We start from the raw sequence: 144179 nt of genomic DNA, 5'->3' as shown, positions 1-144179 counted from the left end.
TTCGTGGAGACTTTATATAGTTGGCAGACATTATACATATTGCTGGACAGCTGCACGTTATTTATAAAACTTTCCAAAGTTTAAGTATTTTTGAATATGTACATTTCCAGCCCTCTGACTTCAGGCTTCCAAACTACCTGAATAGGCTATAATCACTTTTGGTGACAAGGTATTTTTTCACCTGACTTCAACCCAGGCCTGACTCTCAGAATGTGAAGCTCAAAGTTTAATTTATACCTCTCCTGCTGAGGCAATTAGCTTCCTTTATTTGTTTGCTTATTTCTTATTTAGCACATATCTCTACAGCTTATTTTTGTATTATTTTCATAGCAAGTTGCCTTATGATTGCATTGATTTCTGATTTTTCTTGGAAGTTCAAAATGTCAGGGTAACTTTCAGTTTATTATCACCTAGAACTAATTTTTGTTATATGTGAGGGCGTGGGAAAAGGATATGGGAAACGTGTGCGTGTGTGTGTGTTTGTGTCTGTGATGTAATGACATGTTTATAAACATGAAGAGACACATAAAAAAGTACATGTGTACCTTTTGACTTTTGTACACATAACTGTCATGATTTTGTCTACTTTTCAGTGACACAAAATGTCCATGATCTACAGTAATTGGTATTTTGCTAAACCATGAATTTAAGTGGCATGGGTCACAAGTGTAATGAACAACCTCTCTATCAATAGGACTGTTATGGTTTTTCAGTTTATGGGGTGTACAGCAACTTTTGTCAAAAAGAAATTAATTTTAAAAAAACATGAAATTCAACACTGTAAAATGTTACTGAAAATGTTGCTAACTTATGGGGTGACAATATGCATAGGAAACATGACTTTGGGGGAAAATGTGCTTCAGACATAGCTAATAGCTCATAAAAATATTTCCTGACAAGGCATTAAGCATACTGAAACTACATGAAAGTCTTGATTATTTTCTCTTTCACATTCTAGAGCAGAGGTTACCAACTCTAAAGTCTCTAGGGCCCAGGGAGGTCGTGATGTCAATGAGCAAACGGAACTAGGTGCAATAAACATTCTGAGAGGTGAAGAGCTGAGAAAAATGTGTGAGCACAAGCTGTGTCTAAAGAACAATGGATATTTAAATCCAAACGTCATGGCTGATTTCCAATTTTTTTAGGAAAAGCCATAAATCCAGATTTATAAGCAAGATTTTCCAATTTGTAAATATCAGCTCAAATGACCAAAAAAAAAGATTGTGTGTAAGTCATAAAAAGAAAAATCATAGTACCTAGCTAGTTTATAACTTCTGACCTAGTAACTGCACAAACACGTGTGTATACACTTAGAGAAAAATGATGAAGGTATTTACAAATTTTCAAGTAGCTGGAAGGATCTTATTCAGAAGAGGTAACTAGTTGATGTTCTCATCTCTCACTTATAAAAATATGTGCCATTAAAAGCAGCCCATCAGACTGACTACTCATTGCCAAATCAGCATCACCACCATCTCCCTCGAAGATTTCTTCTCTATTTTGGAGGAAAGGCAGGAGCAATAATTTCCAAACACCCTCCATGAAACACAGTGTCTGCCAATGAGAGGCACTTGCACGAGGCTTAGAGCAGAAGGGAGAGGTCATTATTCTCTGGAAGGTCTATCCAGACATGTGGGATTTGATTCATGGGGACTTTTTGGTAAGCTCTTGACAACCACCCTTTTGCTGCCACAGACTGAAATCGTTGGTGGGAATTTCCCAGCAATTCTCGAGAATTGCAACAGCTTCCTGAGACATCCATGAGAACCACACGATTCAGAGCTTCAGGCTGAGTAAATCAGTAGTGGCTTTACACACTTTTGCTTCCTAAGCTTTTCCTAAATCTCTTGTCTCTTATACTAAAACCCTTTGTAACTGGAATACATAGACCTGATTCCATTTTCTTAACCGAACCATGAGTGATCAATGCAGCCTTTGAAACATGAGGAATATGTAAGTGATTTTCTTAGATTAGTTAGAATTACAGCGTTTAGAGCTAAAAATAATGTAGTTGTTGAAATTGACTTCATTATTAAATGAGATCAGGAATCATGTTCTTTTATAAGTATTTGATTCATTTATTTGCCCGGATACAGTTCATTTGTTCAGTAACATATTTTTATTTGCCTGAACATATGGTAGTTGAGGTAGGTGGGTGCAGGATCACAGGAATGTTGGTGAAAAATAAAGATTATTCCAGGTTACTGTGGACCTCTTTATAAGTAGAACTAGCTCCATATAGACTGCTTCCCTTTATCTGTCACTCTCTCTTTTTTTTTTTAACATATGCATATACTCCCACACATAGTCTCATACTATTTAATCTTCTTAATTGTAACATATTCTTGCTATAACTCACGTTAGTATTATTTTAAACAGCCATTTATTTATTCAATACATGTTTAATGAACACCTACCAGGTATCACATATCCTTTCTAGGCATTTAGGATATTGGAATAAAACAAAGTCCATGCCTTCATGGAGTTTACATTCTAGCACGGAAAAACAGATAGTAAATGCCTTAATATTAATAAATATGTAATAAGCATAAGGAATTCAAAAGGGATGAGGTAGAAGATCAACCTGCGGGAGGCCAGATATTTGAGAAGGGCTTAAATAAAGTGATCTACTAGTATAACAAGCTGGGAAGAATGAGGAAAGAAATGGGGCTACTTGTTAGGTGACGAAGTCCAAGTGGGAGCAGAACCCAAGGTCCTGTAGGCCCTAGCAAGGATGTCAGACTTCATTCTTAGAGAGGAAAAGACAAAGAAGGGGTCTGTGCAGAGGAGTAACCTGATCTGATTTTCAGTTTTAACATGATCATGCTAAGCAGCTTTGTGGAGGTTTGGGTGAGAGGTCACGAGGAGAAATGTATGCAGTGTAAACTGAATTTTCTGCCTTTGTTGTGCCAGAGTATTAATACCCTTCAGCCCTCAGTGTCTTCATCTGTAAAATAGAAATGTTATGGGAATTAGATGAGTTAACATGTAGAGGTTGTAGAGCCTCATTGGCACATGTGAGCCAGCAGGGGTAGTGGCTGTGGCAGTAACAGCAGCAGCAGCAGCAGTACAGCCACCTCAATCCTCTGCTGGATTGTAAGGCCCAAGACCAATTTAGTATTTATCCTACCAAATTTTTCCCTATATACGCAAACTACCCTACACAAATTATTTTACTGACTTTTTTTTATACATGCTTTTTTTCCTCTGAATCTTTTACTTTCTTATCCAGTAATATTCACGGACATTCTACTACATCAGTGCAAATGGGTCTATATAAATTGCTTAGTATTGCATAGTACCCTATAGTATAGAAATACTATAATTATTTGACATTTCCTGTAGGTTTTCTCCCTTTTTTTTCTGGCTATGACATGAAGCTGTGATCATTGTGTGTCATCATGTACCATTTGTGCATGAGTTACAGTAAAACAGATTCCTAGAGGCTAGATTGATGGCTTGACAGATATGTACACTTTAATTTGGATTGTCACTACCAAATTACACTTTTAAAAGCTTGTTTTGATTTACAGCCTTATCAATTGCATGTCCCAGAGCCTTTTTCACATAATCTTAGCAGCCATATTATTTTTAAACTTTTGATGGTATAAAGTAAAAAATTTATATCTCATTACTATTTTAATTTGCCCCATCCTAAACAATAGAAATATTAGGCATATTTTTCTATTTTTGTTGACTTTTCTTATTTGACTGGCTAAGTTGTGACTTTTGTGCATTTTTTTCCATTATTTTGTTTGGTACTTTACCAATTTGTAAGAGCTCTTTTTATTTAAGCAATATTAATGTTTCATATGTGTTATATATTACATATTCTCTTCTCATGTGCCATTTTTTTTAACCTTAATTGTGGTGACTTTACCTAATTGATTTCCAAAATTTTGGGGTAGTCAATCTATCAGTCTTTTCTCTTATAACTTCTGGCTATTTTTGCATTGCCTCAAAAAGACTCTCCTATTCAAAAAGCAATATTCCTCTAATATTTTATAATTCTGAAGTTTTTATGTGTGGATCATTGATAAACTTGGAATTTATCTGAGAGTTGATGGGTTAGGGGCACAATTATTTCAGATTAAAGAAATAGCCAAATATTTAAAAATAATTATTTTCTAAAGTAGAAATGTGCTCTGTCTTCAGATCTAATTATAAAACCACTGTGTGATAGTCCATACTCTCTCTTCTCTGTACCTGTTGGGTAGGCTGTGTATATCATTGTGAAGCCAGAAGGAGCCTTGGTCCCTGAGCCACTGCTAGAAAGGAAGCTGCTAGGGAGAGGTCCAGATTCACACTGTTCTGTGAGCAAGAAATATGTCTTTATTTGTTTAAGAACTGTGATATGGGTTTTATCTGTTACTGCAGGGAGAATGAGCTTGTCTTTCCTGATGCAGGCACCAAATATAAGTAACCATACTCTGGTATGCACTAAATGTGCTGTAAGATTTCCGAAGAATGGAAAGACATCTGCATTAATAATAAAAATTAATAAAGAGATTTGAAAGGTAGAAAATGAGAAGAGCACATAAAATTGTGCAGCCCATGTGAGGGCTACAGGTGATAAAGTGAGAAAACAGAAGCATTCTTAGGGAAGGATCTGGAAGCAAGGCTATATAAGTAGAGCGGACCCGGACTATTAACTAATATGAAAAAGCTAAGTTAAAACAGAGACAACTAAAGCAAGCTAACTGTTCCATAAGGTGTTTTCTGGGAGGTGCTTCTTTTCCTATCTTGAAGAGGCTTCCCTTTTTCCTGATGATTTATTCTGGGCATTGTATCTGTACACAATCCTTCTGTATCAACTGAGAGAGTCGTGGCCCAGGCTACCCTCCTCTATTGATTGCTGTCCTCCTGGCCTCAGGGGAACCACTTGTCACCTCATAGTGACTATGATATCTACTACTGAAGAGGAGAAAAAATTCTTAGCTGTTGCAAAACATTTTCCGTGATTTAAGGATCTAGCAGTCTACCAACTCACTGTTATAATGAGCTGTGGGGCTTTTCCCTTGGATTTTGCAGGACATGCCCTTGAATTATTTATAACAGAGCAGCCACCTGCTTGAGACTATTTTCCATTTTGTCTTGTGTTCAATCGGTCTTGTCAATGGCATTGCCAGTACAGTGGCACTCTGCATTGCACCCTTCAACCCCCTATTAGAACAGTGCTGACAGTGAGCTGCCACACACCTTAAAAGTTCTATTCCACTACAGCCATGGCCTTTGTCTAAATAGATAGTTCTATAAGCTTCATAATGAAGAGAACTGCTGGTTCAATTGTTCAGCAAGGTGCTGTCAACTCCAGCACTGAGAAAAGTCTTTCTCTTTTCTTCTTTTCTGGAAGACTGAAATTTATGAATATACATGCTTGTGTTGACAAAAAGCAATTTGGGTAGGTGGAAGGGGAAACCAACCCACCTGCATTCAAAGTACAGCTCTGTGCTGGCAAACAAGCAATGCCTTTGCTCTTTTCTTCCTCCACTTTAACAAAAAGAAACATTACATGTTTGAGTAGACAACAAGAGGTACCATTAAGATACAGAAAATTGAAAACCTAGACTGCAATAAAAAAAAAAAAAAGACAGTCACAGGGGAATTTGTAATGGCTTCCCACGTTTTAGTGGAATACTTCCGTTTTTTATTCACCTTGCAAACAGTGTTCACAAACAACAGCAAAGAACACAAGCTGTGATTTATATTTATGGACAGGTATACACACACCTCTGACCTCCTGCTGCCTTCCTCACCCCTCGTACCAGAAGCAATTTATGGAGGCTGGTCTAAATAAACATTAAGGAGGCAAGGCCACAGACTGACAGCCAGGAAAATCGATGGTCTCCAGAAACCAGCAAGTAGGATCAATAAAAGAGATTAGGCATCACAAGCTAGTGTAAGGCCGTTACAGGTAAATGTGGCTTGCTCGTCATCTGACAGGGTTCTCAGCAACAGGATAAAAACTCATATAAACAGAAGCACACAGCGAGCAGCCAGTGTTGGCTTCTCCTGGGTTGCAGAGACTGATGGATGACCCCAGAATGAAAGGGATTTATATAGGGGCCTTTGGGAATTTTCATTCGCTCTTCCAGCAATGGAGCAGCTGCAGGAATGGGGCAGGAAGCAGTGCAGATGTATCCTTTGAAAAATTTCTCTGCGGCTGGGCGCGGTGGCTCACACCTGTAATTCTAGCACTTTGGGAGGCCGAGGCAGGTGAATTGCCTGAGCTCAGGAGTTCGAGACCAGCCTGGGCAATATGGTGAAACTGTGTCTCTACTAAAATACAAAAAATTAGCCTGGCATAGTGGCATGTGCCTGTAATCACAGCTACTTGGGAGGCTGAGACAGGAGAATTGCTAGAACCTGGGAGGTGGAGGTTGCAGTGAGCCGAGATCATCCCACTGCACTCCAGCCTGGGCAACAGAGACTCAGTCTCTTTAAAAAAAAAAAAAGAAAAAAGAAAGAAAGAAAAATCTCTCTGCTCTTGCTTCTCATAAGTTAGCTTTCTCTGGATTTATTTATTACTCCTCTCTGAACACAGGCCAGCATAACTTAGCCCGCCCTGTCCTTCTATGCACACACACACAAACACACAGAAACAAATACACACACTCACCTTCAACATTTCTTAACAGGATTATTTATACTCAGATGCACAGTGAGTATGAATGGGAACTACTATGATGCAAACTTAACTCTCTTTTCATAAGTCTCTAAAGAAAATCCATGCACTCATAACTTAAAACATTGGATTGTAACTTGCAAGCTGAAGAATGAAGGATAATTACATTCTTGAGTTTGCAAGTTAATGTCCAAAGCTTGTCAACAAAAGAATGAAGTAAAATCATGTTCTTGAAAAGCAGGGATACTAAGAGGAAGAACCAAGGCAAAATAGATTTTTCCTTTTTATGGAACAGGCCAGTTAGAACTTAAAAATTCACATCTTAGCTTTGTGGGAACGGTTACTTTAAAACCAAAATCATGCTTTGTTTTGGCTGAGAATTTTCATTTTAGAAATGGTGGTAAGGCTTCTGTCTGACAAGAATATAATGGAACCACAGATGAGGATGTGTATAGGAAGAGAAAGTTTAATTTCCTTGATCACTAAAAGACAATTGGAATTTTAATTGAATTTTAATCTAGGGACAGGATAAAGTGAGGCTAATGTTCTCAGTAGTGGTAAATTCAGAAAAATACCACACTGTTTTGCTTCCCTTGAATCTGGGGATTCCCTCCATTGGGACTTCCCAAAGCTGACCTGACACCTTGCTTTGACCAATGTGATGTGGAAGGTGTCATGTGAGTTCTCTGCTTAAGTTTCAAGAAGATTTAAAGCTTATTCTCTTGATGTTCCTGGATAACACAATGTGAACAAACTCAATGCTATGGTTTAAATGTCCCCTTCAAAACTCATGTTGAAATTTAATTGCCGTTGTGACAATATTAAGAAACGTAGTATTTAAGATGTGAGGTGATTAATGGTGTTATTGAGGGAGTGGCTTAGTTATTGCAATAATGGGTTCCTGATAAGAGAATAAAGTTTGCCCCTCCCTCCTCTGTTTCACATTTGCCTTTACATCTTCCATCATGAGGTGATGAAACACAAAGTTCCTTGCCAGATATTGACACCATGCTTTTGGATTTCCCAGCCTCCAGAACTGTGAGAAATACATTTCTTTTCTTTATAAATTACCCAGTTTGGGATGTTCTGTTATAGCAGCAGAAAACTGACTAAGAAAGAAAATTGGTACCGACAAATGGAACTGTTGCTATAACAGATACCTAAAAATATGGAAATGGCCTTGGTTTGGAACTAGATAATTAATAGAAGCTAGAAGAATTTGGAGGAGAAGGCTAGAAAATGCCTATATTGCCATAAAAGGAGCATTATAAGCAAACCTGGTGAGAGCTTAGAAGAAGAGGATAGCTATAGGGAAAAATCTGAATATTCTTAGAGATTACTCAAATAGTTATAACCAGTATGTTGGTAGAAATATGGGAAGTAGAGACCATTTTGATGAGGTCTAAGACAGAATTGAGGAACCAGGTATTGGAAACTGGAGTAAAGACCATCCTTCTTATACAATTGGCAAGAACTGATGGAATTGTGTTTGTGTTCTGGGACTTTATAAAATGCACAAGTTAAAAAGTGATGTACTAGGATATCTGGCATAAGAAATATCTAAGCAGGAAAGCATCAGGTTTATGTGTGGCTGCTTTTAACTGCATACAGTAAGATGAAAAAGGAAAAGTGACTTAAAGGCAAAATTTCTAATTAAAAGAGAAGCAGAATAAAAATATTTTGAAAAATTGCAGCCTGGCCATTTAAAGTATGAAAAACACCTGTTTAGGAGAGCAAACCAAGGATGTGGCCAATCATGGTTTACTAGGAGATGATTAGGATTAGAAGAGATCATCAAGACTGTTACAGAATAATGCTAAAGGCATTTCTAACATCTTTAAGGCTGCCTTTCCCATCACAAACCCAGAGCTCTGGGAGGGCAAAATGGTTTTGGGGAACCTAGGATATCTTCCATGGAGTCTCTGCCCAGAACTGCTTCAGGTCTCTGCATTCTACAGTCAAAAAAAAAAAAAAAAAAACATAAAACAAACAAACAAAAACCCCAAAAACAAAAAAGAAAACAACACTTGGCCACTTTAGTCATGGCTGAAGCAGACCCAGGTGCAGCTTAACCCCTTGGTCTAAAAGGTACAAGCCATAAATCTTGGCAGCATCAACATGGTGGTAATTCTGCAGGAACATGGAATGCAAGAGCTATGGAGACATGGCTCTCTCCACCTACATTTGAAAGGATTTTGCAAATAACCTGTGGGCCAAGACAGAGGCTTGCTCTAGCAGCAGGGCCACTGCAAAGAACCCCTACTAAGGCAGTACCAAACAGAAATGCAGGGTTGGGGCTCCTATAGAGAGTCCCTGCAAGAGGAATGCTTAGTTGAATCATGGGAGTAAAAAAGCTGCAGGCATGCGACTTTAACCTGTGAGAATTGATGGATGGACTGAGCCAGCAAAGCCATAGAGGTAGCACTACTTGAAGTCTTGAGGGCCCAATCCTCACCCCAGGATGCCCAGGGTTAAGGATATGGAGTCAAAGAAGATTATCCTCCAGCTGTAAGATTTAACATTGTTTCCCCTCTTGGATTTTGGACTTACTTGAGACCCTTCTTGCCTATTTTTCCTTTTTGGGGTAGAAATATCTATCTTATGCCTTATCCACCACTCTATTTTGGAAGAACGTAATTTATCTTGGTTTTACAGGCTCACAGCTGGAGAGGAATTTCCCTCAGGATGAATTGTACCTTGATTTTCACCCATATCTGATTTAGATTAGACTCTGGACTCTGGAATTTTGAGTTGATGTTGAAATGAGTTAATATTTTGGGGGCTATTGAAATAAAATGTATGTATTTTCTATGCGAGAAGGACATGATTTTGGAGGGCCAGGGGTGGAATGCTATGCAAAACTCATGTTAAAATGTCATTGCCATTCTAACAGTATTAAGAGGTGAAACCCTTAAGATGTGATTAGGTTTTAAAGGCCCTGCCATGATGGATAGATATAAATGCCATTATTTCAGGAGTGAGTTAGTTATAAAGGGAGTGGGTTCCAGATAAAAGGATGAATTCAGTCCCCATCCTCTTGCTGTCTCAATCTTGCCCTCTCTTGCCCTTCCACCTTCTGCCCTGGGATGACACAGCATGCAGACTCTTGCCAGATGCTGACACCATGCTCTTGGACATCCCCGCCTCCAGAACTATGAGAAATGCTTTTATTTTCTTTATAATTACCCAGTCTGTGGTATTCTGTTTCAGCAACAGAAAACAAACTAAGGCACTCAGGCTTGCCTGCTGAATGCTAAGCTTCATGTGCTCAGTTGCTCCTGACACCTTGTCCAACCACAGTTATGTGGGTAAGACCATCCTAGATCACCTAGCTGGCTACTGAACAACCGGCTGACCACATATGCAGGAGCAAGTACAGCCAAGAGCAGGTAAGTCAGCTTGGATCAGAAGAACTGCTCAGTCAACCTGCTGGGTCATTATCTAAATCAACTGCTGCTGTTTTACATCACTGTTTGGGGATAGTTTATTATGCAACAAAAGCTAACTGATTCATCCGTTAGGTAAATGTTGACTGCACACTAGTCCTGGGAATGGTGAAGGGGTTCACCTTAGTTTTGTCTGCATTTTCTCATTGTTCCTAGCAAAATACATGACCTAAACTTTCTCTTCCCATGACTCTAACATTTTCAATACACCGTGTGGCTTCTATAAAGTATTAGAATAGTTTTCTTCCTTCTTCACCCCAAGTAGGAATCATGCTGTTTTCCTGTGCACACTTTTTTTTAGCGTCTTATAAGCACTCAAATAAATATTTAATAAACAATTATAATATAGCTTGAAGGTATAGTGGCAATAAAACCGTATTACTTCTGTTTGTAGATGAAGACTAATTAGAAGAGAAAATTATACATATATATGTGTGTATATATATGACATATACATATTCAATGTGTACATACATACACACATACATATACACACATATATATGTACACATATAGAGTGAATATGTATTATATACTTTTATATATAGAGAGAGAGAGTTGGGATGAAGAATAATCTTTTTCTTGTATGAGGCTATAGTACATTTTATATTTATTTCAACTACCTGCACCCTGATCCAATAAGAGGATTGTATGACCTGCTTGTTGCCATGTGACTTACAGAGTCTTTCAGTGGAGAGCTATACTTTCGCACCTCACTGATATCAGGCCTGGAATGCCCGGGCTCCTGGCCAGTGAAATCTGAGCCAAAGTAGTTGGCCAATGGAGAGCAGAAGCTTAAAGAGGATCAGGAGTTTCTGTTCAACCTCTTGCTGTTTTCTCTCTGTCATGAGAATAGTACAACCAGGTAGAGGCTGACCCTTCTGTGTGGATCTCACATTGAAGAAAACATGTCTTAAGGAACCCAGCAGAACCACAACCACAGTTGTACCATAAAGAGCATGTAATGTGTGAGGAATAGCCTTTATTGTTATAAGCCACCACAGTTTGGGGATTTTTTTGTTACCATAGCTTCACCCAGTAAAATCTGACTAATACACAACCTTACATTTTTCCCAATCGAATAACAGTTATGAAAACAACATATTTGATAAATGTATGACAGAGTACAGTGTACTTTGTATGTTTCCTTATTTCTGAGTCAATTTGTGCCCCCTTTTTACATTACCGTCCTATGGTGGACAGTTACAAAAAAGACCACGTATTTTAGGCTGCCTTTTGACAGTCAAAAAATGAAGGAGAGCCTCCTAAAGAATTTCTAGGTTTGTGAAGAAGTATTTCCACACCCTTGAGACACAAGGGAGTCATAAGGTCATTCTAAATGACGTGATGGCAACGTTTTAAAAATGTTACCATTTCACAATGAGCAGTAGAAAGGTGAAGATTTCAGGTTGCCCTGAAAGTGCAAAGAATTTTTACTTAATAAAGCTTTTAATTGTAAAGATAATTAACTATAAACTGAGTGGGGATAAAAGAAAAATATTAAAAGGCTATGCAGAGACCAGCCGTAGAACGTTACGCAGCATGAGAGGTGTGGACTCCAATCAGCTGAGTGTCCTATTCTAATTTACCTTCAATCCATACAAAGTCTGAACTTCAAACACAAAAGTGAAAATGGGACTGGGGTGGCCTAAATTGTTGCAAATTCATGTATCAGTGGGCACACCCTCTAATCAATCCTAGCTTGTCGTCTCCAAAAGGAACAGCAGGATTTTTCTGTAATGGGAGGGAAGTGGGATGGGAAGGATTCACATTAGAACTGGATAGTGATCTCTATCTACTTCTTCAATATGCTTGACATTTGCAAGGAAATGGGAATGCTTTCCATTGTTAAAAAGGGTAACCTGACAACATGACTGCATGTCTCAGAGAAACTTGTCAAAAAATAAGATCATGGGACACTGGGCACATCCACTCTGTCATATTAATGGAAATTCCCCAAAGCTTCAACGTTCATTTTTTTTCCTTTGTGCTTCCAACAGGAAAATCATTTGAAAGAGAAGGTAGGAAGACACATATGGTCTCACAGCCCCTACCATTTCATTAGAATAGTTTGTGCTAATTTTCTTTTAAACCTTCACCATCAAAGGAGAAAGCTATTTTTCTTTCGTATCAGATCTCTCAACAATATTTTTTCTGTTGTTGTCTCATTGCCATTATCTACAGTTTATAAGTTATTCACCCCACTGTGTTTGCAGCGGTGATCTTTTGCCTACCCTGCTAGAGGCTCCAATCTTCCACTTTATAATCTATAATCGGTGGCTTCCCTGTGAGCTCTTGGCGCATTTATTTTCTGATATATTTCCAAACATAAGATGACAGCATACATCCCTTGGGTACAGTTATCAGTGGAAGCCATGCCAGGAATGTGTTATAGGCTCTTTGGAAAAGATGAACTATCTGCTCTCTTCTGATCCTTCCTATATACCCAAAGTAAAACATGAATATGTGCCAGAACATGGAGCTACCTGGAACTCCCTGTTGTGGAAAGATTCAAGTTCCTTGCCTCTCTGTACTTGGTGTGTTTGGTAGGGGTATGTGGGGGTTCCACTGAACCCTTTTCAGCTTCTCTCAGGCCCAATCATTTCCCATCACAGAACCAGGCCAGAACCAGGTCAGTCTCATCTAACCCAGAGGGCATCGTTACATTAAAAAATCAGAGGCAGATTACTAAATTCTCTGATCTACTCAAAACTCTCATTTTTAATTTCCTTTATGAGAGACATACATGTAGCTTTGACAAGTGGGAACATTATTATATAGTCATGCTCTTGGAGCTTAAAATAATTTATACTGGCTCTGAAGGAGATCAGTCATCAGCCTAGAAGGCATTGGCAGTCTTTTCACTTTGTATGGAGCTCAGTTTTCATGGCAAGCCAATTTTTATGGATGAACACAGCCCATTTGGACTTAAGATAAAATCATTATTGAGGAAATCATTAACTGTATCTTTCTAAAAGTACACTCACTATTATTTCTGTTCCAGCTGTTTCTCTCATGCCCTTATATATAGATCCAATTTGAATTAAATAAAGGTATAATTGGCAGAAAGATGATTGTGTTTTTAATGCTATGAGGAACACATAATATACTCAGATTCAGAAATTATTTTCAACACCCACCATTTACTTGTTATGTAAGCTTAGGTGAGTCACTTAACCTCTCATCTTCTCTCCTTGGATGATGAAGATGGTATCTGCCTTACTTGACTCACAGGATAGTTGTCAAGCTCAAAATAAAAAGACAGCATAAAAGAAGAAGTTTGATATCAAATGTGTATGGTTATAGAGTACAATAAAAGTAGGCAATTTTTATGAATCCAGCCATTCAACAAACAGCAGATAATCACTATGCCAGGAATAAAGATGACTACAATAGGTTTCTTGTATATGTGGGTTCACATTCTAGATTCAGAAGCAAATAAAGAAGCAGAAAATGATTTGAAAAAAATAGATGATATGGAAATCACCAACCTCCACCACTATTTCCACTATGTAATGTGTATTAAGAGCTAACACTGTATCAGGCACTATGCTAAGTTCTTTATGTCCATATTCCATTTAAGCCTCATAATTCTCTATAAAGAGAAAAATATTAATTGTCACCATTTTACAAATGAGGATATTGAAGTTTGAAAAATTGAGATATTTACCATGACCCTAAAACTTCTAACATAATATCAGAATAGATGGAGGTTTGGTAGAGGACTATCATGAGTTTATTTCTAAACATTTTCAGTTCCTGTGTGTTATACAGTTGATAAATTGTAGCTGGCCGTTTGGATACAGGTTTGGTGCGCCAAAAGGAAAGAATCTAAGGTACAGATATGGATATCACCAGTGTCTACCAAACCTTGTGTTTGTCTCTCTACAGAGAGTTTGAGCAAAAAGAAAGAAGGAAATAAAGACAGTCATATCTGGAAGGTCCATTTTACCAAGAAGAACTCAGCTTTTAAGAATGTAGGTTCCTGGGCTTATTAGGAATCAGGGCTAAGGGTTAAGTTTCTGCCTTGGTAAGGCCACCACTTAGAGAAAAATCCCCATATGTTATCTTTTAAGTTCCTGCAGTTATCCCATTATTAGACAAGCAAGTAGAAGCTACACTGCAAGTCATCAGGTACTCTAAAGCACAAAATTCCAGAATGTCATGACATCTGGACAGTCTTTAATGAGTCAGGATTGATTTTGAGAAATGACAAATGACTGTTTATTTGGAAAAATTACATATTTTATATTGTCTTCATTTTCTTTTATATTGTTATTTTAAATAATTTTATCTTAGTTATATTTTGCAGAAATTAATCTATACTGCTATTTTACTTAACAAGAAAATCTTTTTACAGTGATACCAATTTTGGTACTTGGATGTAGGACTCCATTACTAACTGATACCTACAGACCTCCCAAAACCTGCATGCTATTTTGCACATGCTGGAAGTACCAAGTCTATGAATGCAGATTCCCAGGCAGGATAACTTTGCAACTTCACTTTTTTAAGGGTAGCAAAAGCTACTATTGAAAAAACATGGGACGCAATAGAAGATTGGTGGACACATCCAGTAACAGAACTGAATGATGATAGTAGGAACAATAAAGCACAATTAAAATTAGCAGACAAAATAACTTCAAATAGCTCATGATTTTTTCAGAAGTGTTTTTGAATTTGAACTAACCAGCTAAGATATGATAATATTTGTGCATTATAGTTCTCCAGGTGGCCTGGGACCAAATGACTTCTCCCCCTTTTCTGCTTGTAGTTCTCAAGAATAACTGTAGAATGTTCTAAGAAAGCAACACCTTGAGATAAGAGGGAACTGGCTGGAACAGCCTGGGCTCTGTTTTAGCCTCCCAAGAAACAGGATGTCCTTCAATGCTTTATCCCAGAAAGTAATGTCACCTCTGGTACATAAATCCAGAGTAGACTGCTTTCCATGGTCCCTCAGCTGTAGTACAAGTAGGGCACCCGTACTTGAGACTCCATCCCCTTTGGGCAGGTTTCTTGATCCTTGGGTATCAGCTTGCAATGAATCCTAGGCTTTTATTCTCCCTTGTTGTCTATCTGTAAGTAGTAAGCCAAGTTCATGTAACCTGTTGTGTGCATGGGCGTTCTGTCTCACAGGACTTAGACAAGCTAGTACCCAGTGCACACTGAACCTGTTTCATTATTTACTTATAATAATAAAAACATCGATATCTACTGAAGAGTTGGAAACCAGTATTACTTATGTACATTTCATAAATTCTAATGTTTGAAATAGAGTGTTGTAAAATTTACCTTGGTGTCTTGTTTGTAGTTACATGCTTGCATTATTGATTATGCGTTATTGATCGTATGGATCATGTAGTCATACTAAAATCATCATAAAACTTTAAAAGGATATTTTTACTTCTTTAGTTTGTTTACTTTTAGATTTACATATCAGAAAATGACATGAGAAATTATTATACAATTTCAAGCTGTTTGTATTATCAGTCTAAACTATTGTGGGTCGACTGTGGGTTCTCCATTCAGAACACTACACATTGACTTCTTTAGGAATAGGCAGTACATAAATCAGTCACACCAAGTCTTGCTGTTAATTGTAGATAAACTTTCATTGACATTTGCACATTCAATTCATTAAGAAATTGTTGTTACTGGGCAAAAATTAATTCATTCACAAATAGTCACTTACAAGCAGAAATAGTTAAAATTTTAAATTTTCTTAAGGCACAGATTAGCCATTTGCCACATTATTTTTTTTATCATTTTAGCACAGGAAATAGGCAAAATGACAGTTTTCCATCTGTGATATTTGAGGTGTGAAGGAAATGTGTTGTGCTTTTTTTTCTAACTTGTAAAAGGGATTTAGGGGTGCTTTCCAAATGAAGAAAATATTTTTACACAGCTGCAATGCAATGTAATGGACAGAGAAATAGTCTTAACTCTTGAAGGACTTCAAATTTGGAATATAATATCACCAACAATACACACTTGCAGAACAATTCACAGTTTCCAAGTTACTTTTATATTCATTATCTCAACTGAGCCTCACAAAACCCATAGAAACACGGAGAAAGGTAAAAATTATTCTAATTTTCTTAAAAAATTAGCTTTATTTGTTGCTGATTAGAAAACTAATATCTGCTTATTATATGAAAATAAAAAATTATTTACATTCCACTGTACGGATAACCATGGTTATCTGTATTTCCATGTGTGTGTATACACACAAAGAATTTTTCTTAGTAATATTCAAAACATACACATATTATACATGATTATGAATCTTAAACTGTTTTTTCATATGCCATTAGCATATTTTATGTCAGTTAATTAGATATCTACATCATGATTTTAAAATGGCTATTTATTTTATCCTATTTTAGAATCAGAATTTAAATACACTTTTTAGTAAGACTGAGGTTGCTAGAAAACCAGTCACATTGAGGTGAAATGGGTATTCCTTAATTATTACCATTAAATACAGTTGATGTGTGTTAAATAATAATTTCCAAATATCACCCAGATATATAGGGTTAAATTCTGTAAACAAATAAATAAATAGAAAAGCTGTCCTTCACAACGAAACAATAAAATGAAAGCTAAACATTTCCTGGCTGAATTTTTGAAATGTAAACACTCATTGTAAGATACCTTTGAACTAAATGTAAATTGAAAGATAATATTTGGCTGGAAAATAAATTACAATTTGGCCATTATTGCCTAACACAACCCCCTTCACATTTCCTCATTATAAACAGAAATCCATTTAGTTTGCCAGAATCAACCTCATAATTGATAAAGATAATGGGATTATTTTAAAATCTGTAGTGCAACCCAGCTTGATTACTTTCTGTGACCTTTGGATTTCTTAAGAAAAATTCAGCCCTAAGCAGTCTATCTTAAAAAAAAAAAATCAAATTGGAGTCTAATCCTGATTTAAAATATCTTAAAATATTTCTTAGTTATCTTTCTCATTTTGTCTAAGGGCTTTAGAATGCTCTGTAGACATTATCTCATTAATTCTTAGAGGATCCCGGGGCAGCAATTGTAGGAGAGATTTTCCTATTACCATCACTGTTCCCATGAAATGGAGACCCCGGGAGGTTCCATGAATTGCCCAAAGTTATAGACTGAAGCCGAGGAGTAGCTAAACCCATACTCCAGGTCCCAGGGCTCCCTCTCCATATGGCATTTCCTCTCCGCAATAAATAACATTGCCATTCTGAAAGCTAGCTCTTAGATCATGTTTTATGTGGCGGAATTCAAGTTAATATGAGTTTCTCGGTGTTTTGATATTTATTTTAGATAGAGGTTGTGTATATTTATGAAACACATGAAATGCACCACTCTCAATTCATTTATTTGGTCCTCTTAAGGATCTCTGGAGACTGTCCTGTAATTGCTATGACTATAGAGATTGGTATTTATCATTAAGACTGAAATGGCAATATCAGCTCATTCACTGTTTCATCACTCATTGTATATAAACATGACAGGAGTTTAAATAAGTTGAATAAAATGTTACTCAAAGTGTGACAAACATGGTGACTCATCAGAAAAATCACAGATTGAATGCTACAAATTCTTCTAAGTCAGGTAAACACAATTTTTAAAACATAGCATACTTGAAAAAACAAACTAGTATTTTCTTTCTTGAATGTAGTTCCCTCCCATTTATTTTAAAATTAGCTAGAAAGTTAACACGTTTTTTAAAATAGTGGGCTTCCCACTGCTTTTTCCTGACATGAAGTCATAATCCCCTGTTTGTGTCATCATAACCATTTCCATAGCAACTAATGGTGATATTAGAACTCAAAGACTGAAGCTTCAAGAGGGAAAGGAACTATAAGGACAAATAATCTCTTATAAATGAAGATTGTTTTCAAGCAGATGTTACTAACAGAAAAGAAATGAATGGAAAGATTACCCACATTAAAGGAAAATCATAGTTGGAATGTAGATGTTTATTAAGTAATCATTCAGCTAGTGATCTCTTTTCTAGAATAAAAGAAATTGAAAAACGTAAAAGGGAAATATATCAATGAGAGGATCTTTTATTGACTAATTATGTTAAATACAAGAGTCTATATATTTCTTAAGTAAATCTGAGGATGCTTCACATTTGATGCACACTGAGAAAGGTGTGCCATAAACCATGTTCATGTATTAGTGATATGAGCAGTTTAATACTAATTATCAGAGTAGAGATTAAATCTCACATATTCGAATTATTTTCTTATTGCCTTGCCATACACAGCATGATTTAAATGTTTCAGATTCATTTGATTCCTTCATGTGTTAGTGGGCATATACACCCAATACTGTAGGGTACCAAGAAATGTTAGCTTATCCTCTACACAAACTAAAAAAGTATTTTTTCATTTATTGCTGTAGTGATAAAAAGATAGGTAAGGGAAGGATAGTGTGGTAGGCAGCTTCTAAGCTGGGCCCCAATAAGCCCTGCTCCTTGATATTTATAGTCTCATAGAATCTCCCTCTGGTGTGTGTTGGACTTACCAATTCACTTACAATACAATACGGCAGGAGTGACGGAATATTAATTCTGGCATAAGTTATAAAAGAACTATGGCTTTATTCCTGGACACTCCTTCTCAGGCTGTTCAGTTTGGGAAAGCCAGCTGTCATGTCTTGACAGGGTGATCAACTGTCTTAGTTTTCCTGAAACTTTCCTGCATTTAGCCCTTAAAGTCCAGTATATGAAACAGTTGATCACTTTAGCAAGAGGCTCATGTAAGTGAGCTTGGAAAACTCTGAGGTCGCCAATAGCCATGTGAGTCAACTTGGAAGAATATGTTCTACAGAAAGGGTCAGCAACCCTTTTCTGTAGAAGGTCAGATAGTAAATAGCTTAGGTCATGTGGCCTTTGTTGCAATGATTTAATGGTACCTGGATTTGTTTTAATTAAGTATGGTAAGACACACAGATATGAAAACAATTTATCATAAGGGAAGAAGGTTTTATTATAGGCACAGTCCCCTAGAAGCAGGAGGCACAGTGTGCCATATAGGGCTACTGAAGGAAGCACCAAGGTGAGATGAGTGGGCAGAGGTAGGTGCTGTGAGCAGAACCTTTATTGTGGTTTTTGAGGGAAGGAATGGATGAGGCGAGGTAAACAGGCTAAGCAGACTTAGGTTTGGATTGCTGGAATAATTTTGGTGGAATATGGACTATAGGAGCTGTTCCTAGTTGTCTAGTACCTGGCCCTGATGTGATTGGGCAGGAGGATAGTGTGAAGACTCAATAAAAAGAGCAGTTAGAGGCTTAGGCTCCAGATTTGTTGGTTTGCATATCAAAAGTTGCTTGCAGGCAAGTTGTTTACTATTTCTAGGTATTAGCTAGCCCTGGAAGGGGCTGCCCTTTGAGGTCAACAAGGTACCAGATATCAGAGTATCAAGAATACAGAAGTTAAGAAAATGTAGGTAACACACACAGGTACTGAATTCTGCTGTTGTAGCATGAAAACAGCTACAGACAATATGTATACCAATGAGCATGGCTGTGTTAAAATAAAATATAGCATGCTGACTTCTGTTTAATGCCTGCCAATAGCCACTTGACTTGAGTAAGTTTGGAGGTAGGTCTTCTCCAATTGAACCATCAGATGAGAACACAGTTCTGGCCCCAGCTTTCTTGCATTCTTGTAAGAGGCCATGAGCCAGAACCACCCAGCAAAACCATACCCAGATTCCCAACCCATAGAAACTATGAGATAATAAATATTTATTTGTAGACAATATGTTTTGAGACATTTGTTACACAGCAATAGATGACTAATCTACATGAGTTGAGTAGAATTATTACAGAGGGTAAAGAAAATGACATCAGCAATACAGTGGAATAGGAGGTCTCCAACTCATAAGCTCCCACAGTAACAATAATTTTGCAGCCATCCATGGACAAAAGTGACTTAGTGAAAGCTTTGGGATTCAGGTAGAAGGCTGTAAAATTCTGGTGGAGTCCAAGAGCTAGTGGGGCCATTTTGAGAAGATAGACCCATGTTCAGGTGGCAGGCTTGCCAATGTGGTCCAGACTCTGGACCTGGAAGTGGCCCTGTACCCCTGTGAACTTATGTACAGCCCCATTTCACCTTGGTCTTGTTACCAGAACCATCCATCAAGGGACCTTGGAGGAGTCATGCCCACTTGTGCCTTAAAGGACAGGCTCACCAACGTTGGTCATAACAGTGGACCCTAAAATGGCCCTATCACTAAGATCTAGTCCCTCTCAGCACTGGTATGAGAACAATTGTGGCTGACTGCCATGGTTTCTACTTGAGACCATCATTACAACAGTTACTACTGTCACTACTTGAGACCGTCATTATGAGACTGAACGAAGGGGGACAAACGTAGAAATGAAAACTTAAGACAAAAGAAACTGTTTTAAAGGAAGGGGCCAGGGGAAGAAGAAGAGAGCTCCCTGTTTCTAGTGAGCAAAGGCAGACACCCTGAGCTTCTAGAGCCCTTTATATTTATTGGGTAGAAAGAACAGGAAGGAGGTAACAACTGGGCAGCTGCTTGATTGATCACAGGTTCATGTTATTGCTAACAGGCTTCAGATTTGCCTAATCACAAGAATTACTTGTGTCTGGGTCGTGACAGCCCTCAGCGTTCCTTCTGGGTGGCAGACACAGTTTGTCAGTTTGCCAACATCCTGCTTTCACGAGAACAGTTTGCTGTTTACTCATATAGCCTCCAGTGGTATACTGAGTTGATCACGACCCTCATTCTTTTGGCCTTCAACAAACAATCTTGCCTACACAGATACCCCAAGGAAGACATGTCTATCTTAGTCCCTGGAGCAGGTCTGCCTATGTCAGTTCCACAGCAGATCCTGAAGTGGCCCTGTTCCTCAGCTGCAGTCCCTCACAGCTATAGTCTGAGACAGTCCTGCTTGCCTGGAGACACAGAGGGAAACAAAAATGTCCATGCAGGCCTCCTTATATCAGTTTCACTAAGGATCTTGAAATAGCCTTGTAACTTGGCTCTAGCCTCCCTCAGCTGCAGTCTGAGAGCAGTCTTGCCCACCCAAGATCCTAGAGAGAGATACACCTGTCTGTATCTACAGAGGCAAGACTAGACCTGAAGCAACCCTGTGACTTGGTCCCAACTCTCTCAGCTGCAGTCCAGGGCCAGTACTGACTGCCCAGGGATGCACCCAGTGACCCAGTAAGAGTACTCCAAGAGACCTTGAGGAAGCTACGCCATTTGTGTACAAGCCTACCATCTGTGGACTCTGAAGTGGCTGCTCATTCCAGCACCAGCCCTACTGACCAAGGTCCTGGAGGCAATACAGTCCAGCTAGGGACCAGACAGGATTCACATCTGCTTGAGCCCCTGGTAACAGACCTACTAACCACAGACCTTATTGTAAACTCAGCAAAACTCACATGACCTAGCTCCAACCACACTTGACTACAATCTTGGAGGCAATCCTGTCAGCCTGGGGGCTCAACTTGAGAAGATTTTTATCTGCCAAAAACAGTCTGTAAAGACTGGAAGTAGTATTTGCTCCTTCGAATGCATAGATACCAATGCAAAGCTACATAGATAAAAAAGAATCAAGCAAATATGACATCACTGAAAGAAACTAATATAGCTAATAAAGTTACTAATAAGCTGTAGTAACCAACCCCAAGGAAATAGAGATCTATGGATTGTCTAAAAGAGAATTCAAAATAGTTACCTTAAAGAAGCTCAATGAGATACAAGTAAACCCAGATAGTCAATGAAAGAAAATTAGAAAAACCATGGATTAACAAAATGAGAAATGTAATACGGAATAAGAAATAACAATGAACCAGAAATCCTAGAGCTGAAGAATACCATAATAGAACTGGAAGACTCAATTGAGATCATTAAGAGCAGAATCAATTATGCACAAGAAAGAATTAATGAACCTAAAGACAGGCCATTTGAAATTAACCAATTAGATGAAGAAAAAGAAAAAATAAATAAAGCATAAAGAACTTATGGGACATCAAGCATAAGAATTTTATAATTATAGGAGTTTCAGAAGGAAAAACAAGAAAGAAAGGGCAGAAAGCTTGTTTAAAGGAGTGCTGGCTGAAAACCCCAAATTGTGTAGGGAATATGGACATCTAGATTCATTTCCAAAGGAAATAAGATCAACATTTCAGAGATATCTGCACTACCATGCTCACTGTGGCATTACTCACAATATCCAAGATACAGAAACAATCTAAATGTTCATCTAAGGATGGATAGATAAGGAAAATGTGATGTATAATGGAATATTACTCAGCATGAAAAAAGATGGAAATCCTGCCATTTGCAACAACATGGATACACTTACAGGACATTATACTAAGTGAAGTAAGCTAGACTACAAAGGAAAAATATCATTTGATCTCACTTACATGTAGAATCTAAAAAAGTTAAACTGATGGAAGCAGATAATAGAATGGTGGTTTTCAGGGGCTGGGGGTAGGGGAAAAGAAGATATGTTGGTCAAAAGGTACAAGCTTTCAGTTACAAGATGAATCAGCTCTGAGTATCTAATGTACAGTGTGGTGACTATAGTTAAAAATACTATATTGTTTACTTGAAATTTGATATGAGAGCAGATTTTAAGTGTCCTCACCACACACATGTACACACACACACACACACACACACACGTAACTCTGGATAGTGATATATTAATTAATTTGACTGAGGTAATTATTATACTATGTGTGTGTGTGCGTGTGTGTCTACAATAATCACGTTGTACATCTTGAACATATACAATTGTTGTTTGTTGATTAAATATTTTAAAATTTTAAAAAATCAGAGTCGGAAATAATCCTGAGGTTTTAATCATCCCTCTTTTTTGTTTTGTGTTTCATACTGGAGCCTCTTCCACAAAATTTGTAATAAGTAATTAGTGAGACAGCTTCACCATTTCCTCTGGAAAATTTTTAGCTCTCTGGAAGCCCATTTCATTTTTGGATCATTCCAATTGCTTAGAAAAGCACTTCTTGCAGTTGAAGCAGAGAAGCAAAGCTCTCCCTTTTAAAACTGTGTATCACTGCCCTCCGTGCAGTTCTGAGGTTTGGCCCACTACTCCAGTGACTTCAAAACTTGATTTGTGGACTAGTATATCTATCATATTTGACATCTTGTGAAGACTGTTTTTTTAATAAACAATCCCCTCCTCTATACAATCACATTATTTTCAGTAATAATAATGTGATAATCACTCACCATTACTTTCCAATTATTATTTGTTTTTAAACAAATAATCTTAAAAGAATAAATTTTCATTTTAGATATATTATTCAAATTAATAATTTGTCCTATAAACTAAAATTTGCATTCACCAAACAGAAATAGTATACTTCATGGTTTTTAATTTGTATCAATCACTAGTTTATATTTTAAGCACAAACAAATCTCTAAGTGATCACATAGAATAACAAAACTTCTCTAACTCAAGTTGTGTTTCTTCATTTTTGCAATCATTCTATTAATATTTTTTATTTAAAATTTGTCTAACCACAAAAATATGTAATACCACAGAGACTGGGGACAAGGACTGTAGCCAAAGTAAGATTGAATGCTTCAGAACCATTAGAAACTTACTCCAGAAACACGTTCCTATAACTAAGTCTAGTGTATTGGAAGCTGGGAGTTATCCAAATTAACTTCCATGAAGAATATGGTATAAGTAATAATGGGCTATTCTGAATCTTACATATACATTATTAAAACACCAGAGGAAAAGGCGAAAGGGTTATTTGATCTGAAGAGAAACCAGTGAATACTCAAGAAACCCATCTCACATGCAGAGACACACATAGGCTCAAAATAAAGGGATGGAGGAAGATCTACCAAGCAAATGGAAAACAAAAAAGGGCAGGGGTTGCAATCCTAGTCTCTGATAAAACAGACTTTAAACCAACAAAGATCAAAAGAGACAAAGAAGTCCATTACATAATGGTAAAGGGATCAATTCAACAAGAAGAGCTAACTATCCTAAATATATATGCACCCAATACAGGACCACCCAGATTCATAAAGCAAGTCCTTAGAGACCTAGAAAGAGACTTAGACTCCCACACAATAATAATGTGAGATTTTAACACCCCACTGCCAACATTAGACAGATCAACGAGACAGAAAGTTAACAAGGATATCCAGGAATTGAACTCAGCTCTTCACCAAGCAGACCTAATAGACATCTACAGAACTCTCCACCCCAAATCAACAGAATATACATTCTTTTCAGCACCACACCACATCTATTCCAAAATTGACCACATAGTTGGAAGTAAAGCACTCCTCAGCAAATGTAAAATAATAGAAATTATAATAAACTGCCTCTCAGACCACAGTGCAATCAAACTAGAACTCAGGATTAAGAAACTCATTCAAAACCCCTCAACTACATGGAAACTGAACAACCTGCTCCTGAATGACAACTGGGTACATAATGAAATGAAGGCAGAAATAAAGATGTTCTTTGAAACCAATGAGAACAAAGACACAACATACCAGAATCTCTGGGACACATTCAAAGCAGTGCGTAGAGGGAAATTTATAGCACTAAAGGCCCACAAGAGAAAGCAGGTAAGATCTAAAATTGACACCCCAACATCACAATTAAACGAACTAGAGAAGCAAGAGCAAACACATTCAAAAACTAGCAGAAGGCAAGAAATAACTAAGATCAGAGCAGAACTGAAGGAGATAGAGACACAAAACACCCTTCAAAAAATCAATGAATCCAGGAGCTGGTTTTTTGAAAAGATCAACAACATTGATGGACCACTAGCAAGACTAATAAAGAAGAAAAGAGAGAAGAATCAAATAGATGCAGTAAAAAATGATAAAGGAGATATCACCACCAATCCCACAGAAATACAAACTACTATCAGAGAATACTATAAACACCTCTACGCAAATAAACTAGAAAGTCTAGAAGAAATGGATAAATTCCTCGACACATACACCCTTCCAAGACTAAACCAGGAAGAAGTTGAATCTCTGAATAGACCAACAACAGGCTCTGAAATTGGGGCAATAATTAATAGCTTACCAAACAAAAACAGTCCAGGACCAGATGGATTCACAGCTGAATTCTACCAGAGGTGTAAGGAGGAGCTGGTACCATTCCTTCTGAAACTATTCCAATCAATAGAAAAAGAGGGAATCCTCCCTAACTCATTTTATGAGGCCAGCATCATCCTGATACCAAAGCCTGGCAGAGACACAACAAAAAAAGAGAATTTTAGACCAATATCCCTGATGAACATCGATGCAAAAATCCTCAATAAAATATTGGCAAACTGAATCCAGCAGCACATCAAAAAGCTTATCCACCATGATCAAGTGGGCGTCATCCCTGGGATGCAAGGCTGGTTCAACATATGCAAATCAATAAATGTAATCCAGCATATAAACAGAACCAATGACAAAAGCCACATGATTATCTCAATAGATGCAGAAAAGGCCTTTGACAAAATTCAACAATGCTTCATGCTAAAAACTCTCAATAAATCAGGTATTGATGGGACGTATCTCAAAATAATAAGAGCTATCTATGACAAACCCACAGCCAATATCATATTGAATGGGCAAAAACTGGAAGCATTCCCTTTGAAAACTGGCACAAGACAGGGATGCCCTCTCTCACCACTCCTATTCAACATAGTGTTGGAAGTTCTGGCCAGGGCAATTAGGCAGGAGATGGAAATAAAGGGTAATCAATTAGGAAAAGAGGAAGTCAAATTGTCCCTGTTTGCAGATGACATGATTGTATATCTAGAAAACCCCATTGTCTCAGTCCAAAATCTCCTCAATCTGATAGGCAACTTCGGCAAAGTCTCAGGATACAAAATCAATGTGCAAAAATCACAAGCATTCTTATACACCAATAACAGACAAATAGAGAGCCAAATCATGAATGAACTCCCATTCACAATTGCTTCAAAGAGAATAAAATACCTAGGAATCCAACTTACAAGGGACGTGAAGGACCTCTCCAAGGAGAACTACAAACCACTGCTCAATGAAATAAAAGAGGATACAAGCAAATGGAAGAACATTCCATGCTCATGGGTAGGAAGAATCAATATCGTGAAAATGGCCATACCGCCCAAGGTCATTTATAGATTCAATGCCATCCCCATCAAGCTATCAATGACTTTCTTCACAGAATTGGAAAAAAAACTACTTTCAAGTTCATATGGAACCAAAAAAGAACCCACATCGCCAAGTCAATCCTGAGCCAAAAGAACAAAGCTGGAGGCATCAAGCTACCTGACTTCAAACTATACTACAAGGCTACAGTAACCAAAACAGCATGGTACTGGTAACAAAAGAGAGATATAGACCAATGGAACAGAACAGAGCCCTCAGAAACAATGCCACATATCTACAACTATCTAATCTTTGACAAACCTGAGAAAAACAAGCAATGGGGAAAGGATTCCCTATTTAACAAATGGTGCTGGGAAAACTGGCTAGCCATATGGAGAAAGCTGAAACTGGATCCCTTCCTTACACCTTATACAAAAATTAAATCAAGATGGAGTAAAGACTTAAATGTTAGACCTAAAACCATGAAAACCTAGGCAATACCATTCAGGACATAGGCATGGGCAAGGACTTCATGTCTAAAACACCAAAAGCAATGGCAACAAAAGCCAAAATTGACAAATGGGATCTAATTAAACTCAAGAGCTTCTGCACAGCAAAAGAAACTACCATCAGAGTGAACAGGCAACTTACAGAATGGGAGAAAATTTTTGCAATCTACTCATCTGACAAAGGGCTAATATCCAGAATCTCTAATGAACTCAAACAAATTTACAAGAAAAAAACAAAAAACCCCATCAAAAAGTGGGCAAAGGATATGAACAGACACTTCTCGAAAGAAGACATTTATGCAGCCAACAGACACATGAAAAAATGCTCATCATCACTGGCCATCAGAGAAATGCAAATCAAAACCACAATGAGATACCATCTCACACCAGTTACAATGGCAATCATTAAAAAGTCAGGAAACAACAGGTGCTGGAGAGGACGTAGAGAAACAGGAACACTTTTACACTGTTGGTGGAACTGTAAACTAGTTCAACCATTGTGGAAGACAGTGTGGCGATTCCTCAGGGATCTAGAACTAGAAATACCATTTGACCCAGACATCCCATTACTGGGTATATACCCAAAGGATTATAAAACATGCTGCTATAAAGAAACATGAACACATATGTTTATTGCGGCACTATTCACAATAGCAAAGACTTGGAAGCAACCCAAATGTCCAACAATGATAGACTGGATTAAGAAAATGTGGGATATATACACCATAGAATACTATGCAGCTATAAAAAACGATGAGTTCATGTCTTTTGTAGGGACATGGATGAAGCTGGAAACCATCATTCTCAGCAAACTATTGCAAGGACAAAAAACCAAACACTGCGTGTCCTCACTGATAGGTGGGAATTGAACAATGAGAACACATGGACACAGGAAGGGGAACATCACACACCGGGGCCTGTTTTGGGGTGGGGGAAGGGGGGGAGGGATAGCATTAGGAGATATACCTAATGTTAAATGACGAGTTACTGGGTGCAGCACACCAGCATGGCACATGTATACACATATGTAACAAACCTGCACGTTGTGCACATGTACCCTAAAACTTAAAGTATAATTAAAAAAAGAGAAAACAGAAATGGAAAAATAATTTAAAAAATAAAAAAACTAAAACACCAGAGGAGCTACAACAGTTATTTTCAATGGAGACTAACAAAAGTTTTTTGGTGAAGGAGTATTTTTTCACTGACATTGTTTAGAATTGCTGGTACATGGTGATAATAAAAAGCAGATCAGTTATTAATTGTATTAATTGTTATTTCTAAATCATCTTCAGACAATGCACCTCCTATTGCCTGCACCTAGGGCAGGTTTCCTTGGCTGCTCACCTTTGGCATCTCCTTGGATTTTGGAAGTCCACTCTATATGGCTGGAAAAAGCAGAGCTTCTCTTGTTAAAATTTGGACAGAGAACTCTACATCACTTGTCCCATGCATGGAGGTAGAAGGTGGGGTAATCAAGATCTACCTGAGGCATTTCTGGAGAAATACTAGGGCTCCACAGAAGAAACTTACAAATCAAAGAGAACTCTACCCAGAAGCTCCACAGTGCATATGTGATCATGATAGGAGAAGGAGGCTTGAAATGTTCAGCACCAAAAGTATTCTGTGAAAAAATTTCTAAACTATCAACAGTTAAAAACACCTTTCTATCAACTATGCTACAAGAAAGACTGAAGTGTCTCTCCATTAGCTCTATCTTTTATTCTCTTCTATATACAAATATAGAAATTAATATTACAATATTGTTGTTATAGGAAAAGTTGTTCAAGGAGTCCGCAGTCCAAAATGTAGGCTAAAAAGTACCATAAAGGTGTGAGTTAGGCAATTAACTAACAAAAACATTGTTCTTTTTTTCTGGACTTTGGGATGTTTCTAGTATTTGTCAACACTTTAAAACTCTGAAATTCTAAACGAATATTAATTTACATATATAATGTTCTTTTCTTAAAAAGGGTCCCCAAATTACATAAGCTTTTGGTCTCACAAAATCTGGGCCACCCCTGGTGAAAAGCATCAGTTTGGTCAAACTGTGTCTCTCCTCCTCCCTCTTCTTTCTCTCTTTTTCCTTCTCACCCTCCTCATTTTTTCTTTTCTTAACAAATAATGAAATGAAACTAAAAGAGGTCAAGTCTATCCTCTGTCTGCATAAATGTCCTTAAAATAAATGATGGCCACTTTCACATCTCCCTAAATGCTTCTCTTTTTCTTTGACTAAACTTTCTTAGAATTGCTTTTGCTGTGTCTTCAGACTTTAGTCCAGTGCTAGCAATGTAATAGGGGCTCTTACTACCCTCCTGAATAAGTGAGTTCTTACTTTCTTTAATATTTTCTCATATTATTTGTTTCCAGATCTATAACATGTAAACCATCTTTTTCCTTTTCTGAGCACATCCTGGTTTGCTGATATCCCTCTCAAATTGCAGCACCCAAAACTATTCACATGACTTGACTCGTTCTGTTTAATATCCACTAATTAAAATACTCAACCCTTCCCCATGCCACTGCTAGGAGAGATCTTGGACTCTTGCTTAACCTACAGTTAGAGGGGCTTCTATCTTTTCATTCTTGCCTTAAGATATGGCTTTGTTCTGACCATTCAACAATCTCAGCATTCAGCTATGAGTAAGATGAAGAAATTGGGTACAGACATTGCCTACAGCTCACATCTAATACATGGGTTTTGACCTGGGGAATGGGGATACAGGACGACAGAGTATGCAGTGACATTCCTAAATTCAGTTCACTAGGAAAAGGCAGCATTTATGGTGCCTGTCTAGAAATTCCTTAGATATAAATTATGGGTCTCCAGTTGAAAATATCGCATTTCTAAAAGTGGACATAGGCAAAACTGTGCAACGTAAAGTTTGCCTATGAGACCCCGCCAGTCTTCTTTTTGCCAACTTTCCCTGAATGCTAAATCTCTCTGACTACTGGCCTGGCACTCTGCTGTTTTCATGTGGTTTTCTGGAAAACTTCTCTGCCCACCCCCTCTCATTTCTCCAGTTTCTTAGCAGGTTTTATGTTCCTCACCTCTTTTTCAGTAATCACCACCTAGCAAATAATTGATCTTCAACATCTGGTCAACGCATTCATGTCTAGCTGTCATAAACATATAATGTTGATGCCATTTAGGAAATAAGCCTATTCCAAGTCATTTGGATAGTTATACCAAAGCCAGAAACTAGGGATTTCCCAGTAAGAATGTACCTGAGATACACTGCAATGCTTTCTGTTTTATTCTACTTCATCCTCATTGTGCTGATCAATTCTCACTGATTTTATATTATTATCCACCATAGGGTCACATCCATCATTTCAAAATCACTGCTGTAGAGGAAGCCTCACAGCATCCTTTGTCATGGGCCACAGTAGTGAATGCACTCTATAAGAAATTGTGTTGCAGCTGTGCATAGAACACAGCACAGGAGAGTTGAGGATTTGAGGGAACACAGAGTGCATTTGCCTCCCACCTTAGTAGAGCAGGCTGCTCTTGGTACAGTTTTTTCTCTTGTATTCTCAGTAACAATGTGATAACACCATATGTATTATTTTGCACTTCTCTGGCCTGATTCCTCAAATACGCGTAATAAGGAAAATGAATAGCACTAATGTCATTTTGTTAAATATGCCTATTATAGAGATGCTATGATTCAGTGCTAATAGAGTTTTTTGGTCTTTTTGAGTTCCTGATGTTGCATGCTACAGTGATTTATGGAAGGCCAAAGTGTTTTACCTCAATGAAGGTCTGTCATATTAAACACCCACTGCTCCCTGCCTATTTTGTTCCACAGCCCACATTAATTTCCCTGTGACTTAATCCATGCATTCAATCCACCATAAGTCCTATCTCCAAAATATATCACATATATAGATATATATATATAGACATGACACCATCTCCCCAGCCCCCATCCTATTTCAAGCCACTACCATATCTTGCCTACCATACTACAAAGGCTTCCTAACTGGTTTCTCTGCCTCTAGTGTTGCCCTCCTATAGTCCATTGTTCACCCTATAGTCAAGTTGTTAATTTCAGATGGAAACTAGGCACAGTCATATCTCTGCTTCAAAAAATGTAAAGAAAGGTGGTATATGTGTATGTGGGTGTGTGTGTGTGTTTGCATGAAAACAGCTTCTCTCTCTCTCTCGACTAGCACATTTTCTGCCTGAAATGTGCAGAAACTCTACCTGAAATGTGCAGCTTTCCCAGCAGTTACAATCTTTAATTGTGGTATTAAAAGTAATGGCAAAAACTGCAATTACTTTTGCAGTAACCTAATATTAATATTTCTGCATGAATGCAAAAACAAAGGTGGTACAAAATGAAAAGCAATAATTCAGTTGTCCAGCTGAACTAACTCTCTGTCTCTCTCTCTCTCTCTCTCTCTCTCTCACACACACACACACACACACACACACACAATGACAAGCAGCTTTTCAATCTTAAACCTGGCTATGGCTTCCAGTGCCTAGCTCATCTGGCCCTGTCTCCTTCTGTTATTAGGTGTCAGGTACTCTCCCTCTCCTCATTATGCATCAATACCTTCTCATCCTCCAAACATGTTGAGCTTCTGTCCAGCTCATGGTATCCTTTACATAATGAGCACCTTTTCATTCTTCATGTCTCTGCTCAAAGGCACCTCAAAGAAGCCTTTCCTAAAGCAGCACTTCAATGCCAATGTTGGATATTTTCTTCGTCACATTCATCGTAATTGTTTGTTCTTTATTTGTTTATTTTTTTGTCTCCTTCTGTCAGACTAAAATACCTTAAGAGACATGTTCTCCATTGAATTACAGTACTTAGAATAGTGCTTGTTACATAGTAGGCCCTCAACAGATATATGAAAATTAAGGCTTGCTGTAATATGATGTGTGTTATGTTAAAATGGAGGAAAGAGGTATTTAGGCATTTTTTTGTACTAACAAGATAATGAAATCCTATTGTGCTCTGTACTTTTCACAACTGAAAGTTATTTTCAGAATATATGAAAATGCAATTTACCACTTAGTTGATTATTAAAAAATGTTTATTCCTCAAATGATTGTGCTAATGAATGTTGATTAGAGAAAATGTACATTATATTTTCCCTATTTAAAAAAAGTTAGTGCTGGTTTAAGGTTTCCAGTCTGCCCACACTAATATTCACAGATAGTTACTATTTCAGGGAAAACAGTAACAGATAAAAGCACTCCATTTAAGCTAACGATGTTCTTTATAGTTTTTCTTAGTGAGCAATCTCCGTAACAGTTAAATAAAGAAGATTGTCCAACAAGAGTCCATTCAAATTTTTGTCTCCTATTTTTTGTTACAGGAATATTTGTTGAGGAGTTTTTCAGGATACTTTACAGCAGTGCTAGGTTAACAGATAGCCAAGATCTAAATTTCTTAAGCTCATTTTAGAACCATGAAACTCCTAAAACTTCTGTACATATTTAAGAAAAACTAGTTTGTTGTCTGGATATTTGTAACTCTTCAAAAGCATTATTTTAAATTTATTTAGGAATTTACATACTGTTTTCCATAATGCTGTACCAATCTATATGCCCACTAACAGTGTACTAGGATTCCATTTTCTCCACACCCTCACCAACATTTGTAGCTTATTTTTTGATAATAGCCATGACACCAAGTATGAGGGGATATCTCACTGTGGTTTAATTTTGCATTTTCCTGATGACTAGCGTTGTAGAGCACCTTTTTATATACCTGTTTGTCTTTTTTATATCTTCTTTAGGAAGAACTCTGTTCAGGTCCTTTTCCCCTTTTTAAATCAGGTGATTTATTTTCCTGAAATTGAGTTAAAAGAGCTCTTTGAAATTTTTAGATATTAACCTTTTATCAGATACATGGTTTGCAAATATTTTTTTTCTAACCCAAAAGTTGCTTTTTCCATTTTGTTGATTGTATCCTTTGCTGTGTGGAAGCTTTTTAGTTTGATGCAATCCCCTTCATTCATTTTTGCTTCTGTCACATGAGCTTTTGGTAAGGTAGCCAAAAATCATTGCCAAGGCCAATATCAAGGGGATTTTCTCTTACTTTTTCTTTTAGGTGTTTTATGGGATCAAGTCTTATATTTGAATCTTTTATCCACTTTGAGCTGATTTTTTTGTATGATTTAAGATAAGGCCCCAATATAAATTTTATATATTCTTTTGCATGTGAAAACCCAGCTTTCCTATCATCATTTATTGAAGAGACTATCCTTTTTTGATTGTGTCCTCTTGGTGCCTGTGTCAAAATTATTTGACCATACGTATTTGAATTTATTTATGGGCTTTCTATGCTATTTTATTGGTCTATGTTTCCACTTTTATGCCGGTTACATACTGTTTTGATGGTTACATACTGTTATATCTTGGTAATGTACGTTTAAATTGGGAAGTATGATGTTTCCAACTTTGTTTTGCTTTCTTAGTATTATTGCTTTGGATATCCAGGGTATTTTGTGGTTCCAAACCAATTTTAGGAATGTTTCTTTTATTTCTATGAAGAATGTTATTGAAATTTTCATAGGAATTGTGTTTAATCTTATGCAGTAGATACTTGAACAATGCAGGTTTTAGGAGTGCTGACCCCCCAAGCAGTAGAAAACCCACATATAACTTTTGACTTCCCAAAACTTAACTAAGAGCCTACTGTTGCTAAGAAGCCTTGCAAATAACATATACAGTTGATTGGCTCATATTTTGTACATTATATGTATTTATATATTATAGTTTTAGAGTAAGAGAAAAAATGCCAATAATAAAGAGAAAACATATTTACTGGAAGTGGATCATCATAAAAGTCTTCATCACCTTTGTCTTCACATTGAGTAGGCTGAAGAGGAGGAGTAAAAGGAGGTGTTAGTCTTGCTATCTAGAGGTGGCAGAAGCAGAATAGGTGGAGGAGGTGGAACAGGAGGCAGGAGAGGCAGGCACACTTTGTGCAACTTTTACTAAAAAACAAAAAAAAAATCATATATAAGTAGACCTATGCAGTTTAAACCAATGTTATTCAAGGGTCAACTGTACTGCTTTGGGCGGTATAAACATTTTAATTATACAACACAATAATGCTTGTACATACACTCAATGGAGATGAAATTACCATCTCATAAAGGTATAAGTACTCCCATGTTTATTGTAACGTTATTCATAATAGCCAAGATATGGAGCCAACATAAGCGATTATCAACAAACAATTTGATAAAAAAAACCTATCTGTATATATAGATAAATAGATGGATTGATGGATAAATAGATAGACATAATAAAATTCTATTCAGCCTTGAAAAAGAAGCCAATTTTGCCATTTGCCACAACATAGATGGGCCTAGGGGGCATTATGCTAAGTAAAATAAGCCAGAACAGAAAGAAATACATTGCATGATCTTACTTATATGTGGAATCTTGAAAAAAAAAGAGTCAAATATACAGAGATAGAAAATGAAACAACAGTTACCAGGAGTGGGGTTACCAGGAGGAGGAAATGAGGAGATTTAGGTCAAAGAATGCAAAGTAGCAGGTATGTAGGATGAACAAGTATAGAGATCTAATGAGCAATGTAATGACTGTAGTAAATAAAATTATATTGTATTGGATATTTTTGTTAAATAAGTAGACATGAGCTGCTCTTTTCACAAAAAAAAACTGTATGAAATGATAGATATGTTAATTTGCTTCACTATAGTAACCATTTTACTATCTATGTGTATCCTATAACATTATGTTGTAAATTTCAAATATACACAATAAGATTTATTTTTTAAAAAATGGAGGGACTGGAACACTCTCTGCCTGCAAACAAAATAAAACAAACAAAAAACATTCTTTCAGCTCAAGATAAGCTTTCCATAAGAAGCCAGTCCTCACTCGGTTAGGACTCTATGCAATCTACATTGAAAACCCTTTTTCATCAGTCAATTATTTCCCAGTAGGTATATTCCTAAATGTATTGAAACACTTGACCCATTCAAGCCAATTAGCCCAAACACTTGTGTTTCTTGGCAAATACTTTAAGTTATACTTCCTTATCACCATCAGAGTTGATTAGGACAGAAAACATTTTTCTCAGCTTTAGAATTTTGTTGCTTCTTAACGTTAACACTATCAGCAGCTGACTTCTCATGAGCACTTACTACTCTTTGTGCCTGTCATTCTTCATTATTTCATTTAATTATCCCTCAAAACCATTGAAATAGATACAATTACTATTACCATGTTGCAGATGAGAAAAATGAGGGCCAGAGAACTTAGCTAGTTTTCCCTGGGTCATATGTCTGGGATTCAAGCCCAGCTAAGTGATTCATGCCATGTGCTCCTAGCTAGTCCATTCCTGTATTTCCACTGTGTGGAAGCAGTGGGGGTGGTTTCTGTTTCCCCAGAGCAGATCCTTCTCATCGCTGGCCTTCCTACTTCCCGGTTTCTGTGCTCTAATTGTCTCTCACAAACAGAAGAGCCGTGCTGTTACTCACTGGGACATACTCAGAATTACAAAGAGACAGACATTCATCCCCCCAATGTCTCTGCTTGCTGTGTACTTTCTCCCAGCTTTCCCATGAACACAAGTCTAGAAACCACTCTGCTTTCCTTCCTCTCTTATTCTTTTTTTTTTTTTTTGAGACGGAGTCTCGCTCTGTCTCCCAGGCTGGAGTGCAGTGGTGCAATCTCGGCTCACTGCAAGCTCCACCTCCCGGGTTCATGCCATTCTCCTGCCTCAGCCTCCCAAGCAGCTGGGACTACAGGCGCCCGCCACCACGCCAGGCTAATTTTTTGTATTTTTAGTAGAAACGGGGTTTTACCGGGTTAGCCAGGATGGTCTCGATCTCCTGACCTCGTGATCCACCCGCCTCGGCCTCCCAAAGTGCTGGGATTACAGGCGTGAGCCACCACGCCCGGCCCTTCCTCTCTTATTCTTCTTCAGGAAGTGTGAAAACATAGGCACAACAGCGACTTTTATAAATACTGATAAGGAAAAACCACTCATATAGTGAAAAAAAAATGCCACCTTACCACTTATACCATTTTCTTTCCATCACTCTTGTAAGACTGTTTTCTCCCAGGGAGTAGAGAAGTGGAATAATGTTTAAATGAGAAGCCTTCACACTTTTTCTCAATCTCACAGCTCAAGACAACTCCAAGGTCAATTTTCTTCCAGGCTTAACTTAATAACTACTTGGAATAAGAAGGGAAGAAAGGAACAATCTATTTTCTTCCACTCAGATAAGCAAGCGTGTAGGTTCATGACTGATTTAACATTTTGTATTTGGGTGCTGCTCTCAGCATAAAGGTGATAGAAATGACTACAAATTTATGGGAGGACATAAATAGAGATGGCATTTTCAGGTGTGATGAGTAAAAAACCTTCAGCTTTTGACCAAAGTCATTTTTAATGAAATATTGACCAATATTTCCTTCCTAAAATAAGTAAAAATGCAATTAATGAGACAAGAAACTAGGCTTTGTCCAGCTTAAGCCATCCGGCTCCACAAGTATATTCTTCCCACAAAGAAATGTTTATCACGGGTTTGCAGTTACACACTTTGGCAGCTTATTAAGAATTCTGTTTGTTTTTCCTTTTTTTCCTATTATCCTATTTCTTTTATAAACATTTTTTTTAGTCTTACACCTTTAGACTCCAATTTGTGAATTGTTTCTCACAAATAGATACAGAACCATTCCCACAAAAACTTAATTTGTTAGTTTGAAAGTCTCCAAAATATAAAACAAATCAATAACATAAAGTAAAAATGCTATAGGAAAGATTGCCTAACAAATGCTTTAGGTAAACCAGGTTATTCTGAGTTTAGGCAGGCAGTGAATCTTCCATTAAAACACACACACACACACACACACACACACACACACACATATGCACATTTGTAATATATATGTAACTATATTGAAATATATGTACTTAATGTCTCATAGTTTTCTTCACTTTGTTATCAGATGGCAATAAATTCAAGTCGGATTAAAAAGTTTTCCATGTCAACCCCTGAGGACAGCTGATTATAGATCTGACCTTTTGAGATTCTGTGTATTTCCCACTTAATCAGTGCTGGAATGAGCTTCTGCTAAGTGGGATATATAGGATTCCTACGGGAAAAGTGAAGCCATTTAAAAAATAATGAGTCTCCCTTCTGCCCGCTCTTCCTTTCCATTTTGAGCTTTATTAGGCCATGAAAACAGTCTTCATGAAGGCTCCACAAAAGCACAGCATAAGCATAATATTTACACTATACAGGGAAAGAGTGGGCTAGGAGATGTTTTGGGGAGCTCTGAATGTAAGACACCCTTTACAATGGGATCAAAAATCCTTTACTTGCCCTTTTAGTGATGGAGAAAAATGTGTTTGGTTGCAAAGAGGTCCTGTGGGGCTTTTAAGCTCCAGCACCTCAGATTTTGACAGTGTAATTGGATCCCTGTTGCCTGGGCAATCACACGGAATTGGAACCGTCTCCATTTTGTCTTGTTACAGTAACATATGTGATAGTTTAGAAATAATCTCACAAATACTCTAGTTTGGTCACCATTGCATTTCTTAAAACCTACAGTATGAATGTGTGTGTGTATTTGTTTGTATGTGTGTTACACGCCCCCAGTCTCATACCCTAATACCTCTAATTTTCTTCCCCAACCTTCTGTGAAACTGAACAGCATAATACATGTAATTAGACCTTCAGTAATAGGACCGAACAGAGCAAGCAATGAGACTCCTTCTAGGGAAGCAATCAGTGCATTAGGTCCCCAGGACTGAAACCACTTTTAACAAGGTTTGGGGCCTAGGGAATGTCAGTCTAGGCTTCTATTGCTTCCCCAAGAGGAAGTTCTACCCAGAATGCAAATCTTCATTTACCATTTCTACAAAAGGGAGAAAAAGAACATTAGCAGTTTTATTACACACATAATGAAACAAACTTTGCTGTTAATATTTTTTCTCAGCAGTAAATCAGCTGCTCCCAAATGTTCTGAAGAATAAACGTATATTTTATCAGAATTTAAGAATCATTCCCTATGTTTTCATCACTAACTTTTTGAAAAAGGTAATACCAAACTGTGTCAAACAAAGGCAGCCTTTATGCTTTTAAGAGCATGCTGAACTGTCTCTATAAGGGAGAAAGCTTTAGTCAAATAATATTTCTGAGACATACATTTAAATAGTCAGTTTCAATAACGGTAGATATATTTGCAGACTGAATACAACCTATTGGTGCTATTCTGTTCCATCATGTACTGAAGTAAACTCTTCTGAAGAAAAGTGTTACACTCCTATTTATGGAGTATAACAGACTCCCATTCTTTATTGTATACCTTGTATTTTGCAGTTCCTACTCCTTGGCATTAATATTCTACTAAGATGACTAGTTTGAGGCAATTTAAGGACAAAAATACTTCAGCTTTCTAAATGTACTTAAGTAGAGACAAGTTGAAAGATAAAAGACAAATATGGCACCCAAAGCACATTATTTGTCTCTAACGATCCAATGTCATCTTTTCATACATTTAATCCTTATAATAAATATTCTTCCAACCAGAGGTAAAGGAATCACTTACAGGTAATGGAAGATTCATGAAATATGCAGCATCAAGTCCTTTTGGTAAAATAATCAAAGATTAGGAGAGGGCAATCCCAAGATAATTTGTTTGTGAGCAGAAGAATTTTATTGGGAAGACAGCCATACGTTTGTGTAAGGTGTGTGTATGTGAAAAAACATACTCATGTCTGTGAAAGGCATGTGTGTGTGTTTGTGTGAAAAGCCCCAAATACCAGCCTAATCTAAAGAATAAAAGTTTTCATAACCAGTGATGAACCTTCAGCTTTGTTATATAAAATATATTTGGTATAATGTACATTGGTCAATAGAATGAATGTCAATTATGGTATTTTTAAATTGTTTTAACTAATAAATTAGGTTAAATTTGGCTATGTTTTGACAAACTCTGTTGTTGAAAACTTCCAAAATGTGTAGCTAAATCTATCAAAGTTACTTGAACAACATAGATGAAACTTACAAACCAGAAAAAAAGCTTTTAAAAGTCTGGCACTAAAGATCACATATTATATGGTTCTATTTACACGGAATATCCAGAATAAGAAAATCAATAGGAATTGAAAGTTGATTAGTAGTCACCTTGGGGTTGGGGACATGAAAGGATTGGGGGGTGATTGTGAAAGGGGGCAGAATTTCCTTTTATGGTAATGAACATGTTCTATAACTGATTGCAGTGATAATCATGTAACTCTGAATATACTGAAAAATGACTTGTACATACTAAATGGGTAAATTTTAAAATATATGAATTATAACTCAATAAAACTGTTACCAAAAATGTTTCTTGAGTTACGAGGAGGGTCCTGGCAAATCAGAATTCAATATTCTAATTCTTAATTCAGTTTTTTAATTCCATATTTCAATTCTTCCATTTAGCCCATTGCAAATTTGTTTAAGGGGGGGGTATCTTTTCATTAATGACATGAATTTAGGTGTGAGACATTATTAGGGCTGATTCTAAGGGTTTGGTTTTTTTTTTTGAGAAGTATGTAATGGAGAGCTTGTTACCCTGCAGATTCTGTGACGACCTCGATGCATAAGGTAGACAGACACAACTTTGCCTTTTCAAAGGTTATAATCAAATGCAGATATTGAGAAGGAAATTAGAAGCTTGTATACCATGTTAAGGAAAATTCAAGGTGTCTTAGAAGGGATATTTAGCTTCAGTTTGTAGTGAGTAGAAATCTTCCTGGATAGTGTAATATCTAAGCTAAATTTCCAAGGAAAAAGCATAAACCAAGTGAAGAAAGAATGGCAAGGGAAGTATTGAAGCAATAGGAATATCAGATATTAAGATTGAAGACAATGCAAAGCATGGCTCTAGTGAAACTATGCAAAGTTTAGTACAACATAAGCCCAAAGGGCAAGAAAAACTGTAGTAAAATGAAATAACCCAAAAGATAAACAACAGCTAAATTATAAAGGCTCTTGTAAGATAGAGAAAGAACTTAGAAATAGAAAACCAGTGAAAGGTTTTGAGCAGCAGAGTGATGTGATACATTTTGTATTAAAGGGAGATCATTCTGCCAATATTTTGAATAGTGGATTGGAAGATAGAAAGGTAGAAGGCAACAGTTAGGAAGTTAATGCAAAATCCAGGTAGAGGTAATGATGATCTCTGCTAGAAAATGGCAACAGAATGAAAAAGAAAAGCCAATAAATAGGAAAGTAATTTAGGACACCAAATCCTTGGGCTGGACTTGATTAAGAGGAGAGTGGTTTATTATAAAGAGAAAATGAGGTTTTACAGACAACTCCCACATTTTTGACTTATGATCTAACATTTTTAAATTAATATATTGCAGTATTTAGGACAGTTTTAGATTTATGGAAAAATCAAACAGATGGCCTGGAGAGTTCCTATAGTCCCCCCACCTCCTGGTTTCCTCAATTATTAACATATTAGTATGGTGCATTTGTTATAGTTCATGAAACAATATTGATTCATTATCATTAATTAAAGTGTATGGTTTACATTAATATTCACTGTTCTTGTATTCTACGGAGATTGAAAAACACAGAATGTAACCTATACACAATTATGATTTAATATAGAATAGTTTCACTGCCCTAAAAATCCCTCTGACCACTATTCTGTTCCATTGAGCTGCCTATTCTTTGCCACACTATATTACTTATTGTAGCTGCATAAGAAGCCCTGAAGTTGGGGAGAGTCAGTATTCTAACTTTGTTCTTCCTCATTAGTACTGTGTTGGCTATTTTGAATCTTTCATCTTTCCACATAAGCTTTAAAATCGGTTTGTTGACATCCACATTGTAACTTTCCAAGCTTTTGATCATGATTATGTTGAAACTATAGATCAAGTGAGAAAGAACTAATACCCTAACTATATTGGGTCTTTTTATTCATAATCATGGACTATCTCTCCAATTATTTAAATTTTATTTGATTTCTTGCATCAGAGATTTGTAATTTCCCTTGTAAAGATCACAGGCACATTTTATTAGCTTTTTATCAAATTATTTTATTATTTCTGGTGCTAATGTAAATGAGATTGTGCTTTTTAGTTTCAAATTCTAATTGTTCATTGTTAGTATGAGCAATTGACTATTGTACACTAACCACGTGTTCTGTAACCTTGCTATAAATGTTTACTAGTTCCAAGAGGTTTTTCTTATTGTTGTTGATTCTTTGGGATCACTACACAGAAAATCTAACCATTTTTGAGCGAAGACTTCTAATTCATTTATTTTTTATTTTTTTCAGATGGAGTCTTGCTCTCTCACCCAGGCTGGAGCGCAACAGTGTGATCTCGGTTCACTGCAACCTCCACCTCCTGGGTTCACACCATTCTCCTGCCTCAGCCTCCTGAGTAGCTGGGACTACAGGTGCCTGCCACCACGCCTGGCTAATTTTTTGTATTTTTAGTAGAGACAGGGTTTCACCGTGTTAGCCAGGATGGTATCGATCTCCTGAACTTGTGATCCATCCACCTTGGCCTCACAAAGTGCTGGGATTACAGGCGTGAGCCACCGCGCCCAGCCAAAGACTTCTAATTTATTTCTTCTAAATTTATATACCTTTATTTACTCTTCTTGACTTATTGCATTAGCAACTATTTCTAATAAAATTTGAATAGGAATGTTGAGACAGGACTTCCTTGCTTCATTTCAGATTTTAGAAAGAAAGCACATAGTTTTCACCATAAAATATATGCTTTAACTTTAGGCTCTTTGTGGCTCCTATTTGTTAAGTTGTTGAAGTTCTCCTCTATTCCAAATTTGCTGAGTCTTTTTAACATAAATGAATTTTGAAGTTTGTCAAATGCTTTTTTTTGGATCTATTGATATGACTGTATAATGGGATTTATTCCAGATATGTCAGGCTGGATCATATTTTGAATATTGAGTAATTTAATCTATCATATAAAAATTTAATCTATCATGTCAATTTTGACATGATAGATTAAATTACTCAATTTTCAAATGATAATCCAGCCTGACATATCTGGAATAAATCCCATTTGGCTGTGTCATATAATTAGTTTCATAGATTTTTGGATTCATATTGTTAATATTTTATTGATAATTTTTGTATTTATGTTCATGAGAACTATTGGTTTTCCTCTCTTGTAATGTCTTTTTCTGAATTTGGTGCCCTCACTTTTTCATCTAGAAATGTAGAGTGCAGCTAGAAACATATGGAAAAAAAGTAGTGTATGTATGATTGCATGTGACTTCTCACTGATTTTCTGTATACTCTTTCCTCTTGGTATGAGATGTCTGCAATTGGGTCCTGCTTCCTGAGTTAAAAAGATGGGACTTTGGAAGATTTGTTTTTCTAAAATGGATTTGAAAATAAACAGAGATAGCTTTCTTACTTCAATTCTGTCCATGGATATTCATTATCACACACACACACACACACACATACACACACACACACACCACACCTTGCCCAGACACATGTATGGCTATCTTCCCAATAAAATTGATTTTGCTCACAAACAAATTATCTTTGGATTGCCCTCTCCTAATCTTTGATTATTTCACCAAAAGGACTTGATGCTGTATATTTCATGAATCTTCCATTACCTGTAAGTAATTCCTTTACCTCTTGTTGGAAGAATATTTATTATAAGGGTTAAATATGTGAAAAGATGACATTGGATCATTAGAGATAAATAATGTGCTTTGGGTGCCATATTTGTCTTTTATCCCTTCAACTTATCTCTACGTAAGTAAATTCAGAAAGCTGAAGTATTTTTGTCCTTAAATTGCCTCAAACTAGTCATCTTAGTAGAATATTAATGCCAAGGAATAGAAATACAAGGTATACAATAAAGAATGATAATTGTTTTGCTTCTGAGAATGAAATATTGTGTTACCAAATTACATGTGAAAGCAAGATTTAAGTGAATACCAATAGACTTCCCTTTGGTCAAGGTCATCAAAGATTTGTGGGGGGAGCCAACATTACAGAGCACACATTTCATATCCTGAACCCCATTTTTAATCAGATTTTAAAAACTGTAGAGTATCACAGAAGTAAATCAAATCTAACACATACAAATAAATTGCAACTCATAAAACATGCATGGTAATAAAAAGAAAGCAACATTCACTGGGGAGAAGAAAAAGCAAATAAAGAGATCCAAATAAATCCCTTATTAAAGCAGATGATTAGTATTAACATCTCAATTCAAATCACATGAAAAGTTAACAATGATGCTTCTTTTATGTCCATTATGTATATTGTCATTGTATTCGGTTATTGTTCATGTAGCCCGGAAAGATTTCAATCATGGCCAATTGTTAGATCTTCTACAATGTGAAGAGGTGACTGGAGTAAGAAGAGACTTAAATAATCTCAATGCTTTCCCCAGAGAGCTTTAAGAATAGAAGTGCCCATCAAGAGGGTTAGGAGGCCTAGACAAATAAAGTGGGACAATAATAGCTCTGTGTCTTACCCATTACATTTTCTTTTAAGGGATTTTTTTTCCCTTTCCACTTTTCTCTGTCTTATTTTTAACAACCTCTTAGGATTTCAACAGAAATAGTTAAAATCTATTTCTTTTTTTTCACACACACAGGCTCATAGTTCATTGTTGAAGCACTGATTTATAATCCTAGTCTGCTATAACTAAGGACATTAGCGCATAGATAAAATATCACTTCTGGTTTTTAAAAGTATATGAAGATTTTCTTTTAAATGAACTTAAGGAAAACAGTACTGTCTGTTAACGAGCCATACAGCCCATATCTTCTATAGAAAGATAATATATGTGCTCCTAGATTCAGAGACTACTATCAACTGAGGAAAATCCCAGCATTCAATTCCAAATTTCAAGGACTGAGTTAATGATTGGTTGTTAGGGCAGGTGCCACCTCTAGCTTGGACTAGAGAATTGCTATTGTCCAGTAGGAAGATAGGTTCAAGGATCCTCCTTTGTGTACATGTTGTTGGGGTTATATGTATACGGATTGGATATTGAAGAGGTTGGTATGGAAAGACAAGGTTTTGGGTCTCCAAGAAGTTGCTAAAGGCTAAGGAGGTCCCAAAGTGTATCTACTCAAAAATATCAGTCATCTCACTAAAGTCCATCCCATCACATAATTTAAATGATAACATGAATCCTCTAGTAAACCACTTATTCTCCTCTGATTTTATGTACAAAGAGAGGGAAATAATGCCATAGTTACAATCTGAGTTTTTATCATCCTTAGAAAATAATAAAATATAAACCATTTACCCAAACTGCCAACCAGCATAGATTCACTCACAAAATACAATCTTGCCATAAGTTAAATTGAAATGAATTTCTGGGAGAATACTGATTGTCTTCTCTCAGTATGGTACCAAAGAAATGTTGAAAAGAGAGTCATTAAGGAAGCTTTCTTGTGAAGGTAAGCAGTATTTGCAGTCCTGGTATAAATTCATGACTCAGGGCATACTATCTAAGGGTTTTTACTACTTATTCTAATTGTGTGCTAAAAATAGAGCAAGGTTTTATTAGGAATTTAGGAAACACATTCAATTTTTGAAAACATGTTTGGCTTCTGGATTCCTGTTAAAATGTGGAAAAAGAATCATTCCCACCCTTAGAATATAAAATGTTTGATAATCTGCAAAATTACAACCCTTATTGAAACCATTAGAAAGCGGGGTTTTAAGGCAAACAACTCACTTCCAATTCAAAAGAAGATAAGAATCTTCAGGAAAAAATAGGAAGCAAGCTCTTGTTTAGATGGGGTAGTTGTCAGACACTTGACACCAAGCTAGTGAGAAGAATTCAGCTAAAAAAAAATAAAAACTAAGGATTTGCTAAAGGTTGAATGTGGGCTAGTGTAAAAGTACAGAACACAGGAGAACTCGTACCAACACACAGGCTCGTGTTCATGGACCTTACTAAGTGGCTCCCAAGAAAGATTGGCAGAAGGTGAGAGATATTCCTGAGGAAATGCTCCTCTTGTTGCAGACCTAGAGAAGTAAACAGCAGCCATTGTGGTAAAGGCACAAATCTCACCCTGAAGCCTCCTCCTTTATGTCCCCTACAGAACAAAAATCATAGAAAGCAAACCCTACCATCCTCAAGAAACAGGTGAAAAGCCATGGTAGCTGAGGAAAGGGATCAAGATGAAAAACCTTCTATGTTGAGAAAGGGGCACAAAATTTACCAGGCCTGGACAGTAAAACCCTGTCCAGTTGTGAGAGTTGCAAGATTACTGAAAAGACCCCATTAATGAGACCCAAGGGCACAGTGCCTGTCTAAGCCTGAACAAGAACTACAAAGAACATGCTCTTCTAGCCCCAACCCAATCATCAGGCTGACAAGCACCCCTAATATATAACAGCATGATACTGCTGAGAGAAGTTCAAGAGCAGGGAGAAAAACCCAAGGTACAGGTACAAAGAAAACACCTAAAGCTGAGGGAGGAAGTAGGAAAAAACAAACAAACAAACAGACAAACACTCTAGCAAACCAATTCACGTCACACATACAGAATTATACTAGGGGAATTTGAGGAATGGGGTGCCCTAAGGTACAGCAATAACAAAATCCAAAAGTAACTCAACTCCTACCTAGATTAGTCTAACTCCTTGCAATAAAACCCAGCTGTGTAAAAAAAAAAAAAAATTCGTGTGTCATTTATCAGGCATAAATATTAATTACCTCAGTGTTTACTCTCTTACGGTACATGTCTAGGTACCTACTAAATATTCCAAGACATATAAAGAATTTTAAAAATCACAATGTCAAGAGACAAAGCAACACACACAACTAGACTCAACTCTGACCCCTATGTTTGAACTATCAAACAAGGAATTTCAAAAACCTATGATTAATATGTTAAAGGATCTAGCTAAAATGGGGAGGACAGCAAGCATGAACAGATGGGGAATTTCAGATTAGAAGTAAAAACTATAAGATAGAAAGTAATGGAAATAATTGTGCTGAATCACATAGTAACAAAGCTAATAAATGCCGTCATTAGATGCCATCATTAGATTTGATCAAGCCAAGGAAATAGTTGAACTTGAAGATATGTCAATAGAAATTATCCACAATGAAACACAAAAAGTAAAATGATGAAAACAAAAATAAAATAAAATAAAAAACAGAATGGGGTATCTGAGAATCATGGGACAGGATTAAATGGGTACATCCATATTCTACCTTATGCCCACACTCGTCAGCAACCCTTTGCTTCCTCAAGAGATAACATCCACACTGCACAAATGACTGGTCTGCTGACTTTTCATAGCCTGGCTATGAATACCATAAGTGATGACCTGGGTCTGCGATACAACAGTCCATTGTGCAGATTCCACCTGTCAATGCAAGAGCTGCTGGGCTATATTCAGACCATGATGCCACCTACACTTACTCAGGCTTTTCAATACTACAGCCATAACCAGCCTAGGTGGTACCACAGTTCCATTTCCACCATGACAGCAAAGTTTCTTATAAAAACTAAAGAAGCTCCCACTGGCTATTCTAAATTCACAGAAGATTTTCAAGATATAGAAGGCGGCACATACGCTAGCTGTACGCCCTGCTATTCAGACATTTGAAGTAATGTTCCTAACTTCAGATTTTGCCTTTTAAAGTACATGTCAGACCATTACATAAGAGATAATTTAGAGCCTCATTTGGGGTTGAATGCATCAGGATCCTTTGAGGTATTATATCTCCAATAGGATAGCAAGATAGCTAACTCTTTTCTCCTTGCTATTCAACCACATCAGTACATTTCTATGACTTCCTGATCAATAAGCCTTTATGCCTTAGGGTACCAAATTTGGCGCAAGATCATTGCAAACCTAGTGAAGTCCACAAACTCATCATGAGCCAACATCATGAGCCAACTCTATGACAGCCTAGTGGACCACCAGATGACCTCAGCCCATCTGACTAATAAAAACCAGACTTTGGCTCTGTTGCTGACCTCATTACTGCCAATGGCCAATGCTACTCCTCCTTTGTTCTTGCTTTGCTTCAGATCCTGTTAACCTCACTGTCCTCTGCCAGCTCTCCTTCTATAGTCCTGCCCCACTATTCCACCCCTTCAGGCTATGGTACTCACACCAAATTGAAGCTTATCTCTAATTTTTTCCTGAAGTCATTGGAGAAACCATCACCTTAGCTTTCTCTTGAGAGTATTCCCTTATCCACCCCCAATATGTAAGGCTCTGCTGCAACATATTCACCACACCACACAAATGCAATGACACCAGAGCTACACTCAATAATATTGAAAAGGAGATTGTCAATACTTACAAAACATTATTTATGCTATGGAAAACACTAAGCTCAGACTCAATGGTGATTCATTATTTAGCTATATGTTTTCAGGAGCTGCCAATGGAGTATCTAAAGTTCTGTTTTGGGTCTAGGAGTACCCTCTGTCTATTTTGTTCTACTACTCCAGGCTACAACCTGACACATTCAACTTCTGCACTGTCCTAAATTTTCTCCCTAGATTTTATCATCTGGCACTGAGACTTAATTAATCATTGCCTAGAAGGTCACCACCATCCTGTCACTCATGAACAATTCCATACCTTCCCTACCAGGCCCCACTTTCACACCCTTCATAGGCACCATTCATACTTCTAGCTAATTTCCCCTAGCCAACCTCACTGAGTTTTCAGTACAGGGTTCACTGCCCTATCCCCATCTCTGCTTATGTGTTTTTTGTTTTTCTTTCTCTGAGGCTCAGTTCATTCCATCACAGCAAGCCACCCCTAATCTTGAAGAGTCTCTCCTATATGTATTTACAACTCATGGAGCATACAGTCCAGGTCCTTTGTTGCTAATTTCTGGGCTTGCCACCAGTCCTTAGATGAGTCACCAGCTCTCATTACCCATATCCAGTCAACCTCATAGAAGGATTTACCTTGGCCAGCCCTCCTTTTCCTGTGTACCACTCCAAAAAACAAATTGGGTACCAAAATATTTATTCAAATTGCTCACTTGGCCTCTTCCTCTGATCTGATATGCTTTACAATTTCTAAGAAACACCCCTGCTTTGCTCATACCAACAAGCCTACTGACACCTCATGAACAGGATTTTCTCCTTATGTCAGCCAATATTCTTGTTGCTGAAGGGCTCTGATGTTACCTTAATAACACTTGTCTGTCCCTCCATTCTTACACTATCAAAACGTTCCTCTACTATCATATGCACTGTATGTACTCTGGGGGTTTGGAGATCACATTTTTTCTGGGCCCACTGCTTCATGTTTTTCAGCCTTATTCACCACAAAAGGGCTACTATGCTATATATCGTGCTTGCCCTACTTACAGGCTTGAAGGTCACTGATACCGCTCTAGGCACACATAACCCAGTAAGCAAACACATCACTAATACTGGTCAGGAAATGGCATAGACTGATTGTATCCTTTCTCCAAATTCATATTCAAATCTGATTCTCAATGTGATGGTATTGGGAGGTAGGGCCTTTGGGAGATGAATCATAAGGGCACCACCCTTATAAATTGGATTAGTGACCCTATAAAAGAGGCCCCAGAGAGTTCTTTTTCCCCTCGTGCTATGTGAGGACATTGCCAAAACACAGCAGTCTATGATTTAGGAGGCGGGTCCTCACCAGACACCAAATCTTCCAGCACCTTGATCCTGGACTGCTCTGCCTCCAGAACTGTGAGAAATAAATTTTTGTTGTTTATAATCCATCATACCAACCTGTGGTATTTTTGTGATAGTAGCCTAACCATGCTAAGACAGAAAATACCTAGAGTCCCTGTATTGGTTCATCATCACATTGCTATAAAGAACTGCCTGAGACTGGGTAATTTATAAAGTAAAGAGGTTTAATTGGCTCACAGTTCTGCAGATGGCTGTACAGGAAGCCTGGCTGAGGAGGCCTCAGGAAACTTACAATCATGATGGAAAGTGAAGGGAAAGCAAGCACGTCTTACACGGCTGAAGCAGGAAGAAGAGAGTGAAGGAAGAAGTGCTACACACTTTTAAGCAACCAGATCTCATGAGAACTCACAAAATTAAACTAGAAATCAATTACAGAGAATATCAAGAAAGATATTTAAATACTTGAAAAATAAACACCATATGTCTCAGTAAGCCATGTTTCAAAAGTCATAGGGAAGTTATAAAATGTTTTGAATTGAATGAAAAAGATAACATATCAAAAAATTTTTCTTATTCTAAAAAAAGCAGGATACATGTGCAGAATATGCATGTTTGACACATGGGTATACGTGTGCCGTGGTGGTTCGCTGCACCTACTGACTCATCCTCTTTAAGTTCCCTCCCCTCACCACTCACCGCCAACAGGCCCTGGTGTATGTTGTTCTCCTCTCTGTGTCCATGTTTTCTCATTGCTCAACTCCCATGTATGAGTGAAAACTTGTTTGGTCATCTGTTCTTGTGTTAGTTTGCTGAGGATGATGGCTTTCAGTTTCATCCACGTCCCTCCATAGGACATGATCGCATTCCTTTTTATGGCAGCATAGTATTCCATGGTGTGTATGTACTATATTGTCTTTATCCATTCTATCATTGATGGGCATTTGGGTTGGTTCCATGTCTTTGCTATTGTAAATAGTGCTTCAATAAACATATGTGTGCATCTATCTTTATAATAAAATGATTTATATTCCTTTGGGTATAAACCCAGTAATGGAATTGCTGGGTCAAATGGTATTTCTGGTTCTAGGTCCTTAAGGAATGAGCATACTGTCTTCCACAATAGTTGAACTGATTTACATTCCCACCAACAGTGTAAAAGCGTTCCTATTTCTCCACAGCCTCACCAGCATCTATTGTTTCCTCACTTTTTAATAATTGCCATTCTGACTGGCATGAGATGGTATCTTATTGTGGTTTTGATTTGCATTTCTCTGATGAACAGTCATGTTGAGCTTCTTTTCATATGTTTGTTGGCTGTGAAAATGTCTTATTTTTAGAAGTGTCTGTTCATATCCTTTGCCCACGTTTTGATGGATTTGTTTGTTTTTCTCTTGTAAATTTGTTTAAGTTGCTTACAGACTCTGGATATTAGACCTTCGTAAGATGGTTAGATTGCAAAAATTTTCTCTCATTCTTTAGGCTGCCTGGTCACTCCGATGATAGTTTCTTTTGCTGTGCAGAAGCTCTTTAGTTTAGACTCCATTTATCAATTTGGGTTTTTGTTGCGATTGCTTTCTGCATTTTTGTCATGAAGTCTACCCATGCCTATGTCCTGAATGGTAGTGCCTAGGGTTTTGATGGTTTTCTTCTAGGGTTTTTATGGTTTTTGGTTTTACATTTAAGTCTTTAATCCATCTTGAGTTAATTTTTGTATAAGGTGTAAGGAAGGTGTAAGGAAGGGGTCCAGTTTCAGTTTTCTGCATATGGCTAGCCAGCTTTCCCAGCACCATTTACCCAATAGGAGATCCTTTCCCTATTGCTTGTTTTTGTCAGATTTGTCAAAGATCAGATGGTTGTAGATGTGTGGTGTTATTTCTCTGTTCTGTTCCATTGCCCTGTATGTCTGTTTTGGTACCAGCACCATGCTGTTTTGGTTACTATAGCCTTGTAGTATAGTTTGAAGTCAGGTAGCGTGATGCCTCTAGCTTTGTTCTTTTTGCTTAGGATTGTCTTGGCTATACAGGGTGTTCCTTGATTCTATATAAAATTTAAAATAGATTTTTCTAATTCTGTGAAAAATGTCAATGGCAGTTTGATGGGAATAGCATTGAATCTATAAATTACTTTGGGCAGTATGGCCATTTTCACAATATTGATTCCTCCTATCCATGAGAATGGAATGTTTTTCCATTTGTTTGTGTCCTCTCTTATTTCCTTGAGCAGTGGTTTGTAGTTCTCCTTGAAGAGGTCCTTTGCATCCCTTGTTAGCTCTATTCCTGGTTGTTTTATTCTCTTTGTAGTGATGGGAGTTCATTCATGATTTGGCTCTCTGCTTATCTGTTGTTGGTGTTAAGGAATGCTTGTGATTTTGGCACATCGATTTTGTATCCTGAGACTTTGCTGAAATTGCTTATCAGTTTAAGGAATTTTTGGGCTGAGATGATGTGGTTTTCTAAATATGGGATAATGTCATCTACAAACTGAGACAATTTGACTTCCTCTCTTCCTATTTAATATCCTTCATTTTTTTCTCTTGCTGATTGCCTTGGCCAGAATTTCCAATACTGTGTTGAATAGGAGAGGTGAGAGAGGGCATCCTTGTCTCGTACCAATTTTCAAAGGGAATGCTTACAGCTTTTGCCCATTCAACATGATATTGACTGTGGGTTTGTCATAAATAGCTCTTATTATTTTCAAAATTTGACAATGTAGCTAAAGTGGTGCATAGGAGACTGATAGCTTTAAATGCTTATATTAGAAAAGAAAACAGAATTCACATGAATTATCTAACCTCCTTCTGAGAGAAAAATAGAAGAACAAATTAAACCAAAAGCAAATAGAAGAAAGGATAATGAAAATGAGAGCAGAAATCAATGAAATTTAGAACAGAAGAAAAAGAAAGCTAATTTATCCAAAGGCTGATTGTTTAGAAATTAAAATAAAATTAATAAATTTCTAGTTAGAATGACCAAAAAAAAGAGAAAATGCAAATTACAAATAAGAATTAATAAAGAAACATCACTACAGACTGTACTGACATTTAAAGAACAAAGGGATGCTATGAACAACTCTAAGCCCATAAATTCAACAACCTATATGAAATGGACATATTTTTAAAGACAAAACTACCAAAACTTACTCAAGGTAATATTCATATGATACTCAACAATCTATGCTATATAGTGGAAATTTCAGTAAAAGGAGAGTATTATATAACACAGGAGAGAGAAATCTCTTATTCAAAGCATATTTTAGTTTTTGCTATTATTCTTTAGTAGCTAAATATATATTTCTTATAAATACAATTGTTGTTAAGTCAAAATGGTAATATTAAGAAGCTCACGTTGACTTTTATTTAATAAAACTTATATACCTTTTTAAAAAGTCATTTCTCTGTACTCCAGTAAAGTAAGGAAAACTGGGATATTATTATTATTATAAGCTACACATAATTTTTCCTTTTAAACATTCTGTTTTCATGTTGTTTGTAAAGTTGATTTCTTTAAGTAATTTAGTACTTTTTAAAATCTAGAAACTCATCGGACTTTTTTTTGTCATAGAAGTTTGAAAAATTCCACCAGGATTTGTCTAGACATGGACTTTTTTTGTATTCTGTTTGCCTGAAACATGAAAAAAATTATTAAATTTCTCAGTGAAATTTTCATTAGATGAATTTTTACACAATTCTGATAATTTTATTTTGTGATTTCAATATGGCTAGAACTTTATTTGTGCAGTTTTATTTTCACCTATAAAAATTTTTATTAGCCATTGAATACTGTTCTTTCGTGGTCTTTCAAGTTAATATTTTTCACTTACCCTCAGTCAAAAATGAGAAGGTAAAGTTGAGTTAGAAATTTTCTGTAGCATATATTCTGCTACTCAATGATTGCACTGTATTTTAAATTCTTCATATTATACATCTGACTAATCTATAGAAAGCTCTCACGATGATTCTTCCTTCAGTGGGGACTATTTGACATCCTGGGTATACAGTGTGAATAAAATGTTCATGTAATATACTCACACTGAATCAAAGGAAATAACACTTTGGCTGGCCTTGACTGAATCTTATTTTGCTTTCCTCTTTTAAGTTTTTGTTTTCAGTATTTCTTTCCATTTTACATATCTTCAGGAGGTGTTAGAATCATTTACTATTTAAATGACAGACTATTAAATTGTTATCTTATAAATTAATTCTGGATTTTGGTATTTTGCATTGAAAGTTATATTGGTATTGAGACCCAAGACATATTCCAAACAGGTCATGAAGTCTAATTAACCTTTTATCACATTCAACTACTTTAAGTTACATGAACTTGGCTCTGTCCTCTAAATATAACAATACAATTTTGGCATCTCATTAATAAACATGACAGCATTTATTAACACTGCTATGTAACTAAAGTAAAACTTCATCAATTCAAATCTCAGGGAACCAGAAGTAATCAAGCTAGACCTAAACAGGAACAAATTATCTGACATCATATTTTAGCGGCAGGAGAGCTGAGAAGCTAAACAACTTGCTGTTTCTGTCAAACAGTCTTGATTACTTGTCAGTGGAGAAGAAGTTGGTAGGGTATGGAACGAAAGGTTAATTTACTTGCACTCACATAACCTCTCCCTCTCTTCTTACAGAAAAATAATCAAGGTCATTAACTGAAGTTCTGCAAATCAATTTCTATAAATTCATGACTCACAGGATCATATATTTTAAATTACAAATATAATAGTATTTGAGGTCATCCATGACAAAACATTCTATATAATACTATTTATTATTATTTTTATCTGACCACACTTGCATTAAATGTTTATAGACTAAAAACATACACACTTTTGTTAGTCTTGCACCAGAATTCTAAGATGAAATATTTATTTGCTCTTCATGTATTCATTCATAAAATATCCTTCCTTTCCTTCTTATATTAACCGTGTCTATCTATATTTTGATGTTTTGACATCTGAGGCCCTGCTGACCCTAGAGGAAGTCAGCTCACTCCAGGATTAGCCAGTTACTAAAGAGAGTAAACAACTCACCTGTGAGCACAACTTTCATATGCAAATCAACCAATGCACAGCTTACACTCTGTACTCTAAGCCACTATCCATCTTCCCTTAGCATTCCAGGGCTAGGTCCTAGACAATTAGAGACAGCTCCTATGACCCTGATCCTGCTGTAATTTCCCTCCTAAGGAAACCACAATAAAGGCTCTTGGCTCAAGATTTTCTCTCTCCCTTTGCCTCCTGACTGCACCTCCCCCACCGCATGCTGGCCTATGTGAGCCCCTGTGTCTCCATCTGTAAGTATAACACACTATCTTTTTGTTGTTTTTTAGAGATAGAGTCTCACTCTATCACCCAGTCTGGGGTGCAGTAGTGTGATCACAGCTCACGTCAACCTCAAACTCCTGAACTTAAATAATCCTCCTGCCTCAGCCTCCCAAGGAGCTTGAACTATAGGCACATGGCATCATACACAGTTAATTCATTTATTTATTTGTAGAGAAAGGGATCTCGCTACAATTCCCTGGCAGGTTTTGAACTCCCGGCCTCAAGTAATCTTCCCACCTTGGCCTCCAAAGGATTATAGGTGTGAGCCACCATGCCTGGCCCACAAACAATCTTTTCGATGGCAATCATCTCCTAATCTGTTGGCCTTAACATAACTCAATAATAAAACCTATTAAAACTCTCTGTCTTCTTTCTTTCTTCCTTCCTTCCTTCCTTCTTTTAGTGCGTGGAAATATGTAGAAACCAGTGGCTATTTAAATGAACCATTACTAATTAGCAAAATGTTGTACTGTCCTGGCTAGGCTATATAAAATAAATTTTAGAAAATGAGTACTATGAATTTTGGATGGACATATGTCCTTTCATACTTAATAATCCTGAGTGTGAAGAAACACTTCTAAAATCTGCCTTGAGATATCTAAACTTTAGATGAGTGGGTCGGTCTTTAAATATCAGTTATAGCTTTAGAAATAAGGGGAAATTATTCACCAGAGCACTTAAATAACAGCATATGTTCTTTTCTTTTTATTAACTATAAACAAACACCAAGTTTAAATGTAAACTTTGACTACTAAAACAAAATATGAATACAGAGTTTTAAAATGGTGCCAACCTCACTTTACCCTTTACATTTTGGTTTTTGTAAGTACACTTACGCCATGGCAGAGAAGTTTAATCATGGATTTAGAAAATGTAATCATCAAAATTTGCTGAAATCAAAGAACAAAAGGGTAAATTAACATTAAAATTATTTTCTCAGCACCTTGAGAAAAGTCATCTCTAAATTAGATTTTTTTGTTACCAGTTACAGAAAATATTTGTGAACTCCATTTTATTTGGATTGCATACCTTTTAAAATGTGTTCAGCTTTTTGGTTTTTCATTTCATTTTGTTGACTTTATCTTTCCACTTAAGTTTTAGCCTAATTCTATTTTATTTTTGACTTTAAGCCTTCTATATTGTTCTCACCGATAACATCATTTCTTTCTTAATTCCTCAATCTCCTACTTTCCTTGTTTGCTTGTGATCGATTTGCCCACTCTTTCCTTTTCTCATGGGGAAGATACTCTCATACTCATTCATTCTTCCTTTTATTCACTTGTGAAATTTTTTCTGGGCATTTACCATCTGCCAGTAATAATAGAAGTCCCAAGGGACACAGAATGACAAGACAATTTCTGTTCTGGAGGAGATGAGAAAAAGAATGAAATGCCACTAATCAATTAAGATAAAATGTGAATATTGTTGTAATGAAAGTAAATAGTAAGTGCTATGTGCAAACAATAGACAAATTACCAAACTCAGAGGAATGAGATAAAGATTTTCGCAGAGGCACGGATGTTAGTGAGGAGCACTGTAGGATAAATGAAAATTTTGCAGGGAAAAAGGGGGAATAGAACATTTGTGACAAAGTTACCAGAATCGTCTAATTGAGTATTATAAAACACCAAGATAGAAGGTAAGCACAGAAAGGCTAGAATTCTGGTAATACTCAATTTATTCTCTTCTCATGTCTATTAGTCAACCTTATCTGACCTGTCCTGTTCCCCAGAAAGCTGCCTCTTTGGGCTGCTTCTTCATACCTCCTTACTATCTTGGCTTCTATTTGGGTTCAACCAAGGGTTGGCACTGGCAGGACACGAGGGTGGGAGGGGAGAATAAAGGTGCATTACTTCCTCACTCCCTTCCTAATTCCATGGAGATGTTCTGGTAGAAGCTCTGTCCCTCCATGACTGTAGCATCCCCCTAGATGGCCCCTCCATCTAGGGCAAAGGAGCTGTGGACTCCTTCCCCCTAGAATTGGCTCCTCCATGTTTCCAATTCTCACTGAGCTCCAGTAATGTCTTTCCTCCCTTGTCTCTTTGACCATAGGATTGGCAATGGCTTTCTACTGTTTCTACTTCTGGGGATCCTACCAATACTTTATTTGTTCAAATCCCAGCTGCAACTTTTCAATACCTCCAATCAACAATTTTCATTTTAGCCATCCTAGTTACATGTTGTACTTTGTAAGTATTCTTACTGCCATGACAGGAAGAAGTTTAATCACGAATGACCTTGAAAATATCAATTATTTTAAAAATCTTGTTATAACTTGATTTAATATAATCTTGGGTTTCAGTATCTATTTGTATAAACAAAGAAATAAATAACAAACCAGGAAAAATAATGGTGGAAAGCATGCAAACATAAAAGCCCCCAAAATCTTAAAAATCTCTGAATATCAAATAAGATTTCTGAGTCAACTTTGGTTATGAAACAAAAGGCAAAAGGGAGTCTTAATTTTTTTTCAGAACTAAATACAAAGTCTAGTAGAAACATCCACAAAGACACAAGATGGTTGGGTCTCTAGGTAGATGGTATTATCAGCCCAGAAACAAAAATAGTAAGACACCATAAGCAGGGACTTTGTGGGAGAAGTTATTCTAGCTGTGCCCTTTTCTTTTCCGTTATTGACCTTGGGATAATAATCGTCTATTCTGTTGATGTAGAAGGTCAAGAAACAACAAAGCCATCCAGAATCAGCTGACAACAAAATAGTAAAATTAGGAGATGTCTAAAGAGTAGCTCAGATTAAAAATAATAATAATACACATATAAAAAGCAGGTTTTTGGTGCCCTGGATATGCAAATCCCATTTCCTAAACTCCATTTCCTGGAGGAAAATATCTCCAGGTTAGGTCACAGAGTAGGAATAGCAGGTAAATTGAGCAGGATAAAGTGACCAGCCAGGATTGCAATATCATAAATTACACCTACTGTACTGTGCCTCCAATCTGCTCCCTAAAGTTACCTGCAAGAGTATGTGAGAATCCTGGGTTTTTGCCTGGCCCCAAATAAACAGCAGAGGCCAGGGTAATTATAACTGATAATTGACAATGAATAAAAAATAAAAATATATGATAACTGAAATTCCCAACGGTATATGAGCCTCTGTGTGTGTGATATATTTGTATAATGAACCATCAATGAAACTCATTTCATTATGAAAGAAAAATAAGCTAAAGCGTCTACACCAGAAAAAAACAGAACTAATGAATGAGGTAGACTAATAATGTAACTTAAACATAATAATTACTGCGATGGTTAATATTATGTGTCAACTTGATTGAATGGAAGGATGTCTAGATAGCTGGTAAAGTATTGGGTTTTTGCCTGGCCCCAAATAAATAGCAGAGGCCACGGTAATTATAACTGATGATAACTGATAACGAAAACAAAATAAAAATACCTGATAACTAAAATTCCCAATGGCATATGAGTCTCTGTGTGTGTGATATATTTGTATAATGAAACATCAGTGAAATTCAATCATTATGAAAGAAAAATAAGCTGAAGAGTCTACACCAGAAAAAACAAACAGAACTAATGAATGAGTTAGACTAATAATGTAATTTAAAGATAATTACTGTGATGGTTAATATTAGGTGTCAGTTTGATTAGATGGAAGGATGTCTAGATAGCTGGTAAAGTATGAGGCTTGGGTGTGTCTGTGAGGGTGTTGCCAGAGGAGACTGACATTTGAGTCAGTGGACTGAGAGAGGAAGACCTACACTCAAGCTGGGTGGGCTGCTAGAACAAAGCAGGTGGAAGAGTGTGGGCTAAGCTGGCTTGCTGAATCTTCTGGCTTTAATCATTCTCCAATGCTGGATGCTTCCTTCCATTCTTCATGCCCTTGGACATCAGACTCCAGGTTCTTTGGCCTTTGGACTCTTGGACTTACATCAGTATTTTGACGGGGCTGTTGGGCCTTCAGCCACAGACTGAAGGCTACACTGTTGGCTTCCCTGCTTTCAAGGCTTTTGGGCTTGGACTGACCCACTATCGGCTTCTTTCTTCCCCAGCTTGCAGAAGGCCTATCATGGGACTTTGCCTTGTGATTGCGTAAGCCAATTCTGCCTAATAAACTCCCTTTCATATATACATATATCCTATTAGTTCTGTCCATCTGGAGAACCCTGACTAATACATAGGCTGTAGGAGAAATAGATAGAAACCAGGAGTCCAGATGGAAACAAGCCAGATGAGAGGTGACAATCACCAGTAACTTTTACAGAGATGAGAGAAGTTATTGAAAATATAAAGCAAAAAAAAAAGAAGTTGTATGTTTTAAACAAAAGAATCAACTGGAACTGCTGAATATGAAAAATATATGTAATTGTTGAAATAATGAAGTCAGTTGAGGTACAGAATAGAAGAATGTTTCCAACTAGAAAATGCACTATTTAGTAACAAATCGTAGCAAAAAAAAAATTATTCCAAACACATGGGGAAGAGATAGAAGAAATGAATGAGAAAGAAAAAGATAAATAGAGATGAAATAGCTATTGTTATACCTATTTAAATGACCTCCCAGAAGAAGTGGAAGAAGGGAATAAAATTTCAAAACTTCCTTATAAAAACGTCTTAAAATGTAAAATAATGGCAAAGAATTTTTCAGAATTAAAGAAAGTTGTAAGATCTCGATTAAAAAGAGTTTACAAGTGCCAACAGGACAAGTTAAAACACATACAGAAACACACAGGTAAACATAGTTCAGTAAAATTTTAAAAATATCAAATACAAGTAGAAAACTCTATATCCAGGAAGGATAAACATTTTACATACAAAAAGCACATAGTAGATGGAAAAAGGCATGAAATAATATTTGCAAACATCTGGCAATTAAAAAAAAAAGAACTTTAAGCCTACGATTACATTCCCAATTACACTATTAGTTAAAGGAAAAGTGAAATAAATATATCATCAAATATATATTTGTATAATTATGAATAATAAAATTATTTTGAAATAACAACTTTCCTCTTTAAAGCACTTTCGGAAGAACTGCACCCACAAAAGGTGCCATAAATCTTTGAGGTTACTTCTTTATAGAATGTTTCATTGAGAAAAAAATAGTAAATATATGATTATATAAATAAGCAATGACTAAAAGTTATGTAAAATAGTGTATCCACAAAAGTTCAAAACTAAAACTCCACATGAGAGGGAAAGACTAGAGTGAGATCAAAACAGACCAAAGCAGTCTCTAATTTTAAAGAAAGGCATATATTTTAATAAGTTTTAAAAAATGAGAGGAGGAAGTAAACATAACATGAGTCCTATTATTAGAGGCGTAATTAATGACAGAATATAAATGTAACACAGTTGTTAGACCAGCAAAATAGCATTCAGTGCAAGCAAATAGAAAATGAGGAGAAATAAAAATTGGTATTAAAAAAGATACATAAGATAGGACAAATAAGCTCTAACATAAAAGTAGTGACAATAAATCTATATTAATTTAACTCATCAATAAAGAAGGCCCATACATTAGATAAAAATATTGAGGAATAACTTGCCTACAGGAGAAAAATTTAAATCAAGGAAATACAGACAGATTGAAATTAGAGGATGAAAAATATGTACTGGAAATAATAAGCTCATGTAAAACAAGAGTGGAATTTTACATTGGCAAAATAGAGATGAAAGCAGAAAAATTAACAAAAAATTTATAAGACATCAACAGAAAAGTTTCATAATGAAATTTATATTTAATAGTTACCCAAATATACAATCTCAGATAATTTCCTTATACCTCACAGAAAATACACATTATTTTCTAGCACCTACCTTCACAAAGTCATTAACAGAATAATTCTCAGAGAAAGTGTGAAAGAAAACACTCCAAAGATTCAGCATTGTAGAGACGCTGTTTTTTTCTACAGTACTATGTAATTGTAAATTGAGAACAAAAATAGAACTACAAAAAAATCTATGTATATAGAAACTAAAATGTATATTAAATAGCTCTTGCCTTAAAAGAGAAATCATCTTTCATATGGGGGTAGTCAAAGCATTTCTTGAAAGGAAGTTTATAACATTGAATACATTTATGAAAATTCTATAAACTGCATATTACCCAGAAATCCTAAAGAGCATAGAAAGAAAATCAAATTGATTACCAGCTCTAGTTCACAGACAAGAAACTTAACATTGGAAAACTGTCAGTTATCTCCAAACTAATCTATAAATTCAATGAAATTCCAATAAATTACTAGAATAATGGGGAGGCTCTCATATAGGTCCATAAAGGAATCTGGTTTCAATAACTTGGAAATGACCAGATTGTTCATCTCTAGGGAAGATATCTAGGAAAGAATACTCCACGAGGATTAAAGGTTATGGTATGATATAGAGCAAAAAGGGGCTGAGTATGAAAAATAATACAATTATACCTAACATAAAATGTGATCAATTGATACACACAAAAACACTATGTATTTTTTCAAAGCTATATGTATATGCAGCTGCTCTAGTAAATACATTTGAGTTATATATAGGAAGGGCAGAGTAGATGCAAAACAAAGAGAACAGGAAAAGTTTGAGAAATGAATTGGAATAATAAAATTTTTTATAAAGATAGGTTTATGTAGATCGATGGTGGTAGCTTCATATAATTGAGGAGTAATGTCAATCTATGCACCAGAATTACAATAATAATAAAAAATTATTAGTAAACATTTCACCCCTTGACAGTAAACTAAACATTCACATATGTTGACAAATCCCTAGTTTCACTGCAGAGACCTCTGAGAGTTCCTGACAGCAAAGTATTCAGTATTCACAGAGACTATGCAGTCCTACCTCTACGACTGTTGCTTCTTCAGTTGGTCCCACTGCAGAGTTGGGGAGCACTGAACAGCCACTCTAGTCAATGCTGCTACCAGGACTGGAGCAAGAGGGGCTCACCTAGGTCCCAACCCTCTTTACATTAGCCCGATCCCACCAGAAGTCTCCCTGTTCCAACTCTGTTTCACATTTGGCCATTAGGATTAAAAGCTTGTTTTTTGTTTGTTTTTCTGAAATGCTTTGTTATTTTCCTACATTGATTTTTTATCATTTTTACTTAAATGTGGACCTAAGGTTGAGTGTCATGGCTTAGAGGAAGTCAAATATTCCTCCAAAAGAATTTATTAAATTTTTTAAAAGTCTTGCCAAAATGAATTGCTGGGAAACACAAGTTTTGTTTAGGAGATCCACTTTGAAAATAAACTTTTCAGTAAGGTTTTCATTTAGTTTCTAATGAAAATCAAAAAGAAAAAAATCTTTACATTCTCTTATATTAAAAAAAAAGTATTTGAGGAAATATTTTTTGTGAAACAGAGACTTACTCTGTCACCCAGGATGGAGTGCACTGGCGAGATCTCAGCTCACTGCAAACTCCGCCTCCCAGGTTCAAGTGATCCTCCTGCCTCAGCCTCTACAGATGCATGCTACCATGCCCAGTTAACTTTTTGTATTTTTAGTAGAGATGGGGTTTCACCATGTTGACCAAGCTGATCTCAAACTCCTGACATTTGAGGAAATATTTTGAGGATACCTCATGTAGAAAAGTAGTTACTCAGGGAAGCCTACAAACATACAAAGATATAAATATTATTATATGTGTTAGATTTCATTTAGTATAAAAACAGAGAACTAAGAAGGGTTTATTCTGTTTTAGCATTGACTTTTGGGGTTATGGGACAATACTAAGTGAAAGGTATATTAAACTTGGCAATATTAAAATTCGGTATGAAGATTAAAAATGATTAAGAACTTTTAAAAGTTGAAATACATCTTACGATCATGGTTCTAAAACCTGAGTTTATGTGTGATTCGATGGGGGCTTAAAAAAAAATACTGTTTTCTAGACCCTAGCTAGACCAAGCTACTGGGATACCATGTGCAAATATTTAAAGGTAACTCAGTTGCAACATTTTATGAAAATTATCAAAAAGAGAAAACTTGAAGTAACAATTTTATGGGTAATACGACCATCATCTAGATCCTACAATTAACATTTTAGCATACTTGCTTTATATACACATCTATCTCTCTAACCATCCACCTTATTTTCTATGCATTTCAAAGTTTCAGACATTGGTATACCTCCTCCTGCTCCCAAATACTTCAGCAGGTTCAGTACCTCTTTACTTATCTTTTCAGTTAAAATTAATATTCAATGCAATATGCAAATCTTAGATGTACCACTCAATGAGTTTTGACACAGGTAATAGAAGGGTCATAATTCCAGAGATGCCAGTAGTTTATAACTCAATTTTCTTTTGAAATAGTCTGTTCATACAGCTGTATTTCAGGCACAAAAACAAAATCACCCATATCTTAATGAGCAGTAGAAAATGACTCCCCAAAATGTGTGGTTAGTGCTATATAGAAATGGTTGTTAAAATTCAGCTGTCTTTTAAGGCAGTTTATGAATATAATTTCGTTCTTATAACTTCTCTTGAGCTCTTTTATCAGGAACTTTCTATTCTGTACAACCACAAATAGACATATGCAGAAATAATCCTATAGATGGATATGTAGGTGCATTGTGTATCACACTAAATTATTTAGCTTTGTAATCTAATTTGGGTTTGTGCTTAGTTGTCTTAATCCATTGCTCTCTGAATGCAGGAAGGTTATGTCATGAAGTACAGTCCACGGTCTACATTAGGCCGTTAATACATGACAGCTGACATGTTTGCATGTTAAAGTTAGGAATGGGGACCTGTTTTGTTTGTTCAGATGGTCTTTCAATACCTTTAGTAGATATTTAATCTAACAGATATTACTGCACTTGCCTCATGAATAACTCAATTGGAATCCACGTTTACAACAAATAAGTGATTTCTTACTCATCCAACTTTAAAAAATACATGGAAATTGCATTTAGGAAAGGAGATTAATTCTTAATTTCAGTAATTTTTCTGGAAAACTTACTCTGTCAATAACATGATAGATTGGCCATGTTTAAAATGTTGCTTGTTGTAGTGCTTGAATTTCAGCCCTAGATGAATATTGTCAAGAAACCCAAAACAGTGATATGAGTAATTTAGCTGCCATGTAGAAAGTACGAAACAACTGGCCGGGCGCGGTGGCTCACGCCTGTAATCCCATCACTTTGGGAGGCCGAGGAGGGTGGATCACGAGGTCAGGAGATCGAGACCATCCTGGCTAACACAGTGAAACCCCGTCTCTACTAAAAATACAAAAATTTAGCCGGGCGTGGCTGCGGGCACCTGTAGTCCCAGCTGCTCGGGAGGCTGAGGCAGGAGAATGACGTGAACCCAGGAGGCGGAGCTTGCAGTGAGCGGAGATTGCGCCACTGCATTCCAGCCTGGGTAACAGCGAGACTCCGTCTCAAAAAAAAGAAAAAGAAAAAGAAAGTACAAAACAACTACTTAGAGTTCCTGTTTCCATTGTCCTGCCCTTGGCTCCTAACCTGGGTAACTAATAGTGACCGGTGTGTGCAATATTTTAATAAGTCAGTTTTCTCCTTACAGCTATGTAATTTTCAGTGGTTATAATTGGATTTGCCCACATTACATGTGTAGAGAAGCAAATATGCCCCCTCCAGTACAGAAATTTGATGATTATGCATTGCTGCATCCCATATCGTAGCTCATCTGTGGTTAAATAGAGGCTTTCATTCAACAGAGCTATTAGTCTGGCAGCTTTCAAAAATACTATATTCATGGTAAGAAGAAAAATGTCCTAAAAAGAAATTGAGTAAAATATATTGGTTAAAATTTAAGAGTAGATAAATAGGCTTGACCATAATCAACTGTGAATTATTTGTGGTCGTCTTCATATAAATGATGATAAAAATAAATTGTCTTATACTGTAAGTAAACAATACATTTGTTAAAACTATATAGATAAGAAATCTATGTATCTGTTATATTCCATTTTTGAATATGGCTCAAATTTTCCATCAAATTATATAACATTTCATATTCTGACATATTTTAATATTCATTTCTGGCAAAAAAAGAAGAGAAAAGCATGGTAAACATTCTTTTTAGAAGGTTGCACTGAGTAAAATGTTCCAAAATAAGCTATAAATGAATTAGCTCAAGGGCGGAAAATTCAATTTAAATAATAAATTAGAAACATATCAGAAATTAGATTCTTATGTTTTAGGGTAGCTTTAAAAACTTACTTCTGCCCAAGCCTGTTAATTCTAGCAATGTTATTATTAAATCATACTTAAGTTAAACTGCAAATTACTTACAAACATATATTTGATTTACATGCCTCCCATATTTGTCAATTCTCTGATAAAATTAATTGCTAAAATGTTTTATTGATAACCATGCTAGTAGATGAATCAGCTTAACCACTTTAATAGCTTAGCCTCTGATTAAAACTCCCATAATCAATCCTTGACATAGAAATATTCCTTAATTAAATATTTCAAATAATGAGATGATAGGACCATGTAATTGATAAAGCTTTAGTTACATGGCATTTGCAACATAATAAAAATTTATAAGAAAAGTCTTAAATAAGCTATGGATATAGCCTATGTTCTGTGTTTTATTGAAATTCTTTGAAATATTTTAAGGACCGTTTATTATGTAAAGCTAACTATATGCTAGTAACTGTGATTTCTCACTTGCAAATGGGGATAACTAAATATCAAAAATATAACGACCTTGTGTCTGCTTAAATAACTGTAGCCTAACAGTTCAAATCACTCCAAAGTTGGTCATTTTATATATATATATATATATATATATATATATATACACACACACACACACATATATACACACCATGGGTATTCTTAAAACATATCATCCCTTGGTAATTTTAGCACAAATTTCCTTCAAAGAGTTTATAGTATTGTTTGTTGTACTTATATTTTTGTGGCTTTTATAATGAAGTTTTCAAGGATTTCCTTTTCTGTTTGCTTTTGAGAAAGAAAGAAAATGAATGGAGATTGTAGCAGAAAGATAACTGCATTTCTGAAAATGTACCAAATTGGATATACTTTTAGGAAATTGCTACTAGGAAATTTACAAGAGAAAGATCATTGTTTCATATAATGGAAGTTGAATATCAACTTTATCATCTAAGCAAAGAGTTGCACCATTGGCAGGAAAACCCTACCCTTTATAACAAGATAGAAATGAGCATAGGCATGTAATGAGACATTTAATAGATTCTGAAATTGTGAATATAAAAGTTAAGAGTTCAAAAGCAATTGTGGAAAATACAAATACATAAAGAGAAGTAGCTAGATGCCCATACTTGATAATCCCAAAAGAGTATTGCTCTAGTAGGACTGAGGAGTAGTTTAAGATGGCCATTCCTACATGGGAAGATTAAAGTACAGCCCAGCCGAAGTCAATGTTCAACGGTGGATTATGCCTGTGTGTGAATACCAGTGTTGTAGTAGGGGCCATGGTGGCTGTTGGTAAAGCTTGTACCAGGTGACCTTGCAGAGCTGGGTGATGTGGTGGGGGAAAAGGGCAGAAGCAGAGGCCATATGCCCAGGATATACCATATGGAAAGAAACGACAACAGAATGCAAAGTAGTTGTCTTTAACCAATTATTGATGTTTTAATGATTTGTTATAGAGGATTAGCCTTTAATTCTTCCTCACAAAACAACTGGGAAAAATGAACGTGGTCTGTAACTCATGCATAATCCTCTGCTTTACTGGAATTTTTAATAAATTTTTTACATCTACAGTAGTATCTCTTAAAAGGCACTGTTTTGACTTACGGTTTTGACTGTAGCACCAGAAACTTAAAATTAGAAAGTTGTGGCTTATGAGATACATATTTATAATCCAGGGCTACCAAATGTATTGCTGTGGTATCACTTTCATATTTCTGAATTTGAACCAAATACACTCCATGACCTATAATGGAAGCCTTTTATCATTTGTGGATCTTTCCTCTGAGTTCCACATCAGCAATGGTTTGAGCAGATGTGTATTTAAGCTTATCTTTGAGCTTCAGAAAAAAACAAAGATTCTGCATTAGGTTGAAATTCTTTGAGACTGTTTGTGAGTCAGGACATATGTTTGTGGGCAGCTGTTTTTTTGTGGCTAAATTTGAAGCACTTACTTCAAACTGGTGTATTCTACCATATGGAGATATGATTTCCAGCCAAAACATTTAATTAACAATGAATTGAGATGACCTTGTCTTCGCTTATGCCACATGCAAGTGCTGAACACAGTGACAAAGCGAAGACAAGTGTACTTGCAAACTAGACCAGGTCCCTGCCCCTTCCCATCTGGTCATGATAACACCCATCTTATTTTTACTATCCTCTCTCTGCTCCATTTTATTATACTCCATATGGAGCCAAGCAACAGATAGAGGGAAAAATACATATATTTTGGAGCAAATAACACAATTTGGTTATCAATACTTGCCTCTTCTAGAACTAACCTGAGGCAACTTATCAGAAAGCGGAAAACAGGGAAATATGAAAACCATAACCTCAATTTTATAAGTATTTCAAGGCTATTATTATAAACGCTTTTTAAAGGTTGCATCTATTAGCTCTGAAAATTTCATTGAGTTGTAAGGCAATATAAGAGGAAGAGAATAAAAAGTATGTCCAAAAACCTATGACACAATTCCCCATTTCCTGACATTGTTCAAGTTTCTGAGCATAATCAAAAACATGATAAACAAAAATGCAGAAGTTATGGGGCATCAAAAAGAACAAACCATCCATTATGATAAGAAGATCATATCATGGGGGGAAATTCCTAAAGTAATATATATATTTTAAAAAAGACTATTACCACAGGTTACATATTCTCACAGAAAAGATCAGCTGTAACAGCTAATACCAAAGGCAGAACATGCCTCAGTAATGAATCCCATGATATTTCCGTGAACAAAAAGGACCAGAAAGAACAAATGTTGCCAATGCTAATAAAGAAAAAAATTAGTTCAAATGTCTCTTTAAATTAGCAGTATCACTTTTTTAGAATGCAAGGGCAAAAAAAATTATTAATAAGATCTATATTAATATACTTCACATTTTGTTAACCTCTTTCTTCCCTTACTCCAAATTTTGAAAATAATAATGTTGGATATTATTATGATCAAAGAATATTTATTGGGCCACAAAAGTTCTTCCTTTACAGCTTATTGTAAACTTCACCTAAATTTGTCATGACCCAGGAGAGGATAACAAGTGTGCAGTCTTTGAAACAAAGCATCAGGTCTTGCACCAATTTCATCTGTTTAATATTTAAAAACAGTAGAAACATAATTTCTTCGATGCCATAATAAACCCAGTTAAAAGGTATTTAAAACCATCGATTGTTTTTGATTATAGAATGCCAAATAATGTTTTCTTGTCTCGCTTTTCTATTTTCACTAAAATGAGCTGTGCAATGGTGGTGAGTAGGTATACCCTGAGAAAACAATGACAATGTTTAAGTTATTTTTGGTACTTGCAAGCAAATAATCATTAAAGATGACTTTCATAAGAAAATCATTGTGGTTAAACAGATATTAATTACCTGAAAATACACTCATGGATTTTGTAAAAGGAACATTTTTAAAAGCAGTGTTCTGAAATGTCTGTCTGCTTCAATCACCCCATTCACTGAGTGGGACTGGTGTTCCTCTCAGTGGGAGCTGCCATCATAATGACACTTCGCAGCAGGAACTCAGTTGGATGATGCAAACTAGAATAAAAAAGAATGTCTTTATGTTCACAAAGCATCCCAAATCAGAAAGATTTCAAGCTGCAGTGAAAGAGTCCAATGATTTATCTTCAGAGGGAAGCATTTTGTTAACTGAACAAGTTCTAACCAGATGTTAATTGAGCATAAAATTACAAAACTTGGCTGACACCATGGCAGATTGTAAATCCTCTGGGTAGAGGATAGGTTGACCTCTGTGTCCTACATTGGACCTAGCATGATTTGGGTGGCCTGTAAATACTAAGTAAATGCATCTGGGAAATATTTGAAGTTCAAAAATTACTTCTGAAAAGAAAATGCCAGGTCTAGGCATATTTTCTTACTAGTATTTTATTAGTAGTAATTGTTACAGTATTCTGCCACTTGCAAAGCACTTTGAAGATGTATGAATACATTTAATCTTTGCTTTGACACCACAACTTGGGTACTATTTTTCCTAGGAATCTAAGATTCAGCATGCTTTTCCCAAAAAATCTGTGCTACAAACAGCAGGATGATTACGTGAACCATCTTTTTGCTCAGAAACCTAAGGAAAATCTCCCTAGGTTACCCCAATACACTTTAACCTAATTTGATCAATAAATTCATACATACTCAATTTGAATTAGACTAATATTAATGTCAATTAGCATGTTAATATCTTTATTTGATACTTGGGACAGTAGTACATGCTTCTAAAGGAAACATAGGTCATTTTCATATCCATATCCACACATAAGGCCAGGAGAGTGAAAAAGTTTCTTTTAATACCCTTACTAAACTCTGTTCATCCTACTTGCCTCTTACCTCTTACTACACACATCAAGTGAGTGTTCAGCATCATCTGCCTCCATTTTTATATTATCCACTCTCTTTCCAGCTCTCCCCCTATTGACATTTCTACCATCATAATTCTGTTGAAATTCCAGAATCATCAGTGACCTTCAAATTAACACAATCAAACATGCTGTCTTGGTCTTTATCTCTCTTGGCCTTCTCATATCTTTTAACATTTTTGTTGATTCTTTCTCTTTATTAGTATTCTCTTTGACAAATCCTCTCTCTTTCTTCCTTATGATTCTGCCCTCTAACTCATGCTCTTATACTTTCATGCCCAAAATTATAAACTTTCTACTGATGATGGTGGAATGTTACCTTTGAACTAAATAGCCAGCCTTAAACTCAATGGTCTAGAAGCAAACTTGACCTCTACTCTACAGACCAGCTTTCCACTGACTTGCCCATTTCTGACAATGGGTTTATCATCATCCTATTCACCTGTAATTGAAGACTTTTTACCTTTTTATCCTTCTGGTTGCCAAGACCCACCAATTCTTCTGTCACAATCACTGTCTTTTCTTACATCATATTTCAGGAACATATCTTTCAGATTACTATGCCTGGAACACAACTTAGTGGTATACTCTTACTTAAAAGTGTTCAGTGTTCTCTCCACCTCTCATTTCACCTACTATATGGAGTCCAGCTTGCTAACTTCTTCAGACAAATTCAAAGTTATTTCTCTTTATTCAAGGCAACATGATGTCAACAAGTAACTCATACATTTGATATTCTATACCTTTTGCATTTAGGGCTGAATTCATATATTCCTCTCTCCGGAATGTGTTATTCCCACAGACTGTATTAATAAATTATCCTGAAAGGACCAGAAGAGATGCTAATTTTCCGTTGTAGTCTTACTTGATTTTGTGAGTCAGAAGTACTTTCCTTCCCAATAAAGTCTTACATATTATTAGCTTTCTTCTTTTCTTTTTTTGAATTCTGTGTTGATATAATTATACATTTGCACATCTACCTCTTGGGGTATTTCTGTCTAGGTCAGTCTGTCTATCTTTATCTATCTATCTAGCTAGCTAGCTAGCTATCATTTTATCAGTCTCTTTTTTATTAAAATATTGATTCTTGAATATTATACATTTCTTAATGTTAGAAGTACTTCCATTTGCCTTTATTTTGACACAGTGGCAATTGCATATAATAAATTCCTTATTTGATGAATAAATAATTGAATGAAAGATGACCAAATTGCATCAAGAGCAGGAGAAAAAATATTCGCAAAGAACATCAAGAAATGTAGAATTAAAGGATGCAGAAACATAAAAGGCTTATTAAGGAGATATGGAAATTGAGGACAGAAAATCTACAATAACTCACCTCTTAATCATAAAGATGAATAACAAGTCTGGAGTTCAATGAGCCTATAGGTGAGCAGAGAAGGATAGCCAGAAATATGTCACTGGAGAGATCCAACAACCAGATAGGAACCATGGCTTGGGACATGTCCAAGAATTAGAAATGAGGAAGAAACCTGTCAAGATATTAAAGTCAGTCAAAGATCCAATTCTCTGGACCATTACCATCTAGATTAAAGCCTTTCTCTATGATTCTTCTTTCTACCTTGTGCTCTTGTATCTTGACACCATCACAATCCAGAGTTTCAGAAAGCAAGGTTTTCCTTCTGGCATCTGTTTTCATATTTATTTTATTGGTAGGAACTTAGCTGATGTCAGGATATATGCTGGGCTGGGCTGTAATGTGAATCTGTGAAGTGATAGCTACACATAAAGGACAAAAGGGACTGAAGACACTGTGACTATAGCCCAGAGCTGAGTGTGGAATAACTTAAACCACACACATTATATAAAAATTTAAATCAATTGATCCACTGAATTATTTTTGAAAATAGATGAGCATCTATATACACCAAGCACTGAGCTGGACTCTGTAGACAGTGCAAAACAAGTTAAGCAGGGACCCCGCTCTCATCGAACATGCAGTGTATTGGGGGTACTCACCATAAACAGGCACACATAAAAATATATGTCTATAAATGCTGATGAGTGCAGTAGAAGAAAAAAATTGGGGTGCTGAAACGTCATATAGTTGGGTGAGGTATGCTATTGATTAATTAGAGAAGACTGCTTTGAGAAGGTGACATTTGAGTTGAGATAAAGTATGAAAGGCTAATTATTTGACACAGAGGAAAAAGTGTTCTAGTTAGAGGAAATTATGTACAAAGGTAGGAGAATTGGTTTATTTAAGTAACCTATTCAAAGCAACTCATCTGCAGAATGGTGAGCCAGAGGTGTAGTGGTTAAGATAAGGTTGGATAGATAGGGAGCATCCAGGTATATGTAGCAATGAGACTGACAATCATAGAAACAATTAGACTGTGCAATAAAAGCCAAAATATAATTTACAATAATATACCAAATTGATGTGAGGCTAACCTTTTGGGAACTTAACTTGACAGAGTTGTAGGAGTTCAGACAAAGTATTTAATGGAATCCGTGACATAATGTATAAGCTCTAACTATATAATAGTCTATGCAAATATTGTATTTTTTATTTGGATAATGGCTTACGCTCTCCAAAACAAAACTTACGCGCCCCTCATTCACCTACAAAACTTTCAAATTGGTCTAATTTAGTAGCCTTATTCAGTCACTTTTTGTATTCCAAATTTCACTCTCTGAGAATGACATTCAGTTGGCATCTTTGCTTCTGAAACAAATTCAGAATTCAGGGTCACAGAGATGTCATTTTTAACAACACACTGTACCTCAGCCGGAAATTCTGAATGTCTGTTGGGTTAATTGCTTCCAAAAGAGAGACAGACAAATGAGATGCTCCAATAATATTGAGTGGCTGTATATTCATTTTTGTGTTCAGCTTTTCCTGTTGGAGTTGCTTCTCTCAAAGAACAAGAAACGCAATTCTCTCTTTGAGACCACAAGAATGACAGCCAGGCACAGAGGCCAAATGCATAGACTGACATCCCACTGACCTGAAAACTCTTCGGTCCTCCTCTCGTGGGGACATCATGCTAATAATTAGCACAATGTCTTTCTTTTCCCCCTTTGCACTCCTGGAATCTGTCTGGAAGAAAGCCTAGAGCACTGTAGATCTCTCTGAGGGCTTGTTGAGCAATTGGCAAGCCTAGTCTTCTGGCCAAAGGTTCTCTTCTACTGAGGAATTAGTTTTCGTACTGCATTGAGAGCTAGTGTCAAATACAGTAGGTGTTGAGGAAAAATTATACTCAAATTTCCATAAAGCTATTCATATTGTATCCTTCAACAAGAGTAGAAATTCAAAAATTTCACCAAAGATTATAAATTATATGAGGTTCTCAACTCAAATTATTATGCAGCAGCCAACTATTAAGGGTCTCATTTTAAAACTTCTCAGTGTCAAAAATTCTCCCAAGAAAGAAAGCATTTACAGTGCATTAACTTTGGTGAGATGACATCTGTTCTGGATTACAGTCTTGTGTTTTCAGTCTTTAGTGATAAGATTAAATAGGATTTTATTCACCTCATATATATATATTTTGCATCCTGCACAGGATGCACACTCACATGCACACACATGTACATTCACACACATTGGGGTCACATTTCAATCCTAAACTTGCATGTAGGTTCATTGTGTGGATATATTAATCCAACACAATAGTGGAACCACAGGAAGTATAATTAAATGAAGATTTTTGTTTGTTGTTTAGCTGAAAAATATTTAGTTTCTTTATTATTGGGATGCAAAGAAACTGTGAGGGGGAAAAATGCATGATACCAGTCCCTATGTCCAACCCAGGGGTCTCCTCTCTGGACCCTAAGGAGAGATCATAAGGAGAGAGAACCTTGTTTTCACCTGAGGCTGTCTGGGCCACAAGGACCAAGCTACATTGCTGTGGCATGCAAGAGACAATGGAGGACCCACAGGATTGGAAAGAGGATATCCTCTGCTTCGATATGGTCACAGGGCAATGAGGCCTACAGATAAGGCTTTGCCACTGCCTTGGCTCACCCCAAATGTCTTCTGTCAACATGATGGCTACCTGCAAGAAGACTGGATCTCCCTCCCTGACGTCAAGATCTTTCTCCTGGAGGATGCTTCCTTGCCCTTGTTTGGGCAATTCTGTGGTGTTTCAGATTTCAGAGGGCCCTCAGGGGGAGTGCACGCCATTTGCCCACTCATCACAGCATCCAGCTGTGTGACATACTCATGCACACTTCCTACACTAATGCCCCCTTAGTGGTGCATTTTGCCTCCCTTGCCTGTCTCACTTCTTCACTTTCCCATTGTACTTTCTGAGATTGGTTCCAAAATAAATCCCTTGCATTCATTTTTGTTTTCATGGATCTTTTAAAGGAATCCAATATAAAAGAGCTCTTTACCTTAAGATAACTCTTTAAAGCCTCAGAAGGCAGCTCCTGGCACATGGACAGGGCATGGTGGCGATGACAATGGTGGGCTGTGAGTATCTATGGGAGATGTACTGTTGGGGAACTTTTCAACTCAAGAGCACCTATGAATCCCTTTTTAGTTAGTTTCAGGAAACTAGGCAGGAAAATTAAAAGGAGACAAGGCCTACCTATGTTATGCAATCAGAATACCTCTCAGTGGAAATAATTCATTATTGTCAGAATAAAAGGACAATGAGAGCAGGATTTGTTTTTTTGTTGTTGTTGTTGGTGTTCTACATATTCAGGCATCCAAAACAGTGTCTGGCATGTAAAAATTTTCCAATAAATATACATTGAATTAGTGAGTAAGTATGATTTCCTTAGGAGTAGAAGATAGATGAAGACTGTGAAAAGAGAAATATTGTATTCACACATTTGTACATTTACATATGCACAAACTCTATACATTATCTACACATATATGTACAAACACACACAGAGACATTATGGAATGCAGAAATTCAACTTTCATTAGTGAGTGGTATTTACATGTAATATATTTTAAGCCTGTGGTCTCTCTTCACTTTTCCGGCTGATTCAATCTCAAATCTAGGCATACTTAACTACAATAATAGAGTTCCTAATAAATGCACATATTATGTGCATTTCTCTCATGTAATTTGCAAGACTTTCCTTAATGATTTTTAAATTTTATATAATGTATAGCATGAGAGAGGCCCACAACACAAGACTTTTTAATAATCTCCCACTTTTTTTCTAGCATATTCAGCTTTTACTTTTTACCTTTGCAGTTTTTAACTAGCTAGAATGTTTTGTGTTATAAGGGATAAGGCATGGATCCTCCTCTCCTAAGAAGTGTTTAGTGAGTTCCAACAATGTTTTGTGAATAATTCATACTTTATTACTGATTTCAAAGACTACCTTTTTATTGATTTTACTAAGCCCTCATTTGTATTTGGGTCTATTCCTGAGCTCTCTGTTCTGTTTCATTGGTTTTTCAATTAGCGTTAAAATAATTTGTATCGCTTTTTTTTATTTTTCTTTTTGCGATAGGATTTCACTCTGTCATCCAGACTGGAGTACAGTGACACAATCACCACTCACTACAGCCTCGATCTCCCAGGTCCAAGCAATCCTCTCACCTCAGCCTCCAGAGTAGCTGCACCACAGGTGCACGCCATCACACCCAACTAACTTATTTTCTTTTTATTTTTTGGTAGACACACAGTCTTCCTATGTTTCCCAGGCTGGTCTCAAACTCCTGGGCTCAAGAGATCCTTCCACCTTGGCCTCCCAAAGTGCTGGGATTATAGATGTCAGCCACTGTGCCCAGATGTATTGCTTTTTTAGATTCCATAATATAGGAAAGCACTACATGTTGCTTCATGTTTTTCAAATTAATTCTCAAGCTCTTAAGAGACTAAAGATAAAATGTTCTAGATTACAGCTGACTGAGAAGGAAGGCAGAACAATGGTTATTGGCATCTGTCCTGAAGCGTCAGTCTGAGCATAACAGCAACTCACAAATCTCATTGCCACATATTCATAGGAAATAATTCCACTCAACCTGTAAGGTCCCTGAGAATTTAAGGTGTTCCATGGAACTGCACCATCTAATTAAACCTCTCTCTGTAGTTGACAACTTTGACTTTTATGCTCCTTGCCACCAAAGCATCGGCAACTGCAAGACCTTCAGCTTCTGCCTAAAATCTTCATTGTGTATTAGCTGTGAAGTATAAAATCAGACTTCTTTTACGACATCAGCTAGGTCTTCTTTTTTTCTGGTAAATTACTCAAATAAAACAAACATACAAAAACTATATTTCCCTATCTTTTCAGCAAATACACAACAGCTTATTTATAATATTCTGATAATATCATTTTATAGTAATTGTGCTGCAAATTGAATACATGACATATTTCTGTATTCAAATATTTTTTGAAATGTATATGAGCTCTGCTGCTAGTGACAAGAAACAAATATCACTTACAAATGAGAGATGTATTCAGTTACCTATGGCACATGAAGTCTGTACATTTTCTATATTGCTGTACAGTGATATTTATACATACACACAATGTTAACATAAATGCACACATAACGTAAATTGGCTTGTCTTTTTTAAATCTCTTATTGAATAAGAACTAAGGTCTTAAATGACCTTGAAACCTACACATATTGGCATCAGAACTCCAAAATTTGCTAACAAGATTATTTTCTGCTACTTTTCCTCTTTTTACCCCCCTCCTTCATCTCCTTGACTCTCTCTACACAAGGTTCTCTTTCACCTGCTTTTCGAAATTCCAGCTCTGGAGAAAAAATGTGAAAGCTTCTGTATGTTTGTCAAAATTATGGTGCAAAAATGTAAAGATGTAAACAAGATGGTAGGTGTTTCTGAGACTTAATATTTCCAGTGAATTCTGGAGCTCGGGCATTCCTGATTCCTCCTTTCCTGGCATACCTTCATGAAGCAACTGCCAACTACTATGTAGAATGAAGACAGGAATCTAACACTAGCGGCTTCTCACAGCTGCTTAGTGTATCACTGGGTCAAAGGCATATGGATTAACAAACAAAGAAATGTATAACTCTGTCTGATCACGAGAAGTCCCACTCAGGAAAATAAGCAGTAGCTTCAATTTAGAAAACAGTGAAAGCATTAGGATCGGCAGACCTTGTAACCTCTACTATCCCTATTGCCATCAGTTCCGTTTTGTTAGTCAGATGCTATCTTCCAAAGAGAGTCATATTTCCTCTGAGTTAGAAAGATCATTTCATTATCATGCTTGTTCAGTCCTCCCTAGAGCAGGAAGTGGTATAATATGTGTGCCCAAGCTTTAATATATTATTTTATTTTTTCCTTTTATGATTTCAACCTTGACCTCTGACTTCAGAGTCCACTGTTTTAACCATTAGTGCTTCTCTAGATCTTAAACCAGAAGCTAGCTACATGTCTAACACTTACAGAGAATGACCGTGGTAAAATACATATGCTGCCATATTAGCAATTATTTTTATTTGACATAGTATAACCACAACAAGCATCAAATCAGAACCCATAAGCCAAAAAGTGGTTTTGCTACTTGGCTGTCAGCAGAATGCTAAGGATGCTAAGGCACATATGTAGTAAAACCAACCTGAAGCTGAAGTTGCATTTAAAGCAAGTTCTCTCAGTTAGAAAAAAAATAAATATTAAAAGACACCAGATATATTAATGCCCTTCTTGGAAGATGAGTTCATCGTATCTAATATGCATTAGAAATAATCTACTCATTTGACAAAAGGTTTGCGAGGCATGAATAAAGGGCCAGGCTGCTTGTCTACAGCAGCAATTAACGGAATGACACAAAGCCCATTTCAGTGGCCTATTTTCTCAGGCCAGCCATCATTGTAATTATCCACATTAGAGGAATTTTCTGATCTGGAGGAGAGGTTCACAAGTCAAAGGGATCAGAAGTTCACTCTGAGGAATTTAACTAACTGTTTGGTTTTAATAATTCCTCATCAAATAATCTCTGAGGTATCAAAAGAAATCATTCCCTCTGCTCTTGATAAGGAATCGTCATTTTTGTGCTGCATTGGCATTGACACAAAGGTGATATCACAAAGTCGCTTCTGCGTTTTGAGGCAGCCTCTCTGAAGGGAATACATAAATCATATTCTCTTCTTTTTTTTCATGAGATAAGATCTGTGTTGTCAAGTGAGTAAAAAAAAATAGCAATAAGAAAATGCTGAATGATTTTCTTAAAGAATAAAACTATATAGATCCCATTCATGATAGTAACAGACACGTGATTTGTCTACAGCTTCCCATAATCACCTTCAAGAGATTCTTGACCTGGAATTATTCATTTGGATCAATAGAGAATTAAGAAATAACAGACTCAAAAACATTTACATATTTAGGTTTAAAAAGTGTAGAAAGAATAAAAAATTAGCTTTTACTTGAGCTCTGAAAGGAAATGGAGAGAAGCTTGGACTGAAGGGCCCAGAACACCGTTCCGGCTGGTGGAAGGCTGTTAGCAGACTGTGGTGATGGTGGTGGGACTTTTAAAACAAATATTGCCTAAGACAATTCCAGCAGACACACAAATCATGATCTTGATAACAGAGGAATGATATTGTTCAAGTTATGAGTATGAGCAAGTGCCAAACAGTGAAGCTCTTTGCACATATTTTTCATCAAGAAGATATATACTGACAAGGTATACACACTGATTCATAGGTGTGCAAGGGCAATGTTGCTAAAGTGGCCTTCTCTTTTTCTCTGACTTAAGGCCACTCTCACTATGAATCTCATTGCTGCCTCATAATATACTATACATACCTAAGGGTGGGAAAGTCTATTTCATGCAAAAATAATAAATATAGATGCATATAGGCATACACACACACATTGCATGGCCTGACACACAGTAATTATAAAAAGATATATCAGCCATGATATCTATTTTTCTATCTAGCTGATTTGCTGAGATGCATATGCATTCATATATGTGTGTGCCAGTGTATGCATTATGTGCAGCTTTCCTGTTGATATCACCCCCCTCCTTTAGCATAATTATAGTGGCTCAGCATCAGTGAACACTGAAACTGCCCTTATTAAACTAGCAAAAGGGACCAATCTTTTCTTAGATTAGATGGTTAGATTTAGATGGGTTTTTTCTCAGGTATTTTAGGTCAGCCATAGAAAAGCCTAACAGGGAGAAAGATTTTTCATTGTTCCTATTATATGTATAATGGAATGAAATATACTTGTGGTCAATTTCAACAGGGCTTGATTGGTATTTATGTAGGAGACGCTGGCATGAAACTTTTCTGCTAACAATACACTAAGTGAGGTCTCAGCCCAACAGTTTAAAGTCCTTGAAGTCCTGTGAAAATCTGATTCCCCAGAGTAATTACATTTATATTTATTATGGAGAAAGGACACCCCTGACTCTCAACCACACCCCCACCCCCAGCAGCATTTCAAGCACGATTGAGTTTCACAGTTTGAGAATTAACCAAAAATTGAGAAAGAGTTGCTCAAATCCTTTTCTCCTCTTCATATTAGCCCAAATGTGCCCTTTTTAAATGAAATGAGGATGAGTAAATGGTGATGAGGGAAAGAAAGATAATAATGGACATCCATATGTTGCTGAAATTACGCTGCTTAACATATCTAAGAGATATGGAGCAAAATGTAAGCTTTTGTACACAGCAAGTGGTTTATTTTGAGATAAAAATTGGTCTTCTCTTTGATTATCAATGATAATTTATGGTGAAAGATAATACAATTCAGTCACAGGCAAGGCAGTAAAAATTGTGTAGCTCTAGAGGGTTGATGTTTTTTCAAAATGCCCTTCCTAACATTGTTGTGTGTGTCTGACAACAAACCAATATTACTGTCATGTTTACAAGGAAAAAGAATTCAAGGAGAAACATGGAACTCACATCTACAGGCCACATGAGTGAAGAGAACCTAGATGGGCAGATAGACATATTCTTGACTTCCAAAGCCCCTCTATTTTACCAAACCCTCAAATAAATTTTTTTGTTGTTATAGTTCCTACAGTCAGTTTGCCCAGTTATATGAAAGCTAATGCAATCTTTCACCAACAGACTCTGCTTACTTGGCCATTAACATCTCTTCAATACACATCCACCCACCCACACACCTGAACACACAGAAGTAATTGGAATACCCTCTGATAATTTCAGATTCCCTGATGCCCAAGGCAGAGGACTTCAGGACTGATTCAATTATTATTATTATTATTATTATTATTATTACTGGAAAGAGAGGAGCAATGAGCACATCAGCCTGCTGGAATTCAACCAGGCATCACAGTTTCAACGAACATGTTTCAATCTTACAGTGCTTTTCAGATCTATGAAAATAAGGTTGCTTTGGGAAAATGTACCATGAATAATCATCTATTTTGGGATGTTGTGACTGTTTGTTGTCAATTTATTATTAAACAGTAATTCCTAGTAGGGTCATGTGATTTACAAAAAACAAAGGACCAAGCAATAATTACATATTTATTTATAACTGCATCATGTGTAGTTTATAACTGCATGCATGTAACCTCTTGAGAGATACATTACATGTGTCTGTAGGAACCGATAATACAGCTATAATGAAACAGACTAACAGAGGATGATTAGTTCAAAAAGTGATAGCACTAGAAAAGCAAGATAAAACATGGACCAAACTTTATATATCATGATGCAAAAAGAGTAATTATTTTTGCACCAAATTAATAGCACAGGCACTACTCTTAGGTGCCTTAACAATCAGAAGAAAAAATAATTATTGGAAAAAATAAGTTGAGTGGATATGCAAGCATGTAGTTTGTTTTGAGGTAAAAAAAAAAAATCAAATAATCATACTAAAAACTAAGATAATTCCACCTATTATTGGTTCTATGAAAGTAGATGCACTGCTGCTATGAGAAAACAAAGTAAGGATTTGACTTAGCTCAAGATGTCAGAGGAGACATCCCTGAAAAAGTGGTACTTGAATAACTGTCTGAAGGACAGTGGTAAAATAGGTGAAATGTCTGGTGAAAGGCCAGCAAGTTCAAAGGCCTAGAAGGGGGAGAGGCATGCTGAGTACAAGACCCTGACAGAAAGCCAGAAGGACTGGGTTAGAGAGTATGCGGGGAATGGGTACAAGATAGGGCAAGAGAAACAGGTCCAAAGGGTCAAAAGGAGGTATTGTTAAAGAGCTTGATTCTAGTGTAAGAGAGCTGAGAAGTCTTTGGAGGTTTCTAAGCAAGGTGGTGAGATGGTCATTTCTGTGTTTCTTACAGATCACTCTGAGTTTAGTAAGGAGAACAAATTGGAGTAACAGGTGAGACTAAAATGTGAGGGGACAAGGGCCTAAAACAGAATGTGTGCAGGGATAGAAAAGGCATAGATTTTAGAGATATTTAGGATATAGTGTCAGTAACACAGTCTCTATGTTATGAATGGTGGGCCATTATAGGGATACTATTATTCTAATTTTTTTATCATCTAACTGGATGCATAGTAGTACCAGTTGCTGAGATACAAAATGCTTGTAAAGGCTAGAGTGTCTGTGTGTAAGTGTGTGTGTAGGGGGCCACTTATAAGTCATTTTGACTGGTGGGGATTGATTTACCTTTGAGTCATTGAAAAGCTGATATCAAATGGGCAGTTACTTATTCATAAAAGAGCCCTGACCTAGAAAGAGGAATGTGAGTTATCAGTATATAGCTGGTAATTGAAGGCATAAGTCTGAGTGAGATTTTATGAGAAAAGACTGAAAATGAGAAGAGGAAAAAGCCTAAACCTGAGCTCCTACATTTAATATTTGGTCAGAAGAAGATAACTCTGCTCGTGGGACAGAGAGATTATAGTTACAGAGATGGGAGAAAAAGCAGAAGTGCATTTTCTGGGTGACAAAGGAAGAAAGGGGTTTGACAAAGGCATGAAGCAAATAAAAAGATTTAAAGACAAAAAAAAACAAAACCCAGACATAGTAAAATACACATCAGTGGTAACCTCCCCATTAGATATTCCAGTGGAATTCAGAAGATAAAGGGCAGAAGAGAAAGAGATAGTGCCAATCAGTAGCTGGAGATGCACTAGGGATTCAAGTGAGAATTTTTAGTTTTTGTTTTGTATTTATTTCTTTTTTTTTTTTTTTTTTTTTTTTTGAGGCAGAATCTCACTCTGTTACCCAGGCTGGAGTGCAGTGGTGCCATCTCGGCTCATTGCAAGCTCTGCCTCCTGGGTTCACACCATTCTTCTGCCTCAGCCTCCTGAGTAACTGGGACTACAGGCCCCCGCCACCATGCCCAGCTAATTTGTCATATTTCTAGTAGAGACGGGGTTTCACCATGTTAGCCAGGATGGTCTCCATCTCCTGACCTCCTGATCCACCCTCCTCGGCCTCCCAAAGTGCTGGGATTACAGGCGTGAGCCACCACGCCTGGCCTGTATTTATTTTTAATGGAGATATTTAAGCATATTTTTAAAATCACTGGGAAGGGCAATTCAAGAGAATTTGAACACTCAACTGAGAGCAAGGATAAGTAAGGAAAGGCAGGATGTAGAATCTGTGGCATAAGCCAGAGCCTTCAACAGGTGAAGCAGCAACCCCTCTGCTAACTAGAATGGTGAAATGGGAGACATGTTTTATTTTGGTAAATGCAAGAGTTCCTGCCTATGACATCCATTTTCAAAATATATATGTGACTCAACAGTGACAATAAAATAATGTCCCATGCAGTATTATTTATAAAAAGTAAAAAATGTGAAAGTATGCAACAGTCACAGAATGGTTCAATGTAATACAATTACCCATTGTGTCAAAAAGCTATATAGCTATGAACAGCCATGTTTTAAAAGTAATATCACTAAAAATCACCAATAATTACTGAAATAAGCAAGATATAAATTAGTAATATTTCAGTGTGTCACTGTGCGTAAGTTTCTGTATTTATAGAGACTATAGGGTTTTACGTCAAACAATATTCACAATCTAAGGACATTAGGGGAGTGGTAATTTTTCATTTTTTCCTTGTCATTTTCAATTTTGGGGCAATTAACATTTATTTATTTATTGGACAGGGTCTTGCTCTGTCACCCAGGCTGGAGTGCAGTGGTGCAATTACAGCTCACTGTAACCTCAAACTCCTGGATTCATGTGATCCTCTCACCTCAGCCTCCCTAAGTGCTGGGATTACAGGCATGAGCCACAAATTTTTTCTTTAGAATCAAGAATGTACAGTTGGGTGTGGTGGTTTACACCTGTAATCTCAGCATTTTGAGGGGCTGAGGCAGAAGGATCACTTGAGACCAGGAATTCAAGACCAACTTGGGCAACATAGCAAGAATACACCTTTATTAAAAAAAAAAAAAAAAGGTAGCTGGTATAGTAGTATGTGCCTATAGCCCCAGCTATGAGGGAAGCTGAGGGGGAAAGATGACTTGAGCCCAAGAGGTCAAGGCTGCATTCAGCCATGTTCACATAACTGTACTCCAGCCTCATTAACAGAGCAAGACCCTGTCTCTAAAGAAGAGAAAGAATTTTAATTCTTAAAAATGAAACTAGCTGCTGAGTCTTGAACATGAAATAAATCTAATGCATCATTTAAGTTTAGGTAAATATTTTTAAAAAGTAAAAGTTAAAAGGGGATCAGCAAATGTAATTTAATTTTTTTTCCCCAAGGAGTTGTTGTCCAGCTGATCTTTAAGATTCCTTATGAGGCTGGCCAAGATGGCTGACTAGAAGCAGCTAGTGTGTGCTCCTCTTATGGAGAGAAATAGAAAGGGCAAATAAATGCAGCACCTTCAACTGAAACATCCAGGTACATACACTGGGATTCATCAAGGAAAAACTCGACCCATGGAGAACAGAAAAAAGCAAGGTAGGATGACTGTCCACCTGGGAGCAACAACAGAGCCAGGGGTAGTGGTGAGTGAGTGACCCCAGGGACCCACACTTCTATGGATCTTTGCAACTCTTGGGTCAGGAGATCCCCTTGTGAATTTGCTCCACCAGGGCCTTCAGTCTGACACACAGAGCTACGTGGAGTTTCAGCAGAGCAGCCACTCAGGAACATGCAGGACCTTGGGAGCCTTAGATACCCAGGCTCCCTGGCAAAAGCAGCTGCAACTCTGTCAAAGCAAGAGGTTAGATCCTCGTACATACCCCCTAGAAAGGGGTTGAATCCAGCAATGGTCTACAGGCCCTGCTCCCACAGCACCACACAGGATAAAACCTACTGGCTTGGGATCCCAGCCAGCAATCAGTAGCAGCATTATTCCTCCCTGAGATGGAGCTCCCAGAGGGAAGGGTGGGTTGCCATCTTTCCTGTCTTGCGGCCCTCACCTTTGCTGTCTCCAGGCTGTAGGCTGCAGAGAGTTCATGGGGACCAAGAACTGGTCGGGACCCCCAGCATAGAGCACCCACCTCATGGAAAAGTGGCCAGGCTGTTCTTTACACAGGTATCAGTCCATACATCTTACTGGGGAGGGCTGCCTAATCTGGAACTCCAGCACAACCACCATGCCCACAGGTGACCACTTCAATCAGAGGCAGCTCACCATTTCTCCAAGGAGGGAATCCCAGAGTCAACCTACATCCCTTCTGCCACTGCAGTTGCAGTAGTACCACCCTAACAACCCTAAGGTTGGGAAAGGAACGAAGGACCTAGTCACTACACTGGCCCTTCAGCACACTGCAGCCACCACACGGAAAGGAGTCCAACCCCTCTTCCCCCGGAACCCCAGCTCCCACTCCTCATTAAGCAGGGTCCTGGACTCATGACCACAGAACAGTCATCCCCACTTGTGGCTGATTATAGCCACTGGTAGTGGCCCAGAGTCTCCCTAGGGAGAGGCTCCCAAAGACATCCAACAGCCCCTCTGCCATTGCCACAGGAGTGGTTCTATCCTGCTGCCTTCAGTCAGGGGAAGAAACAAAGAGCCTGAGGGCTACACCCAAGCTTGCAGCATGCCACAGTTGCCATATGGAAAGGAGAACAGTCTCTCCCTGTCATGAACCCTCAATCCCCTGCTCTCCAGCAAGCAGAGCCCCAAGCTCATAGCAGCAATGCAGCTGTCCAACCACACTGGCTGAACACTCCGAGTAACCGCAACTCTGTGTTTGCTGGAAATGGAGCCCCCAGGAGCAAATGAAAGCCTTTCTGCCACCATCTTTGCAGTTTTGCTACCACTGATACCCTCAGACTAATGAAGATTCAAAGACTGTAAGTGCCTTATCCATACTTCAAACAAGCTGGAATTGACAGAAGGAGAGAATGCTAGTCTGTCTCCCACAAGTCCCATCTACCCACCTAACTCTTCACAATGCAGGGAAGCCCCAGCTTGGGTTCACAGTACAGATCCGCCATCCCAGGCTGATTGGACTGAGCAATTGCTGACTTGTATCTCTCTGGGATGGAGCCCACAGGGGACAAGTAAAAGACCCTTGGCCGCAACCACCGCTGAGGTCCCCTCTTCTGTTGCCTCCAAGTTGGGGAGGGAGCATAAAACCTGATATCACCCCAGAGCTGTGGTAGGCAGCCCAGGAGAGCCTAGCCACAATCTACAGCCAGCACTCAAGAGGGAGAGGACCCCACACTTTCAGAGCATTGAGAAAGAGCACAGCTGCAACTGTGAGGAAATATAGGAGAGGCACACAACTGAGCAAGGACCTACCAACTCACCACTATGCCAAAATGCCACCTACTGTATCACATCCCAAAGCTTCAAAATCAAAAATATCTCATTAACATATCCCCATGTGAAAACAAATACAAGAAGTCAGCTACTAATAAAGACCCTGCACAAAGCCTCAGTCCTGTGAAAACATCCAGGAAAGAAGCCTATTGACTGTACTCAATCTACACTGCAGTTAAATCTACCCATATGCAGAGATGAGAAATAACCAATGCAAGAACTCAGGAAAGTCAAATGGCCAGAGTGTCTCATGTCTTCCAAATAACTGCACAAGCTCTCCAACAAGTGTTCTTAACCAGGTTGAATTGGCTGAAATGGCAGAAATAGAATTCAGAATATAGATAGGAACAAAGATCATAGAGATTCAGGAGAATAGCAAAACCCAATGCAAGGAAACTAAGAATCATAATAAAATGATACAGGAGCTGACAGACAAAATAGGCAGCCAGTGTATATATGGTTTTAGATCTGATAGATTGAAAAAATACACTAAAAAATGTGACGATGCAGTTGGAAGTATTAACACTGGAATAGATCAAGCTGAAAACAGATTCTTGGAACTTGAAGACCGACTCTCTGAAATAAGACAATTAGACAAAAATAAAGAAAAAAGAATGAAAAGGAACAAATGAAACCTCTAAGAAATATGGGATTATGTAAAGAGGCCAAATCTACAAATCACTTGTATCCCTGAGAAAGACAGAGAAAGCAAACAACTTGGAAAACATATTTCAGGTTATCATCCATGAAAACTTCTCCAGCCTCACTAGAGAGGCCAACGATCAAATTCAGGAAATACAGAGAACCCTTGCAAGATTCTATACAAGATTATCTCCAAGACATATAATCAACAGATTCTCTAAGGTTGAAATAAAAGAACAAATGTTAAAGGCAGTCAGAGAGAAAGGTCAGGTCACCTACATAGAAAAGACCATCAAACTAAAACCTGACTTCTCAGTAGAAACCCTACAAGCCAGAAAAAAATTGGGGGCCAATATTCAACATTTTTAAGAAAAGAAATTGCAACCAACATTTTTATATCCAGCCCAACTAAACTTCATAAGCAAATGAGAATTAAGATATTTTTCAGACAAGTAAATGCTGAGAAATTTGTAACCTCGAGTCCTGCCCTACAAGAGCTCCTTACAAGCACTAAATATGAAAAGGAAAGAGTGTTACCAGTCAGTACAAAAACATGCTGAAGTACACAGACCAGTGACACTATAAAGCAACCACACAAACAAGTATGCAGTGCCTAATAACCAGCTAACACCATGGTGACAGATCAAATCCACACATATCACTACTAACATTGAATGTAAATGGGCTAAATACCACAGTTGAAAGACACAGAGTGGCAAGCTGGATAAAGAACCAAAACCCAATGCTATGCTGTCTTCAAGAGACCCATCACACAGGCAATGACACTCATAGGCTCAAAATAAAGTGATGGAGAAAACTCTACCAAACAAAGATAAAACAGCAAAAAGTAGAGGTTGTATTCCTAATGTCAAACAAAACAGACTTTAAACCAACAAAGATAAAAAAAGACAAAGAAAAGCATTGCATAATGGTAAAGTGTTCAACAAGAAGACCTAATTATCCTAAATATACACACACACAACACAGGAACACCCAAATTCATAAACTAGATTCTTAGAGACCTTCAAAGGCACTTAGACTCCCACACAATAATAGTGGAAAACTTCAACACTTCATTGACAGTATTAGATCATCTAGGCAGAGAATTAACAAAGATACACAGGACCTAGACTCAGTACTGGATCGAATGGATCTGACAGACATCTACAGAACTCTCCACCCCTAAACAAAAGAATGTACATTCTTCTCAATGCCACATGGCACATGCTCTAAAATAGACCACACAATTGAACATAAAACAATCCTTAGCAACAAACGAACTGAAATTACACCAATCACTTTCTTGAACCACAGCACAATAAAATTAGAAATCAAGACAAAGAAAATTGCTCAAAACCATATAATTTCATGTAAATTAAATAACCTGCCCCTGAATGACTTTTGGGTAAATAATAAAATTAAAGCATAAATCAAGAAGTTTTTTGAAACCAATGAGAAGAAAGATAAAAACCTACCAGAATCTCTGAGACACAACTAAGGCAGCGTTAAAAAGGAAACTTATAGCACTAAACACCCACAAAAGATAACTAGAAAGATTTGAATTTACCAACCTAACATCACAACTAAAAGAACTAGAGAACCAAGAGCAAACCAACCCCAAACCTAGCAGAAGACAAGAAATAACCACAATCAGAGATGAACTGAAGGAAATTGAGACACTAAAAAACATTCAAAAGATCAACAAATGCAGAAGATGGTCTTTTGAAAAACTTAATATCATAGATAGACTGCTAGCTAGACTAATATAGAAGAAGAGCAAAGAATAAAAGAGAGCAGATTCAAAGAAAAACAATTAGAAATGATAAAGGAGATATTACTATTGACCCCACAAAAATACAAATAACTATCAGCAAACATTATGAATACCTCTATGCACACAAACTAGAAAATCTAGAAGAAATGGATAAATTCCTGGATGCAAACAACCTCCCAAGACTGAACCAGGAAAAAATTAAATCCTTGAACAGACCAATAATGAGGTCCAAAACTGAATCTGTAATATATAACCTACTGACTTAAAAAAAACCCAGGATCAGAGAGATTCACAACCAAATTCTAGCAGATATACAAAGAAGAGCTGGTACCTTTCCTGTTGAAACTAGTCCTGAAAAAAATGAGGAGGAGGGACTCCTCCCTAACTCATTCTATGGGGCCAGCATCATCCTGATATCAAAACCTGGCAGAGATACAGACAAAAAAGAAAACTTCAGGCCAATATGTTTGATGAATATCAAGGTAAAATCCCCCAGTACAATACTGGTGAACCAAATCCAGCAGTACACCAAAAAGCTTATCCACCACAATCAAGTATGCTTTATTCCTGGTATGTAAGATTAGTTCAATATACACAATCAATAAACATGATTCATCATATAAACCCACAACTAACGATGAAGGCCACATGATTATTTCAATAGATGCAGAAAAAGCTTTCAATAACATTCAACATCCATTCACATTAAAAACTCTCAATAAACTAGTTATTGAAGGAACATACCTCAAAATAATAAGAGCCATCTATGACAAACGCACAGCCAACATCTACTGAATGGGCAAAAACTAGATGTCTTCCCCTTGAAAACTGACACAAGGCAAGGATACCCTTTCTCTCCACTCCTATTCAACATAATATTAGAAGTCCTGGGCCAGTCGCAGTGGCTCACACCTGCAATGCCAGCAGTTTGGGAGGGTGAGGTGGGTGGATCATGAGGCCAGGACCAGCCTGACCAACATGGTGAAACCCTGTCTCTACTAAAAATACAAAAATTAGACAGGCATGGTGGTATGTGCCTCTAATCCCAGCTACTCAGGAGACTGAGGCAGGAGAATCACTTCAATCTGGGAGATGGAGGTTGCAGTGAGCCGAGATCATGCCACTGCACTCCAGCCTGGGCAACAGAGTGAGACTCTATCTCAAAAAAAAAAAAAAAATCAGGCAATAGAAATAAATAAAGGGCATCCAAATATTTAAACTGTTTGCAAACAACATGAAACTATACCTAGAAAACCCCATAGTCTCAGCCCAATAGCTCCTTCAGCTGACAACTTCAGCAAAGTTTCAGGAAAGAAAATCAATATACAAAAATAACTAGCATTCCTATATATATACAACAGTCAAGCTGACAACCAAGTCAGAAATACAATCCCATTCAGAATTACCACAGAAAAATAAAATACCTAGGAATACAGCTAACTAGAGGTGAAAGATATCTACAATGAAAACTACAAAGAAATCAGAGATGACACAAACAAATGGAAAAATATTCCAAGCCCATGGGTAGGAAGAATTAATATCATTAAAATGGCCATACTGCCCAAAGCAATTTATACATTCGTTGCTGTTCCCATCAAACTGCCAATGACATTCCTCACAGAACTAGAAAAAAACTATTTTAAAATTCATATGGAACCAAAAAAGAGTCTGAATAGCTGAGACAATTCTAATAAAAAAGAACAAAGCCAGAGGCATCATGCTACCTGACTTCAAACTGTACTACAGGGCTGCAGTAACCAAAACAGCATGGTACTGGTACAAAAACAGACACATAGACCAATGGAACAGAATACAGAGCCCCGAAACAAGGCCTCACACCAACAAGCATATGATTTTTGACACAGCTGACAAAAACAAGCAAAGGGGAAAGTACTCCTTATTCAATAAATGGTGCTGAGATAACTGGCTAGCCATATGCAGATTAAAGCTGGATCCCTTCCTTACACCATATACAAAACAAAATTCAAGATGGCTTAAAGACTTAAATGTAAAACTCAAAACTATAAAAACCCCGGAAGACAATCTAGGCAATACCATTCCGGACATAGGAATGGGCAAAGATGTCATGACGATGATGCCAAAAGCAATTGCAACAAAAGCAAAAGTTGACAGATGCAATTTAACTAAAGAGCTTTTGCACAGCAAAAGAAACTTCTCAACAGAGTAAATAGACAACCTACAGAGTGAGAGAAATATTTGCAAATTATGCCTTCAACAAAACTCTAATATCTAGCATTTATAAGAAACTTAAGCAAATTTACAAGAGAAAAAAAACATTAAAAAATGGGCAAAGGACATGAACAAACACTTTGCAAAGGAAGACACACATGCAGCCAACAAGTATATGAAAAAAAGCTCAACATCACTGATAATTAGTGAAATGCAAATCAAAACTGCAATGAGATAACATACCAGTCAGAATGGCTACTACTAAAAAGTCAAAAAATAACTCACCACAATATTGTGGTGTCATAAAAAACTCAAAAAATAGCATTTAGTGAGGTTGTGGAGAAAATGAGAACACTTATATACTGTTGGTATGAGTGTAAATTAGTTTAACCATTGTTGAAAGCAGTGTGGTGCTTCCTCAGAGAGCTAAAAACAATACTATCAGCAACCCAGCAATCCCATTACTGGGTATATACCCAAAGGAATATAAATCATTCTACTATAAAGACACATACACGTGTATGTTCATTGCAGCACTATTCACAATAGCAAAGACATGGAATCAACCCAAATGCCCATCAATGGTAGACTGAATAAAGAAAATGTGGTATACATGCACCACGGAATACAATGAAGCCATAAAAAGATCGAGATCACATCCTTTGCAGGAGCATAGATGGAGCTGGAGGCCATTATCCTTAGCAAATACGGGAACAAAAAACCAAATACCACATATTCTCACTTATAAGTGGGAACTAAATTATGAGAACACATGGACACATAGAGGGGAACAACAGACACTGGGACCTACCTGAGTGTGAAGAGTGGAAGGAGGGTGAGGATGAGGAAAAATAACTAATGCGTATTAGGCTTAACATCTGGGTGCTGAAATAATCTGTCCAACAAACTCCTATGACATGAGTTTACCTCTATAAAAAACCTACAAATGTCCCCATAAACTTAAAATAAAAGTTTAAAAACTTTTTTTTAGCTCTAATCCTCTCATTCCTGAAGTATTTCAGGTGCAGCTTTTGCTAAATGAAAAATAATGTTCATCTGCATTTAAAATTATCATTTCAGATATTATTTCTACATATTTATGGTAGGACAACTTTTCAATTTGGCTCAAATAACTCTGCTGGCAAACAAGAACAAGCATACTGTCTTAGTTGTCCTTATTGGACTTAGGATAATCAAACCCTCCAACACAGCATCATTCTGTAAAATTATTATTTGAAAATAAAAGTATTCCTTTTTATTTATGCTGACTTTCCTAGTGCTAGCATATGCTCAGCTCAAATTTTGACCTTCTTTAAGCATCTGACTTTATTTCTGCTTACCCTCTCTGAGAACAAAAGTTTCAGAGATCAAGAATATTTGTAGGAAAAAAAAAGAGGAAGAGAGGAGAAATTACTAATGACACAAGAAATTCTAGATGAAATTAATGACAAGCAGCTTGTGGTTTTCTCAGAAGCTAAATGCATTTTATTATCTAATTAAGGCATCATCTGGGTAAGAGAATGACAGCAATATTCCATTTTACCACTAAGGGAATAAATTGAATTTGCATCAATATAAACATTAAAATGAGAATCTGAAAAAAATAGGACAGTTTAAAAGAAAATCTTTACAGCTGGGATGTAGCAGTTCTAAATTCAAAAATTCATAAATCTTCAAAAAATTAATAGTGTGGCAATAAACATTTAATATGCAGAGGCCCTTTTTCTATCTTATGTAAAATAGAAACAATAATCCCTGTTACATTTATTTTGCATTGCTCCCCAGAACTATTGTAATGTTAAAATAGTGCATGTGAAAATAAATAGAAGAGGAGGTATTATTAAATTAATGTACTGCATACTCTGTGAATCCATTTCTCTCTCTGTGTCTCTCTCATTCTCTCTCTCTCTCTCTTTCTCTCTCTCTCTCACACACATACACACACACACAGAGGATCATGACACTTCCAATAAGGCATAACATTTCAATACTAACTCCCTGTGCATATTTTTGTTTATTTAATTTGCTAATTTTTCTACATCAAAGTTTCTAAAATTGTTCCGTGTATCCTGTAAGATGATGCTGCTCAGCTTCTGGGGAGGCCTCAAAAAATTTACAATCATAGTGGAAGGCAAAGGGGGACAAGGCACAGCACATGGCCTGAGCAAGAGCAAGAGAGAGAGAGAGAGCGGGGAGGTGCCACACACTTTTAAACAACCAGATCTCGTGAGAACTCACTCACTATCACAAGAACGGCACTAAAGGAATAGTGTTAAACCATTCATGAGAATCTATTTCCATGATCCAATTACCTTTCACCAGGCCCCACCAACAACACTGGGGATTACAATTCAGCATGAGATTTGGTGGGGACACAGATCCAAACTATATCAAGGCTTTTGCTGAAAAGTTAATGAAAATAGTAGAAAACCATATACTTCTCTTAAAACTTTATGAAGCATATTAGCATATTCAAGGCTTTGAGGAGTCCTATAGCAGAGAAAGTGATTTAATTTTGCTTATCCCGGAATTTCCAAAGTTATTTGACTTTGCAACATATATTTTTCTATTTCTTTCCAAAAAATATTTTTCTATTTTGCTATCTGGTAAAATCTCATGAGACATGAAAGTATTAGGGTTCCACAGAATAGTTTAGGAAACAATTCTCTACATTATTTCTATCATTCTCTCTTATTATTCTCTCTCTCTCTCTCTCTCTCACACACACACACACAGTTATTTTTCCTGTAGAACTGCACTGTCCAATACAATGGCCACTGATCTCTAGAAATATGGCTATTCCAAATTGAAATGTACTGTTAGTATAAACTGTATATCAGATTTTGAAGAGCTGATAGCCAAAAATTGAAAATATCTCAATAATTTTATGTTGAAATAATATTTTAGATGTACTAAATTATGTAATATATGTAATTAAAATTAACTTACCCTTTTTTCTTAAAAAAATTTACAATAACGTAAGTGGCTACACTTGCTGCTCATTATCTTTTTATTTCTATTGGACAGCATTGATATAAATTGTTAGAAAGTTAGAAAATACCAACAAAATATAAAGAAGAAAACTATCACTTATAATACTATCACCTAACAACACTTGTTTTGAACCTTTCAGTGCATTTTCTGATAGTTATTTTTCTATGCATATCTTATCAGAATTAGGATCACAATATGGATGGATAGATACATAGATAGTCAGATAATACAGATATAGACAGAAATCCACCAACACTATCTTTCTTTACTTCATTCTGAGGCTTTCTATGGTATTGGGCTACACAGTTTGACCTCTTTCTTATTCCTGATGAACATAAAGCTTTGAATAAAATGAAGTGACTTTAGGACACCAAATCACCTAAAAAATGTATACTGTGAAATAAGCATTTGAGTCCAAGCATTTCATCTGGATAGGTCTAAAGTGAGTCTGGTTTCAGAGGCTTCTCTGGTAACTTTGGGGGACAGGTGGAGAGGAAGGCAATCCAGGCTTTAATAAAAACAGGCTGGACCAAAAAGAATTCTTAATTGGATGTTGCCTTTAAGCTAAAGAAGGAAAATGCATCTAAACCATACCCCAGCTTGCTGCTGCCATTTATTTAACGGAGTTTTACAAAAGCAGAAACTTCACTACAGTCAGTGATTTATCACCCAGGGGAATTCAAGGAAACTCCCTCATGTGAGCTATTCATTTTCTTGTTCTGAGCATCCCAAATCATCTCAGCAGGAGAGGATGTGTGTCCCTGACCTTGGCTGCTTTCTCTGGTTTGCGTTTCCATTTGCTAAATAGGTCACAGCGCATTGTTTATTCTAGGCCCCAGCTCCAGCAACACTGTGGGATTCCCTCTCCTCCACATTGCCCTTCGCTTTCCTCTTTCTTCAACCCCCACCCTGTGGGACTTGCATAAGCGCTCAAGCAACTTAAATTGTGCTTGTGTCCACATGAACAACCAGTTCAGCTGTTTCAACTGAATGAGATGGCCTAGGATTCTATTCAGTCTACTAGGCAGGCAAATGAATGGAAAATAGTCACATTTGAAGCCAGCCCTAGCAAAGATGGAATGACTAGCTTGATTGAGTGGATTTTCACTTTCTAACTAAGTATGCGTGTGTTTTAAGTGGCCATAGCTTTTATTCTTTCTAGCATTAGATTTTTATGACCTGCATTCTTTCAACGTTTTCCATTTTTCTCTCTCTGTTATACATCCTCCCACCCCCACCCAGGGCCAGTAACTGTTTCAAAATAATAATGCTACTTTGCTTTCATAAGGTCTTTGATCAAAAGATCACAAAACACTTTGTGGATGATTGAGTCTTATACCCCATCCTGTGAGGCAAGGAAAGAATAAAAGAGGAATATGCTTACATCATAAAACCTAAAAGAGTCTCAAAGAAAAAGATAAAAAAGGGAATGCATTTTTTACTCTAATTCATCTGCTGTATTATACTTGCTTTTTTCTTAAGACAATTTCTTTTTCCAATCTCTTTTGCACAATTGAAATTTCTCCTGCTTTTTCTACCTTCTCTGAGCATTTTATATGATTCCATTTTATCTCTGTCTGAGTATGTCAGTTATACCTCTTTAAAGAAAACGTTTTAGGGTGTGAGTATGCAACATAATTTTTTACATAGTATCAAAATAGGTGACTTTGAGTTCAAGTTTAGATAGCATCTTTAACTTAGACAAAAAAGAGTATTGGAGAGGCCAGTAATGGCAAGGTAACCAGGAAAAGCACAATAAATAAGAATACGGTTTGTTATGTAGACTTAAATCAGTGTCTTCTGCATCAGCAAAGGCTAACTTAGTCATCCTTCTCTGCCTGATACAAAGAGGGAGATACTCTTAAAAATGAACATTCTCTTTATTGATATAAGTTTTCCTTACTGAAGGATAATCTCTCTGTTTTCAGAGCTTCTCCTGTGTCTGCAGTTTCTTAATCGATTCAAAATATGCCTTTTGCCAAAAAGGCATATTTTGAGGTAGCACATTTTAGTCTTCTCTGTACCTTATAATAGAGTATGCCTGACTCTTTTTTATCACACATTACATTGTTACTAGTACCTGAAGAGTTATTTTTAAATCAATACAAGTAAGATATTTTACCTTCATTAATTTCTTTTATAATGCTTTTCTTTTTATGTGGATCTTCATTTCTGACTTACATTATTTTCCTTCTCCCTGAAGAACTTCTGTTAACATTTCTTGCCTAGCAGGTCTTCTAGCCACGAATGTCCTCAGTTTTTGTTTGAGAAAGTCTTCATTTCTCCTTCATTTTTGAAGAATAATTCCTCTGGATACAGAATTCAAGATTGGTGGTTTTTTTCTTCCAGAACTTTAAATATTTCACTCCATTCTCTTCTTCATTGCAAAGTTTTTGACAAGAAATCCCCTGTAATTTTTCTCCTTTTTAAAATATAGATAATTTGGTTCATTTTCCCCTCAGCCTTCTTTAAAGATTGTCTTCTTATCTTTAGATTTCAGCAGTTTGAACATGATATTCCTAGGTATGTGAAGTGTTTTTGTTTTTGTTGTTTGCATTTATCCTCCTTGGTGTTCTCTGAGCTATGGATTGGTATCTTTCACTAACCTCAGGTTTGGTGTCTTGATCATTTTAAATTTTTTTCAGCCATTATTACTTTAAATATTTCTTCTGCTTCTTTCTCTCTTTCTTCTCATTCTGGTATTCTATTATGAGTAGTGTAGGGGTGAAAGGAACTTTCCTTCCACCCTTTGAAGATAGAAAAATTTGAATTTCTAGAGTAAACTGACAGTTGACAGATTAAAAGGAGAAAAGGCATAAAAATTATGTGCATATACATGAGAGCCTCACAAAATTAAGACTCGAAAGATAAGATGACTGGAGTTTTATACAACACAGAATGGAATAGGGATGGGGGGTTCCTGGAGGATGATGTGGACAAGCTACAGGAGGGTGAAGGGAGGAACTGCACTGCAAACAAAGGTTGTCTTAATATGTAGATAAAGTATCTCAGGTAGCAGCCCTTAGAATAGATTGTAGCCTGTTGTGATCTCTGGGCAAGGTTTCAATATGACCTTTCCAAGATCTGTATTTAGGCTGATATGGGTCCTCAGAGAAAGCCTCTGCTTGCATCTTCTATTTACTTCACTGATGTAGATAGATGTAAAAGGACAGCTTTATAGAGCTATTCATGTGTCTGCAGTTTCTCTTAAAAGCCATCTTGAAATATGCCAAAGAAGTATATTTTGGGGTGGTATATATTTGGTGTCCAACAGTGTAGTAGAGTAATATTATATTTCACTTTGGGAAATTGTAGGAGATTGGTCAGAGTGGTTGGAGAAGCTATAGGCAAAGGAGCAGGCCTTCTGAAAGGTCAGAAGGCTCTGCATAGCTTCAGGGGAGAATAAGCTGAAGGGAACTGTTCTCTTACCTTGAGGCAGAGGGTGAGGAATAGGTACAAGGGAGTGTAGGGGAATTTACCTTAAATAGACTTGTTTACTTATGTTGTCTGGAAACCCACCTTTGATCATCCACCCATGTAACTGCTCCCGGAAAGGATGAACAATAATGTTAATTACCCACAGATTGTATTTGCTCCAGGCTTTCAGCATTATGTCTGTATTGAATAACAGCAAGCAGCTCCAGCTATTTGGGACTGCTCACTCTTCTGCCACTAGTGCCGGGCAGTTCCCTAGCTGCTCTTACACTGCATACCTGTGTCTGAGTACTCCTTTCATCTGTCGCTCCGCCAGTGTCTGCAGGACAGACCTGGTGGGAGATACCTGTTGATGTACCTTCAAACTTACTGATTCTTTCCTCGGCCATGTTGAGTCTAATCATGAGCCCATCAAAGGCATTCATTCTTCCTTTCAGTTGCTGTGTTTTTTGTTTCTAGAATTTCCTTTGATTCCTTCTCAGGGTTTCCATCTCTCTGCTTATCCATCAGTTCTTACATGTTATCTACTTTTTCCATTAAACTCCTTACCACATTAATCATATTTATTTTAAGTTCTCTCTCAGAGAATTCTAATATTGTCATCATTCTCAAGTTTGTTTCTGATCTTTGCTTTGTCTTCCCATATTGTATTCTTCTTGCCTTTTGTCATGACTTGTAATTCTTTAATTGGAAGCTGGACATACCATATCAGGTAATAGAAGCTGAGCTAAATAGGCATTTAGAGTGAGGATTTATGTTACTTTGCTGGAAGTTGAGCTGTGTTTAGTGTTTTCTGTAGCTACAGGTACCAGAGGCTTCAACTCTAATGTTCTTGTTTTTATCTTTCCTGTTAGAAAATTTGGACTTCCTCAGAGAGAGTTCATTTTGGAGTTCTTTCAGCTATAATCTAATGTTATTATACTGGAGCCCAGTGGTTGTGGTGTTAAGATATGGGGAAGAAAGAGTGTTTTATGACCTTACAATTAAATCTCAGTTTTCTGGTGGGCCTGTGTCTCTCTGGGCTGTAGTGTTTCTAATCTATTTCCTTACAGCTTTGACGCATGTTGACTATGTCCCACTCCTCTTAGGTAAGATAAAAATAAAGAGGGCTGGAGAGAGAAGAAGGTCCTTATTCCAGCTGTGTTAAAATTCTGGCAAAATCCTCCTCCTGAAGAGTGGGACTTTTTTATGGAAAACTCTCTGCGTATATTTCACAATGATTAAACTTCCCCTCTACTGACAAAGCCATGAGTGAATCTTCCTCTGATCTTCATGAGTGCATCTTCTCATCTTTATTCAGTGTGAGATCCTGATATGATTCCTGGAGGTAAATTTCACAAAAGTACGAAGTCTCCAAAGGCTGCAGACACCAGGGTTTTTCACTCTCATGCTAGTCCACACTCAGCCTCCAGTTTTATCAAAATTACCATTTAAGTGTGAAATCACCTTTGCAAAAATTACAACAGTGAAAAAATTGTGAGAGTGAAAGAGATCTGATCTATCTAACCAACCCCCTTCTTGCCTTTAACCTCTAAACTGCTCTTGGTCATTCCATGGCTTGGCCCAAGCTAACTTTGGGAGAAATTTAGTTTATAGTTTAAATGATAATAGCCCTTCCCCAAAATTAAACCACCTTTGTAAAACTAATGAAAAGACCACCAGATTAGAAGAATAAGAGGAGCCCAAATTCTGCTAAAATATAGGCATAGTTAAATGATTACGAGCCATTGTTCTGGAGGTCACAACATGTGTAACTTCCCCAATTACTCCTGTAATTAACATCACTATTGTAGAACCTAAGATTGGCCTTTCGAGATGTCTTTTCAGGTTTTTACATTTCTGACAATTTGATGGCCCCACCCAGATCCATGACTCAACCAGTCCTGTGGCCCCCATCCAGAAGTAAACTCAGTGCACAAGGACCATTTTCCAAATTCCTATGACTGCATTCCCAACCAATCAGCAGCACCCATACCATAGCCCCCTGCCCTCCAAACTATTTTTGAAAACCCTAGCCTCCAAATTTATGGGGAGATTGATATGAGTAATAACTCTCTCCCACATAATGTGGCCAGCCTTGCATCAGTTAAACTCTTTCTTTACTGCAATGCCCTGGTCTCAGTGAATTGATTTTGTCTGTATAATGGGCAGGAAGAACCCATTGGGCAATTACAATTGTACCTACCAGTTATTACTCTAGCCACTTCTGCTCCAGGTAAGCAGATCTGATTTCTACTGTGACTCTCTGGAATTACCTATCTCTCCACATTCCAGGCTGTGGCAGTTTATCGTGCAACCTCAGTTTTCTTATGGATCTAAGAAAAGTCATTGATTTTCACTTTGTTTAGCTTTATCTCGTAAAGATGGAGTGACAACTGCCAAGCATTTTATATATCAGAGATGAAACTGGAAGTCCTTCCATAATTGAATTTTTATTTCTTATTTATAGAAAGTTCATTTCAGAAGAATACTTCACAGTGTCTGATCATAGATGAGTTTGAGCATTATCACTCAGAAATGTCAATTACCTGTCAGATGTCTCTCCTGAAGTATATATTCATTTTTTCCCCATTGAACAAATATTTACTCTGGGCCTATGGAAGGTATCCCTGGGTCTATTCTCCTTGGTACATTATAAAATGCTCAGAAACTAAGCTTCCAAATCAGGCCACAACACAGGGATACATTAAGTTTCACCTTAACAGTTTTTTTAAAGCAATGATGTCTTCACTCAATGGTTGTCCATTGGTTAATAAGTCAAATAAAACATTAGAGAACGATAATATTTTGATTTTCCTTTCTACAGAACAGGCAATGGCCTGTCATGAACTTTGGTGAGAAGCTGATCATGCTCAGATTTTGGAGTGGTGGAAGAAATTCCTATTAAACCTTGAATCATCACTGAAAACATGAATTCAGCTGAATAAAAACATTTCTTGGCTCTGTCTACTGAGGTTATCAATTTCCATGTTAACAAAACTGAACATTTCTCCTTTACATTTCTCAAGTAAAACCATTCTGTCCAGAATGCAATAATCTAAAGCCAGAAAAAAGAGTAAAAATGAAGGCATTCTAGTTTTGCACCTGAACAATCAATTCACTCTGATAGGAAATAAAATATTTGTTGTGATTCTGCTGTGACCTGATGCTTTATTGCATTTATAGGTCAAGCAACTGTTCAGTCTTGGTAGTTAAAGTGAATGCAAAAGTTTATGACTGTGAATAGTGGCTTTTCAAGATAAAAATAAAACACTATTCAACAAAAATATGCTAAGCAATTGGTGAAATGTTAGATATTTGAAAATCCTAATTTTCATTGTCACTTATGAATGACTAACTATATTTACTCTTTGGAAAATGATTATAGGGAAATTAGGCCTTCATTTACCTTTTATATAAGAATATGGAAACCAAATTGTCAACTTGGAGCAAATATAGAAGTGTTTTGCTCTGAAGGTTTATGTTTGCCTGGCCTTAGAGTGGCAGACCAGGAAATCAAGGTGGAATTCTTTTCCTCTAAGCTATGTTCATTGATGCCACACTAAAGAAAATTTGGAGGGAGTATTTTTTAATTAGTTCTATCTCAGTAACCCTCAAAAATGCTTTAGGGCATGGGAACACAACTGTCCAATGTTCAAGCAACTCCTGTTGATTTAAGTGTAATTGATCAGGAGCAATATACTAAAGAAAGCTTAGTACAAAAGACAAATAAAAAGCTGGAGGCTACTTTCTGTATTGTCTGTGGCTTATTGTACAAAGCAATGAAAGTCTCATCTACTCACCTATCCACAGCCCTGGCTGTTGACTCCTTCTAGTATAAAATAAAATATACCTAGTTTCTTCCTAGAAACATTCTATCCTTAAGCAGATACACATTGATATTCCAATTGTCTCTTGGAGTACAGAAACATTTGGTGGCAATTTTGGCCTCCAATCACCAGGTTTCCTGTAACTAAAGAGTTTTGCATGGTCCAGGACTCTAATAATTGCTTTAATTTACATTCAGCATCTCAGAATTGAAAACATCAGATTGACAGCAGAATGTAAGTGATTTCATGAGGTATTGTAATGTGGCCAAAATTAATAAACTATAAAAATCACTAGTAAAGTCATTTCCTTTGGAGAAATTTTATTTGGAAATTCAAGTAAGCCACGTATGGTATGCATGTGTATTTTGTCACCCATCATGTGTTTTATGTGTGTTTGTGCACCTTCTTCTGCTAAAGAAAACATACAAAGAGATATCAGGTTTTTTTGCTATATGAAGTAATGGTTTCTTCCAGGAATTGTGTGCTTGCAGGGTTAATTCAGGAAGGTTATTGCCCTAGAATCACACAGCAGTCATATCTCATCACCTTCAGCAGGAATAATTTATAGTTTAATCTTACATGCAGGCGTATTAAATTAGTATTACTCATCAGAACCCGCTTATTAATAAAACAAGCCAAATTAGCCACTAGAGAATCATATTTGGAAATTCAATGATAATTTTACATTTTTAATAAAGGCTCAGAAATATTGCAGTGCAGGTGGTAGAGAGAACTGTGGTCAAATTTGACATTCATTAATAATTGAAGTGTGGAACGTGACAGAGGTGAAAATTGATATTGATTTCTTTCCTCTAATATTTGGAGGAGTTCTAAAAGGTAAACAAAATGAGATAACAAGACATATCAAGTCTCACTGACTTCTTTGATCGCCCCCTCCCCACATGAGAACACATATCACTCGTTTGCCTACCATGTTTTGAATAATTCAGTGCTCATAGTCTTTCCAGTTCAATGCATTATAAAACACACTCAAGCTGAGTTTCAATCATATTAGACTGAAAGCTGAATTTTTCATGAAGGATTATTTAAAACAAAATGCGTCTTGGGCCCAACAGCCTTTGAAGCCAAACAATCCTGAGAGTTCAGTAAGGAAATGTCAACACTGTGGAGAATTTTTCGATTCAGAAAATTAAAGGAATCCTGTTTGATGTATATTAACCATATCAATATTAACAACCTTCTGCTGGATTTCAGCACTGATTTGAGAGCTAAGGTATTATTGGTCATGTATTTTAACTAGTTGTGAAAGCACTGAGAGAGTTGTTCTTGGGTTGAACTTGACCTGCATCTGGGAATGCTTTCTGCTCCATCCATTTTGAAAAGCTTTATTCAAGTGGATTTCTCTGCCTTTCTTATCACTTGCACCCCTTCGGAAAATAAAAGATGCTCAAATATAGATGTTGACACTACAGATGCTTTGTTTGGGAATAGCATCTTTCAGCCTCCTGTCTTTAAAAATTATATTGCCAACCAGCCATTTGATGTAAAAGTAACTCTTTTTACCAAAAGACACTTATATTGGGATGCCAGAAGAAAAGAGGTCATTTCAAACTTCCTTTTGTCATAGATTCATGCTGTAATACACTTGTTCAACAGATCATGGAGCTTCCTTCCTACTGACCAACTAATGAAGCAAAATGATCTTCAGTGGACAATATAAGTAGAAGCAAAATGTTACTAATTATCAGTCTTTTTCCTGAGCCATACAGAATCTTGTAATTTCAAGTAAGACAAACTCAAAGAGAAAGTGTTACAATAGTCTAGCATACCAGCATTACTCTTTCAACATTCAGCAGTTTTCACTGCCAGCTAACCCTGAACCCTAGACTACTGAGAATGTCTTTATCATTAATTTTTAAATCTCTCCTCTATTCATTAAAATGTTCACAATTTCATAAGTAAAATTAAAGAAGAAGCATAATAGTAGGAGGACATCCAAGATATTCTAGATAGATGCTCTGAGATAAATGGCCATCTTCTATTTCAACTGAACATAGGTCTTATATACCAAAAAGTATCTGAGAGAGAACTCAATCAATTTAGAAGTTTGTTTTGCTAAGGTTAATGATCATGACCTGTGACACAGCCCCAGGAGGTCCTGAGAGAATATGTCCCAGGTTATTGGATTACAGCTTGATTTTATACGTTTCAGAGAGACAGAAGTTACAGGTAAAGACAAACTAATACAAGTAAGGTGTACATTGGTTCGGTCCAGAGAGACAGGACATCTCGAAAGGTGAGCTTCCAGGTCATAGGTAGATTTAAAGATTTCCTGATTGGCAGTTGGTTGAAGGGGTTAAGTGCTGCCTGAGGAGTTGAAATAAGCTTGGGTTAATGTAAGGGGCAGGATGTGTGGTGGAGGCAGTTGTGAAAGCTAAGGTTCTTGTCTTATAGATGAAGCCTCCATATAGCAGGCTTCAGAGAGAATAGATGGGAATGCCTCTTATCAAAGGTGTCGGACTCTCCTAAGAGACCTAGTAAAGAAAAGAAATTCTCTACAGATTGCAAATTTCCCCCCACAAGAGACAGTTCTGCAGGGCCATTTCAAAATGTGTCAGAGAAATGTATTTTGGGGTGAAATAGTTTGATTTCCTTTGAAGAACCTCTTATCTGTCTTGTGATGTTATTCAAGAGTCAGGCTGGCATTGGTATGTTATGGCTACAAATCGTCTGTTCTTTCAGTCTTAGGATGTCTATTTTAATGTTAATACCGGTCAGTTGAGCCTGAACTCTGAAGAGAAAGGAGTATAATGAGGCATATTCTGACCCCCCTGACCCCTTCTGTCATGGCCTGAACTAGTTTTTCAGGTTTGTTTGGTTACCTTTTGTTAAGAGGAGGGTCCATTCAGTCAGTTGGAGGACTTGGAATTTTATTTTTGGTTTACAGTCAGTTTTCTTAGAAATAAGAAACTCATCTCATAGTTGAAGTGAGAAGATAGGCTGATCACCCCTCTTGACTATATTTACGAGTAGCCTCTATCTAAGGGTGTCTACATATTGGTCTCTCCAGCAATCCACTACTCCATCACTGTGGAGTCAGTTAAGTGAGGATCTTTTCGAGGCCATGCTAGAAACATAAAACATAGTAACTGAGGTGACTGGCAAACAAGAAGAAGGTGGAGGAGAAGATGAAAAGGAGAAGCAAGAGTAGTAGGGACCCCAAATTTCATTGTTTTCTATATTCTCTGCTTTACAAGGGAAAGACATCCGAGTCTGAATTCTTTTCACTCTTAGTCAATAATGTGGGTCCAGCATCTGAGGGAAAAAGCTTAAAAAAAGGAAATATGCAGTTCAGGATTAAACTATTTTGCATGCAATATCACAATTTAAAAGGCCTTCCAAAATGAAGGGACAACCTTTGAAAGAATAACTCCCAACCCTCTCAATCTAAACAAAGGAATACTAAAAATGCATTTTAAAAAAACCAGCAAAGAAACACACCAATCACAGCCAAACAAAACAAAGGCCTACGTCATACCAATTGACAGTAGCTGTCCAGGAGAGAGAAAGAAGACTTCAAAATTCTATCTGATTTGGCAGAATCTAATGCAGCTTCTATATTTTTTTTCCCCAAAATCAAAGGATAAAGGATTTGAGTAAAAACTCCAAAAGCAGATTGAGAGAATGTACTGAAAACAGTACAAAAAAACCCCAAATCTCCTTAAAGAGAGAAGCTCCTTCTCATATCAGTGGAAACCCAGGTTTTATCTGGGTATAAAATAATAATAGGTCATTTCAGACAGCTTCTTTTTGTATTTATTTATTTAAATTTTAGTCAACATTTAAAAACTATCCAATCAGAATGACAGGTAATTCTACATGCATTGGTTATTCAATTCTCACAGTTTCATTTTTATTAATCGTAGATTTGACTGCATTTGTGCATTTAGTTTTCTTTCTATACAACTGACAAAGGAGATGAAAGAGATTGAGTAATATTTGCACATGCAACTAATCAAAGCAGAATTGCTTTAACACAAATGTCCTTTTGTGATCTCAGATTAATATCTTTATTCCTAAATAGAACATAAATAACATTTATTGACTGAGATTATTTGCAATAGGCAAGCCTGCTTAGTGTTTACTGCCCAGCAGATAACTATTTATAAGTCTCACTGAGTATGCTAATAGAGAAAAAATGCTGATACTGAAATCCCACTTTACAAGAGTGAATTTAAATTAACTTCAGTAGCCAATATTAATGAAACCAGGTAAAATGACACAAGGGTATTCCACAGAGTATTTTGTTTTAATTAGAGATAGAAACTATGAGCTTTTAAAAAATATTACATTCTATTACTCTCTCATTTTAAAAATCTAGGAATATAAATGAAAACTGAAAAACATTACTTAGCTATTTTAGTCTGGTTTTTAATATACACCAGCTCTGGATTAATATTAAGGGTAAATAGTTAAGAACTTGAGTAATGAATATAATTTGGAAGCATTCAGATACAAGTAATAAAATGTATTAGAAGGTGAGTATCCATTTACTGAGAGATAGCTGTATCATTTAATTAAAACATTATGGCAGTACTACTTGAATAAATACATATACAAATTAGGCAGAAAATACAAACAGATCTAAATCTAGAAAGTTTGATCATGATAAACTAAAATTATAATCTAAAGATTCAAGTTAATCATTCAAAATTGATGCTGAGAAAACCACATGCCAACTTAGAAAATAATAACGTTAGTTTTTTTTTTAACCACAGGTTATATTAAAAAATAAATTACAGATGGATTAAAATCATCATTATAAAAACAGAAAAATATTTTCAGTAAACCCGAAAGCTGTAAAGATTCACATATTTAAATTATAAAGTGTAGAAGATTTTATGTGATAAAAGGTGATATATACAAAGTGAAAATAAAATGATGGACTTGGAGATAATATTTGTACCATATATAACAGACAAAGGATGAATACTCCTAAATATAAACCATGTTTACAAATTAATAAGAAAAATATAAACATCACAGTGTAAAAATAGGCTTAAAATACGAACACAGAAGTCATAGAAAAAGGCAAATAATCCATAAACCTGTGAAAAGATGTAGAATAACACTAGCAGTCAGTGAAAGGCAAATTAAAGCAAGAAATGCCATTTCAACATGAAGATTAGCAACGAATGAAGGGGCTGTATATTCTAGTTGAGGTAAGAACGTAAGTGGTATTTTTAAACAATATTAACATCTTTTTATGATATTATCTGCATTGTCCTAATAATAGAGATTCAGTGATCAATGAGACACAAATTTCTAATATCAGGAATGAAAGAGGAAACACTGCTATAGTGCTTACTGACTTTCAAAAAGGTAAGAAAAAAAGTTTGTGAATAACTTTGTCAACAAGTTCAATAACTTAGGTTAAATTTTAAAAGATAAAAATTATCAAAACTGACATCAGAAGTAATAGAATGTTAATAGCCTTATTCTCATTATAGAAATTGCATTCTTACTTAAAATCTTCCCACAAAGAAGACTACAGGCCAAGATGACTTTACTCTTTTGGAAAAAAAGACGAAGCAAAAAAACATTTTAAACTCATTTTATGAGGTTAGCAATACTTCAAAACCAAATCCTGAGAAAGACCTTGCAAGAAAATAAAAAAATAAAACTACAAAGCAATAACCCACATGAATATTGAGTCAAAATATCTTAGGACAAAATGTACAGTGTATATGACCACACGGGAGTAAATTTAGCTCCTAAAATGAAAAGTTCCTTTAACATTCAAAACTTTCACATCCAGAGTTTCAGAGGCATTTGAACTAGAGCAACTCCATCTTGATTAGGGGCTGGGTAAAATGAGGCTGAGACCTACTGGGCTGCATTTCCAGATGGTTAGGCATTCTAAGTCACAGGATGAGATAGGAGGTCAGCAGAAGATACAGGTCATAAAGACCTTGCTGATAAAACAGGCTGCAGTAAAGAAGGTGGCCAAAACCCACCAAAACTAAGACGGTGTCGAGAGTAACCTCTGACGGTCCTCACTGCTACACTCCCACCAGCCCCATGACAGTTTACAAATGCCATGGCAACATCAGGAAGTTACCCTATATGGTCTAAAAAGGGAGGCATGAATAATCCATCGTTTGTTTAGCATATAATCAATAAATAACCATTAAAATGGGCAGTCAGCAGCCCTCAGGGTTGCTCTGTCTATGGAGTAGCCATTCTTTATTCCTTTACTTTCCTAATAAACTTGCTTTTGCTTTGCACTCTGGACTCACCCTGAATTCCTTCTTGCATGAGATCTAATAATCTTCTCTTGAGGTCTGGATCAGAACTCCTTTCTGGAAACAAGGGGAAAAATGTCTAAGAAAACCCTATACCTTAATGGTAAAAGAGTGAACATTTCCCTCCTAAAATCAGAAACTGAGCAAGTTAGACTGTTTCTACCACTTCTAATTACCATAGTACTCCAGGTCCTCACCAATGTGATAAGGCAAGAAAATAAATAAGAGGTTGATTATGACTATGTGCATAAAAAATCCTAAGAAATCTACCTCCCAAAATACTGAATATGAGTAAATTTAGCCACATCACAGCATATAAGTTTAAAGGACACAAATTAATTTTAGTTTTAGATACAAGCATATAAAATTTTAAATTGGAAAATGAATGAAAAACAAACTGAAAAGATCAATACAACTTAAAATAGTATCAAAATTATAAAACGCTTAGGGGTTAATTTGACAAAATAATTGCAAGCCCTGTTAAAATAAAATGATAAAACATTGCTTAGAAAAGTGAAAATATTTAAATAAATTGAGAAATATAACATTTTATAGTTTGGAAATTCAATATTGTAATTAGATTGATGTAAAAGTAATTGCAGGTTTTGCCATTAAAAGTAATGGCAAAACCAAAAACTTTTAATTTGTCATTAAAAGTATTAGTAATTACTTTTGTACCAATGTAACAAGCTATAAATTGCCCAAATGGCTCTAAATTTATCTATAGACTCAATGTCATCCCCATCTCCAAAAAGTATTCTCTCAAGAGGTGACTAGGTAAACAAATTGCAACATATCCATACAATGGAATACTACACAGAAACAAAAAGGAATGAACTATCTATATCTGAACAACATCGATAAATATAATAATTATGCTAAGTAAAAGAGGCCAGAAAATAAAGAGTACATACTATATCATTCTACAAAGTTATATAAAATATGAAAACATGCAAACTCATTTAAAGTGACCAAAGGCAGATTAGCAGCTCCCTTTGGGCAGGACAGGTGCAAGGAATAGGTAGAGGGAGAAATTATAAAAGGACATGAGGAAATTTTGGAGGTTGATGGATATGTTCATTATCTTTTTTTTTTATTTTTTATTTTGAGACAGATCTTGCTCTGTCGCCCAGGCTGGAGTGCAGTGGCATGATCTTGGCTCACTGCAACCTGTACCTACTGGGTTCAAGCGATTCTCCTGCCTTAGCCTCCCATGTAGCTGGAAATATAGGTGTGCGCCACTATACCCAGCTAATTTCTGTATTTTTAGCAGAAATGGGGTTTCATCATGTTGGCCAGGCTGATCTCAAACTCCTGACCTCAGGTGATCCTCCTGCCTTGGCTTCCCAAAGTGCATAATCTTTATTATGAACATGAGAATGATTTCATGAGGAGATACAAATGTTATAACACATCATATTGTTAATTTTAAATATTTGCAATTTAATATATGTCAATAATACCTTAATAAAATTATAAAATGAAATGAAATAAATTGTCTATAGCATTCATATCTTTCTGTTTTGAGATGAGTTTTAAATAAAGTGTAAGAGCCACCTCTGCATGATCCTGGCCACTAAAGGCGCTGTTGCCTATGTTGCCTATACAGAATCTCAGATTGGAGAACTCTTATATTAGGGTTCAATACACCATGCTACTGATGCCTCATCCATTCTTAGGTTTTGACTCATGAACAAAAAATGACACAAATAGCCGATTGAGAAATAAAGTTTGGATTTATTAATTAGGAAAAGAATATAATACATTCCTAAATGCTAGGTTTCATGGCTAAAAGATACATTGGGGAACTCTGCTCATACTAAGTGATCTAGACAACGCCTTTTAATTGTTTCCTTTAAAATATCATTTTTTAAATTTTGTGCATAGACTTGAGGATAGTATTTAATTATTGTAAATTGGGAAAATATCAGTCCCTAGCTCACACACTGGTACCAGAACAAAGGGAAATAAGTTGACTTTTAATGACTGGAGCCTTAAGATGGCTAAAACCAATAAGCCCATGGGTGGGAAAAGAGCACCATCCAGCTACAAGGTAGACAAAGAAAAGAAAATATATCTTGACTCCCACTATCAGGTAGGAAAAAGATTCTTAAATTTTTGCCAACTGATGAAACTGGATATAGGAAATATAAGAGATGGTATAACACAATTTCATGAATGAACAATTCATAAAAATGAGTACTGGCTTTTAACCCAGTCATTTGGCCAATCAGATTATTACAGTTTGGACATTCATTTGAGCAAAGTCATCTGTTTGTTTTATATTACTTTGTGATATTCATTTATTCATGCCACTAACATTTATTCAACACCCACTGTGGAAAATATGCCCCATGTGGGGAATGGGGGAAGACAAACAGAGGGTATGGACATAACCAATGGTGACTGATTATACATATGCTTCTTACAGTCCAGAAATTGTGAAATCATTTCTTTCCCTTTGAACTTTTCAGAAAGGGAATTAAGTCATAACTCAAATGACTGCCACAGCATTTGATTTGAATTGCATTGCTAAGTTCATTGTTACTTTGTCCTTATTTTCCACCAAAAACTTCAGTGAAACTTTTACAGCTGAACATGACATCTGGCTTGCATGCCTTTTCCCAACTTTGTGCACAAATACTTTTAAAGTAGATAAAGATGAAAATTAGTGGTACTAAAAATTAAGACTGACAAACAATGTGGGACAGTGACAAGTTGGAAAAGCATTTATAACAAACTTTCAAGTGTTTCAAGGCATCAATATTTTGTACAGATGTTCCTTGACTTATGATAGCATTACATCCCCCAATAAATCCATCATTAAGTTGAAAATACTGTAAATTGAAAAATGCATTTAATATACCTTACCTACTAAACTTCATAGCATCACCTAACCTACCTTAAATGTGCTCAGAACACTTATATTAGCTTAAAATTGGATAAAATCATCTAATTCAAATGCTATTTTATAATTGTGTTGAATAGCATGTGTAATTTATTGGATACTGTACATGATATTAAAAAATAGACAGTTTTGCCCCATTGTAAAGTAAAAAATTGTTAAGTATTGGTCTTTCTATTTGCTCTTAGTTTTGCCTTTTTAAAAAAATCACAGATATTATTATAAGGATTTGTATTTATCCTTCTGCTTGCATTATTTAAAATCTCAAATACTATTTTTAAGGATAAGATGTACTTTTTCATTAATGAAATTATTGTATGAATTTTATGTAGTAAAATTCTGTCTTTTAGTGTACAGTTCTGAGTCTTGATGAACTATGCCTTCTTCTGAACTTCTTCTGAAGGCATAGTACACATTTTTTCCATCTTTTTACTTTCAAACTATTTGTGCTTTATACTTAACAGTGGTTTATTTTACATAACATGTAGTGAGATCTTCCTCTTTTATCTAATTTGAAAACCTCCGCCTTTCAATGAGTATGTTAAACCTTAAGGTTTTTCACTCTTATTAGTGTCTATTGTTTCTTCTAATGCTTTAAGTAGTTCTTTCTCTGCCTTTGATTGTTTTCCTCATAGGCATGTGCTTATCAGTACTCAGCTGAGAACACAAATAGGAATCTGTAAGCTTTAGAGGTCTCTCCCTCTCTGTAACTCTATCCTCTCTGGTATTGTGCTCTGTGATCTCAAGGTGTCCATATTTCATATTATATACTAGATATTATAAGTTTTATATACATATATAAAATATATATCACATATTAAACATTACATATGATATATATCATGTATTATGCATTATACATATTTTTATGATATATTAACAATTAAAATATTGTATATTGTATTATACATTAAGAAGTAGCAAGCTTAGACCCAACGGAAAAAAAAAAGTATAAGCTCACATCACTGAAATAGCGCTCCTGAAGGGAAACATTCTATCGATAGAGTAACAAATCTTAATTTTATATCAAGCTTTGTTTTTCATTTTCTGCACTCAATGCATCTAACTTGTCATGACAGTCTCCTTCTTGCATCTCTTTTTTGTTTGAAAATTTAAGAAAATTTTTGTAATTTTTTTCTAAGTTGAATGGTTTGTACATTTGAAAATTTTGTTTTTTCCAAGTACAGCAATGTACTACTTAAGCACATTTCCATCATCAACAGTGGCCCCATCAGATTATAATGGAGTTGAAAAATTCCTATCACAAAGTGACAGTATAACCATCATAATGTCATAACTTAATGTGTTACTCAAGTGTTTGCGGGGATGCTGGTGTCAACAAACCAGCTAAGCTGCAGTCCTACGAAAGTCTAGCACATACAATTATGTATAATACATAACAATTGAAAATGATAATAAGAACTATGTTACTGGTTTATTTATTGACTATGCTATACTTTTTTAGAGTATACTCTATGCTATACATATTTTAGAGTATACTCATAAAAAAAATGTTAACTGTAAAACAGCCTCAGGCAGGTCCTTCAAGTGGTTTCCAGAAGAAGGCATTGTTATCACAGGAGATGGCAGCTCCCTGCATATTATTTACCCTAAAGACCTATCAGTGGGACAAGATGTGGAGGTGGAAGATAAAGATATTGATGATTCTGACCCTCTGTAGATCTACGCTAATGTATGTGGTTGTTTTTAACAGAAAAGTTTTTTTTTTAAAGTTTTGTAAATAAAAAGGCTTATAGAATAAGAATCTAAAGAAAAATATTGTATAGCTACACATGTATTTGTTTTAAGCTGTGTTATTACAACAGTAAGAAAGTTTAAAAATTTAAAATTTTAATAAAGTAAAGAATACAATAAGCTAAAGTTAATTTATTATTGAAAAAAAATTTTGATGAATTTAGTGTAGTGATATGGTTTGGCTGTCTCCCCACCCAAATCTCATCTTGAATTGTAGTTCCCATAATCCCCAAATGTGGTGGGAGAAACTTGGTATGAGCTACTTGAATTATGAGGTGGTTTTCCCCATGCTATTCTCATGATAGTGAGTAAGTTCTCACAACATCTGATGATTTTGTAAGGACTTTCCACTTCTCTTGGCTCTCATTCTCCTTCCTGCTGCCATGTGAAGAAGGATGCGTTTGCTTCCCCTTCCACCATGATTGTAAGTTTCCTAAGGCCTCCCCAGCCATGCTGAACTGTGAGTCAATTAAACCTCTTCCCTTTATAAATTACTCAGTCTTGGGGATGTCTTTATTAGCAGCCTGAGAATGGGCTAATACATGTAGATAAGTGTGCAATGTTTATAAAGTCTACAGTAGTGTACAGTAATGTCCTACACCTTCACATTCACTCACCACTCCTTCACTAACTCACCCAGAGCAACTTCAATTCCTGCAAGATACATTCATGGTAAGTGCCCCATATAGGTGTACTATTTTTATCTTTTATGACATATTTTTCTGTACCTTTTCTATTTATAGATGTATTTGTACGTATACACAAATACTTATTGTGTTACAAATGCCTACAGTACTCAATGCAGAAACCTGTTGTACAGGTTTGTAGCCTGAGAGAAATAGGCTATATCATAGAGCCTAGGTGTGCGGTAGGCTATACCATCTGTGTAAGTGCACTCTATGATGTTCACACAATGGCAAAATTGCCTAATGACAGATTTCTCAGAAAGTATCCTCATTGTTAAGCAACATGTGACTATTTCAGAATTTTTTTTTTCAATTTTCTTTCTGAGTTGATAGGGTTATATATTTTTTGCATCCTTGGATGTGCAAAAAAATTTAACTTTTCACATGTAAGTTATGATTTTGCTTCTTGTACAGTTTATATTCAAAATTATTTTTCCTCAAATTTGGAAGGATTTTTTTATTTCCTTATAGTATCAAATACTACTGAGAAATTTAATTTTAATATTTTTTGTTGTTGCTTTGTATGCAATCTTTATTCATTTTACCTAGAAAGTTTTAAATTTCTGTACTTCCATTTCATCTTCTGAAGGTCAAAGCCAAATGAAGTCTTGGTAAGTAATTTCCACCACTTAGCCTTCTCTACACTTAATACAACCTTGTAAACTAAAAAACATATTTACCTTCTGCTCTGAATAATTTTTAAAATCTTCCTTTGATTATACCTTTTTTTTTATTATTATACTTTAAGTTCTGGGATACATGTGCAGAACGTGCAGGTTTGTTATGTAGGTATACATGTGCCTTGGTGGTTTGCTGCACCCATTAACCCGTCATCCCCATTAGGTATTTCTCCTAATGCTATCCCTCTCCTAGCCCCCCACCCCCTGACAGGCCCCGGTGTGTGATGTTCCCCTCCCTGTATCCATGTGTTCCCATTGTTCAACTCCCACTTATGAGTGAGAACATGCAGTGTTTGGTTTTCTGTTCCTGTGTTAGTTTGCTGAGAATGATGGTTTCCAGCTTCATCCATGTCCCTGCAAAGGACATGAACTCATTCTTTTTTATGGCTGCATAGTATTCCATGGTGTATATGTGCCACATTTTCTTTATCCAGTCTATCATTGATAGGCATTTGGGTGGGTTCCAAGTGTTTGCTATTGTGAACAATGCTGCAATAAACATATGTGTGCATGAGTCTTTATAGTAGAATGACTTATAATCCTTTGGGTATATACCCAGTAATGGGATTATTGGGTCAAGTGGTATTTCTGGTTCTAGATCCTTGAGGAATCTCCACACTGTCTTCCACAATGGTTGAACAAATTTACACTCCCACCAACAGTGTAAAAGCATTCTTATTTCTCCACATCCTCTTCAGCATCTATTGTTTCCTGATTTTTTAATCATCGCTATTCTAACTGGCATGACATGGTATCTCACTGTGGTTTTGATTTGCATTTCTCTAATAACCAGTGATGATGAGCTTTTTTTCATAGGTTTGTTGGCTGCATAAATGTCTTCTTTTGAGAAGTGTCTGTTCACATCCTTCAAACACTTTTTGATGGGGTTGGTTTTTTCTTGTAAATTTGTTTAAGTTCTTTGTAGATTCTGGATCTACCTGTGGTAGTCTGAATAATAGCAGCCCCCGCTGCCCCCCTCCCCACAAAAAAAGAGAGATAGCCTAATCCCTAGAAGATGTGAGAATGTTCTTACATGGCAAAGGGAAATTAAGATCCAAATGGAATTATGGTTGCTAATCAGCTGACCTTAAGATGAGAAGATTATCATGGATCACCCAAATGGGCCTAATGTAATTGCAAAAATCCTTAAAAGAGAGAGGCAGAAGAGTCAGCGAATAAAGGGTGACAATGGAAGCAAGCTCAATGATGCAATGAAGGACTCAACCTGCCATTGACAGACTTGAAGATAAAGAGATTGAGTAGAATAACAAGGGAAGTTTGAAGTTTGTAGAAGACTTTTTCAAGTCAAGGAAATAGATTTTCCTCTAGAACCTCCAAAAGGGAATGCAGCCCTGTTAACACCTGGATTTTAGTCCAGTGAGACACATGTTGGACTTCTAATTTACAGAATTGTAAGATAGATAATAAATTGGTGTTAAGTCACTAAGTTTGAGTTAACTTGATAATACAGCAACAGGAAGCTAATACAATACTCTTACTATCTCTCTCCTCTATTTCTGAAATGCCTTTATAACAATATTTCCTGTATTATCCATCCTCCATATATATATTTAAATATTCGTGTATATATATATTTAAAATACATAAATTTTGTATGCTTACACACACACACATATATATACACACACACCTATATATTTTAAGTTAGCATTTCTCTGCCATAAGTATATGAGAAAAGCCAATAAGATGTTCCCCTATAATTTCCTGTTAATTCTAATTAAGGCCTTTGCTTTATTTTGGTTTTGACCTAATTATATTTGGTCTTCTGAATTATTCCTGGTTTTTTTTTTTGGAATTTGCTTTTCTGTTTGTATACTTGGTTGTTCTGATATAATTTTTCTGTTTTTTTCTTAGTTTTGAGAGGTGATGGCGTGCTGGCAGTCCTCACAGCCCTCGCTCACTCTCGGCGCCTCCTCTGCCTGGGCTCCCACTTTGGCGGCACTTGAGGAGCCCTTCAGCCCACCGCTGCACTGTGGGAGCCCCGTTCTGGGCTGGCCAAGGCTGGAGCCGGCTCCCTCAGCTTGCAGGGAGGTGTGGAGGGAGAGGCAAGAGCGGGAACCGGGGCTGCCTGCGGTGCTTGCGGGCCAGCTGGAGTTCCGGGTGGGTGTGGGCTTGGCAGGCCCGCACTCGGAGCAGCCAGCCAGCCCTGCTGGCTGCAGGCAATGAGGGACTTAGCACCCGGGCCAGCGGCTGCGGAGGGTGTACTGGGTCCCCCAGCAGTGCCAGCCCACCGGTGCTGCACTCAATTTCTCACCGGGCCTTAGCTGCCTCCCCGCAGGGCAGGTCTGGGGACCTGCAGCCCGCCATGCCTGAGCCTTCCCCCGCCTCCGTGGGTTCCTGTGCAGCCGGAGCCTCCCCAACGAGCGCTGGCCCCTGCTCCACAGCACCCAGTCCCATCGACCGCCCAAGGGCTGAGGAGTGCAGGCCCACGGCACCAGGACTGGCAGGCAGCTCCACCTGCAGCCCCGGTGCGGGATCCACTAGGTGAAGCCAGCTGGGCTCCTGAGTCTGGTGGGGACGTGGAGAGTCTCTATGTCTAGCTCAGGGATTGTAAACACACCAATCGGCACTCTGTATCTAGCTCAAGGTTTGTGAACACACCAATCAGCACCTTGTGAGTGCACCAATCGACACTCTGTATCTAGCTGCTCTGGTGGCGCCTTGGAGAACCTTTATGTCTAGCTCAGGGATTGTAAACACACCAATCAGCACCCTGTGTGTAGCTCAGGGTTTGTGAGTGCACCAATCAACACTCTGTATCTAGCTGCTCTGGTGGGGCCTTGGAGAACCTGTGTGTCGAAACTCTGTATCTAACTAATCTGATGGGGACTTGGAGAACCTTTGTATCTAGCTCAGGGATTGTAAACGCACCAATCAGCGCCCTGTCAAAACAGGCCACTCGGCTCTACCAATCAGCAGGATGTGGGTGGGGCCAGATAAGAGAATAAAAGCAGGCTGCCCGAGCCAGCATTGGCAACTCCCTTGGGTCCCTTTCTGCACTGTGGAAGCTTTGTTTTTTCACTCTTTGCCATAAATCCTGCTACTGCTCACTCTTTGGGTCCACACTGCTTTTATGAGCTGTAACACTCGCTGCGAAGATCTGCAGCTTCACTCCTGAAGCCAGCGAGCCCACGAGCCCACTGGGAGGAACGAACAACTCCAGACGTGCTGCCTTGAGAGCTGTAACACTCACTGCAAAGGACTGCAGCTTCACTCCTGAGCCAGCGAGACTACGAACCCACCAGAAGGAAGAAACTCCGAACACATCCGAACATCAGAAGGAACAAACTCCAGACACGCCACCTTAAGAGCTGTAACACTCACCGCGAGGGTCCGCGGCTTCATTCTTGAAGTCAGTGAGACCAAGAACCCACCAATTCCGGACACAGTTTTATTGATTCTTCTTATCTACCTATTAAGTCATTTATTTATTGATTGAATTAGGTTTAATGGAACTGGTATGTACTATAGGTTTTTCTCTGCCTTTGTGAGGATGCTTTTCTCCCAACAAGCCAGTACTGTGAATGAGAGCTTTGTCTGCCTATTTATAAAAGGGGATTTGGGGTGGTCTCTTAGTTGTACTCCCATTCTCTCCATGTATATGTGTATTTGTGTATGAGTCTAGTGTCTTGGTTAATCTTTTCAAGGACCACGAAACTATTTCAATTTCTTAGGATATATGATTCACATGACAATGAAATCTTTAAAGACATATTTTTCATTGAAAAACATGTCTTTTAACAGATGTTACTCCATTTTGTTTGTATGGCTTTCTTTGGCAAGGATTACAAATAACTAGATTTAATTTTTTATTTTCCTTTTCAACTTTTATTTGAGGTTCAGGTGTACACGTGCAGGTTTCTTTCATGGGTAGTGTTTCATGGGGACTTGGTGTACAGATTATTTTGTCACCCAGGTAATGAACATAGTACCTGACAGGGAATTTTTCAGTCCTTACCCTGCTCCCACCCCTCCACCCTCAAGTAGGCCCCAGTGTCTATTGTTCCCTTCTTTGTGTCTATGTCTACTCAGTGTTTAGCTCCCACTTCTAAGTGAGAACATGCGGTATTTGGCTTTCTGTTCCTGCGAATAACTGGATTTTAATGAGAAAAGAAAATCACTTTATTTCATAAACAACTGTCATGTTTTCAAAATATGTCTTAAAACTTCAGTCCAGAGATATTTGCAGAAATGTTCTCCCTGAATAACAGAAAGGACTTTGTCCTGTAGAACAATCAATAAAGATGGCTCAATGACTTTGGCAACTGAAGTTCTAAATCAGAAAATGAGAGTGCTCTTCCCAGGATTTGAGAAGTCTATGCCTCTGCATTTCTCTATTTGTTTTGTTGCTACAGTCAACAAAACCAAAAACTTAACAGATTTAGTTTATGTTTGTATCTACTAACTTACTCATTGTCTGAGGACTGCTTTGAGCATGCAATTGCCCATGTTGTTGGAGCTACTCATTTCTTATTCTGTTAGTGCCAAGCTTGTTTGATGGACCCAGCTCATAGAGGGCATCTGTCACTCTACTTTGTCTACCAAATCTAAAGACCCATTAAAGTGCTTGGGGCATTAGCATGAAGAAGGCTTCCTTTTGTGTGTGCATGCGTGTGTGTTTATTTAATACTGTGGTCAGGCTACAGTAGCACTACACTGGCCTTCATTTTTGGCAAACTTTTCATTTCTTTTTGTTTACAAGGTGAACTTTTTGTTTACCAAGAAGCATTTTTATTGGTTTCATGCCAAGTGAGTATTTGCCTGTCTCCTTGTATCCATATATTTAACTATTTCCCTAGGATTTACAGTCACAAACTTTGTCAATATTTATTAATTTGCTCTTCAATTTGTTTGCACACTTATAAGCACAGTAAACTCTCACCACACTGATGGTAGACTCCATCAGGGCATGCTCAAAGGGGCACGGGGGGAAGATGCTGGGGGAAGATGCTGTCAGAGGCTGATTGACAGTGTCAATGTTGTAGATGGATCTAATGACAAACATGCATAGTTCTTACTTATGCCTTCCTGATGCCTAATAATAGGCAATGACAGCTTTGAATCAGAACATTTGAACCTAGAAGAGGTAATTTTCCACTATATGTGGCACTACTGTGCCTATGGAAATACATTTATTAAGGGCTTTTCTTTTATGCTACACAAATTTGAGGATTTCACTTTCTGGAACAATAAACATTCTCTTGCCATGACAGAGCCAAAGCAGATGCCACCAGTTAGAAACATTTCTGAATTACGTGACTTGGGTTCCTTAACAAGGTTAAAAAACTGTTTACTCTTTTTGTTTTATGATTAAACAAGATGAGCTTACCTAATCTATGTAGCCAACAAATAGAACTACTGAAATAACAGGCCCATATTATTATTTTCAGATAATTTGATAAATACTATAGGAATATTATTTTACTAATACTAATAATTACTATCATTTAAAAATTATTTTATAAGCCAAGCATTGATTGCTTTAAGCTTAAAAATATTACTAACTTATTCATTCCTTACAGTCACTCTATGATATTGGTACTATTATTCATCACCATTGTGCAGATGAAGAAATTGAGGCACAGAGAGGTTAAGTAACTTGCCCATGATTATACAGCTATAAATGGTAGAAATGAAATTCAGACTCTGACTGCCCAGCTCCAGAGCACATGAACTTAGCTTCTATGCTACTTTGCTTCATCAACCACTATCATATTAATTTAATTGGATTCTAAATTCAGATGAGCAATTTTTTCTTGGTTGCAAGGAAATCATTTAATAAGCCCAGATTGCAATGTTTGAGATGCAAGTCTGAGTCCAAATCTGAAAACCCTAAACCATGTGATTTCCCAAAACACACTGGGTATTTGTTCTGAGGCTTGACATATTATAAGTTTGCATTTAAAATAACAGGTCCTATTATAAATAAGTGTAAGAATGTCATTCTAAAGAGTAGTGTATCCAACAAGTGCTACAATTTCTTTAATGGTAATGAAAGGAAGAGATGTTTCCTGAAACACTAAATGAGTTGATTTGCTTTTAGTGAGTGAACACTAAAGTCTGTTGACAAGACTTAACATGAAAGGACTATGTAAATATGCTATCACTCTATTCAGAGACAGCCTTGTTTTTTTCTTTAGCAAACAGGAATGGTAAGATACAGTTTCAGTTGGTATGAATGAATGCATCATTTTTGGTTTTGGTTAAATCTGTACTCTAATAAATGTCTTCAACTTGGAGGAGACATGGGTTCATAGTTCCCATTCTTTATGCCTATGATCACCATATAAAACAATTCGAAGAAGGTAAATCTGTGCTTATGTATGTATATCCAATCAGAGAGTGATGCAGCTATTCAAGCATACTTTATAGCCTAAAATACTGGTAAAGTGAGGCCAGCCAGTAACCAGTGAATTATCCTACCATTGATTCATCTGTCAGGTCCTTCATTCTTCCCTTCTTTTGGAATTAAGAACTGTACATAAGGTCCTATTCCAAGTTTCACTCTTTATTCTCCTCTTGTATGACTGAGCACTTTCCCTACTCAATGCCACAAGCTGCCAAAAACAAGGCTTAGTACTTTCGGGCCATGACACAGGTGTCTGTATAGAGATTAACTTCTGTCCAAAAATCACTAATTCTAAAATAAACATAGGGGAAAACTAACTGGGGAATGACTGGGATGAATTAAATATGTAGGGGGTGGGGAGGAGGACAGATATATATGTTGAGTATGTCTTTTAAAAACATGTTCTATTGGCCGGGCGCAGTGGCCCACACCTGTAATCCCAGCACTTTGGGAGACCGAGGTGGGCAAATCATGAGGTCAGGAGATCGAGACCAGCCTTGCTAACACAGTGAAACCCCATCTCTACTAAAAATACAAAAAATTAGCCAGTTGTGGTGGCATGCGCCTGTAGTCCCAGCTACTTGGGAGGCTGAAGCAGGAGAATCGCTTGAACCTGGGAGGCGGAGGTTGCAGTGAGCCGAGATCACGCCATTGCACTCCAGTCTGGGTGACAGAGCGAGACTCCGTTTCAAAAAAAAAAAAAAAAAAAAAAACCACAACAACAAAAACCATATTCTCTACTGACCTCAAATTTAATCCAGTCAATATCTCTGAATACATTTTGAGACCATGTGTGTATATGTGTATGTCCATATGATGGCATTGTATATTATTTGTGTTATGTTCTCTTGTTCACAGAAATATGTTGCCTTTAGGGTTTAACCTTTAATGGTGCTTTTGTATATGGTTGAAGTTTCATATAGTAAGGGAAAAAATGTTCAAGGATTTCTTTCCCATTAGTGTTGATATGAATTCCTGTTATTTTATTTCTTTTTGGTGACTGCCAGTGGAAAACACAGGATGGCCAAATACGGGAAAGACCCTGGAACTCTTGCAGTGAGTTTTCACGGTCTGCATCAGAATTCTACAGAAGGCTTTCTGCAGAATTGGCAGTGAAATGAGAATGGAAAGTTGGAATTAGTTTGTTATTTACCTTCTGTTTGGTATCTTTTTCTTGTCTACAATGTATAAAAATTACGCAAAAGTCAGGGGAACAATAGCAGTTATGAAAAAAAAACCTGTCACATTAAAGATATTCAACACTTACTTAGGCTCACAGATGCACAGAATGTTAGAACTGGATTGAGAGAACTGATCTAATTCCAACTCCCTCCCATAATGATGAGGGAAAGTTGGAGGCTTAACAAGACAAGTGACCGTCCCAGCATCAGTGAGTTTGCAGTTGAGAAGAGATCCTTGGCTTCTGTAGAGTGATGCCTCTGTGGGCAGGGCATTAAATGGAGCATTAAGTATCCCTTTACCTAAGAATGTTGAGCTTAATCAAAACATTTGGGATTCTTGTCTTCTCCTTTGTTTTGGTTTCTTTTTACATACTCATGGACCGCATTCTTTTAATTACTTTCTAGAATGAGATCTCCAAGAAATTTGCTTTCTTTAACCCTTCTGTTTTGGATTGTAGCTTGAATTTTTAAGAAATTGGGGAAGAATACTGAACTGCAGAAAGTTAACAGATTGCTGGTAAAGAAAATCAAAATAATTATAATGCCAATTTCTCTGGGTATTCCCGATGTACTTTGGGAGTAAAAAATAATATTTGCAAAGCTATTTCAAATTGTACTAATATTACCTATAGTTTACAACCCACTGGTTAAGAGCACTGACTCTAAGTTATAGAGCCTAGGGCTTTTTCCTAGCTCTGTCACTTACTACTGGTGGGACCTCAGGAAGCTTACTTCATGTCTCTCTGTTTCATTTCCTCATTTGAAAAATAAGGGTTACAACTCTACCCATCTTATAGGGTTGTGGTGTGTAAAGAGTTAATATATGTAAAGTCCTTAGAACTTTGTGCCATTCTAAGCCTTTTATAATGGGTCTTATTATTGTTGTTGTTACTATTGTTACTCAGTTGTCCTTGAAAAAGTTTCCCAGCAGCTCTGACTTGCCTTTCTTTTTGTTATATATTTTCTACATCCCACTTGAGATTTCTATCAAATCCTGCAAGGCTATTTTGCAGATATTTGATACCTTTGTACCTATTTGTCACAGCAAACGTGAAAGAAGTTCTGGCTTACCATAATCTACAAGGGGTTTTGATTTTTCTCCCATTTATACACAGTGGTGAACAGATATATGAAAATGACTCCATGGGGCTTTTACTGGGGCCCAAATATCCATGCTTTGTGTGACTCTAAACTGCTATGTACAAATGATGGACCTTTAAATATGCACCCCCCCGCAAATGTCAACTAAACCATCATTATTTCTGCAATATGAGGTATGCTTTTTGTTAATTAATTGTGTATACAAAAAACAAGAAAAGGAGAGATGCTTTGTATCACAATGTTTTGAGAAATACTCCAAGGTCTAAGACATAGTTGAAGCTTTTCCCATCATAGAGGGGTTCCAGAGTTACCATATCTTTTACCATATATACATTTTTTAAGCAATGGCAATAATGTTGTGACTATACTGTTCAATTCCTCACAGCATCAGCATTAGATACATTAAAGGGGATAAATTCAAATACCAATCTGATCCTCTGACATAACCCCTAAATCTCTTCTACTTCTATACTTTCTCAAATATAACATAGAACCTGAAGACAAATTATTTCTAAATACTATCAAGAAATACAGTAATACATGGCAGACAATCCTTCTGAATCTTTCTGTAACAGTACACTAAATTTGGTACAAGCAGGCATGTAAACCTACAAGATATAATTTAGAGGAGAAACTCTGTCCTGTCTGTTCTCCAGGAGCTAGAGAAAGAACAAAAGCTGAAAGGACTGAGTGAAAAGATCCTGGATAATCAGAGTTTTCTCAGTTATAGCTGTGTAACAGGAAACAAATTCCCATAGAAGGCTGTGATCGGTTTGAAATAGCTAAGAGAGTGCCAATGGCTAGAGTCTTTCATATGCAGATATTCAAGCACAGACTAATTGATTATGCAATAGGGATGCAACAGAAGGGAATCTTGCCCTAGCTATGAGGATGTGACAAGATCGCTTCCAGCTGTTATACCTACACTTTAAATCTAATCATTATCCCCGAGCCATCATTAAGAGTGACCTCAAATTATTCCAAATCCATTTGTCTACTCAGATATTTTTATACACTCAATCAGCAAACCTTGAGTGACTACACTAAGCCAGACACTGTTCCAAGGCTGGCATAGACAGGGAATAAAAAGGAAATTCAATTTCTGCCATCACGGAGTTTGCGTTCTTTGAGAAGAAGTCTATCTAAATACAAATAAATGAAGATAGTCGTTATTTTTATGATTATTCTGTTACTGTTCCTGAAACATTGGTGAGTGGTTCAAAGGAAATGAATTAAGGTAATACAATTGTGACTAAGCTGAGATACTGTATCATCAAGAAAATGACTTTTTAGGAGGTGACATTTAAGTTACATGCCAAGGAATAGAAAGGAATAATTTATAGAGATTTTTCTGGAAATATTATTCTAGAAAACAATTATTCTAAAATGTTATTCTAGAAAAAGAATAACAATATTATTTTTACACAGTAAGTGCAAAGGCCCTGAGACAAGATCAAGCTTAGCCACAATACAAGAACAAAAAGTAGCCAAAAAGTTAGGTCATGAGATAACATACAAATTTACACCAGCTGGTTCCTAACTTCAACTATACAATGGATGTTTTCTTGCAGCGAGTCAGACATGCACATCATCCAAAAGAAATATCTGGTTTGAAATTACATTGGAAATTCTGCCTGAGAGTCTTGACAAGGGCACAACCCTATTAAAGATCACAGCCACCATTTTCAAAAGCTTAATTCTGGCAATCACTGGCAGACATTTAACAGGGGTATTTAATATCCTCCCTAAAATATCAGGCAGGGAAGAACAAACATTCTCGCATGTCTGCAATGTGAACTTAGTGTCTCACAACTGAAAATTGGCTGGAGCTTACCCTGCTGAGGGTTTTGCCAGCAGTCCAGCATTTAAAGCCTTGAATTCCTGTCCGTTCATCTGTACTTGTGTTTATGTCTCTCACTTAAGCAGTTTTCAACACACTTCTGTGGTTCTTTTGATATAGTGAACGTGCAGGTGTATGTCTGACTGTGCCAGGGACTGTGTCCAGATCTGGTCTTTATTGCTAAAATAGACATCTTTGAATATTTGAATCACTACACATGCCATATTTACTCTTGTGTAGGTAGGCCAATTTTCCTCCAGCTAAAGATATTTTAAAATTATTTCTCCTTGCTTACTCCTCCACTTTCCACCATTGCTTATGCTAAATAATTCAGTGCACTACTCCAAAAGTGGATGTGAGTCACCCAACCCATCTATATTCTTTCAGGGTTAGAGAGAAGGTCAAAAAATGCAGGAAAAGGAGTCTATACCCAACAGACTTAGAGAAAAACTCTGGCCGTCTATCTCAACAGGTCAAAATAATTGCTTCAACTGGACCAAGATTTTATTTATATCTCATTTTCTGGAAAAGAGACACAATTTGAGGAGACTAGGCAAAAGAGTGAAAAATTCATTGGTGCTAGCCTGTTTCTAAAGTCTCCTCTGGAGCTGTTTTGAAACCTTTGCAATTATGAATTAGAAATCCATGTGTTATATAATGCATTTCTGGAAAAATGCTCAAGACACATATGTGCTCTATGCAGCTCTAATAGTAACATTAATCTAATGAATGGTATATTAGCAAAATGATTTGTGTACATTCCAATGGAAAGCATATTTTCTGAGGGAAGCTTTTGGATGGAAATGCAAAAAATAACTCCATCCCCTAAACATGGCTTGCAGCTACCGTATCAACCAATAAGATAAGTTAGTGCACCTTTGCAGAAGGTTGAGTGATTACTCTGCCTTTGTTGCTCAGGGGAAAGCATTTTCCAAATCTCATGCAGGTGTCTGAGAGAGACGACCTCAAAGGAGAGGAACTGCATTCTCAATTTTGAGCCCCTGGATACCTCTTTTTCATATACAAGCTTTTTTTTTTTTTCATAATAGTTCATTTTTCAAGTGCAACAAAAACTAAGCCCCTGTTTATCCCACAGGTTAATTTGGTTAAACTTGATACATCACACTGTGACTGGCTTAATATTTTACTCCAAAAGCTGTATCACCTCTATCTTTTATTTATAATGATCTTTATATTCATTTCTCAACTGAGGCAGGTACTTCAGGGATAGCAGGCATTGATCTCTAATTTTTTTTCTTTTTTTTTTTTTTGTAATGCATACTTTTTGATCCTTAAGAAACAGCATTGACAATTTTTTTTTTTTTTTTTTTTTAGAAAAAGTAAGAGTTTGAGATTGGGGATCTTTCTAACCTACTAAAGGCAGAATCAGCCTCTGTCACTCAGTAGATGATTTGGTTTTAAATAAAATCGTCATCCTCTTTTTTTTTTTTTTGAGATGGAGTTTTGCTCTTGTTGCCCAGGTGGAGTGCAATGGCACACTCTCAGCTCACCACAACCTCCACCTCCCAGGTTCAAACAATTCTCCTGCCTCAGCCTCCCGAGTAGCTGGAATTACAGGCATGTGCCACCATGCCCGGCTAACTTTTTTATATTTTTAGTAGAGACGGGGTTTCTCTGTGTTGGTCAGGCTGGTCTCAAACCCCCGACCTCAGGTGATCCGCCTGCCTTGGCCTCCCAAAGTGCTGGGATTACAGGTGTGAGCCACCGCACCCAGCCAATCCTCTTATTTTTTTTAACTGCATTTTTCTTCAGAGGAGATGGAACCCAAATTGAATGTTTCATGTAGCTGACTTCTGATTATTAACAGGTAAGAGTGAGAAGAGGCTCTAAAGAGAGGTTTAAATGACATAACAAATGAGAAATTAAGTCGTCTTTGCCAAGAACAAATGAATTCATGGGTAGAACTAGAGTTGAGGCCAATAGATTCATAACTGCATTTTAAGGAATCTAAATCTCCACCAGTTGTCCTGAGAAGCAGCCAAAAAAAATTGCAAATCAAGGTATGTACAGAACTCAGCTGTCTGGCAATCATAACAGTCCTGTTTCCCATATCTCAAGATCCCAGCAGGGGCAGAGTGGAACTTGAAACTGGGAATTCAGAGGAGCCGCTTTGGGGTTTAGAGCTGCTTTGGGATTGAGCCACCCAAATTAACACAGGCACATGGTGCACCAGAGCCAAAAACTGAATTTAGACTTTTCAAGATTCGAACAAAATTAACCTATGACTCTTCAACTTCAGCTTTCAGCTTCTATTCTGATGTCAAGTTGTTGCCCCTCAAGGCCTTATTCTTTCCACAACTAGTGTTCTCCTGTTATCTCTGGTATTTTTTCTTTTTCTTCCTCCAATTCCCTCTTGGGCTCTGCATATGTTCTTGAGTCTGATCGTCTGTTTCATTTCTTAAGCCCTAGGAGAAACATGGATAACATCCTCTGTGATGCTCAGAAACAAATGTGCTTTGTAAATGATATCTGTCAAACATTATTATATGCCACAGATAGATCTTTGGTCTTGAGTACATATTAAGAAATACCGCCATCTTTTACTGCTTCTGGCATGATTACAAATTAGCGCTTTTCTTAGGATAGCCCTAGAGAGCATTAAAATGAGAGTTTATTAAGAGCCTTTGTGATAGGAGGTGGCTTGATAAAAAAAAAAAACAAAAGGATTGAACATTAGAACGGAGGCCCATTAGCAGGTCTGTCACCAGCTAGCTGCAAAAACTTGAGCAAACCACTTAATTCTCTGGTCTGCAGTTTTCTCATGTTAAATGAGTTGACTGGAATAAATAATTTCTGTAATCTCTTCAAGTCCAAAAACTCTATGACATAGAAAAGAGAAGGGACACTATTTCATTAATTTTCCTTTTCCTCTATCAAGTATATAAAAAAACCCATATCACATTACAGCATGATCTCTCTCAAACTCGATTTCCAGAAAGGTGGTAGAAGGCCCTTACAGGGTTAATTTGCTCAGATTTTCGTTTGGATTCCTCCAGCACATTGTGTCCAGCCTTAATATTTTACACTGTAAGCCATATCATCTTTTATCTTTTATTTATAGTGATCCTCATATTAATTTCTCAATAGCAGCTGGTGCGGCAGGAGGGACAAGTCATTGATCTTCCAATTTATCTGCTACTCTTACATATCCTGAGGTCGAGGCAGCCTGGAGAGATTGATGGAGTGCTGGCGCCCGCCCAGCAGCCGTGTGTTCCTCATACATGAAAATCAACCACAGGAAACCGAAATTCGACAATTGGCAGCAATATCAGCCACCTCTGTAATAAATATAACAGGGCGTTCTTTAATAATTGAATGGGGTGTCTGGGATTCGGTAATGAAAAAGCTCCTGTATGAGAGTGCCAGTGGAGCTCTGGACTGGCTGGAGGTGGTATATGTTGGGATGTGGGTAGAAGAAGGAGAGGCTGTTGCTGATGTTAGCTTCTCACACAGCAAAATTCTTATTTCTTGATTCTCAAGCAAGTCATGACACAGAGTAAGCAATACTTCCTTCACTTTCTGTAAAACCAAATGCTTTTTGTGAAATATTTTTTTAAGTTTTGCAAGAAAAACAACAGATCCTCAGATTATGTTACTGCACAACAGTATAAAAGAAAATGTTCCTTTAGGCTGCATTAGTCGCAGATACCAGGTGAACAGTTGTGCCCAGAGCTTTGAATCACCTACATGTTCTCACAGGGACAAACCACTAATTGATTCTTAAAGGAAGGTCTTCACTCCTTGTCATGGCTGAGCAGTGGCCTTCAACACGCCTAGCTGTGGTCTCAGTGGACTTGAGCCTCTGACAGCAGTTTAACCCTGAGCTAGTTACCTCTTCCCCTGCCTGCTCCTCAGCTAACTGGTCTTGCTTAAATTCAGTTATTATAGGCTTATTTGATCATCAGCCTTGTTTCTGTCTGGATTGAGACCCACCTGCTGAGGCTTGACTCTCCCTTTTACCCTCTGTGGCTGGGGAAACAAATGCTATGTGCAGAATCAGTTTTCCCTCTAGGCCACATATATGATGCTACAGTGTCAGGACAGCTATAGGTGTGGCTGATGTGGAACTACAAGGAAGCAAAGCTTCCCCATTACCAGCCTGTGGAAATATTCCCTTGCCTTGGTCATTACTCAGCATGCAAACTATAGAGACACATATATTATCTCTGCACTTTTTTTTATAGTGGAGTCACTAACAATGCCCTTCAGGGATAAACTAGAATATCAAGCTGCTCAGAAATTTCAGGTACAGAATTCCAGAAAGCTGGTAGTCTAAGTTATTTACTTCTAACAAAAAATGTTAGCGGAGATTTTGAGTGTCCACGGGGTTTGAGCCATGTTATGATTCTCACAGATAAAACCTCACAAAGGGTTCTAACCAATATGTACTTCATCTTCCTCTAACAAATAGTCAATCCCTTTGAGTTTTGAAATCACAATAAATATATCAAATGACTTAATCTCTTACAATACTATAGTCTGATATAAATAGAGAATCTAAATGTATAATTTCTCCAGCAGGAATATACAATTTATGCATTTTAAACATTTTGTTTCTTTGTCCATTTGAAATATTTCCCTCTTTCATTCTCTAATGAGGCTTTATTCCATAGTTATTTCTGGGTATTAATAAATATTCAACTGGAAGCTGCCCTCAAAACAGAAAATAGATATATAAACTATTGTGCAACATGGATCAGACTCACTGACAATGATGAGAATTTACTGGATACTACCTCACACAGTGTTATTATTCACAATGTGGTAGAAATAGGAATAAAAACAATAGTAATAAATAGTAGTACTGATGCTGTGTATTCATATAGCACATGACAACTTTCAAGATATTTAAGTGTTGTACTGAAGGGAAGGCACCAGGCTCAAGAGGCAGAGGAGACCCAGAGCCAGCAACCAAGACATAGAATTTTATTAGGGGTTTACATACAGGGAGAGAGTCCAGAGGTGGTGGGCTGGACAAGATAACTGCACAGCCCAGTGACAGCAAGCTGGGCAGAAAAACTGCAACTGCTAGCAAACAGCATGCAGTTTTTATAGCATTTTCAGTTAACATCCTCCCCTTAACGACCTCCACCTGTCAACCTTCATTTAACCCAAAACACACTCCCATGTCCAGCCTGTGTTCCATGGGACTGGACAGGATAGGACAGGACAGGAGCTTAGACATTCCTCATAGGAAAGGAACATATCTCTGGATTGGCCAATCTCAAATTCCCTAGCTCAGAATACACATTCAGGTGCATCTGCCAAGCAGGGTCATTCTAAGGCTATGCGTAATTTATCGCTATCAGGTGCATTTACCCTACAGTAAATGCATTGTTTCATTTGACTTTCAAAGCAATCCTATGTAGTAGACAGGCCTGATATCCTTATCTCATTTTATAAATGAGAAAACTAAATTCCAGAAACATGTAGTGATTCACATAGCTAAGAAGTCAGAGAATCAGGTTCTCTAACTGCTACTCTAAGCTCCTCCCTATGCATTGGTGAAAACGATTATAAACAATACTAATAAAGAAGCCAAGAACAACAGATCCCCAGAACTCTCATGGTAATCTATTTGCAGGTAAGCTATTGTTGCATGAGGATTATTAGAGACCAAACAGTAATTTTAGGGGCTAGTAAAACATGTCAATGGCAGGGGCAGGGGACTAAGTGTAAGTAATTTCAAAAATTGAATCTGTAAGATATCATGCAATTTGGCATTTGCCTAAAAATAATTCAAATTTAAGTAAAAGCGTCATATTCCTTGAGCCAGTTTGAAAACATATTCTGTAAAGAAGTGTCCAGCAGTTCCTCACCCATATTTTAAAGCTTAGCTGCAGGTTTTATGTCAACTATTTATTTGCCTGTCCCCATTTAATATTATTTTCTAGGAGACAACACCACTACTATATATGCTTACTTTAAGAAAGAGTTCTGGAAGATTTGGGGCCTATCCACAGGCAAATCACTTAACACATGAATGAGGAATCGTGTGGTGTGAATGGTCAGAATAACTGATATCTGACACTGAACATTAAGACATGCTTCAGTGAGGAGCATAGTACTTTGCAGCCACAACACTCCCTGCCACCCCATCGCTCACTGGGAATCTATGCATCTCTTTCTCAGGTGCCAGCTCAACACTGGCTTCATGCAGTAGAGTTTGGAGGCTCTCAGGCAGGTGGGGTCAACCTGGTGTTGGGCCTCTAAGTACCTTCACTACATTGACAAGAATCAGGATTATCAGGTGAATAATTTAGGCAGCCAGCCATCCTACTCAGTGAAAGTTAATCATGTTAGCAAATCTTTGAAGAGTCACCAATAAAAATATGTAAAATGATTGGATGCAAGTGTCTAACTAGCCGAAGCTTATTGCACACGTAATTGCCCTTAGTATATGCACTTCCTTAAGACGCAGTCTGGTATTACCAAATGAACATATCTTAAATATGCCAAAGTGAAGCCAGTGTTATTGTGGAATCAAAAAAGAGGAAAGGGGTAATTCAAGTTCTAATGACTAAAAATAAGCTTGATTTGTCTTACAGTTGGTCAGGTATTCCCCAAAGAAGAAAAAAAAAAAATGAAATGAGGAATGCTAAACCAGAACAGCAAGAAAGAGTATTTGCCACCACTAAGAATATTAATAAAAACTGGCATCACTGGTTATTTAGGAATTCAGTCTGTTTTATTTGCTTTATCTGCAAAGCTAACTGACATAAATCCCAGAATTGCAGAGAAACATGCCTGTCAAACCTTTGCAACAGCTTGGGACTCTGTTATATAAACTTTGGGAGACTATTAAACTTGAAATAGAAAGCCCTTTCAAAATAGATGTTCTTATCTATTTTGGCATATTCATCCCCTGTAGGAGCACTGTGATTCAAAGAAGATTAAATAACAATAATTTGTTTTAAAAGCAATTGAGAAAACATTCCACTTCAAAAGGCTTAAATCTGGAAGCACTTCAAATATGAGGTTTAGGATTACCAGTATGGTTTCCTAATCTCCTAATTATTTGAGAATGAAGGCACTTTTACATTTCTCTTTTTGGAATAACTGGAAATATCAATTAAACATAACAAATTAAGAAAATGTCTCTTGAGAAATAAAAATATGAGAGCACATTATACCTGTTGCCCTTCTGCTAGTGGTTAATAATTCATCTTCACTCAATCCAGTGAAGCGTCACATGTCCAAGAAATTTGGGGGCAATCATTTAGGGCTCATTTAAGCACTTTATATCCTACAATCACTAGAAATGCATTTATCTGTGAAAATGATGATTTATGTGTATAAACCATGTTTACTAAAGTAATACCAACAAAATTCTCTCCATTTCCATGGGAACTTCTGGTTTTCTTGCTCCTCTTCTCCAGGTGTGGTTGCACAGTCTCCATGTGCACAAAACTATAAGACATCTCACTAGTCATCAGCAGATACAGTCAAATCATTTATCATCATATGCCACCACTGCCACTGGGTATCACTGCTCCAAGAGACATGTACTAGAGCAGGGGTGTTCGATCTTTTGGCTTCCCTGGGCCACACTGTAAGAAGAATTGTCTTGGGCCACATATAAAATACACTAACACAAATGATAGCTGATGAGCTTAAAAAAAAATTGTGAAAAAAATCCAAAATGTTGTAAGAAAGTTTACAAATTTGTATTAAGCCACATTCAAAATCATCCTGGGCCACATGTGGCCCATGGGCTGTGAGGTGGACAAGCTTGCACTAGAGCCTTTAATGGGCTACAGTAGAGCTATGATCTTCAAGTGCTCAATGCAATGAAGCTGTAAGATGTACTGAGTAGATGTGGAATGCATTTAATTTTCCCATTTTTGGGTGACATGTTGTTAGAGGGTCATAAGAAACTGTTGCTGAGATACCATTAATGAATATTGCTTTATTCCACTTTATTAACAGCCCCATCTCTCAAAAGAATCTGGGTATATATTTCTAGGGAAATAAAGTACAGGAAAATTCAACTAACGGGCACCATACTGGACTTGACTTTTCTACTCTCAACTGGTATGTTTCTGTTGAAACACACTTCTATGCCCAACTTAAAAATATACATTTTATTAAAATATAATTGACATACAATAAATCGCACATATTTAAAGTCTACAATTTGATAACTTTTGATATATGTATATACCCATGAAACCATTAACACAATCAAGAAAATGTACAATCTGTCACCCACAAAAGTTTTCTTATGCCCTTCATATGTCTTCTCTTGTACCTTTCCCCATTTTGTCCCTCCACATGCCAAGGTCAGCGCTGATCTTTCCATCACTATGGACGTGTTGTCCTTTCCCAGAAATGTATATAAATACATTCATACAGTACAGACTCTGTCTGGCTATCTTCACAAAGCATAATTATTTTGAGAATAATGTATATTTCTGTATGCATCAATAGTCTATTCCTTTTTGTTGTTCAGTAGTATTCCATTGTATGGGTCCACCACAATTTGCTTGATTTTCCTGTTGATGAATGTTTGGGTTATAGTTTTCAGCTATTAAAAACAAAGCTGCTATGCACATTCATGTACAAGGCTTTGTATAAACATAAAAGGAATAATAGAAAGGTGAGATCATATGATAGATATATGTTTAACTTTTAAATAAACTGCCAAACTGTTTTCTGAAGTGATTGTACCACTAGCAGTGTAGAAGAGTTCCAGTTACTGTTCTTCCTCACCAATAATTGGTACAGCCAGACTTTTTAAGTGTAGCTCTTCAATGGGTATATGGTGGTATTTCCTTATGGTTTTCATCTTCATTTAATTAATGATCATGATGAGCGAATTTTCATGTGCTTATCTGCCATTTACGTGTCTTTCCTGGGAAAGTCTCTTCAAATTTTTTTCCTACTTTTTTTTTTTTAATTTTTACGTTACTGAGTTTTGAGAGGTCTTTATATGGTATAGATAAAATTTTTTCAGATATATGATTTGCAAATATTTTCTCCCAATCTGTGCTTCATTTTTTCATTCTTTCACTAATGTCTTTCAAAGAGCAGTCATTTAAAAATTTTTTATGAAATCTAACATTTTTTCCTTTATAGATCTTGTTTTTGGTGTTGCCTCTTGGAAATATTTGGCTAACTCAAGATCACAAAGAGTTTCTATATGTGTTCATCTAGAAATTTTATAGATTTGGCCAGGCATGGTGGCTCATGACTGTAATCCCAGCACTTTTGGAGGCCGAGTCAGGCAGATCACTTGAGGCCAGGAGTTCAAGGCCAGCCTGGCCAACATCGTGAAACCCCATCTCTACTAAAAATACACACACACAAAAATTAGCCAGATGTGGTGGCACACACCTGTAGTCCCAGCTACTTGGGAAGCTGAGGCAGGAGAATTGCTTGAACCCAGGAGGCAAAGGTTTCAGTGAGCTAAGATCATGTCACTGGACTCCAGCCTAGATGATAGAGCAAGACTCTGTCTGAAAAACAACAACAACAACAAAAAACAGATTTTATAGATTTATGTTTTACATTTTGGTTTTTGATCTATTTTGAATTAAGCCTTATATAGTAAGAGGTAGTGATCAAAATTCATTTTTTTTGGAATGGCTATTTATGCACCTTACCCATACTCTACAGGTGTCCAGCAGGATTTGTCAAAAGACTACATTTACTCTACTGAATTGTTTTTGTACCTTTGGTGCAAGTCAGTTGTTCCTATATGTGTGGATCTATTTATAGGATCTCTATTCTGTTACATTGATCAATTGTGTCCGACTATGTTATAATAAATTATTTCCCTGATTGATTTCCAGTTGTCCATGTAAATAGACTCCCAGTAATATGACCTCCCCATTTTAACACGCATACCAAAAGGCATATTTGAAATGCATTTTATAGCTAATGGCACTTGGGCTCAAACTAGGATTACTTCCAAAAAGCATGTTAAAAATATTGAAGTGTAAAAGCTATATATTTTAAAGCCTTTCAAGCTCAACCAAATTCATGTTAATCTGTCACCAAAAAACTGTTTGGCATATGTGTGGGCATGTAGAGTGTAGCAAGTATGTAGGTGGGAGGAGTGGGAGGTTATCCTAAAAGATCACTATAGGGCAATGAAAAAAATAGAGAAAACAGATAGGAATACTCAAATACCAAATGTTAAAATAAAATAATATATTTCTCTAAGTGTTTCAAAATGACTTTGTATTATGAGATTATCAACCAAATCATAAAACAGAAAAATTTAAAGAATATTTCCAGATGCTTTTATTTGCCAAATACACTGAGATACCAGGTATAATACAGAAGAGTTTCCAGAACCAACGTGTCTCTTATTTTTCATCTCTATAGGGTGATTTGTTATATTTTATTCACTGTCTTGTACATGTAGGTGTGAATAGGATGAAATTTTTCTAAAAAAGAAAAATGAACAAAGAATATATGTTGTCAACTTGTCTAAAACATTTTTCATGTTCTGACTCATTTTTCTTTGTGTTAGCATTTCAAGAGATTTTTAAAATTTGAATATAATAAAAACCTTAATAACTTGAATAAAATCCAATAAAAATAATATAAACAACTCTAATGGAAAGTGAAAAGATGATAATAGCAATCAGCACTGCGATGTTTCTCATCAATATTCTTTATAATATATAATAGTCATAAATCCTGCATTAATTTGACTTTTTGACTTTGAGTCTTTATTTGGTGAAAGTTCTTTTGATCAGCAATTTCTTTTGGTCGTTATTTCTCTGCACTTTAGAACAATTAATGACCATTGATGGAACCATCTTAGAGTATGGTGCAGTGAGAGGAAAGGTATGCTAACTATTTGTACATCTTTAGGTTCAGGGAATTTAAGGGTTTTATGTTTGAATGTTGTGGAATTTATCCTCATTTCCCAGAGAGAAATGAGTACATGCATGTTCTTATGTTATTTAAAATTATATTGACAGGACAGGCGCGGTGGCTCACGCCTGTAATCCAAGCATTTTGGGAGGCTGAGGCAGGTGGATCATGAGGTCAGGAGTTTGAGACCAGCCTGGCCAATATGGTGAAACCCCATTTCTACTAAAAATACAAAAATTAGCTGGGCATGGTGGCATGTGCCTGTAGTCCCGCTACTCGGGAGGCTGAGACAGAAAAATCACTTGAACCAGGGAGGTGGAGGTCGCAGTGAGCCGAGATTGTGCCACTGCACTCCAGCCTGGGTGACAGAGCGAGACTCCGTGTCAAAAAAAAAAAAAAAAAAAAAAATTAAATCGACAAATGTTCATAGAAGGCATCTTCTATTCTGGGCATAGTTAGGTATTAAGAGAAAAACAGCTATAAAACCTAGTCCTGACTACAAGAAGTTTATAATTTAGTTGGGGCAGGGCATTCAATGGCTCAAGGAGGATGAGACTGATGCAGCCACCTGCATTAGTCTAAACTTTGTTTTAGAGCAGACTAGATTACTCTTCTATTAAAATCCTTAATTGCAGCATCTAAACCCTTAACTGTAGTAAATCTAAGGCTCAAAATCCCCTGTAGAAAATTTCTCAGAGGAGCTAAGGGTCAACCAGTCATCTATGACTAAGTGAAGGTGTTGACAGCTCCAAGAAGCCACATTCTCCATCATATTCTTTCTTACTCATGTTGTTTTCCAGTATTAGCCAACCACTTATTCTGAAATTGATGACAGAAAGGGGAAGAGAGAGCAACCCATAGTTGCTTTCCCTTTTAGTCCTTCTTTACTCATCAGTAAGCTGAGGTAGACAGTTTTGGTAGAATGTGTACATATCAAGAAACAAGATGAAAACAGTTGAGTTCGTTTGTAGAGCATTTTCACTGTTATGGTTAAAAACAAAAGAAACTTGTATACATATACAAGCAACAAAATAGGGATTCTGTGATTTCTTGGTAATTTTGCACATCGGATAACTATTCTTATATTTACATGTAAAACTAGCATTGCTTGATATAAAGAGGAATGGTAAAATCCACACTAATAATTTTAAATTTGAATTTGTATTTACTTAGAAACATATTAAATACGAAATAAAAAAGCCCATGGAAGTTAAAAGACCACAGAAGAAAGGAAAAAGCTTTATTTATTTATTTATTATATTTTATTTATTTATTTATTTTAGAGACAGCTTATTGCTCTGTCAACCAGGCTGGAGTGCAGTGGCATGATCATGGCTCACTGCAGTCTCAAATTCCTGGGCTCAAGAAATTCCCTCTCATCAGACTCCTGAGTAGCTAGGACTGCAGGCACATGCCATGACATCTGGCTAATTTTTTTAAAAGGTTTTTTAGATATGGAGTCTCACTATGTCACCCAGGCTGGTCTAGAACTCCTGGGTTCAAGCAATCCTCCTGCCTTAGCTTTCCAAGTAGCTGAGATTACAGGTGCAAGCCACTATGCCTCGCCCTTTATCTTTTAATGCTGTATTACTTTTCTAGGTCTGCCATAGCAAAACTCAGTTGCCTTTCTATATCTGTGGGAAATTGGTTCCAGCACCCCTACAAATACCAAAATGCAGGGATACTCAAGTCTCTTATGTAAGTGGCATAGTATCTATGTAACCAACACACATTTTCCCTTATACTTTAACTCACCTTGATTAATTGTAATACCTAATACAATGTAAATGTAATGTAAATAGCTGTTATACTGTATTGTTTTCTGATTTGTATTATTTTTTATTGTTGTATTGTTATTTTAGATTTGATGTTGGTTGAATCCCCAGATGCAGAACCTGTGGATACAGAGGGGTGACCGTACCACACACTGTGTGACTTAAAACAAGAGAAAATTATCATTTTAAAGCTCTGGAGGCGAAAAGTCTAAAAACTAAGGTATTAGCAGGGTCATGTTCTCTTCAAAGGCTCTAAAGAATAATCGTCCCTTGCCTCTTTTACTTTCTGGTGGTTGTCAACAATCCCTGCCCTTCCTTGGTAGCCTATCTGTGTTACTTCAGTCTCTGCCTTCATCACCACATGACCATCTTCTCTCTCTGTTTGTATGTGTGTTTCTAAATATTTTTTCTTATAAGAATACTGATCATTGGCTTTGAAGTAACCTAATCCAGTATGACCTCATCGTAAGTTACATTCAAGTTCCAGGTGAATATGAATTTGGGGGGACACTATTCCACCCAGGGAAAATACCTTTTACAGTACTTTTTCCTTGCCTTTTGTACAAGGTACCCTGCATTTTCATTTTTCACTAGGCCCCAAACATTATAACTAGCCCTGCTCTCACCTTCTTATCGATAAAGCTCATGTTGGAAACATGGTTTAATGAGCCAGCCAAATGAATTGGCTAACTGAACCCCAGAATTGTACAGACTTTCCCATTCTTGCAGCTAGTTGGTTCTAGGCAAGCCCATGTGAGAGAAGCATGCCTATATAAGACTTATGCCTATGTGGCATGAAAGATAAATGCTTATAGCATTTGTGTCTATGGGCAGGCTGCCTCCCAAGATTAAGAAAAGAAAGGGCTAAACAAAGCATGGCCAGTTATTCTTTCCAAGTATCCAGTTAGACAGGGCATTTCACCAACCACCAGTGGTCAGAAGTATACTAATGAAATTCCCTTCTCATGGAAACAACATTAGGAATAAAAATAAAAATCTGTCACTAATACTCTACTGCTCTTAATTATTTTAATCCTTTGAACTATGCCTTTAAGCTCATAGTCAATAGAGCATGGCTAACCCCTTCAGGAGAAAGGATCAGAGGTTCATCAGAATATCCCTGCTCCCATTTTCATGAGGCTACTCATGTGGGTAACTCCCTGGGACTTCTGGTAGGCAACCTAGATTTTTGTCCCAGAAGTCTCTGAAATGGGTGAAAAAAATGCATTAATTAAATCAACTCCAAGGCTATTAATATCCAATGATTAAAATCAACTTTCTATTCTATTACCCACCCTAACATACATCTAGCTACAGAAATATGACAAAGAGGTTAAATGACAAATTAAGATGAAATATATACATAGTTATTTAAATAATATAATTTAAGGGTGATATCGACGTCCATATTTAAAAGTAAACCCTTCCCATTATCAAACTCTTCAGGGAGAAATTAAAGGGCATATATTAAACCATCTTACAAATTAAGGTCCTAAAGTGATAAAGTCCAAGTTTGAAATCAAATTTCCTTGTCATTGTGGGTTAAACGTCAAAAATTTGAAAGGTCCATAAATAAGCCTCCCAAGTGTCTTATTTGGTTCATTCTCAGTGGCAGGGTTGTCTGTACCTCAGTGGGACTGAGATCTCCTTTAATACTTGCTACTTGGCTGTCTCTCACTGATGTGAGTGTAGGTCTTCCAGGGTCTCAGATGTCTTATCAGTTTAATGCACGTCTCTCATAAACCATGTTTTTAAAGAGTCCAAATAGTTAATAATATTTAATAGCATTAGCCCCAGTACCAAGAAATTTAGAAAGTGAGCCAACTCCCAGCCCTTGGAGCAATTAAACTAGGCAAGATTTTGTTCCAAGAATCCAGTATAGAATGTGGTCAAAGAACGTAGCAGGAACTCAATGGCATTTGAGAGAAAGATAAAGTCAGTTTGGTTTTGGCCTCACTAGGAGGTCTATCAGTTTATGTCACTTACTTGAAATTTTTGACCTGTGAACTTAGAAGTTGGAAGATTCTTTTAGCATGAGGTTAATTTAACACCATGAATTTGTCTTTCAGTCTTCAATTATACTTCCTTTTTGATCACTCTCTTGCTTACACTTTAGTACTGAACTGATTATGGGTTCTATCTAATAATATTGCATCTGCAGCCTCTGGTGTGTCAAGTTTACAGTCCTATACCAAAATAGCTGTTTTCACTGCCTCCTGCTATTGAATCATATGGAACAAATAAAGCTGCTTTTTAGAGAACATTTTTCTCTCATGTAATGAACAGGTTCAAGATTAGCTTGAGTCTACCTGGTAAAGGGAGTCACTCAAGCCTACAGCAAGCCACATGTGTCAATGCCAACAAGTCCTGATTTCCCTACAACTGACTCTGTCTCTCAGTCAAGCCTACTTAGGAAAAGCTTTGCCTGAAAAGTAAGCTAAGGCAGGCAGCTGCCCAAGATTTTCTTGCCCAACAGACTCTTAAACACCTTAAAGTCCAGCGCCAAGTCTCTGTACAATAAGGATTCTCCTGGTCTCTTCTTCATTCTGTTTCACTCATTCTCTCAGCTACCTGCACTTCTTCAGAAACAGCCACGCTCCTATGCTGTAGACTGCAGTCATCAGCCAAAATCAAAGTTATCTTATGGCTGGTAAAATGAGTTGAATGGTGGTCCACCAAGAATATGTCCATGTCCTAATTCCTAGAACCTGTGAATGTGACTTCATTTGGAAAAAAAAATGTTTTCATAGATATAATTAAGTTGAGGATCTTGAGATGAGTTTTCCATCCTGTATTATCTGGAAGGGCCCTAAATGACAAATGTCCTTATAAGAGAAGCAGAGAAGAAAATTTGAGATAGACTGAGAGAAGAACTTATGAACATACAAAGGGGAAGGTGATATGAAGACAGAGGTGGAAGTAATGTGGCAACAAGCCAAGGACACCACAACTACCAGAAGCTAAAAGAGGCAAGGAATGGATTCTATCCTACAGCATCTGTAGAGAATATGGCCCCGCTGACACTTTGATTTCCATCTTTGGGCCTTCAGAACAGTAAGATAACAAATTTCAGTTGTTTTATGTCATGAAGTTTGTGGTTATTTGCTACAACATGCACAGGAAACGAATACAGCAAGTATTAAACCTTTCCCCAGGCTTCATCAGTTTATTGCACAAACCTGCCTGGCCTAATCTATTTTCAAACCATCAAGGTCAAAACACTCCATCACACATTAAAGACCAAGGCACAGAACAAATTTTCATGGCAGTATCTAAACACTTTTCACATGGACAGTTGATTCTTGAAAATTATGTAAGAGTACAACGCTATTTTGGTTACTGTAGCCTTATAGTATAGTTTGAAGTCAGGGTTGTGTGATGCCTCCAGCTTTGTTCTTTTTGCTTAGGATTACCTTGGTTATTCAAGCTCTTTTTTGGTTCTACATGAAATTTAAAATAGTTTTTCCTAGTTCTGTGAAGAATCTCAATGATAGTTTAATAGTAATAGCATTGAATCTATGAATTGCTTCAGGCAGTATGGCCATTGTAAGGATATTGATTCTTCCTATCTATGAACATGGAAAGTTTTTCCACTTGCTTGTGTCTTCTCTGATTTCTTTGAAGAGTGGTTTGTAGTTTTCCTTGTAGAGATCTTTCACCTCCCTAGTTAGCTGTATTCCTAGGTATTTTATTCTTGTTGTGGCAACTGTTAATGGAAATTCATTCCCGATTGGGCTCTCAGCTTGACTGTTATTGGTGTATAGGAATTCTAGTCATTTTTGCACATGATTTTGTATCCTGAGACTTTGCGAAGTTGTTTATCAGCTGAAGGAGCTTTTGGGTTGAGACTATAGAGTTTTGTAGATATAGGATCATGTTGTCTGCAAACAGGGACAGTCTGACTTCCTCTCTTCCTATTTGGATGCCTTTATTTCTTTCTCTTGACTGATTGCTCTGACTAGGACTTCTAATACTATTTTGAAGAGAAGTGGTGAGAGAGGGCATCCTTGTCTTGTGCCAGTTTTCAAGGGGAAGGCTTCCAGCTTTTGCCCATTAAGTATGATGTTGTCTGTGGGTTTGTCATAGATGGCTCTTATTACTTTAAGGTATGTACCTTCAATACCTAGTTTATTGAGAGTTTTTAATGTGAATGTTGAATTTTATTGAAAGCTTTTTCTGCTTCTATTGAGATAATCATGTGGTTTTTGTCTTTAGTTATGGGTGTATGTGATGAATCATGTTTATTGATTTGTGTATGTAGAACCAACCTTGCATCTCAGAGATAAAGCCTACTTGATCATGGTGGATAAGCTTTTTGATGTGCTGCTGGATTCAGTTTGCCAATATTTTATTAAGGATTTTTGCATCAATGTTCATCAAGGATATTGGCCTGAAGTTTTCTTTTTTGTGTTATATCTCTGCCAGTTTTTGGTATCAGCATGATGAAGACCTCATAGAATAAGAGAGGAAGGAGTCCCTCTGCTACAACTTTTTTGAACAAAAACAAACAATGGAAAAAGGACTGCCCATACAATAAATGGTGCTAGGATAACTGGCTAGCCATATGAAGAAGATTGAAACTTGACCCCTTCCTTATACCATATACAAAAATTAACTCAAGATGGATTAAAGATGTAAATGTAAAGCCCAAAACTATAAAAACCCTATAAAACAACCTAGATAATACCATTCAGGATATAGGGACAAGCAAAGATTTCATGACAAAGATTCCAAAACCAATGGCAACAAAAGCAAAAATTGACAAATGGGATCTAATTAAACTAAAGAGCTTCTGCCCAGCATAAGAAACGATCAGCAGAATAAGCAGACAACCTACAGAATGGGAGAAAACTTTTGCAAACTATGCATCCAACAAAGGTCTAATATCCAGCATCTATAATGAAGTGAAAGTTATAAGAAAAAAAAAAACTAAAAAGTGGGCAAAGGATATGAACAGATACTTTTCAAAAGAAGACATATGTGCAGCCAACAAGCATATGAAAGAAAGCTCAATATCACTGATCATTAGAGAAGTGCAAATCAAAACCACAATGAAATACCATCTCACACCAGTCAGAATGCGTAGTATTAAACAGTCAAACAACAACAACAACGACAAAAACCAAACAGATGGTGATGAGGTTGTGGAGAGAAAGGAATGCTTATACACTGTTAGTGGGAATGTAAATTAGTTGAACCATTGTTGAAGACAGTGTGGTGATTCCTCAAAGACCTAAAGACAGAAATATCATTTGACCTGGCAATCCCATCACTAGGTATATACCCAAAGGAATATAAATTGTTCTGTTATAAAGACACATGTACATGTATGTTCATTGCAGCACTATTCACAATAGCAAAGTAATGAAATCAACCTAGGTGTTGATGAATGGTGAACTGGATAATGAAAATACATTACATATACACCATGGAATACTACAAAGCCATAAAAAAGAACAAAATCATGTCCTTTGCAGCAACATGGGTGCAGCTGGATGTCATCATCTTAAGCAAATTAACACAGAAACAGTAAACCAAATACTGCATATTCTCACTTTTAAGTGGGAGCTAAACATCGGGTACTCATGGATATAAAGATGGCAGCAGATAGACACTGGAGACTCCTAGAAGGGAGAGGGAGGGAGGAGGGTTGAAAATCTAACTCTTGGGTACCATGATCAGTACTTTGGTGATGGGGTCATTTGTACCCTAAGCTTCAACATCTCACAATATAGCCAGGTAACAAACCTGCATTTGTACCTCCTGAATCTAAAATTAAAATTGGAAGAAAAAAAACTGAAGTTATTCCTTTGTTTTATACTCCTTCATTTTACACCAGAGGCTGCAGTTCTCAAACTGTTCACTGGAATAGTCTCTTTCCTTCAAATTCCTTTTTCAGATTACTTTTGTTCTCAGGAGAGTAATGCGTTGTGACTGAAGGCAAGGAGACAAAAGGTATTTTAGGGAAAAAAAGTTCATGTAATGCACTCTGTGGACCAGTAGAGTCCAGAGGACTCTGTATGTCCCCACATTAACTTTCTATAACTTACATTTTCCGTGATCAAGACAAGAAAAGAGAGAGTGAGAGTGTTCGAACTCAGGTTGCCAGCTATGGTTTATTGTCACTATCACAATCTCATCCAAAGCTGGCCACAGGTTCATTTGATGTGACTGGAGATGAGTGCTTTAAAAATTGTCAAATTAAAGGTAATCCCACCTGGCAACTATAAATTGCTGTTATTATTAAAATATTTCTATTAATTATTAAATTTTTTTAGAAAATATATCACTTTGACAAATTTTATCTCAACATGTTTGCTTCTGCAAACTCAATGATCTCAGAATAACAACTTGCCATCTATCTAATGCTATTTAACCTCACAAGGACAAGTAAGAGAATATTCTATATCTCAAAAAATGTATATTGTGCCTCTACTCATTGGACAAGAAAAATAAAGAGGTAATTTTTTTGTAGAATATCTTTGCCCAAATTTCTTTGTATTGTCCTGAAGCCCCAATATGCATTATATGCTTGATGAATTTTTCCTCTTTGGGAAAAAATGGAAATAACATGACTGTCATTTATGGTTTTCAAATGAGTCTGACATATAATCATCATTTTTTCAGAGTTCCTGTGAAATCTTTGTCCAAAATTTGTACGAGCTTGTAATTTTTGTTCCAACAAAGGAAATCAACAGATTGATTTGAGCTCTCCCCAAATGATTACAAGAAATTATGGTTAAATGCCATATCTGTAAATGATTTCTGCCCTGGAAATGTTAGAAAGGGCTTATAATATTTCTCCTTTTTTTTTTTTCAAACAGAATTTGGATCTTAGCAAAGCTTTTTGTGCTCCACTGACCTTAGCCTTTGTTGGGGATGTAATTCCAAATTTGCTCTGACATGCTATAAAAGGAATCTTACGAGCAGAGGGCTAAAACCAATTTTGTAGTATATTAATTATGTCCAATGTTATTTTAAGTAGATGTTTTAAAATGAAAAAAATATATAAAAATAGTTTTACAGATCATTGTTCTTGGTTCTGAAACTTCTGCATGTCATATGTCTGATACACGTCAGCCCCAAGAAAGAAAAACATGCCAATGAAATAAGCCTGAGAAACAAAGTTCAAACTAGAGAAAGTCATGTAGGATTTTCCAAATGTTTCTTGTCATGATGAACCTTCCAGATCCTAGGACAGTAACACACATTTTGCGTGTCCTGTCACTAAAAAGCATGTATCTTCTCTTGGTCGTAAGAAGGTCTAGAGTGATATTTACATGACAATAATGTGTGGTGAAGAGTGGGCCCAGCAGGCATGTTCATAATGATCAAATTGTATTGATCATATTTTAATCCAATACATTGTTCCACTATTAACTGGCAAATAAATGATGTATTTGCTTTCTAGAGATATTCCAGGAAGGCCAGAGAAACTGGATTCTTATCCATGTGGGATATCCACTGGTGAATTTCTTTCAGGGTAGACAAAAATGGATCTAGAATATAATCTTTACATATTAGATTCTTCACACAAGACCAAAAAGAACATCTGGGCTGCAAGTCTCCATTAGAAGAGAAATGTGGCATGACACTGTGTGACAATTGATGGTCCCTGCCCTACATCTTCTTAGAAGACTGGAGGCCTGTGTGGGCCACAGACAACTTGTGAGTTAAGGTAAAGACCTCCTCCTAGGTGCGCATGTGTTTATTACACATATGCCACCGTGCTAAGTACCCTACGGGCTACAGGAAAGAATGAGAAAGCACGATGTCTCCACGATAAGGAGCCACACAGGCCAGAGCGTGAGCTGTGGAATCAGCCTGGGTTTAAAGTCTGGCTGGGGCACTGCCACCTGAATCAACTGAGGAACGGTCACAGACTTAAATGTTGTTTTAGGGAATTTGTAAAAAGAAATGACAACACCCTGCCAGGAAGGGAGGTGGTAGGGGCAGCATCCTGTCAGGTCAGGGCACCACGGCCTCTCCTTAGAAACCTGCGCAGGGGAGCTGGTGGCCCTAACGGCCAGGGCGGCCATGGAGAAGGCAGGCCTGGCTCCAGGCAGCACAGAGAGACTGGAGAGGCCCCGGGGGGAGCCTGGCAGGATCTGGATGGCCCTGTGTTTGGCTTCCAGCAGGCTCTGTCCCTGTGACCCAGAGGACAGGGCCGGCCAAGACAGGGCCACTGGGTATCAAGCCAGCGCCCAGGCCAGGTGCCAGGCAAGAAGGGCTCTGGCGGATCAGGCCCCGCTTCCCGCAGAGTCCTCACAGAGAGGCCCACTCACCCTCCGCAGCAGCAGGACAACCCCGGGTCCCCGGAGCTAGAGAGTCTCGCTGGGCCCGGCAGGGGGCCTTGCCCTTTCTCGCTGACCTTATTTTAGGAGCCTTTGCTGGGCCCACGCTCCCTGGTGTCCTCCTCTGTCAGTATCCGCATGGGGATGTCTCAGCTACCAGGGGGCTGAGATGAGTCTCAGCTACCAGGGGGCGCCCGGCCACCGAAGAGCGGATGACGGAGGAGCGTCACTTCCGCTTCTGTCCTTCTTCTCAGTATCACAGGCGCACAACTCACTGGAGACAGGCAATTTACTTCACATGTTTCTTCCCTGGTCTCGCTGCAGCCTCCCGGGCCAGGGCCCACCCCTCACCCTCAAGGCCTCCGCACCTGCCCGGGACACCCAGGCCCTTCCTGATTCCTGTTCAACCCGCGGCCGCCTCCTAGGCCCTCATCTCCAGGCAGCTTGTGCGGCACCCCTTGTCCTCTCCCGCACTACAAGGGCGACCCTCTGGGGTTCCTGCAGGCTATGGCCTCCGAGCCGCCTGTTGGGAACTCCCGGAGGCTGCCGCACCCAGGGTCCCTGAGGACCCTCCTCCTGGCCGCAAGGTCGCCCGCCCACTGCCTTCACCACTTGAGCAGGTCCAGCCAGGCTTCTGAAGGAGACAGAGGGGAGGGCCAAAGAAGAGCCCAGAACAGTAACGCAGGAGCATCACGGAGAGACCCAGGAGCAGGATGACAAGAAAAGGACTCCCGTAGCCAGAGGGAAGTGTCATCCACATCCAGGGCCCTGGAGACCAGGGAGGCCTCACCTCTTTTGGGTGCAGGCCCGGGCCTCTGCAGGGAAACGCCCACCCCCTACTTGTCGGAAAAACTCTTTACAGAGAGAAGGCCCAGGTGTCTCCAGTCAGTGAGTAGCTCCTTCTGGGAGGGCCATGAGGCCCCCAGCTCACACAGCCCTGCTGGAGTTGCCTTCCTCTTGGGAAGCCTGACCCGGCTCCAGCAGTGGTCCCGGCCCCGGCCCCGGCTGCTCCCTGCTGCCAGAGAAGGCGGCCCGGAAGGTGCTGGATGAAGACCACCCGCCCAGCTCTCCAAGCTTGCTGATGTCCAGGAAGGAGATGCAGATGTCAGGAAAGAAGAAGCCTTCAGCTCTTGCATCATGGAGCTCTTCTCCCGACAGAGCTGCCAGCAACAGGCCCTGTGAAAGGAAAATGTGGATTCCACCGCTGCTGTCTCTGGCCCCACGCTGCGATTGATGTGGGATAGAGGTGAGCTCTCTCCACCTGCTGAGCTTCTGTGCCTGCCCATTGAGGGATACCTGGGCAACTTGGAGAAGAGCATGGGGTGTAAACAGAAGAGAAAACTTCTTCAAGGAGAAAATGGAGGCTTTGGAGGATAAAACGGAGGCCAAGGTAAACTGCAGCACCACTCAGCCTGCCCTTGCTGTCTCCCCACCTGAAGAGACTTCAGACTCCCTGTCCCTGGCCACCTACACTTCGCAGGTCCCAGCTCCTCCGTCCGTCTTTGACTTGGCTGAGATGGCTGCCAGACCCCCCCGCCTGTTTGTCCACCTGACCCCTCACCAAAAATATCCAAAATCCCTAACTTCCCACTGTCTTTTTTTTCCACTGACTTTGTCCCTATATTGGGGGTTCTACCTAATGAGAAAAGAGGTTCTTCTCATTCTGGAGTAGCTTCAGCATTTCTCACTTCTGACCCCCAACACCTTCTAGCCCCACACCTGTCTCCTTCCAGCCTCCTTTCAGAAGAGAGCCAGCCCTGTGTGCTTTCCCCTCCTCCTCTTTCCTCTCCCACCTTTCTTCCAGGCCCTTCCACAGATCTCTGTTACCACCAGCAAGCAGATGATTTCCACAGCAGTCATTTCCACCATCACAGCAAACACATCTGCCC

General features: G+C 37.2%; 1 long non-coding RNA gene across 2 annotated transcripts; it reads right to left on the bottom strand.

Moving 5' to 3' along the window:
- Positions 1–33400: 33400 nt before the first annotated feature.
- Positions 33401–142500, bottom strand: LOC129047887 (uncharacterized). Of its 2 annotated transcripts, XR_008509749.2 has the most exons (4): positions 142282–142500; positions 69487–69640; positions 67147–67314; positions 33401–33649 (listed from the first exon to the last, which is right to left on the bottom strand). It is a non-coding gene; the product is annotated as an uncharacterized LOC129047887 (long non-coding RNA). The 2 variants fall into 2 exon arrangements; XR_008509748.2 differs by lacking the exons at positions 33401–33649; positions 67147–67314; positions 69487–69640 and adding an exon at positions 131616–131785 and having other exon boundaries at positions 142282–142494.
- Between the last annotated feature and the right edge of the window lie 1679 nt (positions 142501–144179).

The sequence above is a fragment of the Pongo abelii genome, chromosome 13 (assembly GCF_028885655.2).
Source record: "Pongo abelii isolate AG06213 chromosome 13, NHGRI_mPonAbe1-v2.0_pri, whole genome shotgun sequence".
Lineage (NCBI taxonomy): Eukaryota > Metazoa > Chordata > Mammalia > Primates > Hominidae > Pongo > Pongo abelii.
The sequence above is the reverse complement of the archived record's forward strand: the minus strand, read 5'-3'. Positions and strand labels throughout refer to the sequence as shown.